A 144179-nucleotide genomic window follows, 5' to 3' on the forward strand; every position below is an offset into this window, starting at 1 on the left:
TGATGCCAGAGCACTCCCTAATCAACTTCCTGCATGCTAATTTTTTCTGAGTCTGTTTCCCAGGGAACTGGACCTACAGCAAAATCAATTACAGCAGCCCTGCTTTTATCATTTATAGATATTGGCTATTCACGTGAGATTTCACTTAGGGCAAACCAGACTAAAAATCTTTGAAAGCCACTGATCTAATTACTATTTGAAGAAATGTTTCACCTTATATGAAAAATCACCTTCATAGTTTTGTGCAAGATCAATTTAAGTTAAGCCTTCCAAACCAACATCTAAGCAGTGTATTTTCCTTTTGTAATTATTTCTTCTTAGCCTTTGTATGTTGCATTTATATATACACCCATGTGCCTGTTAAGGTTGAAAATACATTAAATAATGAAATCATAAATATTTTTGATATTACATATGTAAAACTAAGAAACTCTGAAACAGAAGCAGTCATAGCAGAGAAGGGCATTCAGTAGATGGCATATGTACTCAAATATTGATAGAAGTTTTACATATCCCATCCCCTACCTTTGAAAAATAACTCAAGATTTTTGTCTCAAAAAACTATGGTATAAATAAGTATATTTTATATAGAATTTTCATTCTTCTGTTAAAAAAACATGAAAAAATATACCTCAATTAGCCTCTTATAATAAAGCAGTAAACCAATAAGAAAAAAGGACCACGGTCTTATGATAAAATTCATTGTATTCTGTGGTGATTGGAAAGCTATCAAGGAAATTTCCAACTAATTAAGTTGCTGAAAGGCTAAATGATACAACTTTAACTGCTGAAAAGATAACTCAAATTTAATAAGCATGTGTATGACTAAGTTCTGGATCTTAGCAGGCCCTTGCAGAGCTCATTCAGTAATTCTAACTTACACAATAGTCATGGCAACAAAGGAGAAGTACAGCTTGGATGCGGAAGTTTATCTTAATCTAGGTTTTCCTACTACTCTGTTGCCTGGGAAGCCATACATGTTTCAGGCCTTAGCTTTCTGCTGCAGCATTAGAGATGATTCACTCATAGGTATGTTGTTGCTTTGGCAATTTCCAAACTTGATGTGGCAGCAATTAACTGGTAAAGAGAACATGACAGAGGGAGTCAGAAGAGAGTCTCAGAATGTAAGGTTGTGAAAGAGTATTATTTATTGGAAAAAATAACAAACTACTTTATATACATGTTATTTAACATTTATGATCTGGGTGACTAGAACATTCTAGTAGTGAATTTATTCTGTAGCCTAAAATACCCAAGCTTAGATACTTGAGAATTCCTCCTCACAACTTCTGTGTTTTTTTTTTTTAATTAAAATTTAGTAGATAAAAGTCTATTGAAAAATACTGGAACATATGAAATTTAGGTAGCATCAGTGACCATATGCATTCGAAAGTATCCTTTCTGGAGAAATAGTGATTTTACCAAGTACAACACTGAAAATTGACACACTTTCCTAAAAATATGCAAGTGAATAGTAGTAATACTGTATATGCAAATAACAGCTATATTCTTCCATTAAAAGTGAACAAACTTTATAAATGATAACATATACATCAATTCACTTTCTTTATGCACAATAAGCATACTTTTGGAGTTAAAGAACTCTAAAGTACAATCAATGCTAAATCTTTGTTAATGCACTATAGGGAGTACACGAATAAATGAAGGTGGTTTATTAATCTGCTAAATATTTTGAGTATGTATTATGTGCCAGGCATTGTGTTTGACAATGCAATTTATGAACCAGTTAGACATGTTCTCTACCCTTGCGAAGTCTGTTGTCTAAAGGAAGAAGCTGACAAATAAGCTATTATAATAGCTATATTATAGTTATAATATAGCATGACAAGTGCTGATAAGGGAAGCACAGGGTTCTCAGAAAGCACATGAAATATCAAAACTGGATTTAAGAGTCAGACAAATTTTCCTGGGGGACATTGTGTCTAAAGGTCTTAAAGCTGTGGATGTGTTGGTCAGTTTGGTGGGGAGGGATTAAATAAAGAAGCTAAAGCATGTACAGAGTTCTGGAAGTGAGTAAGCACTTCTCTCATAAGGAACAGAAAAACTAATTCCTAAAGCTAAGTCTTAGAAAGGGATGGTAGTAGTATAGAGAGATGAAGTATACAAGAACCAGTTCTTGAGGAGCCTTATAAAACAGATTAAGCACTTTATCATAATGGCGACAGGAAGCCATTGAAAAGATTTAGGCCAAAGATATCAGAGTTATGGTTTAGAAAGATTATTCTGACTGTGGAGTGGAAAACGAAGGCAGGGGAGACCACCTAGGATTCTGAGATAGCAATCTAGGGAGATGAAGGTGGTATGAACCAAGTTAGTGATACTGGGAATCAAGAGAAGTGTAAAGATTAAAGACATTGTTTTAGGAAATAAAATAGACAGGACTTGGTGACTGGTTATATGTGGGCAGTTTCTGAGACAACTATCACTTGCTGAGATTGGAAACACAGAAAGATAAAAAGGTTTGGGAAAAGGATCCTGAGTTCCTTTTTATTTTTTTTGTTTTTTTGGATACAGTGAATCAGAGGTACTAAGGGATAAATAAGTACAAATGTTGGGCAAGCAATTGAATGTATGGATTTTATATTCGTACAGTGTTCTGAACTGGAGATACAGAATGGAGAGCTGTTAGTATGAAATGGTAACTGATGCCATGGGAGTGGTGACATTGTTCAAGGCAATGCGTAAGGTGATGAGAAAACAGGCTGTGTTCTCCTTATATTCTCCTTGGCCAAGTCTAGTACTACAAGTATTAACAGGTATGAAAGTCTTCTATTGTTTGTCTTCTTTTACCTTGTGAAGACATGGGTTGACAATAAAAACATTTGTGACCTAAAATCAGTCACATTTTGTAAACATGTGTAAAATAACTGTTAAATATAATCTACAAACCAAATAACCTTTGCTCAGTATCTAGCTTTGACTATTTTGAACTTTCTACTTTGCAATGAATCTTTCCTTATGCTGTAATTTTCCTTCCATCAGTTCTATAACTGTTTATTTCCTGATCATTTGGATAGCCTTTAACGTTATGTGCAGCTCAGCGACAGCCCAGAGGGATTTTCTCTGATCAAAACACATAGAGATGTGTTGGTCAGAAGACAACCGTAATTCATAATTCCCACATGGAAAAGATCCAAATACAGTTTTACATTGGTTGATGGGGATTTGCCTCAACATGCTTCCTTTTATATCCATAGAAGTCAAAACGGGGATGTGACCTCTAGAGTGGCTAATAGGTGCCATGCTGATATATGTTTAATAACTGGCTTGCCAGGAAAAAAAACAGAGCCCTGATTTGTTGTGTTTGCCAGTTTTTATAGTGTAAATGTGAATACTCCCTTCACAGACAATTTCAAGCTACCAACTGATGTTACTGAAGGCAAACTAGGGGGATGTACACAACTGTCCCTTGCAAGTCAGTGCAAACTGGCTTCAGCACACTACTGGACCAAGTGTGATTGGCTGGTGGCCAGGAGCGGGAAACTACCTTGTGGATCACAGCTTAAGATATAAGGGAACTGAATTCTACAAAATACTGAGTTTCTACTTGCGGGAAAATTGACCTATTCATGTGTAGTCAGTTTATTTGTAGATCTTGACCTTTCCCTTTGAATTGAGAACTGTGGTATGAATTACATACACATGAATAATCTAATAACCTTAGCATTGTAACTTCTGTGTCTTTATTCATAAGGAGTAACAGTTTCTAAAATTGGCTTGTATCTGAGATTGAAATGATTGAGAGTCATTTTTCATCTAATTCCTTATACCATGAACCAAAGAAGTGACCAATTTCTTTTCATTTCAGGGTATAAGTATTAACTACATTCTATTATATTTCATAAAAGAAAATATATTATTTCCATCAAATAAGCAGAGTCTGTTTTTTCCCTAACAAAGCAAACAATATGATGGTATACTGCTCTAACCAATACAAAAATGCAGGAAGAGTAGCAAAATATCTCATTTGTTTATGTAATTTAACATGTACTCTATTAACAGCAGTGTATAGATACATAGTATTGGCAGTACACTAAATAATCTATTTAAACTTACTTTTAAAATATTTTCAATATTAGCACTGGTGGAACCAGAGCTATTATTATGCATACTGTATCTTTTTTTATATTCCAAAGGAAAATTAAAATTCTTGGTAGCATTAGAAAAGAATGCACTTTTTAATATTTAATTCAGATATACAAAATCTCATGATGTCTCTTAATAACCTCACAATTCTACTGTACACAAATGAAGACACCTTTTCAAATAACTTGCACTTAGGCTAAATTCATAAAGGTTACTATAAAAATATTTCAAACCCAACAAAAACACAATGATATAATACAAAGTCTTCCTTTTTTGTCAAACTTTAAAGGTCCGTATTTATACAAATACACAATATTTTTTTAGTGGCCTCTGATTGATATTTGTGTTCAGGATTATCTGATTTTAGAATCTAACTTGAACATTTTTTTAAATCAGTTTTCTGCTTCAGCGTAGAAGATGCTGAGAACTTATAGAATAAATTTTTAAAACAGGATTGGGTAAAAACTTTACAAAGTGGAATATTAAACACTTTATACTCTTTAGTTACTGCCTTGTCAAAGACAAAAATATCCCATTGTCCCATTTTCCCCTTACTTAATTTGAGTTTTTAGATAACTATCTTTAGTACCCCTCCTTCATGTATATAGAACGTCTTTGAGACAAAAGTGTACAGGTTTTAGGTTCTTTAACAAAATCCAAAATATCACTAAGCCACTTTCTATTTTTAAAGTGTATTTAAAGAAATGCTTATTTCAATATAAAATCCCAAAGCACTGAATTAAGACACACTAATAACATGACTGGCCAGTTACTGACTTGGCTTTAGTCTTAGAGGAATATTATTACAATTGGCTATTAAATTCCAAATTTAAGCATTTGGTTTGATACTGTAATACTGAACCTTTCCAATACAAATATCACAGAAAATGAACTGATTTTTTTTGTTTTCTTAAAGGCATAGTAAAAAATTTCAGCCATAATATAAATCAATTTTGGGGGAAAAATCCATGCCAAAATAGGAAATAGATTTTTTAAATCTTAGAATAATTGTTATAAAAGAACTACAAAATGTAAATTTCTGGAAAAAAATACATGGAAAATGTCTCTCTAGGAAAAAAATATGCAACTTGTTAGATACAAGAAAATACAGCATTACCACGGGGTACAGCCAGCAACAGACATGTCTTATGAGAGTTAAAAAATTCACAGAAGGTAATTAGCACCAAAAGTGTCTAAAACTTCAAATGATATACTGAAGTGATTCCAGACCCAAGTGTGACATTATAAAAAAGTTACATTGGACTTGGGAAGTTTCACCAGCCATAATAAATATATTCTTTTCAATCTTTAGAAAATGTGCTAGCTTAACTGATTTTTATCACAATTTTAAGGTAGTGTATATGTAATTACCATTTATATTGATTTGATCTGAGCAGGAACCATAGATATCCAAATTATTTCCCAAATAACATGGGGTTATTTGGTGGGTATGGGTGGGGAAAATCTACCATTAAAACATTTTAAATATCCTTGTTTCATCCTGTTTATTCTAAAAGGTTTTGTTGGAATTCTTTACAACACCTCTATTGCCCGATTTGAATCCCATATCCAGTTATTTTTCCTGCCCACTTTTTGGTGGTGTTAAGACTTGGCATGGGAATAGGGAGGGGTATTTAAAAGTGGGCACAGATCACAGTAGTAAAACAAGACTTTTGAATAAGCTACAAAATGTATGTTCAACCCTGTTATAATTAAGAGTTGAGTTTAATTTAAACAACATCCACTTACAAATTTAATTACAAAACAGCACATAATTTGAAACAAGGCAAATTTTTCGGCTTTCATGTAGTGAAATATAGAACTTCACCAATTACATATCTGGCTACCAAATGTCAAACAATGGCTTATTTATCCATATTTTACTGTTGCACATAAATAATGACAAGGCAAAGAACAGCAACTAGTCCAAGGGCCTGTAGACCAAGGAACCACAGCATAACCCAAAAGAAAATAACTATTACTGGTTCCACAATTCGTTCTCCAAAATACATCCTTGTGAAGCCCATGTTGATGAGGTTTTTGTTCAGTTCACCAAAAAGTGTTCCCATCTTTTTGTAGTCATCTCCAATAGGCTCGCCAGTGTGGTTTTGTGATTCTTCAATATCCTTTAAAACAAAAACAAAAAACCACAAAACATAAAATCAGAAATAGATGAGGTTCCTTTTAAAAAAAATTTTTTTTTTTTAGAGATAGAGTGTAAGTGAGTGGGGGAGAGGGGCAGAGAAAGAGAGAGAATCTTAAGCAGGTTCCATGCTCAGCACAGATGCTGATGTGGGGCTTGATCCCATGACCCTGGGATCCATGACCTGAGCCAAAATCAAGAATCAGATGCTCAATTGACTGAGACACCCAGGCTCCCCCATGGGAAGGTCCTTAAGAATAATGAAGGTCCTTAAGAATAGTGACTCCCAATAATAATCATTCTCCCAAAGTACTGGGCATACTTCTGATAATCACTCAATAAATATTTGGGAGTCTTCCTTTTCATTGACATATAAAACAACTATGAGTGTGCCCACTCTCAAGAATATGTAAAGCACTAATTTATTGATTTCTGTAGAATTAACATTGGACCCTCAACTACCAGAACACTGATTTATAAGATTAAGGAGGGAGCTGATTCATTTCCCTTCATTTTCTAGTTTCCTGGGATTATAAAAGGTCCCTAAATGAGGAATCATGTTTGTACTGCTTTTATCATTTACCATGATTTCAAAATCACCTTTCTACCAATCTCCTGTTTTGAGGCAGGGCCTCAGTTTGCTCTGTCTTGTGTAAGTAAGCTGTTTAGTCCATTCCCTTGACACTAAGACTTTAAGGAACCTAGACTCAGCTGACTTGAGCAAGTCTTATTGCTACCATTGAGCAATCCTCAGCCATTACTGCTGTGATCTTTCATTCTTAGCCCTAGCTAAGGAGACCTCAGTGTAGGGCCTTGCATACTCTCTTGTCCAAATTCTATGAACATCCTAAGTGCCTCTTATTAATCCCATCAGAAGAGACAAAGTTTTCAAATTGGAATACATTTGTACAAGAAGTCCGAAAGTCCACCTGGAAGCCAACTCCCAAGAAAATGTCACTGATGTGCTGTGACTAGGTGAATTTTATGTTTCTCAGCTTCTCCTATTGTTTTGTGTTCCATAAATAATACACTATATTATAAAAGAAAAAAAAAGTCTCGCTCTTGCCTGAGATCAAGCCCTTCTTTTCTTTAGGACAGAACTTGAAGACTACTTGATTTAGTGTATAATTTTTCTGGTCCCCCACTTCTCTCTACTCCTCTAGTGTCTTGCATTGTTGATAGCATTTCTGGCCTCTTTTTCACTTTCTATTAAAGTTTTTTGTTTTCTTTTTTACTTTTTCCAATTTCTTTTAATCTGTGCACTCGTTGTACTTTGGGGTTTTCTGTGGTTACTGAAGATTTTTAACACTTTTTTTTTTCAGTATTTTTGTGGTTGTAGTACAAAGAAATTACCCTAATCTGGTATGGTTCTTTCTGAAGATTTACTTTAAATTTTTCTACAGACTGCTTGTGGGTTTTTCGGGGAAGAAGTAGGTGTTGCAAGACTTAAATCAAAATAAGGAATTAGTTAACTCCTAGAGGCCAGATGGGGAGGCAGCAGTGGGTCACATCAGCTCAGATCCTGAGAATACCTGTTGGGATTGAGACAGGAAGTGAAAGATCCAGTAAGGACTGGGTTGGGTGAGATGTGGCTGCTGCAGCCTGCTTCTGATTTTAATATGAAAAACTTCAAGCACACACAAAATTAGAGAAAAATGGTACTCTGATCTGCTATACACCTAGAGCCAGATTCAATAATTAGTAAAATTTGCCACTTTACTGCAGCACTTCTTAATCTGGGCAATCTAAAGGAGAGAAAAAAATAAAAATTAGAAGAATGCTTAAAGTGGCATATCTTCACAAATGAAGTTCTGTGGAAACATCCAAGATATTCAGCAATGAATTAGATGGGTTTCAAACAATCCTAAAGGAAAAACATTTAAGAATGTGGAAAATAGGCAGCATATTTTATTTATTTGTTTTTTTGAGAGAGTATGCATGCAGTCTCACGGGAAAGACAGAGGGAGAGGGAGAGAGAGAATCTTAAGTGGGCCGACACCCAGTGGAGCCCGACCCAGGCCCGATCTTATGACCAACCGACCGACTGCAAGATCCTGAACTGAAATCAAGAGTCAGAGGCTTAACTGACTTAGCCACCCAGACACCCAGCATTTTTATTTTTATTTTTAAAATGCTTATTTATTTTTGAGAGAGAGAGAGAGACAGAGAGAGAGACAGAGACAGAATGTGAGTGGGTCAGGGGCAGAGAGAGAGGGAGATGCAGAATTAGAAGCAGGTTCCAGGCTGAGCTGTCAGCACAGAGCCCGACGCGGGGCTTGAACTCACCAGCTGTGAGTTCAAACAGGCTATGCTTTTTTTTTTTTTAATGTTTATTTATTTTTTGAGAGAGAGATAGAGTGTGAGCCGGGGAGGGGCAGAGAGAGAGGGAGACACAGAATCTGAAGCAGGCTCCAGGCTCTGTCAGTACAGAGCCCGATGTGGGGCTTGAATCCATGAACTATGAGATCATGACCTGAGCCGAAGTCAGACGCTTCATCAACTGAGCTACCTAGGCGCCCCTAAAGAGGCTGTGTTTTTGCCTGCCACGTATTTGTACTTGCTGTTTTCTCTGCCTACCACACTCTTCTCTCCCTTCTTTGCTCAGTTAATGCCTGCTCTTCATTTAATCTCAGCTTAAGCTTCAACTCAGTCTCATAGCACTATATAATGTTCCTTCAATGTATTCTGAATCAGTGTAAATGTGTGTGTGTGATTATTTGATGAATGTCTCTATCACTGTGCATGAGGATAGGGACAATATCTGTTTTTTGCTGGCCATTGATAGATATCCTCTAATATTAGTATACAGCAGGGGCTGTCTTGGGAATAGCAGCACATAGAAGGAGCTCAATACATATTTGTTGAATAAATGGAGAAAATTGATCATGTGTCTGGCAAGCATTAGAGCAATATCTTGGTAGATTTTCTACCTTTCTCACTTCTTGACAAATAAAAGATGATCTTTATTTTCCAAATTATTTTTATTATATTAATTTCAAAGCAATGTATAGATTTTAATGGGGTTAGTATTTCTGTTTTGAATATTATTAAGCATCCTCTTTCTTCTTTCTTCTTCGAGCCTTATTCCAGGGGCGCCTGGGTGGCACAGTCGGTTAAGCGTCCGACTTCAGCTCAGGTCACGATCTCGCGGTCCGTGAGTTCGAGCCCTGCGTGGGGCTCTGGGCTGATGGCTCAGAGCCTGGAGCCCGTTTCCAATTCTGTGTCTCCCTCTCTCTCTGCTCCTCCCCCGTTCATGCTCTGTCTCTCTCTGTCCCAAAAATAAATAAACGTTGAAATAAAATTAAAAAAAAAAAACAAAAAAACCTTATTCCAGCCCGTATTCCTCAGGTGAGGCATACCCCACCTACAGCTCCAGCGATAAGTCGTCTAAGAGTAATAAACTTCCCTCTACCATAAGCTGGCTTTGGAAAGTGCATGTGATCCACTTTGGAACATGACTTTTGTAGGTATTCTTGGAAATATCTCCTTAGCTCTCCTGACACAAATTTGGAAAATGATTCTATTTTCTATTTGTTCACATATAATCCTTAAATAAAGACAATTTATTGTGTTTGTATTAGTTTTCTATTGCTGCTATAAGAAATTACTGTAGGGGCGCTTGGTTGGCTCAGTCGGCTAAGTGACAGCTCAGGTCATGATCTCATGGTTCATGGATTCTAGCCCCACATCGGGCTCTGTGCTGAACACTTGCTTGGAGCTTGGAGCCTGCCCAGATTCAGATTCTGTGCCTCCTGCTCTATCTGCCCCTCCCCTGCTTGTGCTCTGTCTCACAGAAAATAAACAAAAAATAAAAAAATAAATATAAAAGAAATATATATGAAATAAATAAATAAATAATCAATAAATAAGTATATATAAAGAAATACATATATATAAAAGGAATTGCTATAAACTTAGTGGCTTAAAACAACAAAAATTTATCAACTCATAGTTCTGTAGTTTAATCTCAGCAGGACTGCATTTCTTTCTAGAGGTTCTAGGAGAGAATCTAGTTGCCTACCTTTACCAGCTCCTAAAGGCTATCCATATTCCTTGGCTTCGACCCCCTTCCTGCATCTTCAAAACCAGCAATGTTGCAGTTTTTCTGACCATTCTTCTGTAGTTAACTTTTCTCTCTGATCTCAGTAGGGAAAGGTTCTCTGCTTTTAAGGACCCATGTGATTAGATCGAGCCCAATGGGACAATCCAGAATAATCTCCCCATCTAAGGTCCTTAAATTTAATCACACCTGCAAAATCTCTTTTGCCATGTGAGTTATCATATTCACAAATTCTAAGGATTAAGATATGGACATCTTTGGGGAGGCATTATTCTGCCTACCACAATATTTTATTATAAAATTATTTCTTTGTATATCTATTTCCTGTCACTAGCTTTGATAGGAAGGGAAAGGCCATGTCTTATAAATTTTTACATTAGTATTTAGTATATTGTATTGTGACTGGCCTATTAATAAAAAATATTTGTTGAATTAACCACAGAAATATTTTATAATAACAAAATATTAGGAAATACCCACACAAAATAAACAAAACTTACATGTAACATCAAATATTTTATTCCTCCATGAGTACAGTTGTGAATTTGTTCAAATATTTATAAATAAATTCTAGACTAGATTACAAGATATAGTAGCTGCTAGCCAAACCATTGTATTTTAATAGTAGAGAGTAATATAAACAGATGAGTTCTTGAGTCCTTGACTCCCTCTCACATGCTTATAATTTTCAGAGTAATAGTAGTAGTGGCAGTATTATTAATGGTATAGAAAAGCTCACACTAAGTGCCTACTATGTGCCAGGCACTGTGCTTTACAAGCATTATCTTGTTTGATCTTTCTACAAACTGTGGAGGCGTTATTATTTTCCCTCTTTTGCAGATAAGGAAACTAAATTTCACAGGTATTAAATGTCTGGTTATTGACTTATTCTTAGTGAATGAAGGAGCTGTGATATGAATCCAGACACTCTTACTCCATTAAGAGTAATTAATTATTAACTATACTATACTCCCTCACCATGAATCCCTATACTACACTCCTTCTAGTTATTATTATATTATTGATAGCTAGCATCTGTCTAATGCTGCTTATTTGGCAGAGAAATTTTACATATTTGAAGTCTGAAAAAAGAAAAACCATGTAACACGTTTTCATTTTTCACAGAATGAGTACATTTAACAAACTGAAAGGAACACCAGCATCTCTTTTTGCTTTACATCTTTTCTAACAGTTTACAGTGAGTTTACCAAGCAAAAAAATTACTCAAATTTTTATTTTTATCTTACATAAAAATTTAAACAAGACAAAGCTATTTGCAACAGCTAAGTGGATTTTTCATGGCTTTTTCAGTATTGACTAGAATTCAGACTCAAATGTGGAAACAAATCTCTAGGCCTCAGCACGATCTTCTCGGAAACCTCCATGCTGTGAGAGCCAAGTGGAGGAAGAAGCGAATGCACAGGCTGAAGCGTAAAAGGAGAAAGATGAGGCAGAGGTCCAAGTAAACCACTATCCTGTGGTCCCACGGAGTCACAGGAGCAGAAATAAGGAAAGCTAGAGGCCAGAGACCTTGGAACCAATTGTTGGACTACATGCCTACTTTCTAGAGCTTGATTCAATGGATCTAGACCATGCATGCCATTGATTGTAATGACCACCTTAGACCTGCCTCGCTCATATCAAAACAGTCTGTTTTTGTTCTTTGCCCGGGACCTGTCTGTGACTTTCGGGACTAATTCTGTTTTCATTTGTGGCTGAATGTAACACATGTACAATAAATCATCTCTTCTGCTGTCTTGGCTAAAGAAAACAAGCAAAAAAAAAAAAAAAAAAAAAAAATGTGGAAAAAGAGTCCAAGCAAGAATGCAGAGATATATTTGGCAGAATTGCAATAAGGCAACAACAGCAACAACAAAACCCAAAAATCAACCAAACAAAACACTCCATACATAAAATGGTACACCAGTGCAGAAATTCAGGTGGTGCTTTTCCCTCTCTTCTAACATTAGTCACTTTGTGTATTTGGCAAATTTTTTTCTTTGTATATGAGGTCCTGATGAAAGATATGGCAAAAGCACAGTTTCCTTCATGATTGTACAATAGTACTATGATATCCATGCACACTGAAGTGTTTTTTTTTTACCAAAATAGTCATTATTTTTTATGATTTAAGATTTACATTAAAATAAAAAGGTTGGGGCGCCTCAGTGGCGTACCTGGTTAAGTGTCCAACTCTTGATCTTGGCTCAGGTACGGTTCGTGGCTTTGAGCCCCACAACAGGCTCTGTGCTGACGGTGCTCAGCCTGCTTGGGATTCTGTCTCTCCTTCTCTCTATCCCTCCCCGCTTTTTTGAGTGCGCATGTGCTCTCTCTCTCAAAAATAAATAAACTTAAAAAAAATAATGAGGTGATAAAATTGTTTCAAGACCTTCTTAAAAGATACACAAAATTAATGATGGGAAATTAAAGGTGAACCTTTACATAATCATAGGATATTTTTAAGTTAATTTATTTATTTTGAGAGGGAGAGAGGAAGCATGAGCTGGGAGGGGCAGAGAGAGAGGAAGAAAGAATTCCAAGCAGGCCCTGCCCTGGCAGTGCGGAGCCCCACACAGGGCTCAAACCCATGAACTGTAAGTTCATAACTTGAGCTGAAAGCAAGAGTCGGTCACTCAACCAATTGAGCCACCTAGGTGCCCCAAATCATGGGAGTTTTAAGAGGTGAGTATCCTTAAAGATAAATAAATCGAAATCCCCTACTTTAGAAAGAAGGAATATGAGGTTAAGTCATCAGGCTACTAACAATAATACAGGCTTTGGAAGCAAATAGAACAGACTCATATGTTGCTCTGCACACATTCAAGGCAAATTATTTAATCACTGACCCTCAGTTTCCCCATGTATAAAAGGAACATAATACTTACCTTATAGAATCGGTAATAAAATGAAGAAATGGATAAAAAGCTTTTAGAATACACACACTAATCATTCAATATGCGGTAAATATTATTATTATTATTATATTTTTGGTAGATTTATATTTTATGATGTTTACCTCTCTTTCTATTGTACCATGTTGCTGGAGATAATTAACAGCTTAGTGATCATCTTTCTCATGATAATTAAATTCAGTTGTATTTTTCTTCAAATGTTTTGACAATTTAATTATATAGAAGTTGAGGTGGGATGTTTTCTATGGACATCCTTACCTACGGAACAATCTGTGCATATTAGTATGGCAGGACCTCGGTTTATTCACTTTAAGAAGCACACGGGCTACATTCTATAAACAGGCTTTTGCTGAGTGGGTGACAATTTAAAATTCACTTTCAACTCTTTTCCTGTTTGAAGTATTACATTTGTATTACTGCACAGGATTACATGTGCAGGATTGGAAATCTGCTATTTTGCCTGTTTGGTATTTATTACATCTTTTTTCTGGTAGCAGTTACCTTGACTTAACTATGGAAAAACCATCCCCAATCTACTCTTAGTCCCTGTGTTTGGTTGAAGATGTCCCCATTCCCCAGGTCTAGGCAGGCCAATCAGAATATTCCATTTCCTTGGACATATGATAAACATGTAATCAATGATAGGCCAATGGAACAACTCTAAGACTTTTGCTGCAACTATTTTTTTAATGTTTATTTATTTTTGACACACACACACAGAGTGCATGAGCAGAGGAGGGGAGAGAGAGAGAGAGCGGGAGACACAGAATCCGAAGCAGGCTCCAGGCTCTGAGCTGTCAGCACAGAGCCTGACGTGGGGCTCGAACTCACGAGCTGTGAGATCATGACCTGAGCTGAAGTAGGATAATCAAGCAACTGAGCCACCCAGGCACCCCATTGCTGCAACTATTAAAAAAGAGACACTTTTTCTTTCACCGCTATTGGTTAGCTGATAAGATATAGGGCATCTTATTCTCATGAGGGGAAAACTTGCTATAAATGAAGCCAATATAAAGCCAGGAAATGATATTGTCAATATAGTGTCAATACTTGAATACAGCTGGTGCATCTACCTTTGGTCTTTTTAATTACATGAGCCAATAAATTCCTATTTTGCAAAATCCAGTAGAAGTTGAAATTTTTTCACTTGGAATCAAGAATTTTGAACATAGATGATGATGATAATGATGATGACCATGATAAAAATAATAGACACTATTAATTGAATGTGTACTATATGCTAAATTTTGTGTTAAGCACTTTACATTCATTATGGCATTTAATATCCATTTTTTTACAGTAAGTATTGACAGTTACTTCTAAAGCTTGTATTCTTTTTTATAGTACTCAGCCATTTCCTCATTAAACTTGGATTTACTGTTACTAGCAATAACTAACTTGACAAATGTATTAATAATGTTAAAAACAGCAATTAATGGTGGCTATCCAAGTAGAAACTTTTAGATATAACTTTCTAAGTGTTGTTTTTAAAAACTACCATAAGAACAAGTGGATAAATGGTTATTTACTGCATTCAGAGAACATAGTATAAAAACTAAAATGCTGATTTCTCCTTGCTACTTTTGGTTGGCCTTCCCTAGCTGTCAAGAAGGATCAGTCTCAATAATGTAAACCCAAGGAAATCATACCTAGGCAGGTAAATTTACACATCTCAAGAGGCATACCAAGCAAGAGGAAAATAATTTTTAGATAGCACATACTGTTATGTGAATTGAGGTTTATTGAATGGATGAAATAACTAGTGAATGAATGAATACAACTCCTAAATCTTCTTGCTGCAACTTCTTCCCCTTTCAACTTGTTTATTCAACTACCCCCAATGACTCTTTCCAACTACACTGGGCTTGTAGTCCACTGATGTACAAATTCTCTCAATCCACTAGCTAGGCCTGTTCCTTTCTTCTCTATCCTCATTCAGCTTGAGTGCTATGGCCCAGAATTTCAATAACATTTTAAACTTCTTGTCTCATTGGGCAAAACCTTAATTTTAGAGGAGCTTAACTATTTTCTCTGCCTGTACCTGAGGATGCTAGAGAAAGTCATACTATTGGGTATACTGGTACCACTAGTTTATGACCATTAGCCCCTAATAAGATCTTAAAATACCCTGAACTCCTACTTCATTTCTCTGCTCAGCTCATTTTTTTCTGCTCTCCCCATAGACTATTTCAAACCTCCTCTTTCTTTCAAATATCCTGCTCCTCTCTTTTTCTATTCCCCTCCTCTAGCATTTTATCTGACTACCTACTTCTCAGGGAAAAGAGAAGTAGTCAGAAAAGAGCTTCCTTAACTTTGTGATACTAAATGTAACAGCCACTTCAGTTTATGTCCCTCTTTCTCCATTCTCTTTTGTTACTCATAAAGAAATGAGGAAGTGTTCCTTTTTCTATGTCTAATTCCTCTTACCTATGTGTAGGATCTTTTCCTAGCCTAGATTATCCCTCTTCCATTATCCTTTGTCTCATATATATTCAATCTCTCCCTTTCAAGGGCTCCTCATTACTATTTGTACATGCTTAGATCTTAACCCCTTAATAAAAGACTCCCTCCATGCCACATCCCCTATTAGTTCTGCCTTGTCTCTTTCATAGCCCAACTATTTGAAACAATTCACTTGACTTATTCCCATTTTTTCATGGTTGTCAAGAACTATAAGAGACTGACATTTTATCCTGCCTACAGGTTAACACATTAGCCTATCACAGTTTCATGGATGCTGGTAGAAGACATAAGACTCTTAGGTTAGAGACAAGGACTTTATTTTTCAGGCCACTGGAAGCAGCATGAGTTTCATGTTGATGCTGGTTCCCCTTTCCTCCTAAGTCCCATAGGGTGATACAGAGGGGCACAGGTAGATGCTGCAGGCAATGGGTTTGTATCACAGCTGAGGAACTTTGAACTTTGAGAATTCTAATCTTTTATTTTGGGCTATAGGCAAACCTGTCTGACCTTTGTCCCAGAGGGAGATATTATCTTTATTATACTGGACAGCAAACAAATTTGCTTTCTGTTCTAGAAGGAGACAGTATCCTTATCTTCCAAGTCTATTTACTTAACAACAACTATCCTTGAAAAAACAATCCTAAACAAAAGCTCTTAGTACAAGAGACCCCTGGAGAATTACTCCATCCATTCACATCTCAACCTATTCCAATCTGGCTTCTGTCCCCATTACACCACCAAAACAGCTCTTGAAAAGGTTGCCAATAAACTCTTACCAATAAATTAGACATTTTTCAGCTCTCATTTATTCCACTCCTAAGTAGACTTCACAATGACCCTTTTTTCTCTTCTTTTCCATTTTAGGACATCACATTCTCCTGGTTCTACTTTAATCCCTCTGGCTATACCTTCTCAGTCTCCTTTGTAAGTTCACCATCCTCAACACAGCTATTGGTCCTCAACCTCTGGTCCTAAGCCCTCATCTTTCTTCATTGCACATTTTATTTCCCAAGTAAGCTCACCCAAATCTTACAGTTATATTTACTACCAATAAGTCAATTATTTAGCACATTACAGCCATATATTCAACTACCTTCTTGAATTTACACTTGAATACCTTGAATATATTTCAACACTCAACACATACAAGGCCAAACCCATGATTTTCCTCCTCAAAAGCGGTCTTCATTCATTGAACAGATAGACTGTCAGGAATGAAATCCATCCTTAATTTCTACAAGCCAGAAACCTAGGAATGATCTGCAAAAATTCTTTCCTCATTTCCTACATCCAATTCATCAGTTTGTCCTGTTGATTTTTATGTCTAAATCCTAAATATCTCCCTAATCTACCTAATTCTTCCTACATGATTCTACTAGCTTTTCTCACTTAGCCTCATCTTATACTTTGTTCCCTCTTTCACTTTCTTTACTTTCCTCTCCCTGTCCTAATTTGAGTCTCTCATACTCCCTTGCTTTTCTTGACTGAAAGATTTTGAAAGTTATTTCCTCTGCCCAGTATGTTCTATCTTCTTCTTTTCATCTATTAATTCCTATTTTATTCTTCAGCTCTCAAGAAAGTCTGTTTGAGCCTCTCTGCTAGAAAAATCTCCTTATTAAATGTTCTTATCATACCACATAGCTATCCTTACATCAGATGAATTTTGTGTTTTGTTTGTGTGATAATCTAATTCATGTTTATCTTCCTCAATGGTGTGTAAGTAGCAGAACAGCAAAAATCATGTTTTTCCCTCTTAACTTTTATACTCTCAGTGCCTGCCATATTTTAGGCACTTCCACCTAGATTACAAGATTTTACGAGGTATAATATGTAACCACTGTACTAATTCATCCTACTTTCTAACTGTCCTCTAAAATAAGTTCTATTCTGGTCACAACCCTCTGTTATCTGCATCCTCCCCAGTCATATTTAAGCCTTAAGGCAATAAACATTGTATTAAACATCTGCTATGCTTGTTTCCTATGTATTTCTGTTTAAAATGAAAAATAACCCTATGAAGTAGGTGTATTATGATGTGTTTGAGACCACTCACTCAACTAGACATACATAATACATAGATAGTATATGGAAAAACCAAGATTAAATTTTGGACTGATTCCAGAACTATGGCACTATACCAGTTAGGTAACACTATCCCCATTTTAAAACTCAGTATGTAAAACATTTTCTATAGCTTAGCCGTAAGGTATGAGTTGAGCATTTATAAAGCCAAAACCCAAAATTTTTTAATAAGACAGAAAATTTGGGGACTAGAACAAAGATAGCATCTTAAATGGAGGAGACTTCCTTTCCATGAGCATTGATGTATGAATATTGAAAGTAGGGAAGATGTAACCAAACAAATAATAGTAAAGATCCCAATTACTGCATGCCAGGGAAATCAATATGCAAGGAATACTAATAAATAGTACCTTATTAATTAATTAAAACATTAAATCCCAGAATAGTGTTTTCCTTATTGCATTAACCATAGCACCTGGCAAGATTATGTACTGTAACGGTTCAAGAGGCTTATTTTAGCTTGTATGCTCCCTCCCTATAGCACACACACACACACACACACACACACACACATGAACATGCCTTAACTTTTATTATAAATCTTGCCCTTTGTCTTTGTAAGTGAACTTTTGTAAGCATGGAAAAGGGACCAGTTGCTAGTCATAAGCAATTGTGAGGACATGTCTAAAAAGAAGATAAAAGAACAAACATTTATATTTTTTCTAATATCTCTTGTTCTTTGGCTGGTATATAATCTGTCTTCTCAACCTCTTTCCCTTCTGGTTCTCTTCATTTCTTCCTGTGGATTTGAATTCCTATTTAGTGTCATTTCCTCACTCCAATACAAGACCTCACAACAATACAACTGCCTCTCGCACTGATATTGTCAAGTATACTACATTTCAGTATGTTTTAGGCTCAACAATACAATTATGTACATAGTGTTCTTTGCAATTCTTTTTAAATCAGTTGAGAAGATATATGCAATTATACTATCTTTTGGGATTATCTACATAATTACCTTTACGGGTGCTCTTTGTTTTTATGTGTGTGTGGATTCATAGTATTCTCTGGTTTACATGCTTTCATCCTCATAACTTCATCTGATAGTTCTTTTAAGACAGATCTTCTGGCAAAAAATTCTCAGTTTTTGTTTATTTGGGAATGTGTTTCACTTCATTTCTGAAAGATAGTTTTGCTGGATATAAGATTGTTCATTGACAGGTTTTTACTTTCTGCACTTTGAATGTGTTGCCCTATTGCCTTTTGTTCTCCAATATTTCTGATGAGAAGTCAACTATTAATCTTACTGGGGTTCCATTGTGATGAGTTATTTTCCCTTATTTCTTTCAAGATCTTCTTTTTCTTTTTGTCTTTCAACATTTCAATCATGATATGTCTGGATGTGGACTGCTTTGTGTTTATTCTACTTGGACTTTATTGAATTTCTTGGATGTGTAGCTTAATGTTTTTCATTAATTTGAGAAATTTGTGGCTATTGTATCTTAGAATATTTTTGCTAACTCTTTTGTTCTCCTCTCCTTGTTATTCCCATTACCTATATTATCTGGTGTGCTTAATCATGTCCTCCAATTCTCTTAAGCTCTGCTCATTTTTTTTTATTGTTTTTTCTTTCTGTTCTTCAGCTTGTATAATATCTATTGATCTATCTTCAAATTCACTGATTTTTATCTTCTTCCAGTTCAAATAATTTTCATTTGGTTTATTATATTTTTCAACTCCAGAATTTCCATTTAATTAAAAAAATTCTCTTAATATTCTCTATATGATGAGACACTGTCATTATACTTTCATTCTTTGGGCATGGTTTCCTTTGGTTCTTTGAATGTATTTATAATATTGCTTTGGAGTCTTTGTCTGCTAAATACATCATCCATTTTCTATTTCCTATTTTTCCCCTGTTTATGGGTCATACCTTTCTATTTATTTCCATGTCTCAACTACAACTATTTGTTGTAGCATCAGTATCACTATCAGTATCACTGCTGTTGTTTGCTTGATTGTTTATTTGCTTAGTGACTTGGCTGAACTAATTTTGCAAAGTCTTTTCCCCTGCAATGTGCAGCCTCCAATTTTCCTACTCATATTTTCCCACCATATTTTCTCACTCATTATTTAGGGGTTGCTCTTGGGTTAGCATAAGCGAATTATTGGTTAAAGTTGCACTTAAGCCTCCTTTGCCAGTTGATTTTTACTCTCTACTACTGGCTGTATCTGTAGCTTGGACATTGCTATTCTAGTTCAGGGATTTTACTTGTTTGCCCCACATTCAGGCAGGGCTAGTAGTTTGGAAGTTCCCACTCTGCTCCTACGATGGTACAGCCTTGGGCATCTGCACAGTTCTCCCGACTGCCAGGAATATCCATGATATCATAGGAGGCTTGCTTCCTAGGAGTTACCCCTGAGTCAGAGTAGCTTATTATTGTTCAATAAGTGTTTGATCACAGGTTGTGTTGAAGCCCCTTGTTCTTCTGAGGCTTTTGCCCTGTGTTGATGGGTCTGTGTGCAACTTGGGGAATGCTTTCAAGTCTACCCCACATCCTGCTCTGATTGCTCCTAAGTGGGTGTAGCCTTGCACATGCACACTACATTCCTGATCACACAGTTGATTATGATGCCAGGAGGGCTCTTCTTGGCTGACTCTTTCACTGGTTCTTTCTTTAAAACTTTTGGCTGCTCTGCTGTTTTGATGCTTTATGGGGCTACCAGCCTCCTCTTAATTTCTCTTCATCAAGATCTGTATTGTACACCATCATGCATGAATTCTACACTTCTTCTTACAAATAGTCAGTCCTCTCACTCAGATCTATGGAGCTCTTTACCCTTATGATCTGCCTTTACCCCCGGGTAGAACACCTGCACCAATGCACTAGAATTGGGGACACAGACCCTCTTTTCCCAATTACAACCCTTCTCTATAAGTTGGCATGGAAGTGGGGAGCAGCTCTGGTCATGGCTTGCCCTACTTTGTGTGGAACCTCTACCCCATGGTGAGTTAGGGCAGGGCGATTGGGCTGCAGTATTCTCAGCTTGCTCTGCTAGAGTAGGGGCTGGTTGGGGAAAAGGGGAGTGGTCTTCTCAGCCATGCCCATGTGGAACAGAATTCCTACAACATGGCGGTGGTGGGGGTGGGTGGATGGGGATGAGAAACACCAGAGGCCTACTCCTTCATGATCAAACTGCAGCTCTAGGCTAGGAGTTAGGGAGAGAGGAAACTTCATCTTCTTGTTGGCTTTTTGGCTACACATGCTTGGGTTGTAGTTTCTGTAACACAGCACTGTGAGGGGAAGGCAACGAGAGAGAGGTAATGGATTGGGTTGTGGCTCAAATGCCACAAAAACTCACTGTTCTGAGATTTAGTAGATTTTCCCTAATGAATGTTTCTTGGTTTGCTGTATGCACTTAGAATAACTCCCAAGGACTGAATGATTGCTGTTTTTAAGTAATTTTCACTCGTTAAATTGTTGTTTTGCTGGCAGAAAAGCCCCCTGAGTTCCTTACTTCATTGTTTTGGAAGTTCTGCCTTGGTTGTTTCTGGACATTAATTATTTTTGATGATGAAATGAGGTACAATTCCTGTAACAGTGAATTGGATGATCCTGAATGGTGGATAGCTATTTTTTTTTAATCAGTCCTGGGACCTTAAGCCTTTGAAGAGTGTTTATTATTTTTCATATGTCCTGTCATGTCAAATTCTGAGTATAAAAGCTCAACTTTTGAGGATCTATTTCATCAAATAGTTCTTCTACTAACACTAAGAAAAGTCTTTTTTTAGTTATATTTAAAGTTTAAATAAAAAAACCAATGAGTTTCTTTTTTCCCCCTTTCTCAGTTCCTTTCACACCCAACATTAAAGAGGCAACTTTCATTTCATTTTTTTTTTTTGTTTTTGTTGTTCATCAGAGTCTAGCAAGTACTTTAGTTGGCTTAACTCATTTTTTAAATTAAGCCTTAGGAAAATTAACCAGATTTTCAAATCTCAGAATAGTTCTGTTTTTCCCTTAGTTGTTATCAATATATTAAATGTCATACCCAAATCTGTTTTTAAAAGTAATTTTAGCATAATTAAAATACTTTTTTTATTAGTATTTATAAGCTCCTGGAAAAGTTTTTAAAAGATGTAGAAATGTGAAAAGTAAATCAAGAATATTCTGAGCATTAAAATAATCACCTTCTTCCTACTCCCCATATTAAATTCCTGGCAGCCCAGAAAGAAAATCATAAGCAAAGAAGAAAACATACCAAATACATATAAGAGTAAAACTTAAGTTATCATATATATTCAATATAACATTTATAATTATTTTTTTTGTAAAAACACTTTTATTTATGGAACCAATCCAATTCAACAAACATGTTTCTGATGCCTGTAATGTATTAGATAAATAAGACTATATCTTTAACTTTAAGAAGCTAAACGTTTAGTAAGGAGGTAGACATTTATATAAAAACAAGTATATTTAAGGCAAAATATGATATGTTTAAGAGTGGCAAAATGTTGAAATTGAAGAAGACACAAAAAAAAAGGAAAAATATTCCATGCTCCTGAGTAGGAAGAACAAAGATTGTCAAAATGTCAGTACTACCCGAAGCAATCTACATATTCAATGCAATCCCTATCAAAATAACACCAGCATTCTTCACAGAGCTAGAACAAACAATCCTAAAATTTGTATGGAACCAGAAAAGACCCCAAATAGCCAAAGCGATCTTGAAAAAGAAAACCAAAGCAGGAGGCATCACAATCACGGACTTCAAGCTGTACAATAAAGCTGTGATCATCAATACAGTATGGTACTGGCACAAAAACAGACTCTCAGATCAATGGAACAGAATAGAGAACCCACAAATAGCCCACAAACGTATGGCCAACTAATCTTTGACAAAGCAGGAAAGAATATCCAATGGAATAAAGACAGTCTCTTCAGCAAGTGGTGCTGGGAAAACTGGACAGCGACATGCAGAAAAATGAACCTGGACCACTTTGTTACACCAGACACAAAAATAAAGTCAAAATGGATGAAAGACCTCAATGTGAGACAGGAAGCCTTCAAAATCCTTGAGGAGGAAGCAGGCAAAAACCTCTTTGATCTTGCCCACAGCAACTTCTTATTCAACATGTCTCCAGAGGCAAGGGAAACATCAAAATAAAAAAGCTTCTTTCTGCACAGTGAAGGAAACATTCAGCAAAACTAAAAGGCAACTGACGGAATGGGAGAAGTTACTTCCAAATGGCAGATCAGAAAAAGGGTTAGTACCCAAACTCTATAAAGGACTTATCAAACTCAACACCCAAAACCACAAATAATCCAGTGAAGAAATGGGCAAAAGACATGAATAGACACTTCTCCAAAGAAGACATCCAGATGGCCAACCAACACATGAAAAAATGCTCAACATCACTCATCAGGGAAATACAAATCAAAACCACAATGAGATACCACCTCACACCTGTCAGAATGGCTAACATTAACAACTCAGGCAACAACAGATGTTGGCGAGGATGCAGAGAAAGAGGATCTTTTTTGCACTATTGGTGGGAATGCAAGCTGGCGCAGCCACTCTGGAAAACAGTGTGGAAGTTCCTCAAAAAATTAAAAATAGAACTACCCTATGACCTAGTAATTGCACTACTAGGTATTTATCCAAGGGATACAGGTATGCTGTTTTGAAGGGGCACATGCACCCTAATGTTTATAGCAGCACTATCCACAATAGCCAAAGTATGGAAAGAGCCCAAATGTCCATCAATGGATGAATGGATAAAGAAGATGTGGTATATATGTATACAATGGAGTATTGCTTGGCAATCAAAAAGAATGAAATCTTGCCATTCGCAACTACGTGGGTGGAACTGGAGGGTATTATGCTAAGCAAAATTAGTCAGAGAAAGACAAATATCATATGGCTTCACTCATATGAGGACTTTAAGACACAGAACAGAGGAACACAAAGGAAGGGAAGCAAAAATAATATAAAAACGGGGTGGGGGAAACAAAACATAAGAGACTCTTAAATATGGAGAACAAACAGAGGGTTGCTGGAGGGATTGTGGGAGGGGGGATGATCTAAATGGGTAAGGGGCATTAAGGAATCTATTCCTGAAGTCATCGTTGCACTATATACTAAATAACGTGGATGTAAATTAAAAAAAAAAAAAAAGAGTGGCAAAATGTTTGGCATTTAGTTCAAAAAAGGTCAATTTGGTAAAAAAAAATTTAAATCAGAGTTGGCATAAAACCAAAACCAACAACAAAAACAATTATAAAGACACTGCTTTCAAATATAGTTTGAAAAAAAATTACATGGTGTGTTTAATTGCTTTTGTCTTGTTATATAATACAATAGTTGTGTATAGCACTGACGTGGTATAAACTGATTCTGTGGTTATCAAAAACATCTTTACTTCAGCATTTAATCACCTGCAAAGACTCATTGTTGCTTTTTATTCCTCTTCATCTCAAAGGGTGGCCCTATGTAGGGATGCCTTATGTAGACAAATAAAAGACCTATAAACAACAACTAAATAATGTTCAAGTGAAGTTTTTTTATGAATTTTACAACATATTTATTAATTTAAAAAATCTTAACATTTACTGAATATTATGTGCTGTGCAGTATTTTAAAGTACTTTGATCTTCAAAACAGAGGAAACTGAGGAAGAAAGATTATGTGATTTCATCAATATTACCAAAGTGAAGACATACATTTGCGCATTCTGCTCTAAAGCCGTGTTCTAAAGCTCTGCACTATATGCTTTTTTTAATAAACACAAAACCAATCTTGTAATTATTCGCATTCTATTTGTTTTAATATATCAGTTTTTAACAGCGATTCAAACAGTTACACTTGTCTGGATTCATTTACATTCAGCAAAAATGTTAAATTATTTAAAAATGGTTTTGTGATGTTTACCTTTGGCTCACTCTACAGTATAACACCTGGTTTCAAGTGTGATACTTACTATTTGACCAGGATTTAAAATTTGTGTTTTTTTAAAAAAAATAAATGCCAAACCAATCTCTAATTCTTAATTCCATCAGTGCCCCTACCCCATATAAAAGAAAAGCAGCATAAACTGGCATAAAGACTAAACACATAGAATACTTTAGAGGAAGATTTTTTGGGTTTCATTTTTCTAACTATATTCAGTTTGGGACAGAAAATAACCACGTTTTATTCCCCCCTGCAATCATCTTATCTTAGTAGAGTGAACAACGAACTTCTAACGTAGTAGAATGTACTCCAATTATCACTTATAAATAACATAATTTTTGAATGAATATAATTATGAAGAGACAAAAATGAAGGAAGAACAATGACAGAAATAAGTTGGGAGTCAGTTTCAGAGGGATTTGAGACTGAAAAGCCTCCCTTTACCTCAAAATACTGGAATTCTGTTTCACTCAATCCACTCTACTATCCCACTCAGCCTCTCAGAAGAAAGACTTTTTTTTTTTTTTTTAAAGATGTTGCTACTTTCTTTTAAGGGCAGGAGTCTCACACTTGCAAAACACCAACAACGGTATCCTACGGTGATAAACAAATACGTGAAAACAAATATTAAGAAAGAAGCAATCATAAATTGTAAAAGCCTCTGGGTTACAGATTTAGTCCTTTTGGATTTTATTTTCTCCTTGCAGTTTAGAACCCACAGCCTACCATTTCAACTATGAATTCATAATCCCATGTTCTCTTCCACTGCCTGACTTTCAGTAACCTCCAATTTCCCTGTTCCTTCTAGGCTAAGTGTTATGGTAAAAATTGTGGTATGCCTTGTTATAAAACCACATCGTTTCAGTGTTCCCCCAGTGCTCCTTCCATACTCTCAAATCCTTTCAGCCTCCTCTTGCTGTTAATCTAATTCTTCATATTTATTGTTCCAAATCTTTCCCACTCATCTAACTTCTCCTTCCTTAGAGGTTAGAGGTATTGCTATTTCTTTTTAAGGTTAACCTGTTTTAATAATTCCAAATGCTCTCACCCATACATCTAAGAACAAAAGTGGGTTTATACTATAATACACCTTTTTATTCCTAAAACAAAAGAAATAAAATAGAGATCCTGATTGGAATTGTAACCCTTATGTATTAAGCAAGTCATACTTTCTTTAAAAACAAAACCAAGAAAGGCAAAGATGTTACAAAATTAGAGGCACTAGTCAGAATCTAAAGCACCAAGTAGATGAAGACAGATTGTTAAAAGGACGAGTTCTATCACTGAAAGCTGATGTTCTGGTTGCTTGAAAGCAATCATCAATTCTTAAAAGAATCATCAATATTTATGACTTCATGAATACCTCTTTTACATCAGATTTTAAAAGAATAAAATTTTGCCATTTGCAATGACATGGGTGGAATTAGAGTGTATTATGCTAAGTGAAATAAGTCAGAGAAGGACAAATACCATATGATTTTACTTATATGTGGAATTTAAGAAACAGCAGATGAACATTGGGGAAAGAAAAAAAAAGAGAGGGAGGCAAACCATAAGAGACTTTAACTATAGAGAAAAAACAGTGTTGATGGAGGGGTGGTGGGTGGGGAGATGGGCTAAATGGGTGATGGGCATTAAGGAGGGCACTTGTTGGGATGGGCACTGGGTGTCATATGTAAGTGATAAATCACTAAATTCTACTCCTGAAACTAATATTACACTATATGTTAACTAACTAGTATTGAACATTAGAAGAACAAACAAATCAGATTTAGGATAGAAGTTTTAAGTTTGTAACTAGGCTATAAAAGTATAACTTCATGAAAATTTGGAAATTCTACCTTCTTATGCTATTATATTTCTTTTCCGTATTAAATTTGAAGAGATAAACATGGCAGTTATATCTAATAGAACTATGCAAATATAAAAACCATCCTTGTTAGAATTAATTTGCCTTTAAAGTTAACTCTTTATGGGGCGCTTGGGTGGCTCAGTCGGTTGGGCGTCCAACTTTGGCTCAGGTCATGATCTCACAGCTTGTAAGTTCGAGCTCCGCGTTGGGCTCTATGCTGACAGCTCAGAGCCTGGAGCCTGTTTCAGATTCTGTGTCTCCCTCCCTCTCTGCCCCTAACCCACTTGCATTCTGTCTCTGTCTCTCTCAAAAAAAATAGTCTATGGCCATACCACCCTGAACACTCCCGATCTTGTCTCTCAAAAAAAAATAAATAAACATTAAAAAAAATAAAAAAAATAAAGTTAACTCTTTATCATTAATTTCTTACTAAGGTCTATAATGAGATTTTGTCTCAGAGCAAAGTTAACAGTATTTATGAATATGACAATTTTTAAAAAAGCTATGAAAATGCCACTCATATAACAATGCTTAGGAGTTGTTTATTGTTTTGTACAATAATAGCTTCTTGTTTTATACACTGTGCTTTTTGTCAAATCAGTGACTTGGATGATATTTCTCTTTGCAGTTCTGATTTAACCACTGTGGTGCAATTCTTTTGAAATGAAATGCCCATTCAGTTATCAATCAACCATTTAGATGAAGTGGAGGAAAAAGACTGCTCTTCATTATTTATGGCACTAAAGAATCTGTAGGAATCTGGTTTTGTAAATAAGGTCAAGTATGTGGGCTTATTACACTTCTCATGGAAGAAATACTTTGAAAAACAGTATATCTACATAAAGCCACCTTATTTTATAATGAAGTATAATAGTTGTTTTAATTTTAGTTGAATGGTGATATAGTGAAAATGACTACAAGTTTTCTGCCCACTGACGTGAAGTCCATAGTTATGTTGTAAAGTTATGATCCTCTCCTCTCAGCACATTTTGCACCTGCATTTTATGCAAGATGTGCTGTGCCCTACTTGCGGCAAACCTGCACAGACCTGACTGATTTGCCAGACTGACAGCTGCTTACTTTCAGGAAACCACACTCTGGTTCTTGGTGTGTGTCACATCCTCCCTGAGTACCACTAATCTTTGATTACTTAACTCCAACTCCAATAATTCACAATCCTTGACTCACACAGAACAGTCTGCTTTATAAAATAATCCCTTAAGTCAATTTAGTTTAATTCAATAAATAAGAATTGAATGCATACCATGAGCAAAGTAAGTACTGGGGGGTACACAAAATAAATTATCTGTACTCCCTGCCATTAAGCTATTTAATATTTAAGGAAGGATATGTACTCAAATCATCATATTAAAAAACTGCTGCCCTCTCCCTTACTAATTAAAATGACTTGCAATTTTATAACAGATTCATAGTTTCTTTTTGTTTTTCTGAGCACTACTTCTCAGCTCAGACAACTCTTCAGATTTCTAGACTTGTGTGCTCAACTGCATATTCAGCATTTCCATGTAGATATCTTATAGGAAACTCAAACTCAACATGTCTGTACCAAACTCATAATCATATGTCCTGAAACTGGCCCTCCTCCAGGGTCTCCTACCTCAGAGAATGGCACAACACAGAAGTGCAAGCAAGAAGCCTGCGGGTCATTCTAGATGTCTTCACCTCCTTTGTCCCATTTGGTCTACTTCTGCTGGCTTATTTCCCTCTGAGTTTATGTTAGAACTCCTCAGGGACTTATGTGTAGGCCATCTTCTCATCTTATTCTACCATCTCTCCTGTTGAAGATTTCATGTACTCTAACGATTTTATTAATGCTTACATGGTTTTATATGATTCAGCTCTCACTTTTTAAATCACATCCTGGCCAAGAGAAAATTATTAGCAAAATACTTTTTAATCTCTTCAGAAAAAAAAAATCCCTGTAGTTTTAATTTGATTTCTGCCCATTTTTAAATGGAGTCCCTGCCCCATCTTTATTTGCTTATTAGCCATTTGTTCAATAAGCTTATTAAACACACATATTCCAAGCCTTTGAGCCTCACAAAAACATCATTACATGGGTGTTGTTAGACTCTAGAGGTCAAGTGACTTTCCTAGAATCAGACAAGCAGCCAGGATTTGAAGGCAGGAGACTTCTGACTATAAATCTGAGCTCTTTCCAATAAACTGCGATGCAAACCTTAGTTCAAAAGAACTGAACCAGGCATTAAAAAGAAAGCAAATATGTTAAATAAATTCATTATAAGGTGTGATTATATGATACACCTTAGGAAATTTACTTTTTAAGAGATGAAATTTGTAAGTCCATAATTAATTTACCTTTTCCTCTCTTCTTTCCACAAAGAATTTGAATTTACTTACAGTACGAACAAATGAAATAGCAATAAAAAAATAGAGAACTGGAAGGTGGGATGGGTGAGAAAGAACTGAGAAACTAGACTGGGGAAATATATGTTACCACAATTACTAAACCCGAACCTCAAATTTGGCTCTACCTCCAAGGAAGTCAAAGCAAAAGAAGGGGCACAGTCAAGTAATTCTCACTTCCTTTAGGTCTCTGCTCAAATGTCAACTCAGTGAGCCTTTCCATGATCCCCTTATTTAAAACAATAACCCTCCTCCATGACCACACTCCCTACACCTTCCCTTTTATTTTTTCCATAGCACTTATAACCCAGTGATGTACTTGTTCATTTATTCATTCTCTCGCCTCCTACTACAATGCAAGATTAATGAAGAGAGCAATTTGAGGCTGTTTTGTTTGTTTGTGTCCTGGGTGCCCACAGCATTGCCTAGAAAATAGTAGGAGCTCAATAAATTTTTTGAATGAATGAATGAGTAAAAAGCTATTGAGAAAGTATATGCTAGCCAGAAAAATAAGGAACAAATACTACAGAAAACTGTCTATAATACAATAACTATAATCAGTTGTTAAAGTAATTGCTTTTAATATGATACAAATGAAGAAAGAAAATATCTTCGGTATATGGCCAGGTTGTTAAAGCAACTGAAGTCTTAAAACAGTATCAAGTATAGGGTGTCCGATGACAGATTTCCAAATAGTGAATCATTTAAACTCCAAAAGGAAAATATTATTATCCAGAAATGGCAGAATCATTTATCCTTTTAATTATATTACTATTAAATAGACTATGTGTACATATTGAATAATGAAGAATAATGAAGAATAATGAAGAAGTTTGGTATTTAATTTTTTAATTTATTCTCCAGTGTTTTATACTGGGTAATTTTATTGATACCAAGGATGGTCACACTAAATGGTTAACTCTCTATGAAGAAATTACTTTGCTGTTTCCCTTCTTTAAATTTAAAACTTAAATTAATGTACTTCTACACTCCTGTGAAACTCTTAAGTTGACAAAGTTGTCTTTGAAACCAATAACCATTCAATAAGTGCTAGGATGGTAGGAACAAGAGTTGGAATTTGTGTGCTAAATAAAAACTAGGCATAAATGTGAAAGCAGCAGTCTTGTTCTCATCAAAAATTTTCAGTAGTTATCTTGGGGGACCTGAATGGCTCAGTTGGTTAAATGGCAGACTCTTGATTCAGCTCAGGTAATGATCTCTTGGTTTGAGAGATCAAGCCCTGTATTAGGCTCCACACTGACAGTGCACGGAGGCTGCTTGGGATTCTCTCTCTCCTTCTCTCTCTGCCCCTGCCCCATTCGTGCTCCCTCTCTCTCAGAATAAATAAATAAACTTAAAATTTTTTTTCAGTAGTTATCTTAGAATCTGGTAATTTTAGCTATATAACCCAACAGAAAGAACTTCAAATATAAATCAATCTTTGCTTTTCACATACATATAAATCAGGTATTTTCATATGTATATTGAATGTATATATACAGTATTACCATGGAAAAAGATTAGAATCAATATTTTCCAGCAGCACGAGACATTATAAAAGGAGAGACCAAATACTCTCACTATCCAAAATTAATCTACTCCGTAAAGCAAATTTTAGAAATTACTTTCTTTATTACTATAGCGAAATTAAGAATAAACAAAAAAATTTATAGAAACTATGCATTGTTTAGACTATTGTTTAACCTTCATAGCTTTTGAGCTATTTTATATCTATAAATTACTAATAACCAAAAGCAATTAAAAATAATTCTTATCTATAGATACACAAATTAATTCTGTTCCTGTGGAGTTTTAATTGTCTTCCCTCCCCTGCCTATGGGAAAAAGGCAGTTTCATGTCCATTTGTAAGTTTATTTCAACATATCTTTTCCCCGTAAACATTTTCAATTCTTTGATTTCACCTGTGAATCAAACAGGTGAAACATTTGCTTGGGTCCCTCATTAATGATGAGTTAAGTAAAGTCCTTAACGTGATCACTTTATATTTAATGACCACTATATTTTACCTTTTTTTTTTTTTTTGAAAATTATCCTTTAACAATGCCATTATTGAAATGACTGATCTGAATTTTAATTTATGTTAGTTCTGGGTATTATCTTTTATCTTTTATATGTTGAGCTCAAGAAAAATTAAAAATAAATTTGCAAATTTAGACTAATTACATAAGTTAATACCAGTTAGTATTCTAATTTCCTGTGTTCATTAGCCTTTCACTTTCTTGATAGTGTGGTGGTCTTAAAATACAACATATTAAGGAACATGATCTTTGCCTAAATTCTTACAAGTATTTTACCAGGATTCTTAGTTCAATGCACGATTAACACTACTAGTTTCTTTTCTGTTGATTCTGACAATAGAGTATGTTTCTGTTATATATAAAGTCCTCTCTCTTTCGAAACGAAGTCTTGTCATAATTGCCCCTAGGAAGCCACATTACTTCAGCAAAGACATCAATTGAGTTTTTACCAGCAGCGTTGTTTTCGGTAGAAGTTTTTATAGACTATGTACTATACCTTAGGGATGCCAAAATAATTGAAGCATTTGCCATATAATGTGATCTCTGCTCTCATGTTTTTCTGTGAGCCAATGGGGGCGGGGAGTGGAAAGCAGCAGAGAATAAACACTTTAACAGACAAATTATTAACACAATTTCAAATAGTGAGAAGAGCTATAAGGAACATACAACAGAATAGTGGAATAGAGGAAGTTGGGTTGGGTCAGAGGTTCTTTGTACACGGCAAGCAGAGCTGGGATCTTGGAGAGGTAACAGGTTGATGACATAAGATCTGTCAAAGGAAGATTTGGGGCAAAGAGTCCAGGCAAAGGCCATGAGACAGAATTAAGGTGGCTATGATCTTGATCTTGACTTGTGATCCATGTTAGAAATGTATTTTATACCTTGACCCAGTACATATAAAGTTCTACAAAAGGACGTGCATAGCATGTGTGATAGATTCTAACACTTTTTAAAATCTATCTTATCCTGTTCACAATCCACTGAATTGATTTCATGGCCCAACACTAGCTTGGTGGTTAAGAACTCAGGCTTTAAACATGGGTTTGAATCTCAAGTCTGCAACTTACTAGCTGTGATACTTTGAATATGTTACTTAACCTCCCTGTGCTAAGGTTTTTACATAGTTAAAGTGGGGGCAATAATAGTATGTACTAGTGAGGTTTGATACAAGATTTCCCTCCAGAAAGACTGAATCAATTTATACTTTTATTCTTAGGTCATATGTCATTTCTTTAAACCCACACCATTTACCTTTTTAATCTTTAACAACTTGGTTAGTGAAAAATAATTCCTAATAGTTTTAAATTGCATTTATTGTATTTCTAATGAGACAATACATTTTCCTGCTCCTTGGACATTACATATAATTGCAGTTTTTATTTCCTACAAAATGTACACAAAATTACATTAAATACAAGCATTTACTAACCATATAAAACTTCACCTAACTGCAGCATTATATATTATAATTTATAACATGTTTATTATTAGATTTATAACTTATTTACCATTTCTAACTAACTGCAAAGTTATAGCATTTATTTACACTTATCTCCTACTAAATTATATAGAACCAATAAAGGAAAAAAAAACTTTTTGAGGAGATAAAAATCAATGAGAATATCAGCTAGATCTTCTTTGTTTTATTTTAAGTTGGTTTGATTTATTAAGGTATAATTTACATACAGTTCAATCCACCCTTTTTAATGTACAGTACTATAAATTGTTTTTTAAAATTATTATTGAAGTATAATTGACACACATATTAGTTTCAGGTTTACTATCGGGTAGTTCTTGAATTAGTCTATTAAATTATTATAAACTGAAAAGTACTAAAATTTGTATTCATTTTCATTTTAACAAATGGAATCCAATATTTTATTTTATTACTTACTTTATTAAGTTTTTAAATTTTAGTTCCAGTATAGTTAACACTCAGTGTTATATTAATTTCCGGAGTACAATATAGTGATTTAACACATCCGTACATTACTCAGTGCTTATCGTGATAAGTGTACTCTTTAATCCCGATCACCCATGTCACCCATCCGCCACCCACCTCTGGTAACCATCAGTTTGTTCTCTATAGTCAAGAGTTAGGGTCCAATATGTTAAATCATAGTTGCAAACATACCCAAATGAAACCATCAAGTATTCAAAAAGATAACACACAATTTCAGCCAAAGCTATCAAACATATTTAAAAAGTTGCTTAAGGCTGGCTCAGTCAGTAAGTCAGTAGAGCATGTGACTCTTGATCTCAGGATGGTGAATTTGAGCCCCTCCTTGGGGGAAGAAATTACTTAAAAAAAAGTTGCCTGTTGTGAGGAAGAGAATGGTTACATAAAGAAAAAAATTAAGAAGAAAAGGGCTGTGCATGAACATGAGATAGTATTAGGCCATGAAGTAAAGAAAATGATTAATTCAAGCTGCAGGGTAAAAATTTCTATGTTTTGTGCTTTTCTTAAAATCTATGTATTTTTTAAGTTATGAACTACCTAGTGACAATGAATACCTTGTATGTACAGGGCGGTATGCTAGATGTTACCACAAGATAGAATAGCTTGTCTATTGAAAGTAGCCAAAATCAAACATCTTTCCTTAAAAATGATTTTCCTTTTTAATTCTCAACTGCAGAAGTGACAATAGGTTCTGTTACATGTTATTACTTCTGAGCACCATGGAATCAGGAATTCTGAACTCAATCAGACTGACGAAATCTGCTGGTCATGGGAAACAGATGTAAGTTCCCTGCCTCTTTGGATGGTCTGCATATGTTCAAGTAAAATTTTGAGCAAGAAGATAAAACAACAAAAATCATTTTTTTCAGATTAGTTGAAAAAGAGAATTAAAAAAAATCTCAGAGATGTTAGTAAATATTATATCAAAGAGAATATAGTAAAATCCACAAATAGAAATTTAATTTCCTTAACACTTTGTTTAGATACTAAGTATTAATAATAATTTTATTATTACTGTATATAATTTTATTATTTATTTTACATATATTATACAATATGATATATTATAAATTTTATTAATCAATTTTAATATAATTTTATTTAATAATTTCACTTTCCATAAAGTTCAAAGCATTTGCACTGTGTTTTCTTGTTGTTCAGAACTCTGATAAGCTATAGTTGATGCTGTAAGAAGACAGCAAGAACAAATAAAGCCAATCATTTCCTCCTCCTTTGCCAAGATAAAGTGTAGCTGCCCATGAAGTTAGATGGAGAAAAAACGCTGGATATGGGGAAAAAAAATAGATCAGAAGATGGAAAATGTCTTTTGCATCACGTTAACTAGAAAGTCAGTTTCGCTGCTGGAATGAAACTACTCTTTGCTTGTCTTATTTATCATTTCCCTTAAACACACACACACACACACACACACAGACACACACACCCCGTCACACACACAATATTCTTACTGAACTAAAATGTGACCAATAGGGACTCCTAAGGTTTTTGAAGGCTGCTACAGCAAGATAAGATTGCAATTCCAGAGAAGGCAGAAAAGGAAGATAGTGTCCTAAGGCTTAAAGAAGGTGGGAATAAAGATAAAGAGTTTCTACTTAGGCCTCTCAGGACAAGGTTAATGTCATAGAACTTCTAGTTTTTCCCTTTATTCTTGCTTTACCACTTCTATTGAATAGGAAATTGAGAATAACTTGAATAGAGGAAGGTGGATACTCTTTTTCCCAGGAAGGACCAATGAATCACAATAGGAAAAAAAAGAAGTCAACTGAAGAGCTATACCAAAAGCAATGTAATTTAGGTTGGCGGGTTATTTATTTTTAGAGAAATTAAACAGTTAATTTATTTGATTTTTAGATTAGTAACTCTTAATACTTTATTCAATATCTAAGTAATATTTATTATGTAAACCTGAATATTATATATACTAAAAATATAGTTTTATGATGTGGTCTGGTTAGAGGAATAAGAAGGGAACCAGAGAAAAATGAGAGGAAAGGTGGGGATAAAATAGGGAGCTAATATTCACTGAGGGTCTATTACATGCTAGGTATTTTGTGAACAAAATGTTACCAAATCCTCATAAGAACTTCAAGAAGTAGGTGGCATTATATCTGTTATAATGAGGAAATTGTCTCTGAGGGACTAAGGAATGATAAGGCTAGTAAAATAGTAAAGTCAGAATTCACAGTTAGAACTGTCCTACTCCACAACCTTTTTCATTGTTCCATAACACTGAGCTTCTACAGAGGAAAGGAGGTAGTAGAGAGATGTACAGAGAAAAAGAGAAAGTGGCTGAGATGGCTAGAGATGTATAAGAGACAATGGGAGAATGAGACACTCGATATGGACAGACAGAAAGGAGATGAGTGGTAGGAAAGGGTCAGAGAAAGGATGTGAAAACAGAGAGAGCAAAATGGAGAAAGTTGTTTAAGAGAAGTTGTTGGAAGAAGAGATAAGAGAAATAATCAGGGGCCACCTGTTTGGCATGCAGGCTTCAATATTTGGAATATCTCTTAGCAGAGTAATTATTCTTGACAACTGAAACTACTATAACCCTAATACAGTTTAAGAGGGGTTTCTCACCTTTGGCACTATTGACGTTTGGGTCACATAATGCTTTGTTGTAAGTGGCTGTTCTGTGCATTATAGGATGTTTAGCAGCATCCCTGGACTATTTCAATTAGAAATAGTAGTAGCCCTCTAGTCTTAACAATGAAAAATGTCTACAGACATTGCCAAATGTCCTCTACAAGCAAAACTGCTCCAGTTAAAAACTACTGATTTAGAGGTTTCACTCTGAATAATGATAAAAAATGAACAAAAGATGCCTACCATATGCAAAATTATTCCCTGAGTTACTCTAGTGACTGGATGTCCTTGGAAACAAGATTAGGTTAAGTTTATGGCTGAATTCACTAAACTCATAAACACTTAATATAGTTCTTGCTTGAAAACTGCTTTTAAAAGTGTGAAAGAGAACAGATCTTGCTACTCAAAGCATGCTCCCTTCACCAACGATGTAAGCATCATCTGGGGGCTTATTAGGAAGCACCTCAGGCCTCACCCCAGATTTACTTTACCAGAACCTGCATTTTCATGAGAGGCATAGCTATGTCCGTGGCTTTTCTTGATGGTGATTCCTGACTCATGGCCCTGTCAATCTTGGGAGGATACCATTCAGTTTCTTCAATCCTTCTCCCCAGCGTCACCCCCACCCAGTTAACCGAACCACTTTCTAGGACACACCATTCAGTGAGACGTGGTGGTGAACTCTGGCTCTAAATCTTCATGATTGAGGGATTCTTGCACAACACAAAGTTAGGGTGGGCCACGGGGGTGCAGCCACTCTGTAGCTGATCTGCTGCCTCACCGAGTGCCTCATCCCAAAGCTGCACTGGGGTCCGTAATTGCTTTCCTTTTCCCCAGATGCTCCTCCAGCTTCTCCAACTCCTCGTCCAGATGTGTGAGTTTAGTCACTTGAGAAAAGGCCCTAGCTCTAGCAGGTCACCCACATTGGCAAGGTTGGACACAGTGAAAGCCAAGGTTCCAGTTTTCCTGGAGTTTCAGTGCACACTTATGGGTCCAGGCTGCTCCCGCTTCTCCCCATTATTTATATCCATCTTTTCTTCCTTACTGCCTGCCCAGTGGACTTCAATAACTTGTCATGTCATATTCAGACATGATTCAAAAGACTTACAGACTGCTTAACCAGTTCCCACAATTGCTTAAGACCAAATTCCTCTGTTAAATAAATAAGACACATATAAAGAAATAATTTAAAGTGTGAAAAGAAGTAGGTATGAACAAATATCTAGTTTGAACTCCACAGTGTAAGGGAGAGGAGCAGATTTATCAGAGACTGTTCTCCCACTGTGTGGGAAGCCTCTTTGCATATAAGAAAAAACACTGGCTTGGGAATTGGAGACCTGGGTACTGGTCTTGTCCAGTACTAGTTAGTTGTGGGATCTATTACAAATGACTGGTTTGGGGGACAACTGTTGTCCTCTCACACCTCACCAAGAGTTCAAATATACCCTTCTAGGGAATAGTTAAATAACTTTCTTACATGTATCTATTACTACTACTCTGTTGAAGGGCAAATATGGTGAATACTGTAGACCGACTTGCTTATCCTCTATTCCCTTGCCACTCAAAGTGTGGCATGTGGACATAGCATCAGCATCACTTGGGTGCTTGTTAGACATGCATAATCTTAGGCCTCACCGAGAGCAAAGAAATCACAATCTGCATTCAACAAGAGATGATCTGAATACACATTAAAACTGAGGAGCAACTTCCTCCTAGGGTGACTTTCTAAATGCAGAAGCTAGAAAAATTGAGAACAACATTTCTTAGATTTCTTTTCAGTGTGGGTTCCAGTTGAAAATTAGGTCCCAAAGCTAACAATTACATGGTTATTATGTGCTAAGGACTGCTTTAAGCACTTTCCACACATTATTAACTCATGTAATCCTCCCAACAATCCTATAAGATTGATACAACTATTATTCCTTTTATACAGATGAAGAAACTGAAGCCTGGAGAGGATAATTAACTTGCCCAAAGCTATAGTTAGTAAGTGGCAAAGTTAGGATTCAAACCCAGGTATTCTGGGTCTAGAATCTGTCCTGTTGGCCATAGTTTTAATAGATCAAAGAGAAAGCATAAGGCTTCTTTCTGCTGAAGTTGTTTTTTTTTTTTTTTAACAGATAATCCTGTAGCACAAACTCTGGCAAATACTTAAGTGCTTTTATAAAGATTTCTTCATTTATTCACCTACATATCTATGAACCAGTATTGATCTGAAAGTTCTAGGCATCAGAAAGGCAAGAAATAGAAATGAAACATTACTATTTGAAAGGAAGCAAAATCAACCTTATCTATAGACTGGATGATTATATACCTAGAAGATGCAAAAGAATGAAGTCTAAGGGATACTAGTATTTATTAGCATTAGAATTAATAAAATAATTTAGGAAAGTAGCTAATTAAAAACTAAATATATATAACCAGTAGCTAGAAACCAGCAGCAAAAGAATGATTTGTGGAAAAAAAATCCCATTCACAATACCAACAAAAATATAAGTTTAATATAGATTTTAGTATTTATAACTATTATATAGGATTGTAAAGCCAGGGAGAAATTGGAATATTCAATGACTGGGAGAAAAAACAGATTAGCTCCATACCTCACAGAACACATAAAGTTATTCTAAACAGAATAAGCACATAGAAATAGAAAAATAAAATCATTGATACACACATACACACATGAAAATATTGGTGGATATTTAACTGATTGTAGGATTAGAAAGAATGTTCTAAACAGATATAGACATGTATATATTATGTGTGTGTGTGTGTGTGTGTGATTGATGTGTATGAAATTACTAAAATAAATTCCTTTAGCTAATAAAAATTTAAAGCATTTCTAAATCAAAAAAATCATAAACAAAATTATAAAGTAAATTGTAAACAGAGAAAATATTTTTAATCAATGTGAAATAAGAGATTAACACCTTATAATAGTGTCAAAAAAGTTCAAAGAACGTGATTAAAAAGAAATAAAACTGCTCAATAAATATATGAAAGGTTTAGTAAACCTCTCTAGCAAGATCTTACAACATAAGATAATTTTGGCCTACTGACTTGGCAAAGATTAATCCATAAATTATACTATTCATTACAGGCATGGATGGTTTCCAATCAGTGCTCTCACACACCAATACTGGAAGTGTACATTGGTGTGACCTTTCTTGAATGCAACCTTTTAGAATGTTACAAGAAGCTTCAAAGAGTTTGACTCATTGACCTACTTCTTCCATTTCTAGGAATCTATTGCACGTTAGAATGTTGAAGATTTACAAGCAAAGATTTTCATTGCAGCATTTTTATAGAAGAAAGTTTAAAACAACTTAAAAGCACAGTAGTTGAGAAGTGGACTCTTAGACAGCCCTAAAAATAGTTTTTACAAATAATTTTTGATAACATGGGAAAATTACACAGCATGCTAAATTGTTGAAACAAGAAAGCAAATTCAATTACACTAAAACATGCTAAAAAATATATGTGTGTATATATACGAGTATGGTAATATGTGAGAGAAAAAGAGAGAGGTAAATGTACTAATACCAAATGTTTGAGATATATTTTTTTTTTAGTGTTTGATATTTTTTAACAAAATGTTACTCGGACTGGGATGTTAAATGTTTTTGTCTTCTTCCTTAGATTTTTTTTTATATTCCTACATTTCCCAGAGTACATTACTTTCACAATCATAAAGAAAGATCTTAGAGCTAAAGATAATGTTTCTAAAGTCAGTTGGAGGATAATGGGATCTCTATGCTCTAGGAGGTAAGCAGGGCCATCTTAGGTTATTCAGGCTGTGAACTGCCACATCTGAAAGCAGATGCTATTCACGCTGTAAGCATCTAATAAAAGGACTGGAGATGTTCAGCCTTTCAGCTATGCAGCAGATCAGAGACTCTCTTATAAAGAGCCACCTGACGTTCACAGTCATTAACATACTTGAATCATCTTTCGTGCGCAAAATGAACACACGTGGGATAGTTACACCATGTCCCTTTAACCCCTTGGGCATTTTGCCTCTCTCCCTTGCTTATCTCTTAGATGCCTGACTCCTACTTCAAGCTTGACACAGTTGCTTCATCTAAAGGACTCGTTTTATTCTTTCCAGTGGAGGCCTCCTTTGTCAATCATCCTACCTGGAGAGACTCAGGCCAGAAGGACAGAGGAAACTTAGTTTCCTCTCAGGTAAAGCGGCATTTAAGGACAAATAGTAAAAAAAAAAAAAAAAAAAAAAAAAAAAAAAAAAAAAAAAAAAAATGCTGGGACAATATCTTAGTTATTAGGAAAATATCTATATTAATACCAATATTTCAGTATTACATGTAATAATGCCAAGATATAGATAACATTCTGAGCTGGTATCACAGGATGAGCCAAAGATAGGATTTGTATGGTTAAAGGTGCTACAAGAGCCTTCCAACTGAGGGAAGGGCATGAGCCTTTCAGCCAGAAGTGGAAAGAAAAATCAGTGAAGGAAAGGATGCATGTGGAGGAACCTTTAGCCTGGGGAATAGCTAATGGAAGAAATCTGCTTCATCAAATTATCAAGTAAGGGCGAAACTCTGTGAGGAAAATAGAGACAGGAAGGAATTTCATACAAAAAAATTAGGGACTGAAAAAACTCACTGAAAGAGCTGAAAGAGCAAAAGTCAGGCGCCTTCTGGAGGTACTGTGTTCAAGAGCACACACACCACCACGGCCTTGATCCAGATAGAAAGGCGCCTCCATGGTGACTGCTGCCGCCACAGCCACTGATGCTGCCAATTGTCTGTCCCTCAACAGCCATAGGACTAGGACCGTGGAACACCAAGTGAGTGTGCTAAGCAGAAAAGACACTAGGAAGGTGGCCTCTGCCTCATTTCCAGCTAATTAGTTTTGGTTTTGTTTCTGTTCATATCATTGTTTCTGTGGAAAAATTCATTTTCAATTCCAAATCACTAGTTTACAAACCAAATTTTCAAAAAATTCTGTTTGTAATTTGGAGTCCATGTGCCCTGAAAATAGCAAACACATACCATCCCCTAAAGAAAAACTAAATGAAACAACTTCTTAGGATATGTTTTATAGTCACAGAAATCATTTATCTCTCCCTCAAGTTTTTTTTTTTAAGTTTATTTATTTTTGAGAGAAAGAGAGACAAAACGTGAGCAGGGGAGGGGCAGAGAGAGAGGGAGACACAGAATCTGAATCAGGCTCCAGGCTCTGAGCTGTCAGCACAGAGCCCGATGTGGGGCTCAAACTCATGGACCACGAGATCATGACCTGAGCCGAAATCAAGAGTCAGATGCTTAACAGACTGAGCCACCAGGCGCCCCATCCCTCAGGTATTTTTATATTGGTGGTTACCATCATTAAAAGGGAATGCATAAAAATTTAAATTTCATTGGCAGGACTTGAGAAAAAAAAAAGAAAAGAAAACAAGCTTGGCAATCATATTATCAATAAATGATTTATCACAAAAGCTTGCTTCTTACACCAATGGGTTGTGTTGCCCCAATTTTTCATTCATTTTTGGTGTCTTGATAAGAAGTTGTTTTTTTTGGTGCTGATATAGGGGTAAGTGCATATCTCAAGTTAATTTTCAATTACTAGGTATGTAGGCTTACAGTACAGAAATATATCATCTAATAAAATATAATATTTCCAGGGGCACCTGGGTGGTTCAGTCAGTTAAGCATTCAACTTCGGCTCAGGTCATGATCTCACTGTTCGTGGGTTCACACCCCATGTAGGGCTCTTGGGCTGACAGCTCAGAGTCTGGAGTCTGCTTCGGATTCTTTGTCTCCTGCTCTCTCTGCCTCTTCTCTGCTCACACTCTGTCTCCCTCACTGTCTCAAAAATAAATAAACATTAAAAATAATAGTAATATTTTCAAACATTTCAAAGGAGTACAGGAAAGCAAATTTCCATGACAGGCAATGACAGAAGCAGGTATGCAAAGTGGTAAGATACATGTTTTCTAGGCTACATGTTTCGGGTTTTTTTTTGTTTGTTTCATCCTTTTTCTTTGTACCATAAGCAATTTTGGTAAGACCAGAGATACTGATGACGTGAAATCCACAGAAGTGTAAATGAAGTAATGTTTGACACGCTCCCTTATAATCATTTGAAAATTTACTTTGAGAACCTCAGTCAAATGTACCTGCCTTAGCACCGCCACCAATGGAGTTCCTGTTGCTGTTTTCTTCACTTTTCTAGATGAACAACTAAAGCAAGAGGAAACCAAACCCGTTAGCTACTGAGTCATGGTACCGTTAGAGGGGGGCACTAGGAAGGGAATCAGGAAGATCTCCTAGCGACCAATTATTTGCTTCAGTCACCATGCCATCTCTTATATTGGCATTAGGATGAAAAATTGCACTTCCACATGGTGAGCAAGACTAACGCCAAGGCATATTTTGTATGTGCCACACATTGGTACTTCTGTTTTCTTTATTTTTAAATGTTTTCAATGTTTATTTATTTTTGAGAGAGACAGACAGAGCGTGAGTGGGGCAGGGGCAGAGAGAGAGGGAGACACAGAATCTGAAGCAGGCTCCAGCCTCTGAGCTGTCAGCACAGAGCCCACGCGGGGCTCAAACTCACAGACTGTGAGATCGTGACCTGAGCCGATGTCCCACGCTTAACTGACTGAGCCACCCAGGCGCCCCGGTATTTCTGTTTTCTAAATGCAATGTTGAAATACTAGAAGTTATACTTTATCTATTAATGCATTTGGTGATGACACTGGAGTTTGTGAAATGTGACAAAAAGGACAGATGGAGAAGAATAACAAGAGGGGACAGGCATCAACGGATTGTCCCAACAGTAATTAGGCTGTAGTAAAGGCAAATAATCATCTGAATTCCTGCTCCTTAATGTGATTCCGCAGGTTGGCTTATCTCAGTTATTTTTGAAGGTCTAATTACTGTCTTTGCTGGTGAAAAGCTATCCTCCATGTAATTCAGCTTCTTTGATTAAATTTCTTGCCTAATCTTGAAGACATCTGATATGTTGTAATGCCTATTATCATACTCCATTTAATGAGAACAAATTCAGAGAGTTTCAAAAATTACCCAACTTCTCCTTTCCCTTATGAAAGCTGGACTCTTAGTACTTCTTTCCCTTTGGTACGAACTGAAAGCAGTTTTCTTGCTTTTTCACTTTTAGCATGGAGTTTAGATCTCATCTGTGTTCATGTGAAGAACCTGCTCTTGGAGAGTCCCCGTCAAGATAGCTATTGTAATACTCGCTCCTACACATGCCGTCAGACACTGATTGCACATCTAGAGAAATACACCCACACCTTTCAGAGGCGCTAGGTGTGTGTTCAGAAATGCCAAGATGGAGGGCAGGAAGGGACCAGCTGTCCCCTACCGCACAGCACGGGGGTATGGACTTGAAGTTGAAAAAAAAAGTGTTTACATGTAGGGCTTTGGGATTAGTGACCGTTATGGAGGGTACTTCCCCAGAGCCCTGGGCGCCAGCCCGAGCCTCCTCTGCCCGACAGCTGGGGAAGGGCCGCGCTGACCCCGGCAGGCACGCGATCCCAGGGCACCGGCCACACCGCTGGCGCACGACCCCGCAGTCCGGCCCCGAGCGCGCCGTCTAACCTCTCCTCGGGGAAGCTCTCCCGAACGCTGCGGCCACCAGCGCCCCGCGCCGAGCAGAGCACAGGCGCCGCCCGCCCGCCCACTTCCCTCCGCCGCCGGGTGGGGCTCGGGAAACCGGCCGGGCCGCGCCACCCCTCCCCACTCACCTGCTCGCGCTCCGCCAGCGGCCGCTGCCCGCGCCGCCGCGGGCTCGCCCCGGGCTCCCTCTCCGTCCCCGCCGCCGGCCGCTCCGCCAGTGCGTCCCCGTTCTCGTCGCGCTCCCCGCCGCTGCCGCTGCCAAGCAGCTCCCCGGCCGAGCACATCCCGTAGCCAACTCCCGCCGCCGGGACGGCCGCCGGAGGGGCCAAACGTGAAACGCCAGGCAGCGGCCGTCAGACGAGGGCCGCCCTGAGATCGGCCGCGCTGCCACAGACAGGAGCCTCCCGAGCGCGCCCCGCCGGCCAGGGTGCCAGAAGTACCAGCCCAGCCCGGCCTCTCCTGTCACCGGCTCGCCCCGCCCAGGCCCCGGCCCCGGGGGCGGAGCGCACCCGGGGGAGGGGCCACGACGGGGGGCGGAGCCAGCGGGGGCGCGCGCGCGCGCGTGCGACCTAAGACGGGATGTGTGCGTGTTGGCGCGCGTTTGTAAGACTCTGTGTGTGTGTGTGTGTGTGTGTGTGTGTGTGACTATGTACATTAGCAGACTATGTATGTGTGTGAGATTGTGTGAGAGTCTGTGTGTGTATGAGATTGTGTGTGTGAGACTGTTAGAGGGTGTGAGAGTGATTATGTACTACATAACAAATTGGAAGAGATTGTATGTGTGTGACAGGGTGTGTATGTGTGTGTGAAAGTGTTAGGAAAGGAGTGTGTGAGAGAGAAAGTGTGTGTATGTAAGAGACTGTGAAGGAGAGAGCACGTGTGCGTTTGGGTGTGTGTGTGACACACAGTCACGCTCCAGTGGGGTACCTCTGTTCTTGCGTGGCCCTGGGGCTGTGCCTGGCTGTGCTGCTGCATGCCTGTCCTGAGTAGCGGTGCATCCTGTGCAAGTAATACACACTTCTCTGCCTCTTTTGTTCCTTTTGGCTCCCGTCTTGTATCTCTCTGAAGGTCGGCGTCTTTGTCTCTGTTAAGCGTTTCTCTGTTGGTTGTTGGAGTCTTGGGAGCATTTGGTAGTGTATCTGCCTTTGTGTATATTTCTATAAATGGGCAAGAATATGTCTGTCTCTTTTAGTGGATGGTAAGGGGGGTACAACTAATTTATAAATCTTTTCCTTACTACCTGTGATATTGTGATTTATAATAAATAATACAGTTGACCCTGGAAGGACGCAGGGCTTAGGGACACTGACCTGCACAAAAATTCATGTATAATTTTTGACTCCTCCAAAACTTAATTACTAATAGCCTCGTGTTGACTGGAAGCCAACACAAATAGTTGATTAGCATATTTTGTACATTATACATATTATATGCTGTATCCTTACAATAAAGTACACTATAAAAAGAATATGTTACTAAGAAAATCATAGGGAAGAGAAAATACCTGATAGTACCATAAAGAATCCACAGATAAGTAGACCTGCACAGTTGAAACCTGTGTCATTCAAGGGTCAACCATGTATTTGGTTTTCATCCCAATCTGGTCACAAAGCTCCTAAAACCTTGGAATTTCCTAAGTGGGGAGAGCAGTAACGTGTCTTTTGTTATGCTAATGAGAAAACTTTTGGAAAGCCCCTAGTTAAGTGTGGGTGGGGGGCTAGTTGCCAGGATAATAGACCTGGTAATTAGAGGCTTAGAACTTTTAGTCCCACCCCCTGAACTGGAGGAGGGTAGAGAGGTGTTGGAAGTTGAATCAATCAATGGTGGTCAATGATTTAATCTATCACGTCTAGATAGAAGCCTCCATGGAAGCCCAAAAGGACAGAGGTTCCGAGAGCTTGTGAGCTTGTAAAGATTTCGATTTGCAAGGTGAGTGGTTCGCACAGAGAACATGGAAGCTCAGTGCCCTTTCTGATATATCTTGCCCTATGTACCTCTACATCTGGCTGTCCATCTGTATCCTTTATATTACCCTTTACATTATCCTTTATAATAAGCTAGTAAAAGTTCCTCTGTGTTCTGTGAACTGTTCCAGCAAATTAACTGAAGTGAGGTTGGGGTCATGGAAACCTCCAATTTGGAGCCAGCTGGTCAGAAGCGCAGGTAACAACCTGGACTTGCAGTTGGCATCAAAAGGAGGGCAGTCTGTGGCACTGAGCTCTTAAGGTGTGAGCTCTGTGATCTTATCTTCAGGTCGATAGTGTCAGAACTGAGTTAATTGCTTGGTGGTGTTAGAAAACACATATTAAACTACCTTACCCATTTTGTTGAAGGGAAATCGATGAGCATTTAAAAACAAATTTTATATCTTTTATCTGTTCTTTGAGAAAATGATAGACTATTGTATAGATAAAATATCAGGCTATTTGTCAATGGAAAATGATACGCCTATGTATGGAGAAGAATAAGAGTTATTTGGGATCTTCTATTAAAATGTCTTCAGGCCCAGAGAGGGAATTAAAATAGAAACTTAAAAGGCTTAAAAACTTACTTCCTGTTTTTGGGGATCAGGACTATAGAAACTAGAAAATATGCCTTTGGATATCACAAATTACAAAGAAAATGAATTTGGTTTATTTCTTGTCTTAAAAGCCTTTAAAAACCCAGAAGAAAGTATTTAATATTATATATATAATCAGAAACAAATGTCACCATGGGAAGCCAAAAACATTCCTGATGGGCCTCATTGCTTTTCTCTAATGACAACATTTTCATTCTTGAAATTTTGCTTTGGCTTTTAGTAGTGTTTCTTAAAGAAAGTGGCCTTATGTATTTTTTATGAAAAGCTTTATGATTATATACTGGGGCACAGAGAGCATCAACCTTTTATTGCCAACTCTTTGGAGCTTAAAGCACATGTTGAGGTTCTCCCTGTTTCTGTTTGTGTCTGATAATGTGATAAATCAAGCAGCTATGCACTCTTCAGTCAGGCTACAGAATGAACAGAAATTCCTTAAATGCATGAGGACTCAGAAGGCACTGCGTATGTATAGCAGAGCAGTAAAAAGAGTAATATAGAGCTTAGTTTTGTTCAACTTGAGGGTCAAGTCTTACACAAGTCATTTAGTCTAGAATATACTATCTGGCCTTTCAGAGATTCAGGCTTCTTGGAGAATTATATTCAGTCATTTAACAAGTATTTACTGAAAACCACTAGGCATTCGGCCCTAGATTGAGATCCCTACTCTTAAGAAGCTTCCATTTTATTCTTTTTCAAATTCTAGTCTGCTTATCTGGCAAAAGCCAAGAACTTCCACCAGAGGCTGGTCAGAATCTTCTCATTCTTGCCCATAACTGATGTTACAATGTTTTCTTAGTGTTGTCTACCTTTCATTTAGTGAATGAGTTTCCCTTTGACCTGTGAATCTTCTGTTCATAGAGACTTCGGTCTTTCCTGGAGATTTAGGGAATCACTTCTTTAAAAAAAAGTCTTATAGTAGCATTTTGTGAAAAAGACATTATTTAGGTTATATCACATATAACACACTTTGATCTATACTTTGATCATATTGGGGAGGGCTACTTTCACTGGGCTGCAAAATAAGGATAATATACATATAAAGCTATTATTGCCAGTTTCCCATGGCAAATATATTTGCTATTACCTAGACAACTATGACATGTTGGTTTCAAATTGTGTGTACTTTAGTTGTGATTTTGTTATTGTATTTATCTTGTGTTTTCCCGGGAAATAATAAGTGGCAAGAAATTGATGCCTGTCTAAGGAGTAGCCTATGTAGTACAAATGTGTCTTGTGCAGTTGCTGTGGGAACAAGGACTTTTAATCTGTCACTTTCACACCTTTAATGTCTTATTTTTTAATGTTCTTCCACTCTTTTTGGATGTCTTTCCAGAAAGAAAAATGAACAAATCAGAGTGATCTGCACTCATTCAGCAATATAATCTTAGAAAAACAAGTGCAGTTATTTGTGAAAACTTCATTTTTAGTTTGTTTTTCACATTACTGTAATGTTAATTTATGTTTCCTGTGTTCTAATTTTTGCTTATTATATGATTTTTTATGTGCTTTTTTGTTTAGCAGAGCCTTCAGTATGGGGAATTATTTTTGAGATGTTTGGAATCTTACCCAAATCCCAGGCAAAAGTATGGTTTCTGGATTGATATATATGAATTCATTAAAAAAAATTTAATGTTTGTTTATTTTTGAAAGGGGGTGGCGGGGGAGAGAGAGAGGGAGACACAGAATAAGAAGCAGGCTCCAGGCTCTGAGCTGTCAGCACAGAGCCTGACATGGGGCTCGAACCCAGGAACCATGAGATCATGACCTGAGCTGAAGTCAGATGCTTAACTGACTGAACCACCCAGGTGCCCTGATATATGTGAATTTAAAGGAAAAGGAACTTATTTGAGAACACTCACTGTCTTTAGCATTCTTTCAATTTCAGGAAGCTCCATTGGAGAGATGTTGAAGCAATACTTGCTCAGTGCTCTCTAGCATTCCCAGAGTCCACTATGAGTCAGAGGAGGAGAAATTTGTCCTTCTTCTTGGAATTAATTTTTAAGCTTTCTGTTGTTAAAGAACAAAATTCAACCAAGTAGATTTTAAGGATCTTATTGGCTTTATTCAGAAATTTATGAATTGAGCAGCATCCAGCCTACTAGTTGGAAAGGAGTTTCAAAGAATTATTCAATTCAAGAGAGTTCTATAGACCAAAGTGAGCAGGAACAAGAAAGTTATACTGGGCATTTGCTGACTGGAGCAAAGGGAAGTTTGGAGCTGGGCTAGGTAACTTGTGTTGTGTAGGCAAGTGCTGACTGGTTGATCTAGGCCTTCGTTTCTTGGGAGAGGCAAGCATAGAAATTTAGTTAAGGTTTGGTTTGCTAATGTGGGCCTTAGTATGAGTGGACTCCAACTAGGGTCTAATTTGGTTACCTTAACACTGTTTTATTCTCTTCTGGTGTGACTTTGCATCTATATGCACTGCTGAGTTCTTTCCCTACAGTAGGAATGGAGATTAAGAGTTGTGTTTTGTTTAAAAGAAAAAAAAAATTGAGAAGGCTATCCTAATTCACTAGTAGAGGGGGGAAAAAGGACATGTAAATAATTATACAGTACCACTTAATATATGTTAGCAATTTTTAAAATATTGAATTGAACCTAATATGGATAATGCCTTAGGGGAGCGATTAAACTCAGCTATTGCCATTAGCACTGCAGACTGATAACATTTTTTTGGCAGTACATATTCAGCACCATAAAAATATCCACACCCTTTGGCCCACTAACCCCAGATCTAGGAAATAGTTCAAAAGGGGAAAAGGCTGTGTATATAAACAGGTTCACAGTAGAACTATAGTGAGGAGTTCAAAGAAGCCTAAATGCCCTGCAGTAGGAAAATGGCCGAGTAAATATGATACACCAACACAATTGTATGTATAAGGTGTTAAAATGGTAACAATGAAGATTATTTATCAGTGTAGTAAACATATTTAATATAATGCTAAGAGAAAAAAGTACAGCTTAATAGTAGCAGAGCCACTCAGTAAGCACCGCCTTGCTCGTGCATGCACTCTTGCTCTCAAATGAGTAAACTTAAAAAAAATTAAAAATAATCATTTTCAAAGATTTGTATCTGTTTTCTTTGTAAAAGGGGATGGCTGGCACCCAAAGTCTGGTTGATTCAACTTCATAGCTGAAAGTTTTATTACCTTTTGTTGAATAATTTAGTTCTTGAATGAGTTTGGATCTTTTATTCATGCTGTTCTCAATAATTTAGAATCTTAGAGTTGGAAGGAATCTAACCGGCAGTTTAGAGCAACCTCCCACCCAGGATAGGGATCCCTTCTATAGCATTCCTGACAGATGGTCACCCTCCTTCTGCTTGAAGGCTTCTAACTATGGGAAACTCATTACTTCATGATGCCACCTGTTCTGTTACTGGATATCTTTAATTGTTAGAAAGTTCTTTACATCTACTGAATTGAAACTGTATCCTTTTTTTCTCTGAGTATTGGTCCTTATTCTTTCATGAAGTACAAGAAAACAGATTAGTCTTTATTTTCCCTTCAAGAAAGTTTTTTGGGTGTTTTGACATTTTTTCTTTGTTTATTTATTGATTTTGAGAGAGAGAGAGAGAGAGGAAGGGAGGAGCAGAGTTAAAGGGAGAGAGAGAATCCTAAGAAAGTTCCATGCTGCCAGAGTGGAGCCCAACGCAGGGCTCGATTCCATGAACCATGAGATCATGACCTGAGCTGAAATCAAGAATTGGACACTTAACTGACTGGACTGAGTCACCCAGGCACCCTGGGTGTTTTTTAAAAGGCAGTTTTTATCTTCTCTCAGCCTTTATTTTTTTCAACTTACTTATGGACAGATGTAATAGAATTTTTGGATTTTGCCATTTGTTATCTGTACCTACTTCTTGTGTTAACAGTATCCCAGCTTTTTTTATTGATCCAACTATCTCCCACTCTCAGTCTGTGATTTCAGGGAATATGATTTCATTCCTGAGTCCAGGACCAGAGAATATGGCCTTTACTAAGTGCATCAAATGCATTTCACCCTTGTTACCTGCCTTGGCCACAGTGATTGGTTCAAGGGTGGGCACATGACCAAGTCAGGCTGGTCAGGGTCAACAAAATTCAATTCTGGGACTTTTGTTTATGTTATAAGAAAAGCAAAATTCTGTGTACAGGATTGGTGTATGATGATGATATGAACTTGGAACCACAGGAGAACCACCTTACAAAGCCAAGTAACGAAGTGGACCTAGTGGAATACACGACTGACAGAGGAATAATTTTAGCCAGTTCCTCTAAAACTTAAGTTACCCATGTGTGCCTTTTTCAGTTATGTTGGCCAATGAACCTGTCACCATAATGTTCTCTCCCACCCCTAGCCGCCACCCCTGCCAACCCCTTTTCTCATAAGCCATCTTGGGATGGCTTCATCACTTACTAAAGGAATTAGGATGATACAGGCTGTAACTGAGATACAGAAGAAATGAGTAGTTTTGCTGCTATTAGACTGAAGACATTTGGATAGTTCATTTAAAGTCTGGCATTGAATTCCATCATCAGTAAAATGAGCAGGTTGATGTAGAAAATTTTAAAAACCTCTTCCTGCTTTAAAATTGTATTATTTCCATATGACTTTTCCTGCCTCCAGATCTAGCCTGTATGTCTTGGCTGCTGTCCTTTGCATTTATTCCAGTTGGTTAAGTTGTTCTTATTAGAGAGGTTAATTCTCAAAAGCAAAAGGATAGAAGCAGTTTTCTTATCTGCAAATTCCTTTATCACTTCATTTAAATTACCAAAGGTTATTTTCTCCACCCTCCTCGAATTTTAAAAATGGTTTAATGGACATATAAATTGTTCTATTAGTATTCTAAGGCATCTATAATTTTAAGACCCCTTACCCAGTGAAAATTAGGTCTATTACTATTTTGTCTCCAACTTGTTATTTTGAAAGATTTCAAATCTTCAGAAAAGTTGCAGGAATAGTACAATGAATACCAAGAGAGTTTTCTCCCAGATTGGCCAGATGTTAATATTTTGTCCTACTTGCTTTCCTGTGTGTATTTTCCTGAGTAAGTCTGTTACTCTCAATGTATGTTTAAAATAGCCTGTAAAGAAAACTAAGGACTTAAAAAAACCAAAAGCAAACAAACAAGCAACTAAGAACTTCTCAGAGGAGTGCTGCCCTTGCCTGGAAACATTTAGAAGGATCTGGAAAAGTGCAGGTGGTAGAGGCTACAAGCTAACAATTGAGAGTCTTGACTGCCTGAATTCCAATCCTGACTCGCTCTAATCCTCAGTTTTCATATTTGCAATATTTGGGTACTATTGGCACTTAAGTACAAAATCAAAACATTAATTAGTATTAATGTTATGTGAGTAGAACTAATAACATGAGGTGTATGTGATTTTTCATTGCATATGGGAAACCAATGGTTATTTCTGCTTTGAATACAGATGAGCTTGGACCTTGAGTTGGTTAGCTCAAAAGGGAATACAAAAACCTGAAACAGAAATTAAAAAGTATGTGTTTTTGGCTGGGCAAGAAATCAGACCCTATGCTGAACCAGCATCTGCCAATATGGTCCTAGTGGAAGTAAATCCACATAAGGGAAGAAGATGGGTTTCATCTCATGTGCCAGTTATTCTTGGTGACATCCTGGTACACGGTATAAGATGGCATTTGAGAACTTTTTTGGGAAGGAATGACTGCCATGGCAAGGGAAATGTGAGCTATGGCACAAATGCCATCTATTTGCCATCTTTGATTTAGGTATGAAAGACAAAGAAGGCAAGTTTCAGGAATAGGGAGTGACTTTGACAACTGGCAAATAAATGCTACTAAGACTGAGGGAAGAGGAAAAATTAGTAGATTTAAATGAAGTAGTCTATCAAGCCTGTTAGTAAACCAATAATACATGCATATTTCTATCCTAGCAATTACCACATTATAGTAACTCCTTTGTTTATGTGTTACTTTCTCTAATTGAGAAAAGTCTCTATATGTTTCTAGAGAGAAGATCCATTGTTATCCTTTGTGCTTTACCAAGTGCCATGTATGTAGTAGGTACATAATCAGTGTTTGAGCTTATTCATCTATATCTAAATTTTGATTAGGTTTGCATTAAAGGCTTACTCTGTAAAACTCATCCCGTATCTGTGCTCATTTTGAGACCTGCTGGTCTGCTTAGTTTCCTATTAAAAATTTTTGGAAAATTCTCATCTTGTATCAAGTAAGCCAAAACCAAAAAGATTGGAGACATGTCTTATGATTTTGACTTTGTAAAACTACAATTAATTTTATGAGGTCTATACGTACTTTTATATATGTTTCAACAGAACTTTTACTTTTCTAGCATACTGCCTCTTATCTCTATAAAAATGTTATGTCAAAATTCAATTGAGTATAATAGCTATTATTCTATTTGATTGAATAGAAGGTGATAGGGCCACAATGATCTATTGGCCCTTTTCCTCTAATGGCTCAAAAGAATCATTCTCCAGCTGCTGAGCACAGTGGTACACATGATGACACTTATAAATACAATACACTATTTAGGTTTAAATTGTTCAACTCATCTGTGAAGTTCAATTATCAGGGAGGATAAGAGTAAAGAGTTGATACAGGTTGTTAGACATATATTTTCAAATTGCACCTATGAAATGTATGGGCCTAAAGGATTTTTGTAACTAAAATGTACACATTTAACTCTCACACAGATTTTCAGAAATTCATTATGTGCAAAATCAGGGGCCACCCCTATCTATCTATCTATCTGTTCATTTGATAGTTGCTTTTCTCAAATTGTACTTGATTATCTTCAGGTTTTTCTGTGTTAATGATGTTTTGCTGTTTTTTTGTCTCTGCTTCTTAATAACATTTTCTGTATAGAACACAATTAAGAACGAGGAACTAAGCAAAAGGTCTTCTGAGAAACGCTTAAATCTTTTGAACACTGTAGTACCCTACTCAGGAAAAAAAAATGCTGCTTGCGTCTTCATTCTGCTTATTCATAATCTATTCATAATTTTAACAATCTTGGTGTAAAAAGACACCTATGAATCATTTAAGTTGTGTACAGTGTGATTGTGCATGAAATTATTTATGGAGAAGGGCACAAAGAATATTATGAGACCTATTCTCACTTGCTTAAACCTTAAGAAAGCATAGAAAGCATTTATACAGGGGAAGAGCCAAGATGGTGGAACAGCATGGAAGTTTTTTGTGTGTCTCGTGTCCATGAAATACAGCCAGACCAACACTAAACCATCCGACACACCTAGAAAACTGATTGGAGGATTACCACAACAATCTGCACAACCTGAACCACAGAATTCAGCAAGAATTCACCCCAAAAGAAAGAGCACGAAGAAACGACAGCCAGGGATACAACACAGATACAAGCAAGATGTCTGAACCAGAATTTAGAATCATGATAATAAGAATACTAGCTGGAGTCGAAAACAGATTAGAATCCCTTTCTGCAGAGATAAAAGAAGTAAAAAATAGAATGAAATTTAAAAATGCTATAATTAAGCTGCAATCACAGATGGATGCAGCGGCAGCAAGGATGGATGAGGCAGAACAGAGAATCAGCGATATAGAGGACAAACTTACAGAGAATAATGAAGCAGAAAAAAATAGGGAGATGAAGGCAAAAGAGCATGATTTAAGAATCAGAGAAATCAGTGACTCATTAAAAAGGAACAACATCAGAATCATAGGGGTCCCTGAAGAGGAAGAGAGAGAAATGGGGGCAGAAGTGTTATGTGAGCAAATCATAGCAGAAAACTTTCCTAACCTGGGGAAAGACACAGACATCAAAATCCAGGAAGCACAGAGGACCCCCCCCCCCATTAGAGTCAACAAAAACTGACCATCAACACCGCATATCATAGTCAAATTCACAAAATACTTAGGCAAGAAGAGAATCATGAAAGCAGGAAGGGAAAAAAAAAGTCCCTAACCTACAAGGGAAGACAGATCAGGTTTGCAGCAGACCTACCCAAAGAAACTTGGCAGTCCAGACAGGAGTGGCGGGATATATTCAGTGTGCTGAATCAGAAAAATATGCAGCCAAGAATTCTTTATCCAGCAAGGCTGTCATTCAAAATAGAAGGAGAGATAAAAAATTTCCCAGACAAACAAAAATTAAAGGAGTTTGTGACCACTAAATCAGCCCAGCAATAAATTTTAAGAGGGACTTCCTGAGGGGAGAAAAGATGAAAAAAAAATAGAAATAAATACCAAAAGCAACAAAGATTACAAACCACCAGAGAACACCACCAGAAACTCCAACTCTACAAGCATCATAATGGCAATAGCTTCGTATCTCACTCTAAACGTCAATGGACTCAATGCTCCAATCAAAAGACATAGGGTAACAGAATGGATAAGAAAATAAGATCCATCTATATGCTGTTTACAAGAGACCCACCTTAGACATAAAGACAACTTCAGATTGAAAATAAGGGGATGGAGAACCATCTATCATGCTAATGGTCAACAAAAGAAAGCCAGAGTAGCCATACTTATATCAGACAATCTAGACTTTATAATAAAGACTGTATCAAGAGATGTAGAAGGGCATTATATCATAATCAAGGGGTCTATCCACCAAGAAGACCTAACAATTGTAAACATTTATGCGCCAAATGTGGCAGCACTCAAATATATAAATCAATTAATCACAAACATAAAGAAACTCATCGATACCATAATAGTAATACCATAATAGTAGGAGACTTCAACACCCCACTCACAGCAATGGATAGATCATCTAATCAAAAAATCAACAAGGAAACAATGGCTTTGAATGACACATTGGACCAGATGGACTTAACAGATATATGCAGAACATTTCATCCTAAAGCAGCAGAATATACATTCTTCTCCAGTGCACATGGAACGTTCTCCGGAATAGACCATACACTGGGACACAAATCAACCCTAAGTAAGTACAAATATTGAGATCATACCGTGCATATTTTCAGACCACAACACTATGAAACTTGAAATCAACCACAAGAAAAAACTTGGAAAGGTAACAAATACTTGGAGACTGAAGAACATCCTACTAAAGAATGAATGGGCTAACCAAGAAGTTAAAGAGGAAATTAAAAAGTATACGGAAGTCAATGAAAATGATAACACCACAACCCAAAACCTCTGGGACACAGCAAAGGCAGTCATAAGAGGAAGGTATATAGCAATCCAGGCCTTCCTAAAGAAGGAAGAAAGATCTCAGGTACACAACCTAACTTAACTCCTTAAGGAGCTGGAAAAAGAACAGCAAATAAAACCCAAAGCCATCAGAAGACAGGAAATATAAAGATTAGAGCAGAAATTAATGCTAGTGAAACCAAAAAAAATAGTAGAACAGAACAATGAAACCAGAAGCTGGTTCTTTGAAAGAGTTAACAAAATTTATAAGCCACTAGCCAGTTTGATCAAAAAGAAAAAGGAAAGGACCCAAATAAATAAAATCAAGAATGGAAGAGGAGACATCACAACCAACACAACAGAAATAAAAACAATAATGAGAATATTATGAGCAATTATATGCCAATAAAATGGGCTATCTGGAAAAAATGGACAAATTCCTAGAAACATATACACTACCAAAACTGAAAAAGGAAGAAATAGAAAATTTGAACAGACCCATAACCAGTAAGGAAATCAAATTAGTAATAAAAAATCTGCCGAAAAACAAGAGTCCAGGGCCAGATGGCTTTCCAGGGGAATTCTATGAAACATTTAAGGAAGAGTTAACACCTATTCTCTTGAAGCTGTTCCAAAAAATAGAAATGGAAGGAAAACTTCCAAACTCTTTCTATAAAGCCAGCATTACCTTGATTCCAAAACCAGACAGAGACCCCACTAAAAAGGAGAACTATAGACCCTTTTCCCTGATGAACATGGATGCAAACATCCTCAACAAGATATTAGCCAACCGGATCCAAAAATACATTAAAAAAATTATTCACCACAACCAAGCAGGATTTATACCTGGGATGCAGGGCTGGTTCAATATCTGCAAAACAATTAACATGACTCATCACATCAATAAAAGAAAGCACAAGAACCATATGATCCTCTCAACAGATTCAGAGAAAGCATTTGACAAAATACAGCATCCTTTCTTGATAAAAACCCTCATGAAAGTAGGGATAGAAGGAGCATACCTCGAGATCATAAAAGCCATATATGAAATACCCAATGCTAATATCATCTTCAATGGGGAAAAACTGAGAGCCTTCCCCCTACGGTCAGGAACAAGACAGGGATATCCACTCTCGCCACTGTTATTCAACACAGCATTGGAGTCTTAGCCTCTGCAATCAGACAACACAAAGAAATAAAAGACATCCAAATCGGCCAGGAGGAGGTCAAACTTTCACTCTTTGCAGATGACATGATACTCTGTGTGGAAAACCCAAAAGATTCCACCAAAAATTGCTAGAACGGATTCATGAAAAGAGCACAGTCGTAGGATATAAAATCGATGCACAGAAATCAGTTGCATTCCTATACACCAATAATGAAGCAACAGAAAGAGAAATCAAGGAATCGATCCCATTTACATTTGCACCAAAACCCATTAAATACCTAGGAATAAACATAACTAAAGAGGTAAAAATCTATACACTGAAAACTATAGAAAATTTATGAAAGAAATTGAAGAAACAAAAAAATGGAAAAATATTCCACGCTAATGGATTGGAAGAAAAAACACTGTTAAAATGTCAACACTACCGAAAACATTCTATATATTCAATGCAATACCTATCAAACTAACCCCAGCATTCTTCACAGAGCTAGAACAAATAATCCTTAAATTTGTATGGAACCAGAAAAGACCCCGAGTAGCCAAAGCGATCTTGAAAAAGAAAACCAAAGCAGGAGGCATCACAATCATGGACTTCAAGCTGTACAATAAAGCTGTAATCATCAATACAGTATGGTACTGGCACAAAAACAGACTCTCAGATCAATGGAACAGAATAGAGAACCCAGAAATGGATTCACACACATATGGCCAACTAATCTTTGACAAAGCAGGAAAGAATATCCAATGGAATAAAGACAGTCTCTTCAGCAAGTGGTGCTGGGAAAACTGGACAGCGACATGCAGAAAAATGAACTTGGACCACTTTGTTACACCAGACACAAAAATAAAGTCAAAATGGATGAAAGACCTCAATGTAAGACAGGAAGCCATCAAAATCCTTGAGGAGAAAGCAGGCAAAAACTGCTTTGATCTTGGCTGCAGCAACTTCTTACTCAACACGTCTCCAGAGGCAAGGGAAACAAAAGCAAAAATGAACTATTGGGACCTCATCAAAATGAAAAGCTTCTGCACAGTGAAGGAAACAATCAGCAAAACTAAAAGGCAACCGACAGAATGGGAGAAGATATTTGCAAATGACATATCAGATAAAGGGTTAATATCCAAAATCAATATAGAACTTAATCAAACTCAACACCCAAAAAACAAATAATCCAGTGAAGAAATGGGCAAAAGACATGAATAGACACTTCTCCAAAGAAGACATCCAGATGGCCAACCAACACATGAAAAAATGCTCAACATCATTCATCATCAGGGAAATACAAATCAAAACCACAATGAGATACCACCTCACACCTGTCAGAATGGCTAACATTAACAACTCAGGCAACAACAGATGTTGGCGAGAATGCAGAGAAAGCGGATCTCTTTTGCATTGGTGGGAATGCAACTGGTGCAGCCAATCTGGAAAACAGTATGGAGGTTCCTCAAAAAACTGAAAATAGAACTACCCTACGACCCAGCAATTGTATTACTAGGCATTTATCCAAGACATATAGGTGTGCTGTTTCAAAGGGACATATGCACCCCCATGTTTATAGCAGCACTATCAGCAATAGCCAAAGTATGGAAAGAGCCCAAATGTCCATCGATGGATGAGTGGATAAAGAAGATGTGGTATATATGTATACAATGGAGTATTACTCGGCAATCAAAAAGAATGAAATCTTGCCATTTGCAACTATGTGGATGGTACTGGACGGTATTATGCTAAGTGAAATTAGAGAAAGATAAAAATCATATGACTTCTCATATGAGGACTTAAAGGCAAAACAGATGAACATAAGGGAAGGGAAACAAAAATAATATAAAAACAGGGAGGGGGACAAAACAGAAGAGATTCAAATATGGAGAACAAACTGAGGGTTACGGGAGGGGTTATAGGAGGGGGGAATGAGCCTAATGGGTAAGGGGCACTAAGGAATCTACTCCTGAAATCATTGTTGCACGATATGGTAACTAATTTGGATGCAAATTTAAAAAAATAAAAAAATAAAAGTTAATACAAAAAAGAAAGCATTTACACAACTAAGAGCAAAGCAGTATAGAAGGAAGAAATGTTGTAGGGAATTACAAATGAAGTGGTGTGAGTTCAGAAGAGAGGGACATTACTTAAGTTACCTAACTTTTGTACCTACAGTATACATATGAAATAGAAAACTTGGAAGAGGGAAGAAGTACTATATACAGGCATGCTGTCAGCAGCTACTATTGCAATGGATAAATTAACAGCAAGAGAGAACTTAGCAATATTTTAGAGAACAATAAAAACTATTTTAAAATGTCCAGGAGTCACTTAGTGTAAGGTCAACTTTAAGATACTTTGAGGACATCATTGAATAATAAAAGAATCTGTTTTGTAATGATTCATAGTCTTTTAGAGTTCGAAGTTCTCCTAAAGGCCATCTAGGCTCCACATTTTATTGATGACATTTAGAAAGGAAAAGTTACTTGTCTTATATAGTCTTGCTGGTGGGCAGTCATCCTTGCCTCCATTTTCCTCCAATGTTTATTCTGTTTTCCGTATCAATTTTCACTGCCTTATATGAGACCTTCGATATCATGTGCCTGGAATTTTCCCACCAATTTCCTAAGTCCTCTTTCTCCTTTCATTTCTTATCTTTCTTAAATTTATATACCTCTTATCCAGCCGGAGACATCTGACTGAAGTTTAAGTCTGATGGTGACAGCGACTTTATACTGCAACGGCTTTCCACTGCCTGCAAGATGAACTTCAAACTCAACCATTCCTTCCCTACTTTCTACCATCAACTCCTGATATTGTATGTATAATTAGGGGGAGAGTTGGCACGTCACCCCCTTCTCCCTTCTTATTCTCATTCCAAATTCACTTGGCAAATATCTCAACATTTATGACTCACCTCAGATGCCATCTCCTTCAGGAAGCCCTGGCTAAAACAGGAGGTCTTTCACTGTCCAGTGAATGATTTTCATGGCATCCTGTTATTGGATTGACTCATTGTACCATATTTATGTATTTGGCTCCCCTATTTGAATATGAACTCTCTGACCATGTTTTATTCATCTTGATATATCAAAGCCCATTTTAGGTGTTCAATAATAGGATATATTAGATGTCCAATCATTGTGCATTGAATACATGCACAACTATTAGAAATAAAGCTACCTAAATACTAATGGTCAGGCAAATGTTCTTCCTCTTATACTCTTGGTTCATGAGACTGGCTGTGAATCAGAATCACCTGAGAAAGTTTTTAAAAAGCACAGATTTCCGGGCTTTACTTCTACCCCCCAAACCAGAATCTTTTCTCTATATTTCTATGAGGTGTCCCAAGTGATTCTTATGAGTCAAACCTACACCTCATCTCAGATCGGAGTTTGTAAATCATTGCACAGTGTTTCTTATAAGCCTATAAGAAATAAGCACATTTAGGAAGTCAAAGTAATGTACAATAGATTTTAGAAAGATTTGCATTCAAGATGGTTAAATATGTTTTAAATATGTATTAAAGGATGTATTTCCAACTCTCCAAAAAACTCTGCATACCATAATTCATTCACTCATGATTCTGGAGAGACAAGGTTTTAATTTTTATTTACATTACTCAATTTTTTTCTTACTTTCCTAACACCTTTGAAAGGGATTTCATTTCTCATATTAGTTTCCTTCATGTGCCTACAGTGACCCTTGAACAACACAGGGATTATGGGTGCCAACCTCTTGTGGAGCCAAAAATCTACATATAACTTTTGACTCCCCAAAAATGTAACTACTAATAACCTACTATTGACTGGAGGACTTACTGATAATATAAACAGTTAGTATATATTCTAGTTATAGACAGTATATATTTTAGATGTTATATGTTTTATATACTGTATTCTTACAATAAAGCAATGTAGAGAAAAGAAAATGTTGTTAAGAAAATTATAAGGAAGAGAAATTACACTTATAGTACTATACTGTAAAGAATCTGCATATAAAAACTCCATTCCTTCCTGCCTCAAATCTCCTTTTCTAATAAAATACACCTCTTCGACTTTTGCTTCTTAAAACTCTTGATGTTTCATTCATGTGCTCTGTGGGTTTGTTGAGTCCCTGCAATGTTGCTAAAGATTTCCATTTGCAAGAGAAGTGGGTCCTGGCTTTCATCTCGCCATCACATCGAACTGATTGGTTTCTGTGTGTTGTCAGGGAGCTGCTGAGGAGAGGAACTGAGGTGGGTGGGAATTTGGCTGACTCCACAGTTTTCCATATGCACTGTGTGCTCCTCATGCTTGAGCAGGAAGCTGGTCTCCATGGGCAGACCTGGGAGGAGGAGGACAGCCACTGTGTGGGTGGTTTTGAAGAAACCTCCCTCTATTTTTCCTGTACCCGGCTGGTTTTAAGTTTCTGGATAGTGGTGCTAAAACATCCTTCAAGTTTTGCCTTTCATTTAATAGGGTTTCTGACCTGTGTTTAAAGATGCCCTTGATTTTGGACCTATTTTTTGATAGTTTGATAGTTTATAAGTCAATTTATCTCCAGCTTTTGTTGTCTAGTAGATAGACACAAATGTTTATTATTTTTAGCTTTAATTATGTAATTTGGTATATATACAGTGACCTCCAAATGGAAGTTTATATTACTTTCAGCATATCTGTAGGAAAAAATAAATTGGTTATAATTTATGTTAGTATTAAGATTTATGGGAACTTAAGTTATGTACTAGGTGAAAGGCACGAAAAACTTAAGTCCTTTCTATTTCCTAAAGTTTATAGCTTTTAGGTCACTAATATTATAGACTAATTTAATATTTACATCTTCTGATATTATTGTTATTTTTGTTATTTTGCTAGCATCACATATTTGCTTAAGAGATCTCCCATGTTGTTGAGTGCTTAAAATCTCATAGGGAATACAAAGCATTTATACAACTAATAATAAATGTTTTTGAGGTGATAAAACATCAGGATACGTTAGTGGAACATCCCCAGGGTCTTGAAAGTTTTCTATTCTGAAATTTTTTTTTTTTTTTGTTCTGCCTTGTCCTAGACCTAAATTGGCTGACTCATGTAAGGATAGGAGGGCAGTTATAGGCAGATACCCTATGATTGTTAATGTTTGTTAACTGTGTAGTTACTGTATAGTCCTGAGCATATAAAATGGCACAGTCCTGGGGCACCTGGGTGGCTCAGTCTGTTAAGTGTCTGACTTCGGCTTAGGTCATTATTTCACAGTTTGTGAGTTCGAGCCCTGCATCAGGCTCTGTGCTGACCACTCGGAGCCTGGAGCCTGCTTTGGATTCTGTGTCTCCTTCTTTCTCTGCCCCTCCCAAACTTGTGCTCTGTCTCTCTATGTCTCTCAAAATATAAATAAATGTAAAAAAAAGAATTAAAATGGCACAGCCTTCAGCAATTTTAAGTGTTGGTAAAGTGATTCACTTTGGTTATTTAATGAAATGTTTCCCAAATTTTGCTTGACTTTTCCATATATCTTCAGGAAAATCTGCATTATAATCTTGCATGTTAACTTACAATATTAGATTTCAAGGTTAAGATATTTAAATCTATCATTAGGTTTAAAAATCCACTAAGGACTAAGACTTTCTCCAAGGTAGTAAGTAATATAAGGTGGGGTCTTTAAAATGGCATTAGTAGGAACCATATGTTGTGCTAATGTAGCTCCTCAATACTGAGAGCAATTGACAATTTCACGTTTAAATTATATTTTAAGATTTTTAGAGGCACAAGGTGGCTCAGTTGGCTAAGCATCCGACTCTTGATTCCCATGTCAGGCTCTGTGCTGGCAGTGCAGAGCCTGCTTGGGATTTTCTTTCTCTCTCTGCCCCACCCCCACCCATGCTCTCTCTCTCTCTCTCTCTCTCTCTCTCTCTCTCTCTCTCAAAAATAAACAAATAAACATCAAAAATATAATTTTTTTAAGATTTTTAAAAATGCTTCAATAGAATTTGTTTCTAAGTACCACATGTAAAAATATAGAATAATTTTTAGGTTGTCATTTAAAAAATTCTTTCAGATGGAGTCATATCCCTCACACTTGTAGCTATTTCATATTCAAGGATGTAGTCCATTATGAATTATTCCTCAGATAATTGGTCTTAACAGACTTGACATTTTTAATATGGACTAACAATAATTGAATATACTATATTCTCCTGATCTAAACCAAGAGAGTGACTTTTATCATTTACTGTGATAATAAGCAATTAAGGGATGTGAAAGAGGTATCTTTTATGACACTTAGGAAATGCAGTATATATATATTTTTTAATGTCAGGGCCACTGGTTGATAGTTAAGTTCAAAACAGGGACATTACTTGGTAAACTCATTAGCTTTAATTTAGCAATGAAGATCTCAAGCTCTGTAGTCAGACTGGGTTTTGACCTTGGTTCTATCATTCACTAGCAGTGTAACCTCAATCAAGTGTCTAAGTTCTGTTTTCTTCATCTGTGAGTGGGACTAAGATACCTACCTCTTTGTGATAATTACATGAGAAAATACATGAAGTGCTTAGCATAGTGCGTGGCATAGAGTAAATACTCTATACATGTTAGTTGTGTGGTTATCAATAATAATACATTTTTACAATTTATGCTTGAAAATTAGATTTTGGTAGACTGTAAGCATTAGTGACTTTTCATCAATTCAATTTATTTGGCCTTTACAAATATACTGTGATTTTAAGTCTTTTTCTTTCTTTCTTTCTTTCTTTCTTTTTTCTAAACAGGAAGCTTAGGAAACTTTACTTAGAAACATTTCTGATAAAAAGCATTTCCAAATACTCCTACTCCTGGTGAGAAGACTGAGTCCTATAGAATTTAACTGACTTACTTGCTGCAATTGAAATATAAAAGGAAAAGAGATCCATAAATCTGGTCATTTTGTTTTTGTTTTTGTTTTTGTTTTTTAAGTTTATTTATTTATTTATTTTGAGAGAGAGAGAGCATGCGTGTACAAGCTGGGGAGAGACAGAGAGAGGGAGAAAGGGAATCTCAAGCAGGCATCATGCTGTCAGTGCAGAGCCCTGCTTAGGGCTGGAACTCATGAACCTTGAGATAATGACCTGAGGCACGATCGAGAGTCCGACACTTAGCCAACTGAACCACCCAGTTCTTTGTGGAAAATGAAAAAATGGTGTGGTCATTTGGACAATAGAAGTCTGATATATTTAATATTTAATGGTAATGTTTTCTTAATAGATCATGGTTCTGTTGTCTTAGTGTAATTATTAATGCTCCTTTTGCCCTCAAATACAATTTGGACAATACATTATATGATCTTCCACTTTAATTGTATTTGTACAGGCGAAGAGAAGCAACCATCTAGTAATTTGTGGACTGGGGGAGATCCCCAAACAGATTAATTTTTTACTCTGGTTCTAAAATTGGGAAATGACTGGAATTACTGGACAAAAACTCAACACTTTATCTTAATCTTCTGAGTGCAGTTCTCTGGAAGAGGAGTTATTAACTGATGGCTTTGTGAGGATGGAAAGATCTATTAACCTGCTGGAACTATTTGCAAAATGGCTTGAGTGTGTGTGTGTGTGTGTGTGTGTGTGTGTGTGTGTGTGTGTGTGTATGTGTGTGTGTATTTTTCTGGGAAGTATGTCCATATTTTCAAAGGGGGTATTCTCTAATACCCCAAAAAACTAAGAACCATTGCTCCCCACTTTTTTTTCCCTTCACAGGTAACTGGCCCACTCACCCTGCTAACTTTTAAATAATCTAATCCGTAAGAGACAGGAGGAAATTAATTTCAAATGGTGCTTTCATAATGAATATATGTATATACATTTAAAACTCTTTGGTGAAAATTATTAAATTGAGCCATATGAAATGTTGACAAAATTACTTGAATGTGAAGTCCCTGATAGGAGAGCCCACTGTAGGGGAAAAAAAAAAAGCTAACACTGAACAGTGGGTTTCTGAAATGCATTTGGGCCAGTGTAATGGAATTCTTACTAAATTTTGACCTGAGGAAATGGCCATTTCATATGGTTTAACTGATGATCTCACAGGTGAATTTAGTTCAACCACTTGTATTGAGAACCCCCTTAATGAAATCATTGTACAAGGAGCTGTTCAAAGAACATAAATATCAAGTAGACATCTTTCCCCATTTTAGGAGAATTTGGAGAGATTTAAACTGAGAAATGAGGTTTCTATTCAATGTGACTTAGTGATATTCTGACACATTATTCAAGGAAATACAATTCTAATGGGGGAGACAGACATTTAAGTAATATAATGCACAGCGGAATAAAATAAGCATTAAAAAGAGTCTCAAGTAACATGTTGTGGGTACACAGAGGAAAGGCAGATAAATTTTTTTTTTTTAGAGACTGATCTATTACTTTATTTTTATTTATTTTTTTAAGTATAATTTATTGTCAAGTTACCTATCATACAGTGTATATATAGTGTGCTCTTGGTTTTGGGGTTAGATTCCCATGATTCATCACTTATATACCACACCCAGTGCCCATCCCAACAAGTGCCTTCCTCAATGCCCATCACTCATTTTCCCCCTCTCCCCCCCCCAACATCAACCCTCAGTTTGTTCTCTGTATTTAAGAGTCTCTTATGGTTTGCCTCCCTCTCTGTTTGAAACTATTTTTTCCTCTTCCCTTCCCCCACGGTCTTCTGTTAAGTTACTCAAGTTCCAGCTATGAGTGAAAACATATGATATCTATCTTTCTCTGACTGACTTATTTCACTTAGCATAATACACTCCAGTTCCGTCCACACTGTTGCAAATGGCAGGATTTCATTCTTTCTCATAAGGTTGGGTTAGTTTTGATTGTAGTGGAGGAGGGCTTTGTGAGTAGGCAGTGATCTTTTGTGGGGAGCAGATTAACATAAGGACTCAAGGAACTTGACTTGCAGTGTTTTTTTTTCTTATTGGTTATCCTCCTTTTCTGCTCTTGATCAAATTATTTATTTTTTCTTAGCCCTTATGCTTTTTGTTGAAGGGGAAGGGAAAAGTGGATTCTTAAGATGACTAATAGAAGAGCACGTGCTTTCAGAGTACAAAACACTCAGGTCCCTAGGATAAAGAGTCTAAATATATACTTAAATCCAAATATGGGTAGATAGAAGAGTATCTGCTGTGTTTCAAGGGAGCACACTGACCAGTTGAAGTAGGTTTGCTTTATTCTCTGTTTTTTTTTAAGTGCCATGAGTTTTTGAAATGATAACCGTTAGAAAAAAAGACAGTACAATTGCTCAATTTTAAATAACTGCCTAACTTGGGAACAAAGTCCCAGGAGAGGGCTGGCGGAAATAGTTCATGCTTTTTTTAGCTGCTTGTATTTTAACTTTCCACAGAGAAAAATGAAATCTATGTAATCAAAGTATGCATAAGTATATATAGAATCAGAAGGCTCAAGTAGTCAAGTGGATAAAGATTCCTTCAAAGAAAACATAAAAATTCAAATATAATAATATAATACACATATACATACAGGGTTAGAATTACATTTTTTAGCCTAGTGATAAAGAGACACAGGCTTTGTCAAGAGAAAAAGAAAAGCACAGTATATAATTCCACCTACATTTAATATGTATTTTTTTGTTAGAAAATAATTCTTATTACCATTTATTTAATTCATAAACAATAAAGGCCTTTGAAATTTTGACTCTAAAACTAATTTTCTAGGGCAAATAATGGAAACATGTAGATGTTGAAGGTCATCTGTCCCAACTTCCTATTTCACAAGTGAGTAATTGGAAACCTGGATAGAGCAAGAGGTGGCTTGCTCAAGTCTTCTCTTCCCTTAGTTACTGAGCCCCATAGTCTCTCCACTATCTCACTGGTTTTCAGAATTCATGACAACCAATAACTATTATTAGATATCTTGATATCTATATATGAAACTTGAAGTCACTGATTATTACATTCCAATTTTCTATATATCGTAATTGTTCCAAGAAAAGAAAGAAATTTTATGTTTTCAATACAGGTTCTTTGAATCTAACTGTACTTGGAAAGGAAAGAAGAAAATGGAAGTATATATTGAAATCTTAGTTCTCAAAATAAATAATAGTTTTTTTTTAATTTTTTTTCAACGTTTATTTATTTTTGGGACAGAGAGAGACAGAGCATGAATGGGGGAGGGGCAGAGAGAGAGGGAGACACAGAATCGGAAACAGGCTCCAGGCTCTGGGCCATCAGCCCAGAGCCTGACGTGGGGCTCGAACTCACGGACCGCGGGATCGTGACCTGGCTGAAGTCGGACGCTTAACCGACTGCGCCACCCAGGCGCCCCAATAATAGTTTTATTGATATATAATTTGCATATCATAAAGTTCACCCTAAAGCCTGAAATCCAATGTTTTTTAGTATGGGCATTATGTGATACATACATCAATGCTATCTAATTCTAGAACATTTTCATCTCTCCCTACCATATTCATTTGCAGTCATCCCCCATTCTCCTTTCCTCTCCAGTCCCTGATAATGACTAATCTACTCTCTTTCTCTATACATTTTTCTGTTCTGAAAATTTAGAGACTGTTAGAAGGGTGTCTACTGCTGTTTCCAGCTGGTGGAATGTGTGAGGACACCTGGTGGAGATCTGCTTCAGCCACATGCCTTTTTTTGTGGTCAGTAGGTGATCTCGCAGCTTCAGTCTAGTCTGCCAATAAGATTCCCATAGCACCCTTCTCCTTGACAGAGACTGCTGTCCCGAAGGCTTCTTGCTCATATCAGTGCTCTAATTCCTTGTGCAGGCCTGAATGTGGATCGCCAGGAGTCTGGAGGGTTTTCACTCCAGGAGCCATCACTCCCTTTTCCAGTGCCTGTGGCCTGCCTGCACCCACGGTTCCCATGCCCTGTACACACTCACACCTCTGGCTGCTGATCAGCTATCCTCAGCCCATAATCTAGAGGGATGTCTCCTGCTCTTCCAGTGACCCCAATTAACTCTGGTTAGGGCACACTAGGGAACGCCTTTGTTATCCAGTGGGCTAAACTGTACCTTCTCCAATGAGGTCTGAACCCCAGTCTTAGGGAAAGGAATCCTTTTCAACTTTGTTCTTCCTTGGCTACTCTCCCTCAGCCCTAAGCTACCACGTAGTTTCCTTTACTTGTTCCTATATACTTATATATCAGAATTTAATAATTCTGTATGTTACGCATTCTCTGTTTAACCCATTGTGTTATTAGGCCTACACTAGTGCAACAAATAGCATTTGCAAGTCAGAATATAGTAAATAGTGAGATAAGGATTTGGAGCTCAGTCTTTTGATAGGATCAGCAGAGACTTAATGAGAGAGTGCAATTTGAGATGAACTTTGAAGGAGGAATAAGGATTTGTCCATTTGAATTTTCCATTAAGGAACTTATAGTTTTAAAATGATTGCCTCAGATTTCCATTTCAAAGGTAAAGACAGTTAGAAATTGAATTATACTATTTGTCCCAAACAGCTCTCCTTAATTCCTGACAAGCTCATCCTCAGTTTTATCACTGGTCTGGGTGGAGTTGCTAAAGAAAGTGTTAGAGATAAGCAGTAGAGATACCTAGTTCTGAGTAGATATCTGACCCCAAATAGGAAGTTTTTACATGGCATCCTCTCATTGGAATTACTTAACCAAATGTATAAAAGAAAGGCTTTGATGGAATGTTTAGTATGGTTAGAAACGAACACCCACAACCATATGTACCAATTAATTTCCTCTCCAAATGTTTTTATACTGTTGGGTAGATGTGGCCTGTGTTTTGGAAGGATTTTTTCCTTTGAAGTAGTCATTACACTGTTTTATTTCCTATATGAATGCCAAGTGCACATTACTTTTTATTTCCCTTTTTGCTTGCCAAAGCCTTTTAATTTTCTTTCATCTCTTCACAAATATCTAATAAATAATTATGATTTGTAGAGCTATTCAAAGCATGGTCCCTGAACCAGCAGAATTAGCATCATTTGGGAACTTAATAGAAAAGCAAATTCTTAGGCCCCACCTCAGATTTAATGAATCAGAATCTCTGGAGGGTGGAGCTTTGGCTATATGGTTTAACTAGCTTTCCAGGTGATTGTTATGCACACTGAAGTTTTAGAAGCACCAATTAAAATTTTGCTGATTGCATTTCATTTGAGACACATTCTAGAATTTAAAAAAAGCATCTGGAATCTTCCTTAAAAGCTATCTGATCAATTCAAATTAGGAATGTGTGTCTCCAATATCCCTGACTTCTTGATGCCTAACTTCTGCTTGACACTTTTTACTGATGGGAGCTCACCACCTCACAAGGTAACAATATTTGGAAACAATTCTGATTATTAGAAGTTTCTCTTATTGTGCATTTAACCCAGATTGACTTAATTGTAACTTTTGCTCATTGTTCCTGATCTTCCTCATGAGAAAGCATGAATTAAATCTAGTTTTCTTTATATAGCCCAGATGTTTAAATATTTGAGACAGCTGTCTGCTCTCTCCTATGAGTTTTCTTCCCAAGAGACAACATTCTTAGTCTCTTTCCTCACCTGAAAATAGCTTTTGGATCCTTCCTTCTTAGAAGGACTTATAATATCAATATTCTGCTTAAAATGTCACCCCCAGAGTCAAATATAATGTGCTCCATGGAGTTTTCTCAACAAAGGCTGTTCAACCTGCTATGGAAGTAAATAATACACTTCTCTGGGCTGTAGAAGGTTGAATTCCAAGCCTGATTTTGTCACTATTGACTCGGACAGATGACTCAATTATTGTGGATTTATTTTTGTTTGACTATAAAAATTGGGATTATTATGTGGCCCTGGAACCTGGGGAAATGCTAATGTTTAGGAAGTAGGCATGACCATTAGAGGTATTGAAAAGAACTGAAATAGAGTTCTCAAAAAGGCAGGAAGGGAACCAGTAGAAAGTGCTGACACAGATGTGTGATTCCCTTTCTTGGCGGTTTTCCGGTGTCCTGTGTCCTGTGGGATCAGCCTGGTCAAGTCTCAGGAGCCTAGGCTGGACTCCAAGGCAGGATATTTCTTACCTGAGGGACCAGAGTTCTCCATAGGGAGTCAGTGGGTAATTAGCAGATGCACTGTTCCGATGGCGTGTAAGGTTAGAGTGAGCATGCAGTCCAAAATTGGTTCACATAAGCCTATGTGAAAAGAGGTTGATGGTGAAAAAGAAGAAATGATTCTGGATCAACAGTGATGTGTTGTGCTGTTTATGTCTTTCCATGGATATGCTGCATGCCTTTAAAGAGCAAATGAGGAGTGAAGGGTTGAAGCCCAAGAGGACAAAATTCCAAAAAGCGATTGGCAGTGTTAAGTGATACCAAAAAGCTGAAAAAACAAAATAACTTAGGGCAGAAAGATGTTGAACCAGATAGGATGGTTTTGTTGTAAGTAATAGAAAACTGATTTTACACTGACTAAAAAAAAAAAAAAAAAAAAAAAGACTTATTTGTTCACATATAATCTTCAAGAATGGCTTCATCAGGGCTTTGGATCTTTGAGAATTTCTAGGCTTTGCCATCCTCCTTGTGTTAGATTTTTCCTTAGGATGACTTTTCCCATGACTGGTAGAGGCCACTCGATCACTTTCTGGGAAAGAGAGCATTTTTAACTCCCCTAAACTCTGATTGAAAGTCCTGAACTTGGCTTTAATTGGATTACTTCTAGATTAGCACTGTAGCCAGGGAGAATGCTTTGCACTGTAGAGAGATGGGATAGTTGATGTGTTTTAATCCCTTGCAAATCCCATGACTAAATAGTGGGAGAAGAGTGGGTCCACCATTTGAGAAAACTACAATTCCAAGCTTTGGCTGTCCTCATGCCCAATGACCCCAGCAAAAAGAGTATACCTCTTTCTTGCTCCTTCCAGTAAAAGTTCAAGGGAGGGCTCTGGATTTGGTTCATCTGCCTTTCTTGAACCAATCTTAGAGGATAAGGAGGTCAAGTGCTGTGACTGACCAGTGTTGTGTGTTGGCAGCTGTAGGGAGATGGGATGGGTCAGTAACACTCAGATCACATGGAATGAATTCCACACAACTATCACAGTTCACTCCAATTCCTTTGCCTCATTAATAGTGGTGATACCAGTGTTATAAAATATTCTCCATTTTCTGCTCCAGAGAGTACTTCTATTTTCATTTTCATCCTTTGTAGAAATTACCTATATATATTTTTATTTTTTATTTATTTATTTTTTCGATATATGAAGTTTATTGTCAAATTGGTTTCCATACAACACCCAGTGCTCATCCCAAAAGGTACCCTCCTCAATACCCATCACCCACCCTCCCCTCCCTCCCACCCCCCATCAACCCTCAGTTTGTTCTCAGTTTTTAAGAGTCTCTTATGCTTTGGCTCTCTCCCACTCTAACCTCTTTTTTTTTTTTCCCTTCCCCTCCCCCATGGGTTTCTGTTAAGTTTCTCAGGATCCACATAAGAGTGAAAACATATGGTATCTGTCTTTCTCTGTATGGTTTATTTCACTTAGCATCACATTCTCCAGTTCCATCCATGTTGCTACAAAGGGCCATATTTCATTCTTTCTCATTGCCACGTAGTACTCCATTGTGTATATAAACCACAATTTCTTTATCCATTCATCAGTTGATGGACATTTAGGCTCTTTCCATAATTTGGCTATTGTTGAGAGTGCTGCTATAAACATTGGGGTACAAGTGCCCCTATGCATCAGTACTCCTGTATCCCTTGGGTAAATTCCTAGCAGTGCTATTGCTGGGTCATAGGGTAGGTCTATTTTTAATTTTCTGAGGAACCTCCACACTGTTTTCCAGAGCGGCTGCACCAGTTTGCATTCCCACCAACAGTGCAAGAGGCTTCCCGTTTCTCCACATCCTCTCCAGCATCTATAGTCTCCTGATTTGTTCATTTTGGCCACTCTGGCGTGAGGTGATATCTGAGTGTGGTTTTGATTTGTATTTCCCTGATGAGGAGCGACGTTGAGCATCTTTTCATGTGCCTGTTGGTCATCTGGATGTCTTCTTTAGAGAAGTGTCTATTCATATCTTCTGCCCATTTCTTCACTGGGTTATTTGTTTTTCAGGTGTGGAGTTTGTTGAGCTCTTTAGAGATTTTGGGTACTAGCCCTTTGTCCGATATGTCATTTGCAAATATCTTTCCCATTCCGTTGGTTGCCTTTTAGTTTTGTTGGTTGTTTCCTTTGCTATGCAGAAGCTTTTTATCTTCATAAGGTCCCAGTAGTTCATTTTTGCTTTTAATTCCCTTGCCTTTGGGGATGTGTCAAGTAAGAAATTGCTACAGCTGAGGTCAGAGAGGTCTTTTCCTGCTTTCTCCTCTAGGGTTTGGATGGTTTCCTGTCTCACATTCAGGTCCTTTGTCCATTTTGAGTTTATTTTTGTGAATGGTGTGAGAAAGTGGTCTAGTTTCAATCTTCTGCATGTTGCTGTCCTGTTCTCCCAGCACCATTTGTTAAAGAGACTGTCTTTTTTCCATTGGGTATTCTTTCCTGCTTTGTCAAAGATGAGTTGGCCATACATCTGTGGGTCTAGTTCTGGGGTTTCTATTCTATTCCATTGGTCTATGTGTCTGTTTTTGTGCCAATACCATGCTGTCTTGATGACTACAGCTTTGTAGTAGAGACTAAAGTCTGGGATTGTGATGCCTCCCGCTTTGGTCTTCTTCTTCAAAATTGCTTTGGCTATTCAGGGTCTTTTGTGGTTCCATACAAATTTTAGGATTGCTTGTTCTAGCTTCGAGAAGAATGCTGGTGCAATTTTGATTGGGATTGCATTGAATGTGTAGGTAGCTTTGGGTAGTATTGACATTTTGACAGTATTTATTCTTCCAATCCATGAGCGTGGAATGTTTTTCCATTTCTTTATATCTTCTTCAATTTCCTTCATAAGCTTTCTATAGTTTTCAGCATACAGGTCTTTAACATCTTTGGTTAGATTTATTCCTAGGTATTTTATGCTTCTTGGTGCAATTGTGAATGGGATCAGTTTCTTTATTTGTCTTTCTGTTGCTTCATTATAAGTGTATAAGAATGCAACTGATTTCTGTACATTGATTTTGTATCCTGCAACTTTGCTGAATTCATGTATCAGTTCTAGCAGACATTTGGTGGAGTCTATCAGGTTTTCCATGTATAATATCATGTCATCTGCAAAAAGTGAAAGCTTGACTTCATCTTTGCCCATTTTGTTGCCTGTGATTTCCTTTTGTTGTCTGATTGCTGATGCTAACACTTCCAACACTGTGTTAAACAACAGCAGTGAGAGTGGACATCCCTGTCGTGTTCCTGATCTCAGGGAGAAAGCTGTCAGGTTTTCCCCATTGAGGATGATGTTAGCTGTGGGCTTTTCATAAATGGCTTTTATGATGTTTAAGTATGTTCCTTCTATCCCGACTTTCTCGAGGGTTTTTATTAAGAAAGGATGCTGAATTTTGTCAAAGGCCTTTTCTGCATCGATTGACAGGATCATATGGTTCTTTTTTTTTTTTTTCCAACGTTTATTTATTTTTGGGACAGAGAGAGACAGAGCATGAACGGGGGAGGGGCAGAGAGAGAGGGAGACACAGAATCCGAAGCAGGCTCCAGGCTCTGAGCTGTCAGCGCAGAGCCCGACGCGGGTCTCGAACCCAGGAACCGCGAGATCGTGACCTGGCTGAAGTCGGACGCTTAACCGACTGCGCCACCCAGGCCCCCCGGATCATATGGTTCTTATCTTTTCTTTTATTAATGTGATGTATCACGTTGATTGATTTGCGAATGTTGAACCAGCCCTGCAGCCCAGGAATGAATCCCACTTGATCATGGTGAATAATTCTTTTTATATGCTGTTGAATTCGATTTGTTAGTATCTTTTGAGAAGTTTTGCATCCATATTCATCAGGGATATTGGCCTGTAGTTCTCTTTTTTTACTGGGTCTCTGTCTGGTTTAGGAATCAAAGTAATACTGGCTTCATAGAATGATCTGGAACTTTTCCTTCCCTTTCTATTTCTTGGAATAGCTTGAGAAGGATAGGTATTATTTCTGCTTTAAACGTCTGGTAGAACTCCCCTGGGAAGCCATCTGGTTCTGGACTCTTATTTATTGGGAGATTTTTGGTGACTGATTTAATTTCTTCGCTGGTTATGGGTCTGTTCAAGTTTTCTATTTCCTCCTGATTGAGTTTTGGAAGTGTGTGGGTGTTTAGGAATTTGTCCATTTCTTCCAGGTTGTCCAGTTTGTTGGCATATAATTTTTCATAGTATTCCCTGATAATTGCTTGTATTTCTGAGGGATTGGTTGTAATAATTCTATTTTCATTCATGATTTTATCTATTTGGGTCATCTCCCTTTTCTTTTTGAGAAGCCTGGCTAGAGGTTTATCAATTTTGTTTATTTTTTCAAAAAACCAACTCTTGGTTTCGTTGATCTGCTCTACAGTTTTTTAAGATTCTATATTGTTTATTTCTGCTCTGAAATTTATTATTTCTCTTCTTCTGCTGGGTTTGGGGTGTCTTTGCTGTTCTGCTTCTATTTCCTTTAGGTGTGCTGTTTTCTTGTTTCTTGAGATAGGCCTGGATTGCAATGTATTTTCCTCTCAGGACTGCCTTCGCTGCATTCCAAAGTGTTTGGATTGTTGTATTTTCATTTTCATTTGTTTCCATATATTTTTAAATTTCTTCTCTAATTGCCTGGTTGACCCATTCATTCTTTAGCAGGATGTTCTTTAACCTCCATGCTTTTGGAGGTTTTCCAGACTTTTTCCTGTGGTTGATTTCAAGCTTCATAGCATTGTGGTCTGAAAGTGTGCATGGTATGATCTCAATTCTTGTACACTTATGAAGGGCTGTTTTGTGACCCAGTATGTGATCTATCTTGGAGAATGTTCCATGTGCTCTCGAGAAGAAAGTATATTCTGTTGCTTTGGGATGCAGAGTTCTAAATATATCTGTCAAGTCCATCTGATCCAATGTATCATTCATGGTCCTTGTTTCTTTATTGACCATGTGTCTAGATGATCTATCCATTTCTGTAAGTGGAGTGTTAAAGTCCCCACCTATATATTTTTTTAAATCTGTAGACTTGAATTCTTAACAACTCATCTTCAAGGGCACCTGGGTGCCTCAGTCAGTTAAGCCTGTGAGTCTTGATTTGTGCTCAGGTCACAATCTCATGGTTCATGAATTTGAGTCCTGAGTAGGGCTCTACATTGGCAATATTGAACCTGCTTGGGATTTTCTGTCTTCCTCTCTCTCTCTCTGCCTCTCTTCCTCTGGTGTGCATGCAAGAGTACTCCCTCTTAAAACAAACTCATCTTGCTTTCATTCTTACGTAAAATATCAGCCACTTCTTTCTTGGTAATATGCAAATTCCTCCAAAGCAGTTGGACTTAATAAATGTTAAATTAAATATTAATATTTTGAGAGAGAGAGAATCTGCAAGCAGGGAAGGGGCAGAGAGAGAGAGGGAGACAGAATCCCAAGCAGGTTCCATGCCCAGCACAGAGCCTGATGCTGATGCTGGGCTTCATCTCACAACTGTGAGATTGTGACCTGACCCAAAATTAAGAGTCGGATGCTCAACTGACTAAACCACCAGGCATTCCCCTGTCCTTTTTTTTTTTTTATTGGAGTTTCTCTTCAAGACTTCTTGTCACCAGTCCAATTATAGATTTTCAGTAAAATGCTAGAGCTAGCTTCTTCTGGCTCTCTAGAGACAAGAGCTAAATATTCAGGTATTTTGTGAGCTGCTTGTTAAATCTTGAAATAGTCTAGGGGAAGTATTTACACCATGGAAATTGGAAATGCTTACAAATCAGATCTACATACACACCACCCCCCAACTCCCACCTTCAGCTAACCCCTGCAAGTGAGTTTGCTGTAAACCACTAGTCTTATATCAACATATATTACTATAAAAGTTTTTCCTTGTATTATAGTTTATCCTCTAGGACGTAGGCTTTAATTACAGTCAAATTCAGTCTGCATTATTGTCCAGAAGCTCTAAAGTTTGTGTCTGAGGATTTAACAAATTAAAATCATTAGATTAAGTATCTTTCTTACATAATATTGAGTTAATTAAATTTTCCCTCCCCCATTTCAAAACCTGAAAGTCTTAAGAAAATTAAGAAACAGCCACAGATTGGAAGAATATATTTGTAAATATCATATCTGGTAAAGTATTTCCATCCAGACTATGTAAAGAACACTTATAACCCAATAATTGTAGGACATACTTCTCAATTAAAATTGGGCAAAAGATGTGAATCAACATTTCACAAAGAAGATATAGAAATGGCTACTAAGCTCATGAAGAGATGCTCAACATTATTAATCATTAGGGAAATGCAACATAAAACCACAATGAGATACCACTACACAACCCACTAAGATAGCTATAATAATAATAATAAAAAGACTAGTAAGTTTTGTCAGGATGCGTAGGAATTGGAACTCTTCTGCATTGTAGGTGTGAACACAAATATGATGCAGCTGCTTTGGAAATAGCAAAAAGTTAAACATAGAATTACCATATGACCCGGCAATTAGAGAATTGGAAACTTGTATCCATACAGAAATTTGCACATGAATGTTTATAACAACTTTGTTTATAATAGCCAAAAAGTGGAAGCAACACAGAAGCCCATGAACTGATAAACAAAATAGGGTATATCTGTCCACACACTGGGTTATTATTCAGCAATGAAAAGGAATAACTATTGATACATGTTATAATGTGGATTAACCTTAAAATATTTTGTTAAGTGAAAGAAGTCAAACATGGAAGACTATATATTGCATCATTTCATTTATAAGAAATGTTAAGAAATGATAAATCTATAGAGACAAAAAGTAAATCATTTGTTGCCTGGGGCTGGGAGTAGAAATAGGAATGGCTGAAAATAGGTACCAAAAAACTTTTTGGGGTGATGGAAATATTTTAAAATTGGATTGTGGTGATTGTTACACAATTCTACAAATGTGCTAAAAATAATTGTATGCTTACAACAGGCAAGTTCTGTGACATGTAAATTATAACTCAATTAAGCTGTTTTAAAAAGCCTGAAAAATCACAAAATCACTTATATATTTCTTATTAATAAATGGAAGTAAGAAATAAATATTCTGGAGATTTGTCCTTTCAGTTTTCAGCTTCTTTCATCTGCTGGTTTCAATCTTTAATGAGGAAAGTGGTCCACAAACATTGAATAAGTGTAGTTTTCTAAAAAAAGATACTCACCCCTCTGCAGTTTTAGAAACTAGTTTGCTGAATGAAAATGTTTTAAAGTTACACCTTAATCCAATTGCTGCTTATGTGGAAATCAAAATATCACACAAAAATTGAGAGATATTGCCAATGATATGTTTGCCAAAGCAAAAAAAAAAATTAATGCTTTAAAGACATGATTAAATAAAAACATCATCTCGCATACACACATGCACACATGTATGCACACACACACATAGAGTAAGGAATTTATTTTCACAGATAACTTTGGGATTCTTTACCTAATCTTATTCTATGTACTTCTGAGGGAGGCAGTGAATACAGATTTATCACACAGTGGCAAAAAGATAATCAAAATGTATAAGCTCTTCAGGAGAGATTACTATTTATCTTTTCATAATGTTTTCAAATAGGACACATTGTCATTTCATTTTGACATTCTTCTCATAATTTTGCTTTTCTGATAATCAGAAAGTTATTGTTCATGCAGTCTGAATTAAAACCTGTCTTCCTATAAATCTACCCTGGGGAAAGTTTTGACTGTTCAGAAAATGTGCTGTGGCTGACCTGACAGCTATAATTTTAAAGTTTTTTCTGGTTCCTACACTGTGTAATGGGAATCCCTGAGATGAGTGTGAAGGAGAAAGTTGACTTGACTTTAATTTTTCCATATAAGAAAATATGACTTTTTTTCTTCCTAAGAGGATGAAGAAAAGCAAGAAAAGGAACTAAGCTCCTTGTGTGAACCCATCCAGGCTGTAAAAGAATTAGCAGATTCAAAATGGTAATTCAGGAGAAACAGAACCAAAAAGGTCATAGAAACATAAGCTTCCTGAAAATTCTTAGAGATCTAGGGGAGACGGGAAGTAAGACTCCTTCTATATGTGTTCAAAAGAAAGCATCAAAACATTGTATTAACACACACTGATTCTTCTGTTTCAGAGGTCAATGAAAGGATGTATGGTGAGACAGATTGTGGAATACTTGAATATGTTTCTTCCTTTGGCTGTATGAATACTATTAACCCAATATAAGAAAAATTTTTAGAGAAGACAATTGGCATATGTGTATGATTGAAACTGTTTAAAACTGCCCTACAGTAATATTATCTTTAATTTTAGAACAATGATATTAGATGAATGAGGCCAAATCCACTTTATGCTTTTAGAATAGCTGCAGTATAATTTATATCACTTCTGTGTCTGCCCAGGCCTCAAATGCTACTCACTCCCACTCTGGCAGTTGACTTCCCTCCTAGGGAAGTCTAGATTTGTAAGTAATGTGCTCATATTGTTGTTTCTCAATTTGTCATTTGGGATTTAGTTTTATCCCAGTACCACTGTTCAGTTCTGGAAACCAACTGTTCTAGGGATTCAGAGCAGGGAACTAGTGATTACCAAATTGTTCTGGGGGCGGGGGATGGGGCAGGCAACAATTGAGTGGGAGGCAAAGGCCACCACAGAACTATTGGATTCAATGGCATAACAGGTAGAGTGCATGACGCACACATAAAGTCCTAAATAGACATTGGAATGTGAAATCTGGCACTGTAAACACTCTTATCTGTTCAACCTTGTTTACCAGTAGCCATAGCCACGAGGAAATGGCCTTTACCTCACCACGGCCTTCCAAATCCCAAGCAAGTGCATCTTACGACAGAACTTAAATTCCATCCAGACCTGTAGCTTCAAGGCCATTGGGAAATATGGCCATTTTTAGCTTCCCAGCCTCTATAACTAAGGGGGTATGTTGAAAGGGTAAGTGTGTATATGAAAGACCAATCATACCCAGCACACTCCTATGTCCAGCCACTCTCCTTCCCTCACCCCCAACGTACAAGATAATTTTAGGCTAAATCAATACTCAGTGTTAGCATTATTCAAACTGTGCAAATGTTATGCACTATTAAGCCACGGCGCATACTACACCACCCCTCTTTCTTATATAATACTTTTTCCTGCAGTTAATAATTCTCTCATCTTTCCATCTGCTAAGTTTGCTAAGATCTTTTTTGTTAATTTTTCCAAATAACTCTGTCACGTGCATCAACAACATTTTGAATATATTTCAATGCAGCATGAATTGGGAAGCGAGGGTGAGTGTGAGGGAGGTGGTGTGTATGTCTGGCTGCTATTCTGAAAACACAGTAGAAGAAAGTGACTAAAAGGCTCAGCTTTCAGTATTCAGATTTTCACTTAATCCTCTTCTCTGTTTCTGTCCCCCACATGGTTCTTTGATTTCATGAGTCCAGTACTTCTCTGAGTCAATTTTTAGTCTTTTTATGAGTGAGGCGGGATGGGGACCCAGACTTCTAACTGCTTCATATACAAATGTACAGATTTTTGACCTGACCCTGGTTTTAGCTTGAGCTCCCCTCTTCTCTCCCTAATTTTCCATAGGAACTCATATATCCTAGCCCTGAGCCTCCAGAGAACAAATTGGCTAGTTTACTGGTATACCTCTCTTCAGATAGTTAGGTTACAGGCTATATTGCTAAATTAGTTATCCCTGCTCCATCTTCTTTTCCAGTAAATTTGTTGAAATAGTTCTCATTTTCTGTTGTCCATTCTTTTTTTTCTTATACTTTTTAAATATCCTTTCTTATATCGCCTTTTAATTTTTCTTTTTTTAATTCGTTTTCTTGTGGGATTTATGAAAGAGAATAGAAACATGACCAATTAACTATGCTTTACTATAAACTTATGTCTTTCCCCTCTTAACTAAATTTTCCCAATAAGGGTTATCCTTAGGTAACTATGAAACCTTAGAAATGTTTTAATACTGTTTACATACAAGAAATTGAGGCTTAGAAATATTAAATAATGCAGTTCAGATCAAATAGCTAGAATGTGGCAGAGCCAGAACTAAAAAGTTGGCTTCATGAATTTCCAGGGTAGACTCAAAATCTGGAAATAGGGCTTGTGTTATGGATGTACTATAAATATTGATAGAATAAATAATTGATTTTAACAGATTCGCATCTAGACTCTGAATGAACTACCCTGTGGGGCATACTGGCAATGCTTTGTATATTGGCAATGCTGTGTTCTCATTTTATGGGTATGTTTAGTTTGTGGAAATTATATTCTTGGATTATTTCTTATGAGAGGACAGGAGCTGGAAGATCAGGAAGGATCAGGTCTCGGAAATAGGGATGGAGAAGATATTGAATGGATGACCCTTCAGAAATGTATTGGGAAGGTCTGGCCTACATTCAGATCATGGTATACAGAAAGTTTCACTATAGAGAACAAACAGTCCCGCCCAGTAGTATAAATTGCATTAGGGAGGCTGAGGATATAACAAGTACTATCAAACAGGTGGGGTGTAGAAAAGGTATAAAAATAGGTATAAATAAAGCAGATAAGAAACAATGATAGATTTTTAGTAGATATTAGGGCATATACACTGAAAGGAAAGACAGGAACCAAGATCTAAAGTTTTGGCAGGTTTTCAAGAACAAATTAGGATTCATTTCATAAGTCATTTCTAGTTTTCTCGTGTCCTTATAAAGCCATGGTGATACAACTACCTGGGGTGCTCTAAAGGTACTGCACAAGTTTCTAAAAAAATGAGACAAGACTACAAAAAACAAATGTGAAGCATTATGCAAAAAGACTGTTAAGAAAAAGTATTGTGCCTATTTTTGTATAATATCTTAATTTTAAGCCATTTTAATTTTAAAAATATAAATTACTCAATTCTGCCCTTTTCTTGAATATATAAAGACATTTGTAAAACATATAGAAACTCACTGACTACAAACATTAGCTTACAACTGAAAGCTACATCATTATTTAAATATTTTACAGATGCATGATAAACATACAGAAAAGTGATCACATTATAAATTGTAAAACTCAATGAAGTCTCACAAACTGAACACTGCTGTGTCATGAGCCCAGATCAAGACACAGAACATTACCAGTACTGCAGAAGCCTTTCTTGTGCTCTAAAGCCATCGGCCAACATCCCTACTATCTTCCCAATGGTAACTACTATCCTGACTTCTAAACACTGTACATTGTTTTTATATTTCATATTAATAGAATTGTATATTCTACACAGTTTTTGTGTTTGGGTTCTTTCACTTACTCTTGTTAATGAGATTCATCTGGATCATTAGGTATAGTAGTAGATCATTCATGCTCATTTTTGTGTAGAATTCCATTTTCAGAATATATTATACCACATCCATTCTACTGTTGATGGACTATCGACATATCAGTTATTTCAAAAGAGATAATTTAATATAAATAATTAGTTAAGTAGGTTTTGGAACACTGAAGGGTCAAAGGGAACATTAAGATAATGCAAAGATAATAATTGCAGGAAGCACCCTATAAGGCTCTTGGACAAAGGGGAGAAGCCGAGATTATCAGAACCTAGAAGTTTGAAGGAGTGGTTCTGCAGAGCTGGTATCAAGACATCCAAAAAGAACAATCTGATGGTTACCAGAGGGGAGGTGGGTGAGGGGATGGGTTAAATAGGTGATCACATGCTGTGATGAGTACCAGGTATTGTATGGCAGTGTTGAACACTGTATTGTATACCTGAAACTAATATTACATTCTATGTTAACTAACTGGAATTTAAATAAAAACTGAAGAAAGCTGAAGAGGCATCACTGGTCAACTGGTGCGGGTGTGTCAGGATGTTGGAGGAAGGGGTCCCTCTAGGGACCTGGATGGTGCTGATGTCTCTGAAGGGGATGGTGAGGCTGCTCTAGGAGAGTGGAAAAAACTGGAAACTGCAAAATTGCTAATTCCAAAATGAAGGATCATTATTGGGATGATACTGACGGAAGCAGGAAGCAAAACATGAAGGAATCCACTTCCTTTTCCCTCTTCCAGCCAGCCCTGTAGTCTCTCTTTAGCACCTCCACCGGCAGAACCTGACATACATGGATTTATCTGACAAAGTAGAAATGTGGTTTGCAGAATTCTAATTTCATCATTACAAAGCGGGGTACAAAATGGTGGTTTTGAAGCTGAGAAACAGTAACTGGAGACTAGCACATGTAATTTCCAGGTTTTGGAAATTGGCTTTATTACTGGTCATGCTGGTGTGAACATTCTAGTGCCTATGTTTTGGTAAACATATGTTTACACTTCTATCGGGTTTATACCTAGGAGTGCAACTGCTGGGTCACAGACTATGACTATGCTCAGTTTTAGTAGATACTGCTAAATAGTGTCCAAAGTTATACCAATTTATTCTGTCACTAACAGTATATAAAAGTTACAGCTGCTCTACATTTATGCTATCATTTTAGCCATTCTGGTGGGTGTGCAGTTGCATCATTGTGGTTTTATTTACATTTCCCTGAAAACTAATGAAGTCAGCACATTTTAATAAACTTATTGGCCATTTTGATATTCTCCTTTGTAAGGACTAGTATCCAAAATCTATAAAGAGCTCACCAAACTCCACACCTGAAAAACAAATAATCCAGTGAAGAAATGGGCAGAAGACATGGATAGACACTTCTCTAAAGAAGACATCCAGATGACCAACAGACACATGAAAAGATGCTCAACGTCACTCCTCATCAGGGAAATAGAAATCAAAACCACACTCAGATATCACCTCACGCCAGTCAGAGTGGCCAAAGTGAACAAATCAGGAGACTATAGATGCTGGAGAGGATGTGGAGAAACGGGAAGCCTCTTGCACTGTTGGTGGGAATGCAAACTGGTGCAGCCGCTCTGGAAAACAGTGTGGAGGTTCCTCAAAAAATTTAAAAATGGATCTACCCTGTGAGCCAGCAATAGCACTGCTAGGAATTTACCTAAGGGATACAGGAGTGCTGATGCATAGGGCACTTGTACCCCAATGTTTATAGCAGCACTTTCAACAATAGCCAAATTATGGAAAGAGCCTAAATGTCCATCAACTGATGAATGGATAAAGAAATTGTGGTTTATATATACAATGGAATGCTACGTGGCAATGAGAAAGAATGAAATCTGGCCTTTTGTAGCAACATGGATGGAACTGGAGAGTGTTATGCTAAGTGAAATAAGTCATACAGAGAAAGACAGATACCATATGGTTTCACTCTTATGTGGATCCTGAGAAACTTAACAGAAGACCATGGGGGGAGGGGAAGGGGAAAAAAAAGTTACAGAGAGGGAAGGAGGCAAACCATAAGAGACTCTTAAAAACTGAGAATAAACTGAGGGTTGATGGGGGGAGGGAGGGAGGAGAGGGTGGGTGATGGGCATTGAGGAGGGGACCTGTTGGGATGAGCACTGGGTGTTGTATGGAAACCAATTTGACAATAAATTCATATTAAAAAAAATAAAAATAAAAAAAATAAAACATCAGCTCAAACATATTGCTTTAAAAGTGTAAAAAGCTCCAACTTAATTACATGAGTAAATTAATAACACTGGTGTATTGGGGGGAGATTATTTTGAAAACAATTGTATATACATTTTAAATCAACATAAATATAAAGTGAAAAAGATATTCTCCTTTGTAAAATGTTTCTTCAGGTCTTTTGTTAATTTTTCTGATTGGGTTTTCTGACATTTTTCTTATTCATTTGCAGAAGTTTTTTTAAAAAATATATTTGAGATACTTGTCCTTTGTCAGATGCATGCGTTTTTAATATCTTTTCCTGCTAGATAGATTGTCTTGTTACTTTTTTTTTACTAATATCTTTTGATGGAGAAAAGTTATTAATTTACTTTTTTATTTAAAAAAATCCTTTATAGTTTGTACTCTTTTAATCCTGTTTTAGGAAACTTTTGTTACTTCAAGATTATAAAGATCAGAAAAACCCAAATAACCTGATTAAAAAATGGGCAAAGGACCAAATAGATATTTTTCCAAAGAAGATACACTAGTAGTCAATAGGTACATGAAAAGATGTTCAACATCACTAATCATCAGGGAGATGAAAATCAAAACCACAGTGAGCTATCACCTCATACCTTTTAGGATGATTATTTTGAAAAAAGATGTTTTAGCAAGGATGTGGAGAAAATAGAATGCTTGTACATTGTTGGTGGCAATGTATTGGCACAGTCATTATGGAAAACATCATGGAAGTTCTTAAAAAACTAAAAATTGAACTTTCATGTGATTTAGTAATCCCACTTCTGGGTATATACCTGAAGGAAACAAAATTAATATTTTAAAGAGGTATGTGCACTCCTATGTTCACTGCAGCATTATTCACGATGGTTAAGATATGGAAACCACATAAGTGTCCATCTACAGATGAATGCATAAAGATGTGATACACACACACACACACACACACACACACACACACACTGCATAATAATGGAATATTATTCAGCCATAAAAGAAGGAATTCCTGCCATTTGCAACAACACAGATGAGCCTAGAGGGCATTTATGCTAAGTGAAATAAGTCAGACAGAGAAAGACCAATACTGTGTGATTGCACCTGTATGTAAAATCTAAAAAAATGTTGAAAACATAGACTGGTGGTTGCCAGGATCTGGGGTGGGGAGAATGGGGAGATGTTGGTCAAATTTTCAGGTATAAGAGGAATAGATTCTGGGGACTGAATGTACAGCGTGGCGATTCTGTATTGTATACTTGAATTTTGCTGAGTTCATCTTAAATGTCTCACCATACATGCACACAAATGGTAACTATGTGAAGTGGTGTATATGTTAATCGACTTGATTGTGGTAATCAGTTCTCAATGTTTCTTAAATCATCACATTGTACACCTTATAAAAAAGCCACATTCCATGAGGCGCCTGGGTGTCTCAGTTGGTTAAGCATCCATCTCTTGATTTTGGCTCAGGTCATAATATGGTTCGTGAGCCCCACATTGGGTTCTGTGCTGACAGCATGGAGCCTGCTTGGTATTCTGTCTCCCTCTGTCTCTGCCCCTTCCCTGCTTGCTCTAATTCTCTCAAAATAAATAAAAATAAACTAAAAAAAGCACATTTAGCAACCTAAATGTATAGAAGTTTTATTTGGCAATAATAAATACCTCAGTAAAGTTGGGGAAAAAAAGCTTACAAAGATATTCTCCTGTGTTCTCTCTAAAAACTTAGCACCCACCTCCCTACCTTCAAATCTGCAATCCATTTGGAATTTATATTGTATATGGTATGAAATAGTGGTCTAGATACACTTTTTCAAAATATAGAAATCAAATGGATCCAGCATTATTTATTGAGAAGGACATCCTTCAGCACTTCAGGGTCACTTTTATAATATATCTAGGCCTATTTATGGACTTTTGATACTTGATAGATGTATTAGTTTTCTCTTGCTGCCATTGAAAGTCACATGAATTTAGTGGCTTAAAACAACATAACATACTCATTTTTTAATCTCACGGCTTTGTGAGTCAGAAGCCTGGGTACAGTGTGGTTCCACTGGGTCCTCTGCTTAGAGTCTAACAAGGTGTGGGTAGGATTGGGATCTTATCTGGAAGCTCTTTTTCCTTCAATTCATGACAACATTGGGTTTTGTTTAAAAAAGAATGCTAATCTGATAGGCAGAATATACAATTTCCTCATTTTCATTTCCATTTTAAAATTATGAATGAAATTAAGCATTTTTCATGTTTGTCATTTACATTCATTTTTGTAAACTTTGTGAAAAACCTATTGCCAATGGTTTTGTTTTATTTCTTTAATTACTGCCATTCCTGGTTTTAAAATTTTATGAAGTTAAGCTTTCAGTTTTCTTTTATAGCCTTGATGTTTGGGACCATGCTTATAAATTCCATTCCCCATTCAAGATTAGAAAAGAATTCCTCATTTTTTTTCTAGAAATTTTGTGTTTTCTGAGGGAATATAACAGAATCTTAGGTGTCTAATATGTTATAAAATGATAAAATTAAAAAATATTCTTGAAGACAGCCAGTCTAATATCTTCTCAGATTTATTTATCTTTCTACAATATCCCTGAGTGAATCTTCAAACCTCTTCTGTCAGTGATAGTAAACTCACTGCCATGTAAGGTAGTCTGTGGTATTACCAGACAGTTTTTATTATACAATTTTTTTTCTTGTTTTGGCATAAATTGACTTAAATTAAGAGGAAAATAATCATGGTGGTGAAAGGACATGACATCATATCACATAAGGAAATTTTGCAAGAGACTGAGGATGTGTCTTTGGTGAAGAGTATACTCCTGTGAGACAAGCAGCTGTTTCAGAATATGTAAAAGACTATTCTATGTAAGGCGGATTAAATTCAGTCTGTGTGATCCCCAGATGATTTGGGATTATGAAGTGAATTGTTAACAGAGTTGGTTAAGGATGAAATGGCTGCTTTGGGGGGCATAGTAATATCCTTACCATCACAGGAATAAATAGGTCAGCGGATCGTATGATGGGACTACTGTAGAAAATACTCATATGTCAGGACATATCCAACAATAGTGGACTCTATGAAATGCGATTCTATGAAATCTTACATCTGTCCTGGATCCAGGGAATTCTCCCTGACTACTGGCTGTAGCTTAAATGCTGTATTTGTTTACTAGGGATCTCATAATGAAGCACCACAAACTGGGTGGCTTACACAACAGAAATTTATTGTTTTACTGTTCTGGAGGCTAGAAATCAGAAATCAAGGCATTGACAGAGTTGTTCCTTCTGAGGGCTGTGAGAGAAGGATCAGTTCTAAGAGGCCCTCCTTGGCTGGAAATGGCCATCTTTATGTTCACATGGCTGTCTCCTTGTATGCATGTCTGTCTTCAAGTTTCACCCTTTTATAAGACTACCAATCATATTGGATTAAGGTTCATTTCTGTGTAAACTTTATCACCAAATAAGATACTGAGGTACTATTCTGAGGTACTTGAGCTAGGACTTCATATGAAGTTTTTGGGACACAACTCAACTCATAACAGATGTGTAAGGGAAAATGTGATTGATAAGCTAAAGAGACTGGTGGAGTTTGTAAATTCTAGAAACTAGCCGCATAAGTCAATATTTTGCAAAACATGTTTTATTGTACTTACTATTGTTGTATAACAAATCACTCACAAATTTGTAGCTTAAACTAAACATTTTATTATGCTCACAGATTCTGTGGATCAGGAATTTGGATAAGGTGTAATTCAAATAGCTTGTTTCTGCTCATAGTCTGGGGTCTTGGTTGGGAAACTTAATGGCTAGGGGTGACTCAAGGGTTGGGTTCTGGAATCATTTGGAGATATCTTCTCTCATTTGTCTGGTGGCTGATGTTATTTGTCAGCTGTGACTTCAACAGGGGTATCAACTGGAACACTTTCATGAGGCCTCTCCTTGTTGCCTGGGCTTCCTCAAAGTATGGCAACACCAGGGCCAACACCAACACCTCTCTGTGTGGCAGCTGGGGGTCCTAAAGCACATACCTTAGAAAACAAAGTGTGAGCTGGTTGTCTGACCAGCTAGGTCTTCTGACGTAGCCTTGGAAGTCATGCAATGTCATTTCCACCTCACTGTTTTGTTTAAAAGTGGGTCCCCTGCCTCCTTGAGGAGGAGCTATAGGCCCTATATATCTATTGACAGAAGAATCCCTGCCCAGAAAAAAACAGAACAAAACAAAAACATGTATCTATTTTAAGGAAATTTAAATTATAGGACATATTGCAAAAGACCATCTAAGAGAAACACAAACTTCTTGTCTTGCTTTTGGAAAGAAATAAAAAAAAGGCTGCATGCAGAAAAGAGAGATTCATGTATGGCTTACTCTGGTTTATTAGTGCCACTTCATCTACTGGTCATGCATGTTTTCCCACAACATAGAATACTTCATCGTTTTTAAATTAATCCCATATTGCTCAATACTCACTGGGCTTGCAGGAAATACCAAAAAAAAAAAAAAAAAACCACTAAATTTTTAACAGTGAAGTATTCTATAAAGAAGAGCAAGTATACCCCAATTTTTCTTTGTCTCTGTGTGTGTGTGTGTGTGTGTGCGCGTGTGTGTGTTCCTAATAATTGTACTCCCTAATTTATTTATTTCATATAAAGCCCTAACCCTGAGCAGGCCAAGGATTTTAGCCTGCCTTGATACCGTCAGCAGATGGTTTTTACTTTCTATGTAATTCCTTCTTTCTGTTCACTCCACATAGCTCTTGTTTTATACCTGCTTCAAAAGACATCATAAACTGTGTAGTCATTTTATCAAATAAATTAGACTCTGTGGTGTGTGAATTATTGTCTAGTCTCTTTTTTTTTCAAACCTGCTTTTGGAATTACTCCTTCCTGACCTAGATGAAATGTTTGGCAGGTCTAACAACTTTCTGGCTCTTTTAATCATATGAAAGTCTCATTTTAGTAAATAAAAATTCCTATCAGGTATAATATCAAAACTTAGGATTCTTATCTCATTTAGGTTTCTCCTGTCCCCTCTCTTCGGCTTGACTAGGAACAGGGAAAGCATGTTCTGCCTCTTCATGATTTCCTAATTCTACTTCCTCTTCCTCTCCGAGGTATGACTTTCCCTTCCTCCAGAAAAGACAGGTAAGAGGTAAGAAAGATTTTATTTGACTGATCCAGTTGTTTCCGGCAACAAAATGAGGATGGCGTTGTCTTTTTTGACCTAGTTTTTAAAGTCCTGCAGTGGCACTTCTGCCACATTGTATTTGTTAAAAGAGAGTCACATGTACACCCTGAGTCAAAGCCAGGGGACAAAGATAAGAAGCATGTCAAAGAGGACTCTTTTTCTCTTGAGATGCGTTTTATCCCCTTGGGAGATCCCCCTGCTGGAGGACCTATGAATGCTGTTCCCTTTAAACAAGTAATGTTCCCATATCTAACTGCTTTTGAGTTCCCTTTTACCTTTAAGTTCCCAGAAATATACTTCTCCATTGTGGACCTTTGGCCTCTCCAGTTGACCTCTCATGCTCTAGGCTGCCTTTCTGCCCCAGGATCCACATCTGGGTCCTATGAGACAAACACCTTTGTCCACTGTCATTGGAAACGTAGATCTTGTCCAATGCAGCCGTCTCTGCTGTTTACAGTCAAGGAAATAATGGTCACAGTTTTGCATCTTTATTTTATTTATTTATTTTTTTAAATATGAAATTTATTGTCAAATTGGTTTCCATACAACACCCAATGATCATCCCAGCAGGTTACCCCCTCAATACCCATCACCCACCCTCCCCTCCCTCCCACCTCCCATCAACCCTCAGTTTATTCTCAGTTTTTAAGAGTCTTTTATGTTTTGGCTCCCTCCCTCTCTAACCTTTTTTTTTTTCCTTCCCCTCCCCCATGGGTTTCTGTTAAGTTTCTCAGGATCCACATAAGAGTGAAACCATATGGTATCTGTCTTTCTCTGTATGACTTATTTCACTTAGCATAACACTCTCCAGTTCCATCCACGTTGCTACAAAGGGCCAGATTTCATTCTTTCTCATTGCCACGTAGTATTCCATTGTATATATAAACCACAATTTCTTTATCCATTCATCAGTTGATGGACATTTAGGCTCTTTCCATAATTTGGCTATTGTTGAAAGTGCTGCTATAAACATTGGGGTACAAGTGCCCCTATGCCTCAGCACTCTTGTATCCCTTGGGTAAGTTCCTAGCAGTGCTATTGCTGGCTCACAGGGTAGATCTATTTTTAATTTTTTGAGGAACCTCCACACTGTTTTCCAGAGCGGCTGCACCAGTTTGCATTCCCACCAACAGTGCAAGAGGCTTCCCGTTTCTCCACATCCTCTCCAGCATCTATAGTCTCCTGATTTGTTCATTTTAGCCACTCTGACTGGCGTGAGGTGGTATCTGAGTGTGGTTTTGATTTGTATTTCCCTGATGAGGAGTGACGTTGAGCATCTTTTCATGCGCCTGTTGGCCATCTGGATGTCTTCTTTAGAGAAGTGTCTATTCATGTCTTCTGCCCATTTCTTCACTGGATTATTTGTTTTTCAGGTGTGGAGTTTGGTGAGCTCTTTATAGATTTTGGATACCAGCCCTTTGTCCGTTATCTTTTCCCATTCTGTTGGTTGCCTTTTAGTTTTGTTGATTGTTTCCTTTGCAGTGTAGAAGTTTTTATCTTCTTGAGGTCCCAATAGTTCATTTTTGCCTTTAAATCCCTTGCCTTTGGAGATGTGTCAAGTAAGATATTGCTGTGGCTGAGGTCAGAGAGGTTTTTTCCTGCTTTCTCCTTTAGGGTTTTGATGGTTTCCTGTCTCACATTCAGGTCTTTTATCCATTTTGAGTTTATTTTTGTGAATGATGTAAGAAAGTGGTCTAGTTTCATTCTTCTGCATGTTGCTGTCCAGTTCTCCCAGCACCATTTGTTAAAGAGACTGTCTTTTTTCCATTGGATATTCTTTCCTGCTTTGTCAAAGATTAATTGGCCATGTGTTTGTGGGTCTAGTTCTGGGGTTTCTATTCTATTCCATTGGTTTATGTGTCTGTTTTTGTGCCAATACCATGCTGTCTTGATAATTACAGCTTTGTAGTAGAGGCTAAAGTCTGAGATTGTGATGCCTCCCGCTTTGGTCTTCTTCAAAATTACTTTGGCTATTCGGGGTCTTTTGTGGTTCCATACAAATTTTAGGATTGCTTGTTCTAGTTTCGAGAAGAATGCTGGTGCAATTTTGATTGGGATTGCATTGAATGTGTAGGTAGCTTTGGGTAGTATTGACATTTTGACAATATTTATTCTTCCAATCCATGAGCGTGGAATGTTTTTCCATTTCTTTATATCTTCTTCAATTTCCTTTATAAGCTTTCTATAGTTTTCAGCATACAGGTCTTTAACATCTTTGGTTAGATTTATTCCTAGGTATTTTATGCTTCTTGGTGCAATTGTGAATGGGATCAGTTTCTTTATTTGTCTTTCTGTTGCTTCATTATAAGTGTATAAGAATGCAACTGATTTCTGTACATTGATTTTGTATCCTGCAACTTTGGTGAATTCATGTATCAGTTCTAGCAGACATTTGGTGGAATCCATCAGGTTTTCCATGTATAATATCATGTCATCTGCAAAAAGTGAAAGCTTGACTTCATCTTTGCCAATTTTGTTGCCTGTGATTTCCTTTTGTTGTCTGATTGCTGATGCTAACACTTCCAACACTGTGTTAAACAACAGCAGTGAGAGTGGACATCTCTGTCATGTTCCTGATCTCAGGGAGAAAGCTCTCAGTTTTTCCCCATTGAGGATGATATTAGTTGTGGGCTTTTCATAAATGGCTTTTATGATGTTTAAGTATGTTCCTTCTATCCCGACTTTCTCGAGGGTTTTTATTAAGAAAGGATGCTGAATTTTGTCAAAGCTTTTTCTGCATTGACAGGATTGACAGGATCATATGGTTCTTATCTTTTCTCTTATTAATGTGATGTATCACATTGATGGATTTACGAATGTTGAACCAGCCCTGAAGTCCAGGAATGAATCCCACTTGATCATGGTGAATAATTCTTTTTATATGCTGTTTATATAGCAATTCGGTTTGCTAGTATCTTATTGAGAATTTTTGCATCCATATTCATCAGGGATATTGGCCTGTAGTACTCTTTTTTACTGCGTCTCTGTCTGGTTTAGGAATCAAAGTTATGCTGGCTTCATAGAATGAGTCTGGAAGTTTTCCTTCCCTTTCTATTTTTTGGAACAGCTTGAGAAGGATAGGTATTATCTCTGCTTTAAATGTCTGGTAGAATTCCCCTAGGGAGCCATCTGGTTCTGGACTCTTATTTGTTGGGAGATTTTTGATAACTGATTCAATTTCTTCTCTGGTTATGGGTCTGTTTAAGTTTTCTATTTCTTCCTGTTTGAGTTTTGGAAGAGTGTGGGTGCTGAGGAATTTGTCCATTTCTTCCAGGTTGTCCAGTTTGTTGGCATATAATTTTTCATAGTATTCCCTGATAATTGCTTGTATTTCTGAGGGATTGGTTGTAATAATTCTATTTTCATTCATGATTTTATCTATTTGGGTCATCTCCCTTTTCTTTTTGAGAAGCCTGGCTAGAGGTTTATCAATTTTGTTTATTTTTTCAAAAAACCAACTCTTGGTTTCGTTGATCTGCTCTACAGTTTTTTAAGATTCTATATTGTTTATTTCTGCTCTGAAATTTATTATTTCTCTTCTTCTGCTGGGTTTGGGGTGTCTTTGCTGTTCTGCTTCTATTTCCTTTAGGTGTGCTGTTAGATTTTGTATTTGGGATTTTTCTTGTTTCTTGAGATAGGCCTGGATTGCAATGTATTTTCCTCTCAGGACTGCCTTCGCTGCATTCCAAAGTGTTTGGATTGTTGTATTTTCATTTTCATTTGTTTCCATATATTTTTTAATTTCTCTCTAATTGCTTGGTTGACCCTTTCATTCTTTTGTTCTTTAACCTCCATGCTTTTGGAGGTTTTCCAGACTTTTTCCTGTGGTTGATTTCAAGCTTCATAGCATTGTGGTCTGAAAGTGTGCATGGTATGATCTCAATTCTTGTATACTTATGAAGGGCTGTTTTGTGACCCAGTATGTGATCTATCTTGGGGAATGTTCCATGTGCACTCGAGAAAAAAGTATATTCTGTTGCTTTGGGATACAGAGTTCTAAATATATCTGTCAAGTCCATCTGTTCCAATGTATCATTCAGTGCCCTTGTTTCTTTACTGATCCTGTGTCTAGATGATCTATCCATTACTGTAAATGGAGTATTAAAGTCCCCTGCAATTTCCACATTCTTATCAATAAGGTTGCTTATGTTTGTGATTAATTGTTTTATATATTTGGGGGCTCCCGTATTTGGCACATAGACATTTATAATTGTTAGCTCTTCCTGATGGATAGACTCTGTAATTATTATATAATGCCCTTCTTAGTCTTTTGTTACAGCCTTTAATATAAAGTCTAGTTTGTCTGATATAATTATGGCTACTCCAGCTTTCTTTTGATTTCCAGTAGCATGAGAGATAGTTCTCCATCCCCTCACTTTCAATCTGAAGGTGTCCTCAGGTCTAAAATGAGTCTCTTGTAGACAGCAAATAGATGGGTCTTGTTTTTTTTCATTCTGATACCCTATATCTTTTGGTTGGAGCATTTAGTTCATTTACATTCAGTGTTAATATAGAAAGATATGGGTTTAGAGTTATTGTGATGTCTGTAGGTTTCATGCTTGTAGTGATGTCTCTGGTACTTTGTGGTCCTTGCAACATTTCACTCACAGAATCCCCCTTAAGATCTCTTGTAGGGCTCATTTAGTGGTGTTGAATTCCTTCAGTTTTTGTTTGTTTGGGAAGACCTTTATCTCTCCCTCTATTCTGAATGACAAACCTGGATAAAGGATTCTTGGCTGCATATTTTTTGTTCATCACATTGAAGATTTCCTGCCATTCCTTTCTAGCCTGCCAAGTTTCAGTAGATAGGTCTGTCACTAGACTTATCGGTCTCCCTTTATATGTTAGAGCATGTTTATCCCTAGCTGCTTTCAGAATTTTCTCTTTATCCTTGTATTTTGCCAGTTTCACTATATGTCATGCAGAAGATCGATTCAAGTTACATCTGAAGGGAGTTCTCTGTGCCTCTTGAGTTTCAATGCTTTTTTCCTTCCCCAGATTAGGGAAGTTCTCAGCTATGATTTGTTCAAGTACATTTCAGCCCCTTTCTCTCTCTCTTCCTTTTCTGGAATTCCTATTATACGGATATTGTTGCGTTTGATTGCATCACTTAGTTCTCTAACTCTCCTCTCATACTCCTGGATTTTTTTATCTCTCTTTTTCTCAGCTTCCTCTTTTTCCATAATTTTATCTTCTAATTCACCTATTCTCTCCTCTGCCTCTTCAATCCAAGCTGTGGTCGCCTCCATTTTATTTTGCACCTCATTTATAGCATTTTTTAGCTCCTCATGACTATTTCTTAGTCCCTTGATCTCTGTAACAATAGATTCTCTGCTGTCCTCTATACTTTTTTTAAGCCCAGCGATTAATTTTATGACCATTATTCTGAATTCTTGTTCCATTATATTGCTTAAATTGTTTTTGATCAATTCGTTAGCTGTTGCTACTTCCTGGAGTTTCTTTTGAGGAGAATTCTTCCGTTTCATCATTTTGGATGGTCCCTGGGGTGGCGTGGAACTGCAGGGCACTTCCCCTGTGCTGTCTGGAGTAACTTGTGTTGGTGGGCAGGGCCACAGTCAGACCTGATATCTGTCCCCAGCCCACCTCTGGGGCCACAGTCAGACTGGTGTGTACCTTCTCTTCCCTTTTCCCAGGGGCAGGACTCACTGTGGAGTGGTGTGGCCCCTGTCTGGGCTACTTGCACACTGCCAGGCTTATGGTGCTGCTTTGATGGTATCTGGTGTATTAGGTGGGGTGGATCCACAAGGTACACAGGGGCAGGAGGGGCAGGCTCAGCTCGCTTTGCTGTCCGTGGTCCTCTGCTGGAGGGGCCCTGCAGCACCGGGAGGGAGGGATCCACAGAAGCACAGTGTTGGGTGTTTGCACGGTGCAAACAAGTTAGGTGAACTGGTTCCCTTTGGGGTTTCGGCTGGGGGATGGAAGAGGGAGATGGCGCTGGCCAGTGCCTTTGTTCCCCGCTGAGCTGAGCTCTGTCTTCCAGGGCTCAACACCTCTCCCTCCTGATGTCCTCTCGCCCTCCCGCTCTCCAAGCAGAGCTGTTGACTTATAACATTCCAGATGTTAAGTCCCGCTGGCTGTCAGAACTCACACAGTCTGGCCCCTCCGCTTTTGCAAGTCAGACTCAGGGGCTCTGCCTTGCCCGGTGGGCTCCCCCTCCACCTCTCCGGCTCCCTCCTGCCAGTCCGTGTAGCGTGCACCGCCTCTCCCTGCTTCCTACCCTCTTCCGTGGGCCTCTTGTCTATGCTTGGCTCTGGAGAGTCTGTTCTGCTGGTCTTCTGGCAGTTTTCTGGGTTATTTAAGCAGGTGTGCGTGGAATCTAAGTGATCAGCAGGACGAGGTGAGCCCAGCGTCCTCCTACACTGCCATCTTCTCAGCAAAAGTCAGTTTTGCATCTTTAGAATTCTTGTTGCAGAGGCAGAGTCCAGTTTCTGGTTTCCCAATCTTCAAATGCTGTAGGTCAAGTTCTTTGAGGGAATTTCCTTTTTCCTGGATTAAGGTGAGGGAAAATAATTTCTCCTTCCCTTTCCCATCTCATTCTCTCTACCTAGAGAGAACTAGCCTAGAACTCTTTTCAAAGGCATTTTCTCTATTGGCTTCTTTATTCTCAACATTTACTGAAATGGAGGTGGAAGATTGAACAATGTTGGCAGCATCAGTTTCACAGTCCTTAAGATGTATTGCTTCAGTAGTGTCGCAACTCAATTTACACATTATTCTTAGACTTTGGGGCCACTGATGAAACTTTAAGACAAAAGAGTCCCATATTAATATCTGGCTATTTTACAAGCAAGATGAATCAAACAGAAATTCCACTTCTTGGATACTAGTGTTTAATAAATCTTAAAAATGATTGGTCAGGCTTGCCCAAGTCTAGAGAAAGAATTTTAAGGAGTATTTCAAAGCCAACAGAGGTTGCATGACATTTTGAGAGAAGTTTGTGTGAATAAACGTGTACAGGGAACAATCAGTGAGATTCTAAGATTCTAAGAGATTCTCAGATCTAAGGGTTCTCTTTGTAATCAAAATGCTTGCCTTGTCTCCTTCTAATCTACTCTTTATATAGTAGCAAACGGCCATTCTAAAATGAAATCCTATTTGTGTAATTCTCCTTTAATGTTTTCTATGTCTCTTTAAAAAAATAAAGCTGATGTTCTTTAGTTTAACATAGAAGATTCTTTAGAATCTAGTCCTTGAAAACCTTTGGGTCTGTATCTCTTTCTCATCAATACACAAGAGGAGAAAGGAACCCAGGTGTGGGATAGGAGGAGTGGATGAGCAGAACTTGCCCTTCTCCTTCCCAAATCACTCAGGCAAGTAGTAGGAGGGGAAGAAAACAACCCAGAATTTAATTGAGATTGAAATTCTAAAATTTGGATTAGACTAGGTTAGACATTCATAACTGGATGTGATTATAATTTGCTTTAAGATGTTAAAATATAGACCAGAGATTTTATAGAGCATGGTTAAAAGGAGAAAAGCAAAATTCATTTCATGTTTGTACTTCACTAGTTTTAGACCATTTGATAAATAATTTAAAAGATATAGGCAGGACTTAGCGGAGTGGTGTATGGGAGAGTGTGGAAGATGACAGGTTGGAATACAGGCTTATTTATATAACTTTTCTGGGAACCTGAAATTTAAATTCACACTGTAAATTATCTAGCAGGTTTTTTTTAACTGACTTTCTAGATTAAAAAATTGAATTAAAAGAAGTCATATGAAGTTAAGTCCTTTTTATAAGATTCTCCCCATTGTTCATGATGTTCCACCATATTGGACTTTCTCAGTTTCTTGAGGTGACAAGTTCTTTGTTGTCCTAGAGATTTTGCATGTGCTCTGCTTAGAATAATCTCTCCCTGGGGCACCTGGGTGGCTCAGTTGGTTGAACTTCGGCTCAGGTCATGATCTCGCGGTTTGTGAGTTCCAGCCCTGCATCAGGCTCTATGCTGACAGCTCGGAGCTTGGAGCTTGCTTCTGATTCTGTCTGTCTGTCTGTCTGTCTGTCTGTCTGTCTCTTTGCCCCTCCCCCCTCCCCTGCTCATGCTCTGTCTCTCTCTTATTTAAAAATAAATAAACGTGAAAAAAATAATAATCTCCCCCCCTAGATAACCCCTGTGGAATGCTATAGGTCCTCAAGTTATTTATTCTATTTTATCTTCTCTGATCCTTTAGCATCAGTTGTGTGCCTCATTTTTGTAATGATATATGCTTTCTTTTCTTCTTCTTTTTGTTTTTGTTCACTATAATTTGTAATTATATATTTATTTTTAGTTTATTTGTCTCATATATGATTCCTCCACTTCATGTAAGCCTTATGAGGATGAGACTGTAACTTTTTTTAAATGTGTATTTGTTTATTTTGAGAGAGAGAGAGTGTGAGTGGGAAAGGATCAGGGAGAGAGGGAGAGAGAGAATTCCAAGCAGTCTCCATGTTCAGCACGGAGCCTGTTACGGGGCTTGATCCCACAACCATGAAAGCATGACCTGAGAGGAAATCAAGGGTTGGAGGCTTAATCAGCTGAGCCACCCAGGCACCCAAAGATTATAACTTTTATTTGTCACTACATAAGCAACACTTAGTACAATATTTGAGACAGAGGGTATTCAAGGAATAGTGTTTTGAATAAAAGAAGAAATCAAGGTGTTTGCTTGATTATGCTAACATTTTCACAGTATTTCTGTGACCAGGCTGCTAATAGTGAGAGACAGAATGAATAATTTAGAAAATGGGTATCTAGGCAACTTCATTTTAGGGGGTATGTAGCACAAATTAAAGGAGAGGAACACAGGCTTGAGGCAAGGGATGTGCTGACAGCTCAGAGCCTGGAGCCTGCTTCGGATTCTGTGTCTCGCTCTCTCTGTGCCCCTCTCCCACTTGCACTCTCTCTCTCTCTCAAAAATAAATAAACATTAAATTTTTTTTTTTAAAATTTCTTCAAGTAGTACCAATGAATATGAGCTGGATACTAATTGTGGAACAGACTTCATTTCTTATGCTACCTGATTCTCCATCTCTGAGAGACCTTGAAGGATATGTATGAATGGCATATTCTCTATAAGAAAGAACACTGATAATATGAGGATAGGGATTTTTCTATTTTGCTTGAAACAAATTGTGTATGGTGGAAAACATGTAGAACTGAAATTATGGGAGATAACTCTATTCTTCATATTAATTTTGAACTAAATATTGACTAAGTGTGCTTTATAAACAATAGTATAGTAATACACTATGAAATAAGAAGTGGTTTATGAAAGGAAATAAAGGCCAAATTTTGACATTAAGGGGTTACTTACTATTTCAACACAGAGCTTGTCTATATCATTATTGTTAAATCCTGTAATGGAAAAAAAAATATTCAGTATTCACAGAAAGATATGCATCCTTGCTATTCAGGATCATACCTCAAGAGTGCCACATTTGCTTGCAGATGGCAGTTATTTTATATAGTTTTGGGAAGTGGGGATTAGGTACAGAAAATAATTAGAATAACCCTAGGTAGTTTTATAGGGTTGTAGGGAGGAAGATTTGTTTATTTCTACCCACAAGTTGAGTTAATTCCCAGATGACAAATCACTAGCCAGATTCCAGAGGAAATGGCTGCCGGGGTTTCTTTCTTGTTCACTGCTGTTGAACATTTGCAGTTCAAAAACAAAAGTCTAACTTTCAAGTTGCCTTTGGCAGAGGCAGTGGGGGATACTCCTCTGCCCTAGCTCTTTCTATGCAAGCTATTAACAGACATGTCCTGAAGTGTCATTTCCTGGAATAACAAATAATATGGCTAATACCTAACTTCGAACTCTTATTCCGTGATAGGTGCTAGAAGCTAAGAGCTTTATATAAATTATCTCATTTAATCCTTGTTAGATACTTCTTTTTTTAAAAATAATTATTGATTTTGAAAGAGTGGGAGAGAGTGTGTGCGCAGTGGGCAGAGAGAGGGAGAGAGAAAATTCCAAGCAGGCTCCACTGTCAGTGCACAGTCTGATGTGGGGCTCAATCTCATGAACTGTGAGATCATGACCTGAGCCAAAATCAAGAGTCGGACACCTAACCAACTGAGCCACCCAGGTGCTCCAGTAGATATTTCTGATGCAGGTATTATTATCATCATCTCCATTTTATGGTCAATAAACAACTAATAAGTAGCAGAGACCAGATCTGAACCCAGGAAATTTGATTTTAACCCCTATTTTGCTTCTCTGAATGGCTGGTCATCAGGGAATTCTTTCTCCGTGATGGATATAGTGCAAGCTTAATAGAACGGAAGGTGAATACCAAATGCTCTGTGACCTGCATTACATTTCCGCAAGTGAGAGTGGATTGCCCAAGGTCAGGATTGTTTGGAGACGCATAAACAATCTATATTGCTTATTCTCCATGTGTATGGTACTCACTAGGAATCCTACACCCACCCATCTTCCCCAAATCTGATCGCCAGACTTGTGGGTTGGAACTGGAGGGCTGCCACGAAAGTCATTTTGTGGCATTGTTCCTCACGCCTCTGAAAGAGCAGGAGCTGGGGGACAGCCTGTTATTCCGGTCTCTGCCTCTCATGGGGTAAAGTGGCAGGGGAGAGGGGGGAACAAGCTGAGAAAAATAGGGATATGGTCAGCTAGTCTTTCACTACCATCTGTCTGGAACCGTGTATTGGACTCAAATCCCCTAATAAGCATCACCCCTCAGTAAAAGGCTATATTCCTTCACGGTTTTTGTCTCCACCATCCCCCCCCTCCCGTCTGAGTCATTAATGTGGTAGGTTCTGGGAAGTCTTCGCCTACACAGGTATTTCTGTGCCAAAAATCTGTAGATTGAGTTTAAATAATTAAGTATTTGTTTTGGAATTTGAATACATTCCAATTTGATGTTAACTTGTTATTATTACAGCAGGAAGTTCAGAAATCCACTATTTCCACTGTTAAGATTTTTCTTTTTTGGTAGCTCTAACTTTTTGAAAAAGGTTATAGGGAGAATTAATTATGTAGATGAATAGTTTCCCCCCATAGTCTTTATGAAGTGTGAACATTAAAAGAAAATTAGTTTTAAAAAAGCAAATCATGTCATTCCAATTCGTAATTTTTTTTAATGTTTATTTTTGAGAGAGGGAGACAGACTGTGAGTGGGGGAGGGGCGGAGAGAGGGGGAGACATAGAAGCTGAAGCAGGCTCTAGGCTCTGAGCTGGCAGCATAGAGCTGGATGTGGGGCTCGGACCCATGAAGTGTGGGATGGTGACCTGAGCTGAAGTCGGACACTTAACCGACTGAGCCACCCAGGTGCTCCATGTCATTCCAATGTGAATGAAAGATTTTTTTGTTTGTTTACCAATATAGAACATTTTTGATGAGTTATTATTTTAATATTTAAAATATTAAGGACAAATTAAAAACTAAAGCACTCTCCATCAAATAGTTGTATTTGAAGTCTAGCAAAAATTAATGGGAGGTAAGTTCAAATAAAGCAATTTCCACAGCAAGGATGGTGTTCAAAGGCATCACTCCATTTGGAGAGTGGCCCTACACTCCTGACTGTGATCCTGGACACCTGCATTGTCTCTCAGAATGCCTTAGAATGGCTTTCCTTGCTTCCCCAGGAATCCAGTGACTAGGCCCATCTACTCTCCAGCTCTCTGACTCATAAGATGTTGAATTATATTTAAAGTTGCTACCGTTGTACAGGGGAGGCCTGAAAACTGCACACTCTCAATATTGCAGTCGTAAACTTCCTTTTTCAGAGTTAGATCCTGAGAAAAATAACAGCAGCTCTCTTCTGCTTTTCCATCCTTCCCCTCTTGACAAAATAGAAACCTAGATCTTTCAAAGTGATAATATTCTTTCTCAAAAATTGATTCTACCTCTTCTCGCAACAGCACTTGATCAATGTCTTGTGTGTACATTGCATTCTGCTTCCCTCAGCAATGAATTCCTGGGAGTTTTAGATTCACTGCAATTGCACCTTATGTGTTGACCAAGGAATCAGTTAAGAAATTTTGTTCTCCTTATTTTCCCCTGATGGGAAGTAATTTAAAACATTTCTTGAAGTGTTTTAATATAATATTAAGATAACTTTTGAAGCTTTAAAGAAATTTTTAATGGACAGCTTGGGATACTTTCTTCCTCACCTTTATTTTCTCCCCTTAGTTTTACTCTCTAAGTTTCATTTCTTAGGATAACTTAATGGGTCCAGAGTGCACTCATCCATTAGGCATAATAGACATAATGTATAGGACCCATGATACTTTTAGTGGCCCACAAAAATATTTAATTTTGAATTCAGAGGAAAATGTGAATATAGTAATAATATTTAATAATCCAGTTTATGGGCACCTGGCTGGCTCAGATGGTAGATCATGCTACTCCTGATCTTAGGGCTGTGAGTTCAAGCCCCATGTTGGTCATGGAGCCTACTATAAAAAATAATTAATTAGTCCATTTTGGAATATATTTGTATGCATACAAATGCCTAAAGCCCACAAGTCATAACTCACACTGAAAATAGATGGCTTCTTTATAGCAAATAAACATTTCTTACATGACAACCATTTTCAACATTCTTCAGTTTTTATGTTTGTGGCTTTCATGATCTGTTTTATTTCTGGCTAGGTTATGCAATTTATTGGTCTTAAGTTAAAACTAGAGTGTGAAAATCAGAGTAATATAAGTCTTGGACAAGAAATAAGCCTTCAGATATTTATCCAGTATCCTGATTTGGGTTTGTTCTTTCTTTAACACAAATTTTTATTTTTTAAAAACAAGATATTGAATTTACGATCATTGGTGTTAACCTTATTCTTTACCAAAGCCCTGGCACCATCTACTGGTAGTTTTAAGAACAGTTCTATATATTTATATGAAGGGAAAGGAAGCTGAGTCCTTACAGGCCTACGTAATTTACAAAACTAAGAGATACAGCACAGATTACCCTCTTACCTCTTGATGATTCAGTGCCTCTTTACTCTGTTGCTTAAAAGTCAGATTTCTATTGAATCATATCTCCAAACTTCAATACATATTTTTTTCATTAGATTTGTCTTTTCAACTTCTGATTGTCTGTATCTGTTCATCATTGGCTAGATTAAGGATGCTGTTAAACCATCTCTGTGGACAGTGCCTTGTGCATACAGTTCAGGAAGTCCACCCCTGCTTCATCTCTCACCGGACACTTCTCTGTGTCACATTGTCTTTATTTCTAGAAACTGCCTTCTGGTGTCCACATCTTCTCCTTTTTTTTGGCCCAATTTATTTACCAAATTCTCATCTTTGTAATCTATCCCTTACTCTATGGAAATTTTCTGACTGCCTTATTTCTGGCTTTGGACCTTCTTATATTTTGCTCTCCTGGGTGGATATTTCCTGAAATTAACTCTCAAATGCTCTCAAGGACCTAAAGTGTCAGTTTGGATAAGCCCTTGGTTTACCAGTAGTTCCCATATTGGCTGCTAATCAGAGTGCCTGGGGGACCTTCTTATAAGTCCAGATATCCAGATATTCCCCCAGAGGATTTCACTCAGTGGGTCTGCTGGAGGCCCTGGGAATCTACCTACATTTTGATAAATACATTAGGAGATTTCCTGTGCAACTGTTGTGTTTGGGAACCATAAGCCCAAAGGGTAAATTGCTCCTCTGAGGGCACAAGGCTTTGCATAAGGTAGCCCAAGTTATATTTGTAGTCTTATATTTTGTCACATCTACCTGTCATTCTTCTGCATACACTTTTTTTCTTCACTGTTATTTCTCTTCTTGCCCCTTCCAAGTTGTAAAATTTCTTCTCATCTTTTAAATCTTAAATCAAATACACCTACTTTTGGAGAGTTTCTCTCTTATCCTCTTCCTGCCTTCCCTTTTCATTGAACAAAATTAGTCTGTTTCTTATCTGTGCCACTATATTTTAATTAGGTCCCATATTACATACTCAGATTCATACCTGAATCCAGATATTCATGACATAGGAAACCTAGATATAGACAGTATGTGATTTTCAAACATGGTCCATGGAGCTCTTGCTTCAACATCATCTAGGGTTTGTGGTCACTGAAAGATTCCTACACCATCTATTGAATTAGAATCTCTGGGAGTACAGTCTGCAACCAGTAAAACAAAAAGAACCATTGCTTTATCAATTGCAGACATTCATGACATTACCTGAAATTGTAATCCCTCCATGAGCTGCATTAATCAACAAAACACATGCCAGAAGATGTGAACACTCATAGCTTTATTGGTAGCAAAGCAAAAGTGTTGGCTTCAGTTATCAGGGTTGTAGTTAATGGTAGTAGAACCAGTGCTTACTTTTTTTTAAATTGATTTTCTTTTAAACAGGCTTCCTAATTTAAAAAAAAAGCTATGTAGAAGAAAATAATCTTGAGAGCAGCAATTTGTTTATTTATTAAACTATAGGTCCCCTCCTAAAACCTTAAAATTCCCTGGGCTTATGTTATGTCTGAATCCTAAGAAAATGATCGATGTTAATAGTTAGTGCTATCTTCATTTTTCCCCTTGTGCAGTTTTTGAGAGCAGGGACTGTTCCTTATTCCTTCTCAGTCTTTTTAATATAAAGTCTCCATGTATTTTGTAAAAGAGAGTTCTCATTTTTTTATCTTAGGGGAATTTCATAGGTAAGTAGGATTAAATCTCTTCTTATGGTTCTTTAGTAAACAATAGTGTGTATTCTCTCTCCTGGACCAGTGCCCTACTGAACTCATTTTCCTATTGACTCATAACAATGCAAACAATATAACCTTGTCAGTTAAACATAGACACATATTTGAAGAAAATTTAAAAAAATAATAAAACCAGCAAAACCTGGGTGCCTGGGTGGCTCAGGCAGTTAAGCATCTGACTCTTAGTTTCGTCTCCAGTCCTAATCTCATGGGATTGAGCCCCAGATCGGGCTGTTTGCTAGAAGCACGGAACCTGCTTAAGATTCTCTCTTTCCCTCTCCCTTTGCCCCTGCCCAGTGCTCTCTCTTTCAAAACAAAACAAAAACAAAAACAACAGCGAAACCCAATTTGAGAATTTAATTAAAGCCTATAATATTTTTTAAATACCTACTATATACCTAGAGAATCACAAAGAACCAACTGTAGTCCCTGCCTTTGAGAATTTGCGACCTATGTAGAGAAAAACATTCACCCATAACCACCATACAAGCAGAGATGAAAAATTTCTTCATGATACCTATTTTAAGCCAGTTGCTATAGGATTGGAACAAACACTGATAGGTAGCTTTCCTTCTTTTATCCATTCCCACTTCATTTCCACTACCATAGTTCAGGTCCTTGCCTTCTCTCAGTCTCCTAACTGGTATTGTAACATCCAATCCATGCTATAGTCTGTTGCCAGATTAGTTTTTAAAAACAGTGCTTTTATCATGCAATTCTCTGTTAAAAGCTTGCTTCAGTTTTATCTCATCACTTATTATAAGGGCTATGTTTCCTTGCCCCTCTTGTTATTTCAGGTCCTTTAAAGTCTGCTGCAACCTATTTTTCCAGGGTGTCTCCAACTCTTCCCCTGTATAAATCATATGCTCCACATATGTGATCATATGTTTCCATCTTCCTCTTCATCCTTCAAGGTCCAACAAGCTTAGGTCAGCCCTTCCCCTCCCCCAACATCATATTATTTTATACTTCTCTGCCTAAGCAACTCCATTTCCCTTTGTCTGGAAAGCCCTATGCTGCCATCTTCTTTCAGCCAACTCCTATGCTTAGTCCCTTCAAGAAGCAGTTCAGGTGTCAGCTTCTGACAGTCTCCACCCCAGTCCCCATGGGGGAGGCACTCTTATGTGCCCTCATAGCACACTGGGAAAATGGTTCTGCTATTGAACCTGTCATCTCATATGGAAATAATCTTTTACATCTCCATCTTCCCCCAGTAAATGAGAGTAAATAACTTGGGATTAGAGGCTTTGTTTTATTCATCATTGTGTTTAACATATAATAGTGATCATTCATTGATGGTGTCTTTAACTGATCCAAACTAAGAGCCTCTCTATGAAGCTCATCCCAGCCTGAACTTCCTTCTCCAAACTCCAAAAGCAATTATCTTATATCTTCTTACTTAATATCCTTTTGCTAATTCCTGTGTATGGACTCTTTCAATTGGAAGTGACTGAAATCCAACTAATATCAGCTTAAGTAATAAAAAAAGATGTGATGGATTATGAATCTAGAAATCTAAATTATAGAGTCGTCTTCAGGAATAACCGGTTTTGGGAATTTACCTGATGTCAGCAGAACCTGGCTTCTATCCTTGATTTGGGCTGCCTTCTTCCTGTAGACATACAGGCTCACATCTTTCCCCATTCAAGTCCAGAGGGAAAAAGCAAGCCTCACACCCCTCCTCCCCATTACCCTTCGAAAAGCTTTGCGATTAGCTCTGATTGGACCACATATCTGTTTGGCCCAATAAAGAAGAGGAATAGAAACCATTATTACAGGGAAAAGATAATTTATAGGATTGTCTTAGTGTGAGAGCAAAATAGGTTTGACAACTGAACCTGAGAACATCACAGATTAGCTCCAGGTCATGACAGTGATACATTGGCCCAAGCCTTTTCTGCAGCTATTTCTTCAGTGTTAAGGGCTCACATAGCCTATCCCTGTGGGAGCAAAGAAGACTCTATGTTCTCACATACCTAGCTCTTCAGAGAACACCTGAAGTTGTTGAGGTGAACATGCCCAGTGTTCTTTTCTCAAATGTAACAATCAGATAAATCTCTCCACCTCTCCTTGGGTGGAATGAGGAAAGGGGGAAAAGAGATGCATAGGGCAAGATATGTGGAAAGGGGTATGGAGATTCCATGCTCTCTGCGTATGCAACTCTACCAGAATCTCCACATGTTCACCAACCCAGAAGCTCTCCGAACCCAGTTCTTTTGGGTTTTTATGGAAGTTTTATTACACAGGCATGATTGATTAAAATGCCAGCCATTGGCAAGTGATTCAACCTCCAGCCCTTCTCCCCTCCCCAGAGAGTTGGAAGTAGGACTAAAAATTCCAATTCTCTCATTACATGGTTGGTTGCCCTGGCAACCAGCCTTCATCCTTATGTGCTTTCCAAAAGTCACCTCACATGACTTAATATAAATTCAGGTGTGGTTAAAAGGGGTTTGTTATGAATATCAAGGGTTTTAGGAGCTCTACTCCAGAAACAGGGATAAAGAGCAAATGTATATTTATTATAAATCATAATGTTACACATTCCATATGCTCAGTTGCATTCATGCAAGAATGTGAAGATAGTCCAAAGATGCAAACTGACAGGAAGAGTACTCTGTGATTGACATTCAGAAAGTGCCATGCTATTATCTCAACATTGCTTTCCTTGAAGTATCACTATGATGAAAGGGGAAGGTAATGTAGGAGTTTGACTTCACCAGAGGTAATGTTGAATAAATGCCAATTATTAATCACAGCTGCTGAGAATACATAATGTTGGCTATAGTCTCATATTGCAAGCAGAAGCATAACTTGGTTTAAGTATACTGGAGGGCAATTTTATAATATATATCAAAAGCTGTAGGTATCATACCTTTGAGACAGGAATTCCACTTCTAGGGATTTATTATAAGGATGTATAGATACATACTTTGTGGTATCTGTCCATCCCATACCCTCCTTCTCTAGACCCTGGGTCTAGAGACCCTGGGTGGAACATACCCATTCAGAATGTTTGAGGTGGAGAGAAAGTCAATAGGTACAAGGAAGAGAAGGGTTAAGTACAGAGGACTTCCAGGCTATGATACATCTTACCTGTGTCAAAGAGTAATGATATATAATCTTTATTTTTTCAATGTTTTATTTATTTTTGAGAGAGAGAGGGGCACAGTGCAAGCAGGGGAGGGGCAGAGAGAGAGAGGGAGACACAGAATCTGAAGCAGCCTCCAGGCTCTAAACTGTCAGCACACAGTCTGACACAGGGCTCGAACTCATGAACCATGAGATCATGACCTGAGCCGAAGTTGGACGCTTTACCAACTGAGCCACTCAGGCACCCCGAAAGGTAACCTTTATAAGGGGATATCTGAAAGAACCAACTCAAAAACAAGACAAACACCTCCATCGACCACAAAAAGAATAGAAAAACCAAAGTAGTGAACAAGGATGAAGTCGAATGCCTGCCAGACATGAGATCCCAATATGGCCTCAAGGGCAAGAGAAGGTGAAGGATAATGGAGAAGATGCAGATCTCTGTCACCATGTTATCCCTTATACTGAAGAATCCCTTATACTGTCTCCCTTTTGCAGATAGAATATAGTAGACATTCTCTAATAACAGAGCATTTAAGTAGGAGAGATAGAATGGAAGTATTAAGTAACCGTTTCTGGAGTTGGTAAGCAGTGAATGAAAAGGATTGAATGTGCCCCCCCCCCCCCCACCAAGTAAGTTTCCTATTGCAAACACATGGAATAAGAATACATGTGAGAACAAGAGAGGAGTTAAAATGATGGAGTAATAAGAGGACCCTGGGCTTGTCTCATGCCTCAAACATAGCTAGATCAACATCAAAACATTTTGAATACCTAGGAAATTGATCTGAGGAAAACAGAATAATCTGCTTAATTTGAGGGAGAGAACACAGCAGACAAAGGAATTAACCTCAAAAGAATGAAAGGGAAAGAATGATGGCCAGGGATTTAATCAATACAGATATAAATAAGATGTCTGAACTAGAAATTAAAACAATAATTATAAAGATACTAGCTGGGCTTGAATAAAGCATAGAAGACACCAGAGAATCCCTTTGTGTGGAGATAAAAGAACTAAAATCTAGTCAGGCTGAAATTAAAATGCTATAACCAAGATGCAAACCCAAATGAAGGCCATAAAAATGAGGATGGATGAGGCAGATGAGCGAATTAGTGACACAGAAGATAAAATTATGGAAAATAATGAAGCTGAAAAGAAGAGGGAAACATAGGTAATGAATCACTAAGGTAAACTTAAGGAACTCAGTGATTTCTTAAAATGTAATAACATTCATATCATAGGAGTCCCAGAAGATGGAGAGAAAAGGTGGCAAAAAGTATAGGTGAGCAAATTATAGCTGAAAACTTCCCTAATCTGGGGAAGAACACAGACATCAAAATCCAAGAAGCACAGAAAACTCCCATTAAATTCAATAAAAGCCAGCCATCACCAAGACATATCATATAGTCAAATTCACAAAATACATAGACAAGGAGAGAATCCTGAGAGCAGCAAGGGAGAAAAGTTCTTAACCTACAAGGGAATACAGATCAGGTTCACAGCTTATCTGTCCACAGAAGCTTGGCAGGACAGAAGGGAGTAGCATGATATATTCAACATGCTGAATGGGGAAAGTATGCAGCCAAGAATACTCTATCCAGCAAGGCTGTCATTCAGAATAGAAGGAGAGATAAAAAGTTTCCCAGATAAACAAAAACTAAACATGTTTGGTTTGTGACCACTAAACCAGCCCTGCAAGAAATTTAAAGGGGAATTCTTTGAGTTGGGGAAGGGGGAACAAACAAAGCAAAAACAAAAACACCAAAAGCAACAGAGACTAGAAAGGAACAGAGACCATCACCAGAAACATTAATTTGATAGGTAACATAATGGCACTAAACTCATATCTTTCAGTAATCACCCTGAATGTAAATGGACTAAATCCTCCTCCACTCAAAACACATAAGGTATCAGAATGGATAAAAGAAAAATAAAAAAAATAAGACCCATCTATATGCTGCTACAGTAGACTCATTTTAGACTTAAAGACATGGGCAGATTGAAAGTGAGAGGATGGAGTACCATCTATCATGCTAAAAGACGCCAAAAGAAAGCCAGAGTAGCCATACTTACATCAGACAAACTAGATTTTAAACCAAAGACTGTAACAAGAGGTGATGAAGGGCATTATATCATAATTAAGGGTTTATCCATCAAGAAGATCTTAGAATTATAAATATTTATGCCCCCAACCTGAAAGAACTCAAATATATAAATCAATTAATTACAAACATAAAGAAACTCATTGACACTAATACAATAATAGTAGAGGACTTTAACACCCCCACTTACAGCAAGGGACAGATCATCTAAGCAGAAGCTCAGCAAGGAAACAATGGCTTTGAATGACACACTGGACCAGATGGACTTAAGAGATATATTTGGAACATTCCATCCAAAACAGTTGAATACACATTCTTTTCGAGTGCACACGGAACATTCTCCAGAATAGATCATGTACTGGGTCACAAATCAGCCCTCAATATTACAAAATGATCGAGACCATACCATGCATATTTTCAGACTGCAATGCTATGAAACTTGAAGTCAACCACAAGAAAAAGTTTGGAAAGACCATAAATTCTTGGAGGTTAAATAGCATGCTACTAAAGAATGAATGGGTTAACTAGGAAATTAAAGAGGAAATTTAAAAATACATGGAAGCAAATGAAAATGAAAACATGACAGCCCAAACCCTTTTGGATGAAGCAAAAGCAATCCTAAAAGGGAAGTATATTGCAATATAGGCCTACCTCAAGAAGCAAGAAATGTCTCAAATACACAACCTAAGCTTACACTTAAAGGAGCTAGAAAAGGAACAGCAAATAAAGCCTAAAGCCAGCAGAAAAAGGAAATAATAAAGACTAAAGCAGAAACAAATGACATAGAAACAAATAAAAAAACCCCAGTAGAACAGATAAATGAAACTAAGAGCTGAGTTTTCAAAAGAATTAATAAAATTGATAACACCCTAACCAGACTTACGAAAAAGAAAAGAGAAAGGACCCAAATAAATAAACTCATGAATGAAAGGGGACTGATCACAACACCACAGAAGTACAAACAATTATAAGAGAGTATCATGAAAAATTATATGCCAATAAACTGGGCAAACTGGAAGAAATAGATAAATTCCTAGAAACATACACACTACCAAAACTGAAACAGGAAGAAATAGAAAATTTGAACAGACCCGTAACCAGTAAAGAAATCGAATTAGTAATCAAAAATCTGTGGAAAAACAAGAGTCCATGGCCAGATGGCTTTCGAGGGGAATTCTACCAGACCTTTAAAGACTTAATAGCTGTTCTTCTCAAACTGTTACAAAAAATAGAAATGGAAGGAAAACTTCCAAACTCATTCTATTGAGGCCAGCATTACCTTGATTCCAAAACCAAAGACCCCACTAAAAAAGGATAATTTTATGCCAATATGCATGATGAATATGGATGCAAAAATTCTCAACAAGATACTAGCAGATTGAATTTGACAGTACATTAAAAGAATTATTTACCATGATCAGGTAGGATTTATCCCCAGGCTGCAGGGCTAGTTCAATATTCTCAAATCAATCAGCGTGACACACCACATTAATAAAAGAAAGGATAAGAACCATATGATCCTCTGAATAGATGACGGAAAAGCATTTGACAAAAACACATCCATTCTGGATAAAAATCCTCCACAAAATAGGAATAGATGGTACATAGCCCAACATCATAAAGGCAATATATGAAAGGCCCACAGCTAATATTCATAATCAATAGGGAAAAAGTTAGAGCCTTTCCCCTAGGGTCAGGAACAAGAAAAGGATGTCTACCATTGTTATTTAACATAGTAATGGAAGTCTTAGCCTCAGCAATCAGACAACAAAAAGAAAAACAAGGCATCTAAATTGGCAAGGAAGAAGTCAAACTTTTATTTGTAGACAACATGATACTCTATTTAGAAAACCTGAAAGACTTCACCAAAAAACTGCTAGAGCTAATACATGAATTTAGCAAAGTTGCAGGATATAAAATCAATGAACAGAAATCAGTTGCATTTCTATACACCAATAACGAAGCGGCAGAAAAAGGTATCAAGGAATTGATACTATTTGCAACTGCACCGAAAACAGTAAGATACCTAGGAATAAACCTACTCAAAGAGGTAAAAGATCTGTATGCTGAAAGCTGTAGAACACTTACAAAAGATATTGAAGAGGACACAAAGAAATGGAAAAGCATTCCATGCTCATAGATTGGAAGAACAAACATTGTTAAAATGTTTATACTACCTAAAGCAATCTACTCATTTAAAGCAATCCCTATAAATACCACCAATATTTTTCACAGAGCTAGAACAAACAATCCTAAAATTTGTATGGAACCACAAAAATCCTGAACAGCCAAAACCATTCTGAAAAAGAGAAACAAAACTGGAGGCATCATGATTCCAATTTCAAGTTGTATTATAAAGCTGCAGTCATCAAGACAGTATGGGACTGGCACAAAAAGAGACACACAGATCAATGGAACAGAATAGAAAACTAAACTATATGGTCAACTAATCTTCAACAAAGCAGGAAAGACTACCCAAAGGAAAAAAAAAGTCTCTTTAACAAATGGTGTTGGGAAAACTGGACAGCAACATGCAGAAGAATGAAACTGGATCACTTTCTTACACCATTTACAAAAGTAAAATCAAAATGGATGAAACACCTAAATGTGAGACAAGAAACCATAAAAATCCTAGAGGGAACACAGGTAGCAACCTCTTTGACCTTGGCCATAGCAACTTCTTGCTAGACACATCACGAGAGGCAAGGGAAACAAAAGCAAACATGAACTATTGGAACTTCATCAAAATAAAAAGCTTCTGCACAGAGAAGGAAACAATCAACAAAACTAAAAGTCAGCCTATGCAATGCGAGAAGACATTTGCAAAAGACATATCTAATAAAAGGATAGTATCCGAAATCTATAAATAACTTCTCAAACTCAACATCCAAAAAATATCCAAAATCTATAAAGAATTTATCAAACTTAACACCCAAAACCACAAATAATCCAGTGAATAGGAAAAAGATATGAATAGACACTTACCCAAAGACATCCACATGACCAACCGACACATGAATAAATGCTCAACATCACTCATCATGAGGGAAATACAAATCAAAACCACAATGAGATACCACCTCACACCTGTCAGAATGGCTAACATTAACAACTCAGGCAACAACAGATGTTGGTGAGGATGCAGAGGAAGAGGATCTCTTTTGCACTGATGGTGGGAATGAAAACTGATGCAGCCACTCTGAAAAACAGTATGGAGGTTCCTCAAAAAACTAAAAATAGAACTACCCTACAAACCAGCAATTGTACTACTAGGCATTTATCCAAAGGATACAGGTATGCTGTTTTGAAGGGGCACATACACCCCCATGTTTATAGCATCACTGTCAACAATAGCCAAAGTGTGGAAAGAGCCCAAATGTCCATCAATGGATGAATGAATAAAGAAGATGTGGTGTATACACACACACACACACACACACACACACACACACACACACACACACACTGGAGTATTACTTGGCAATCAAGAAGAATGAAATCTTGCCGTTCGCAACTACGTGGATGGAACTAGAGGGTATTATGCTAAGCAAAATTAATCAGAGAAAGAAAAATATCATATGACTTCACTCATATGAGGACTTTAAGATACAAAACAAATGAACATAAGGGAAGGGAAGCAAAAATAATATAAAAACAGGGAGGGGGACAAAAACGTAAGAGACTCTTAGATATGGAAAACAAACAGGGTTACTGGAGGGGTTGTGGGTGGGGGGATGGGCTAAATGGACAAGGGGCATTTAGGAATCTACTCTTGAAATCATTGTTGCACTATATGCTAACTAACTTGGATGTAAATTAAAAAAAAAAAATAAAATAAAATAAAGAAATGGTCAGAAGACATGAATAGAGACTTTTCCAAAGAAGGCATCCAGATGGCTAACAGATGCATGAGAAGATGCTCAACATCACTCATCATCAGGGAAATGCAAATCAAAACCAGGATGAGCTATCACCTCACATCTGTTTAGAATGACTAAAATTAACAACACAGGAAACAACAGGTGTTGGTGAGGATGCAGAGAAAGGGAACCCTCTTGCACTAAAGGCAAACTGGTGCAGCCACTCTGGTAACTGCCACTCAGCAAAATGCTGACTAAAAGCTTCAAAAATTTTAGGAGCTTAAAGACATATGAAATTATTTCTTGTTCTCAAAATAATTCTACTTGGGTATTCCTGTTTTTTTTCACATGGTGACTTGGGACCCATCTGGTGGCTCTGTTATTTTCTAGGATCTTGGATTCCTTCGCTGAATCTACTGAATCTATCCAGCAGACAAGAAAAGCAATGAGTGGTAGCAAATTGACAGGAAGTTACTTTTAGGGACTAGGCCCTAGAATGGCATATTTCATTTCTTCTTACATAGGGCTGGGAAATGAAGTCTAACCATATGGTCAGGAGGCACGAAAAAAAAATGAGGTTTAGTGAACAGATAAAAAGATAGCATGTTGAAGGGGAAATATCTTGGGCTTTAGAAACAGACCTACGTTTGAGTCTCAGCTTCTATAGTAAGGTAGTAGACTACTTTTTAGAATTTAGAATTAAATAATCAACATCAAAGAAAAACTAATTGGGTACTAATGTATTTGAAACTGACTGTTTTAGGTGCAGTTAATACAAAGATGAAAAAAAAATTCTCTCTGAAAAGAGAGCAATAGTATAGTAAGTAGGAGAGGACATATTTCTTTTCTCTTATGAATTGAGAGCATTGTAATATAATGGAGTAAATGGACAAGAGATGTCTGTGTCAAGAGACCCTCGTAGCACAGGGGTGTATATGTGATCAGCCCAATATGAGATGAGAGTGAGGAGCCTGAAAAGCTTCTCAGAGGTTTCTTATTAACTTGAACTTGAAGGACAAATAGGTGCTTACCAGAAATGTGGTACTTGAGGAAGAGCATTTCTTCCTAAGGAAAAGCATGTACAAGTCACAGGAGGTGAAAAAGATCATGATCAGGAACCTCTGAATAAAACAGAAATCAAAGGAAAAACAATAAAAAATTCCATTGTATGTGTGAGTCAGCCAAATCTTAAATAACAAATACCCTGAAAAGTTCATCTTGGAGGAGATGAATCATTTCTTCTCTGGGGTCATGGGGATAATAAGCATTCAGGGAAGGAGGAAACACAGTCACAAATGAGGTCAAGGATCACTGAGCCCTTTCCAGATAAGTTACTATGGACTTCTCTCATACCTCAACAATGTTGGAGCCTTACCAAGAAATGTTTTCTGTTTTCTGGGGGTTTTTGTTTTGTTTTGTTTTAAAGTAACAAATTACTTAGTTTTTCTCTGGGATATGAAGTGTGAATGGGACTACCCACACAGGCCAGAAACAGGTTGGGTGTTTGTGAGGTAAGTAATGCAGGTATGTGTACTCAAAAAACCCACAAAGTCTTCTTTTTTGAGCATGTGTGTAATAGAAACATACTCTTGATAAGCCTCAACTTTGGTGCACACATGAAGTGTGTACATATGTTTATTTAAAATTCAAGCCACAGTAAATTTCTAGGGCTATGTTCCAGATCAAGTGGATTTTTCCCTCTTATTGTAGTGAGCCCACATAAAGTATTGCGTAAGAGCCATGGCCTATGCTCAATGTGTTAATCAGTTTCCTTTTGCACACCAAAGATTAACTTTTACACTTTTGAGAAACAATGTGATAATGAGTAATCTAGATGTAAGGGAAAAAAGAGATGAAAACACAAAGCAGTAACAATCATTTTGGACTCAAATGTATATCATTTCTGGTACTGAAATACCTAATAGAAGCTCTGATGTCATCTAAATCATCCTCTCCACAGCCTTTCTATCTGCTAATTATTAAAGTACTATAACCTTGTGTTATCTTTATCTATTCAACAAGATTTTAAATGTGAAACACTCTGGCTACTATAGATAGATTTAATTTGTGTAAGACTCAATTAGTTTTTTTGTAGGTAGGATAAAATATTTATGCAATAGATATTTTGTGTTTATGAACACTAGCTAAGAGTCAAGATGTATTTTAAATTCTGTGAAGTTGGAGGAAGTACGTTAGCTGTTCTGGGACTCTGTTTTTGTTTTTCATATGTAAAGATGTATTTAAAGATCCTTTCAACTTGGTTTTGCTTAAACTGTGCTACATTTTCCTTGAGAGAAGTGAACAGTCATGTCACATTCATCATAATCATTAGTATTTGCTTCCCTTCCTCCACAATGTTAACAGTAGTTATATGAAATTGTAATATTATGAGAATTTTTTGCCTATCTGAATTTTCTAAGTTTTATATGGCTAACCTCTATTTTGTAAGATTTTTAAAAGTGATAAAATATACATACCATAAAATTTACCATTTAATCATTTTTAAGTGATTCAGTGACATTACGTGTACTCATATTGTTGTGCAACAATCACCACCATCTATCTCCAGAACTTTTCATCTTCCCACATTGAAACTTTGTATGCATTAAACAACAGCTCCCCATTCCCCTTCCCTATCCCTGGCATCTACCATTCAATTTTCTGTCTCTATGAATTTGCCTACTCTATGTATCTCATATATATGAAATCATATGATCTTTGTCCTTTTGTAACCAGCTTATTTCACTTAGCATAATTTCTTTAGAGTTCACTCATGTTGTCTCATGTGTCAGAATTTCATTCCTATTTAAGACTGAATAATTTTCCATTGAATGTATGTACCACATTTTTGTTTATCCAGTCATTTGCTGATGGATATTTGGGTTCTTTCTATCTTTTGGCTATTGTGAATTCTGTCATATGAACAATGCTGTATATTGGTGTATAAATATCTCTTCGTGTTTTTGTTTTCAACTCTCTTCTATATATCCAATTTTAGAAGTGGAATTAATGAACTATATGGTAATTCTAAACCTATTTTTTTAAGAACCCCCATACAGTATTAGTTTTGAGCATCAACATATACTACCAGATTTTACTCTTCAGAGAAGACTCTTGTTTGGCATAGGCTAAAAATTTCAAGGCAAGTTGAGGTGGTACCTTTTTTAGTAAGTTAGTGATGTATACTTATTACTAGAAAGGGTTTGCTCCAATGCTTTGAGCTTATTTTGATGTTGGCTTTACCACGATGTGTCTTTCTTTCTTTCTTTCTTTCTTTCTTTCTTTCTTTCTTTCTTTCTTTCTTTCTTTCTTTCTTTCAGTTTATTTATTTATTTTGAGAGAAAGGGGGAGAGAGAGCACCCATGAGCATGCATGAGTGGGGAGGGGCAGAGAGAGAGGGAGAGAGAATCCCAAGCAAGTTCCATGCTGTCAGCACAGTGTCTGATGTGGGGCTCCACCTCACGAACTGTGAGATCATGACCTGAGCTGAGATCAAGAGTTGGATGCTTAATCACCTGAGCTACCCAGGTGCCCCACCACAATGTGTCTTTAATGACACATCTATGCATACACCATAATTACAAACCTCATTTTTGACTTATATGCTGACTATAAAAAACATTAACAGTTCTTACCTCATTTTCCATTTCCTTAGCTATGCATTTTTTTGTGCTAATAACCACTTACGAACTCTTTAATTCCCTAAACGTTTACAATCTAAATATTTTGCTGAAGTATGTCTCCTTTTTTAGAGTTAGCATTGTTGCTAAATGTCATTAGGAAACCTTAGTAAATATCAGTCCTCTGGACATGAGACTTAACTCAGTGAGAACTTAACACAATGAAAACTTACTTGTGAGGACTTAAAAAGAGGGTTCTGTCTTTTTTGCTTAGTAGCATTACTTTCAATACAAAAAAACATAATTGAACACTTCCAGCTACATATGTTACCTAATTTTTTTCCCTTCAGATTTACATTATTATCAGTTTAGAGCATCTTTCTACATGATGATGTCTCTAAGAAATAGAAATATCAGCTGAAACCTGAAACCTAAATTCTCAGGAATTTAACTTAAATTTTTCTATGAAAGGACTATTGGAGGACCAGCCACACCTACTACTTAGTATTCATAAAAGAAAAAAATAAATAGAGGAAGAGAGATACATTTCCTTTGATGGGAATTTTATTTTGGCAAACTTATATACAAAATTTTTAAAGTGTTGTTTTTTTATCCTTTATTTTAGAAAAGTCCAAGGCAGACAATTTGATGGACAATGTATTCTAGGAGTAGAAGAGTATTAAAAAAGATAACTTTTTAAGTCTCTGTGGGAAAGAAACAAAATCATATCTTCTGGGAAAAGGAAACATGTAAAATCAATGCAAAATTAATAGATTATTAAAATTCCTCACTAAAAATGGACATTTATTATCATATTTTTATACCACATTCATCATCTTTTCATCAGAAGACTTTAGTGGTATCAAAGTCCCAGTTTCAATGTGAGAGTGAAGTTGGGTTGGCTAAGTTTCTTCTGGTAAAGAAAACTTTTTCTGTGGCATATTAAAATAGTTATATTCAGTATTGAAGATCACTGTGGATATATGATCTATTACATAGTATATTGCTTTAAAACAAGTCAATAGGCTGAATTGACATTTGTTACATAGGTGCTCAAAAAATGGGAGAGATTTCAAAATATTTGTAGATATATAAAACAAAATTTTCAAAATTTCCTTCAAGGGATAGCCTATTACTTGCTTTAGTGGCCGATAATCTGAAAATGAGATGTTTCAGAAGAAGAAAGAAACTTCAAGAAATTCAGGTCTATTTCCCACAGTGGAGAGGCTCTCCACAGTGGCAGAGAACTGGCTTTCTATTTTCCATGGAACTGCCTTTTTTTTTTCTCTCTACACATGCTCTTTCTCTTTTAGCATTGCCAATATGAAGAAAAAACTAGGTGTTTTGTTTTAAACTGAAAGACTCATATTAGTTTTTCTGGATTAAAGAGCTACAATATGCCTTTCAAGGAGGGATCTATGAGAAGTAGTCAATGAACATATCCATTCATTTATAAACATTTATTGAACACCAAATACATTTTAGGATCTCTGTAGTATATTGGAGGGACAGTGTTTATCAAGATCAGACATGCGCCTCTTCTCTGAAAGTTTTAAGAGTGGTGAGGAGGAAAAATTTATAAATCAATCATACTAAATTATATATAATTGGCAATTGGGATAATTCTCTGAAGGAAGAGAACAGTTTATTGAAAATGTTTGACAAAGGAAGTGATCAGGCTTGGGCTGCAAGAATGATTTCTCCTAAGAAAATGATACATACTTTGATTTGTATTTCCCTGATGATGAGTGATGTTGAGCATTTTTTCATGTGTCAGTTGGTCATCTGGATGTCTTCCTTGGAGAAGTGTCTATTCATGTCTTTTGCCCATTTCTTCACTGGATTATTTGTTTCTTGGGTGTTGAGTTTGATAAGTTCTTTATAGATTTTGGATACTAACCCTTTATCTGATATGTCGTTTGCAAATATCTTCTCCCATTCTGTCAGTTGCCTTTTAGTTTTGCTGATTGTTTCCTTCGCTGTGCAGAAGCTTTTTATTTTGATGAGGTCCCAGGAGTTCATTTTTGCTTTTGTTTCCCTTGCCTCCAGAGACGTGTTGAGTAAGAAGTTGCTGCGGCCAAGATCAAAGCAGTTTTTGCCTCCTTTCTCCTCAAGGATTTTGATGGCTTCCTGTCTTACATTGAGGTCTTTCATCCATTTTGACTTTATTTTTGTGTCTGGTGTAACAAAGTGGTCCAGGTTCATTTTTCTGCATGTCGCTGTCCAGTTTTCCCAGCACCACTTGCTGAAGAGACTGTCTTTATTCCATTGGATATTCTTTCCTGCTTTGTCAAAGATTAGTTGGCCATACGTGTGTGGGTCCATTTCTGAGTTCTCTATTCTGTTCCATTGATCTGAGTGTCTGTTCTTGTGCCAGTACCATACTGTCTTGATGATTACAGCTTTGTAGTATAGCTTGAAGTCTGGAATTGTGATGCATCCTGCTTTGGTTTTCTTTTTCAAGATCGCTTTGGCTACTCGGGGTGTTTTCTGGTTCCATACAAATTTTAGGATTATTTGTTCTAGCTCTCATGCACTATAATTTAAAGATGAGTTGGATTTAACTCTTGAAGATAAGTAGGATGAGGGTAAGTGGGGAAAATAAGATGTGAAATATAAACCCATGCATTAAGTAAGATAAAGGGTCAGTGACTATGGCATCAGAAGAAGGTATTTTTTGTTGTGTTGTTTTAGAAAATAGATGAAAGTTGGGCATGCTGTAATCTGAAAAGAGAGACCTAGTAGAGAGAGAGAAAGAGAGATTGAACATACAGAAGAGATAGGTAGAAGTTGTTGGAGCAAGGTGTACAAAGAAGTGAAAGATTGGGAAGGCATGAGGTGATGATAAAAGTATAGAATTAACCATGAAGGAATGGAGGTATACCTCTTTCTCTGAACACGAACAAAAGGAAGAAGATGGTTGAGACTTAACCAAGTATGCAGTGGCATTTAAGGCAAGATCATCTGCTAAGAATGAGGAGGTTAGGGATAGATGGAGAGCTCACATGAATGCTAAGTAAATACATGGGAGAGATGACAAAAGATCAGTAAAAAAAATTGATAAATTGTGTTGAAGTTCCTATGAAATTAGACCCAAAATCTGGGGAGTTAAACTTGTTGATGAGAAATGGCCCATCATGAGGTAATCATAGTGTTCCATTTAGATGTGGAAGGATTTTAGGCCAGCAGGGTCAATGGACAAATCAGGGGCACATAGTTTAAGTCTAAAAGTGGAGTAAGAATGAGAGAGCTGGTATGATAGAAACCTATAGTCAGGGAGAGGTATTTTTGGGTTAAGTATTAGAGTTGGTTGAAGAGAAATTTCAAAGTGGGGCCATGGGAGAGATTTATTTAAGTGTATTGAAGCCACTGGAATTGAAGAGGTCAGATAGAGTTACTAAAGTATACTGAAGCCCTGGAATTGAAGACATCAAAGTTCATTGAAGCTAGGATTTTAAAAGGAATTGTTTCCCCCTAAAAGATAAAAAAGTAACATAGAGACAGAGAATCAGATAATCATGTACTAATTAGATTAGGCATATTGATAGGATAATATTCCTCCAAAGTAGTAGATAGCAAAATTTTTCCTTTTATATTCATTTAATTTCAGTTTTCTTGTTATTGAACAGTCACACAAAACCATTTGTGTATTGCATACATTCATATATTAAAATTAAACCCACTGACATTATGGAACGGAATTATGAAATAATAATTAGACCATTAAAAATTTGAATGTTTTCACAGTGATTTATCCCTTATAAAACTAATATACTTTTTTGTTCCTCCTGTTTCCTTATTGCTATAGCCTAAGACAATGCCCAACACATGCTATATCATGATATATGCATAATGAAACCATAATAATGTCAATGTTGACATTACAACATTAACAGAGCATTAAATTCAAATAATATAATTAGGAATCAAGGTCATAGTCAGATATGCTTCATATCAAACATGCTAAAATAATGTAGAGAAAAGGGAAAATGTGGTGAAGTTCACAGATATTTGCAATGGGATGTATATAGATGTAAAGAGAATGGAGGTGAGGCAAAGAAAGAAAATGAATTCCTTCTGCTTATTACCAGGCCCTGTTTAATTAAGAAGGAAAGTTGAGACTCTTCATTAAGTGGTAGCCTGTTTGGTTTAATATTTGTTTCTTGGTGATCTTCAGAAGACTTTGGCCAATATGATTTAATAACTTCTCATAATAAAACATACCATGTAATGACTCTGGTCACCAATTGCAGTGTGTGTTGGGGGTTGGGTGGGATGTCCCACACCACCAAGCATCTGGATATCCTACAATTCAACTGAATCTGACACCACCTATCCAGAGATTGCATCAGATCCCATAGGTTAGCGGCTCAGTGTCATAAGACTGCCCTCCTCTTTAGATGCCAATTGCAAGCCCAGGTTGTTACCTGTACTTCTGACCCATTAGCTATAAATCATAGGTTCCCATGACCCCTTCCTGGAGTTCAATTAACTTTCTAGAGCAGCTCACAGAAACCAGGAAACCAGTTTACTTGCTAGATTACTAGTTTATTACATGGGATATGAAAAGGTATGAGTTAAGGTGAAGAGATAAATAGGATGAGGCCCTGAATGAAGGAGCTTTTGTCCTCATAGAGTTTGGGATCCAGCAGGGTGGCATGTGGATGAGTTCTGGTTTGTAAGCCTGGAATCTCTTTGAACCTTGTCATTTTGAGTTTTTATGGAAGCTTCATTACATAGACATGATTGATTAAATCATTGGCCATTAGTATTGAACTCAATTTACAGCCTCTCTCTCCTTCCCAGAGATCTGGGGGTAGGACTGAAAGTTCCAGTCTTCTAATTGCATGGTTGTTTCTCCTTGTGATCAGCCCTCCCATCCTTAGGTACTTTACAAAAGTCACTTCATTAACATATACACAGATGTGGTTAAAAGAGGTTTGTTATGAGGGCACCTGGGTGGCTCTGTCGGTTGGGTGTCTGACTTCGGCTCAGGTCATGATCTCACGGTTCATGGTTCAAGCCATGCATTGGGCTCTGTGCTGACAGCTCAGAGCCTGGAGCCTCCTTCAGATTCTGTGTCTCCCACTCTCTTTGCCCCTCCCCAGCTCACACACATTCTCTCTCTCAGAAATAAACATTAAAAAAAATTAAAAAAGAGTCAGGGGTTTGTTATGAATATCAAGACACCTTCATCATTCTTATCATGGAGGAAATTCCAAGAATTTAAGGAGCTCTGTGCCAGGAATCTGGATGAAGACCAAATATATATTTATTATAAATCACAATATCATACCATGTTTGCCTCTTTCACTTCTGATACTTGAAAAAAAATATGCATTTGTATTAGTTCTCTTTTGTACCAAATCTAGTTAAAAGTGAAGAGCAGTACTCATATCTGGATGAACACAAATGTGCTTGTGAAATCCTTTCTTTTATTGAGATACCATTGATGTGGAAGTTGTCTATGTGTTTATCATTATTGTTGTTATTTTAACTTGCTAATGATTTAATGACTTTCCTCAGAAAGTTTGAATTTCTTAGAGCATTTTCTTTTCCTAACTGCAGTGCTTGGTGATATACAATCTATTATTATGTTTTTGGTAAGAAACTGCCAGACACCTCTATGCCTGGATGGATAGAGGAAATCACCTTCCTTGAAACAGACTTTCCTTGAGATATGAGTCACTTGAGTACACTACTAAGTTAGAAAACATAAAATGAGTAAGCATCCATGGCTTTAGAGGAAAAGTGTAACAGAACGTTTTGTGGCTAGACAAGGGTACTTCTCTTCAGATTCAATGGTCTGCTGGCAGGGCTGGCTTCACAGGTATGGGGCCGGTACAATCTCACAAGATCTGCTCAGAAGGGCTCCACATTTGGGGCTGGATGTTCTGTAGCTATTATGAAATTCTTAATAATTTTGTTTTAGAATTTGTATTTTGTAAGGGAAGTATGATGGTACATTGGAGCATGTGTTGGGTGATTGGAGCCTCAGCTCACTCCTGATCACTCCTACTATTTACCTAGGATGGGTTCTTGGCTGTCTGCTCCCTAGTGCCTCACACCCTGGCCATGCTTAGTCTTTCCTTCCCTGTCTGCATTCCATGACTGCTGCAGCCCTCTGTTTGAGGTGGCAACCAGGTTAGATTGACAAGAGGAGGTTGGGTGGTGCTGCCATCCCTCTTTGGCCCTAGTAGTAGCATGTAAACAAACATGGGAGGTTCATGGTCAGCATGTGCCTCAGAATCTTGGAGTGCATCAAGGTAGTGGCCATCCCTTCCTTGGTTTGGCAACTCCATGGTGATTTGGTAGGTGACTTGGTAGGGGAGAGTCTTTTGCCCACCTCCCTCCCAGGTACCAAATTCATCCTGGTGTTGAAGTTATGGTCCCTTGGTGGCTGCCTATCCACCATGGATTGAGGCAGCAGAACTATGGGAAGGGGAGATGAATTGACTTCCCTGGCCATGGCTGTGCAGGCACCTGGCAACCACAGGGAGCTGAATCCCAGCTGCTGGTGGGTCATATGTACAGAATTGCAGCTGGGATCCCTGGGCACCTGTGAAGGTCTGCACTTGTCCTACAAGTATTCCCCTGTCTGAGGGAGCATTAAATGGCATTAAATTCATTAAATAGCAAATAAAACCCACCATGACACCGTGAGAGAGGGACAGTAGAAGAAAGTAAAATGTTTTATAGTGTAATATTTTTATTGACACTTTTTCCTGTCTTTTGAACAAGAAGTTCTTCATTTTCCTTTTGCACTGGACTTTACAAATTATGTAGCTGGCCTTGTCTATAGAGCTTGTTCCTAGATGGTTGGGGGTCAATGAGTCTTGTGGGAGGAAAGGCCTTGGAGACCTCTCTGATGGACAAAAGTGGCATTGACTGACATCTGATGGCTGGTAGGGACCCACAGGTTCACATAGGGAAACTTGTCAGAAAATAGGGTAATCTGGATTGTTGACCTTGGAGAACAATTAGGGCCTAGAACAGGCATCAAAAAAATCAGTGGTAGGTAACAGTCAATATCAAAGAATGAATGTGGAGTGGGCCAGACTGTAATGAAGTATTTGCCTTGTGTAATCTGGCACATAGGAGGCAGAAGGAGGTACCTGCAACTCACCTCCAAAAGGTTGTTGCCGTGTCAGGTAAGAGCTCAGTATTGCAGTATTATTTAAGAGACACTGGAAATTCTTCTCTTTTATGTGAAAAACTTTATGTAAATTTTCAAAGAATGTGGATTAACAAAATATATCAAGGAGACATATTTGAACTGGAGGCCCCTGATTTGCAGGTCACAAGCCTGCTAGTTGTGGCATCATGTGTAGCTGAGGCTATAAATCCCTCTTCAACTTAGCCACTCTGACTTAATTTTCATACCCAGGGGAAAAATTGAGCATCTGAGTAGGATATTAAAGAGATATGAATTCACATTCAAGTGTGGGGCTATGCAAGGACTCAGATTGTAAAGGAGTTTGCTGCAGGTTGGAGGAGACATGTAGGCCTCAGAATGTGAAGACCTGGTTTTCAACAGTGTCAGTGAAAGAAACAACAGCTCTGTTGGGCTAAGGGGGCTTTCTTGTTTCTGGGCTTAAAGTGGGAAAGAGTAGGTCTTAAGGGAGAGGGATGATGGGCCTTCAATTAATGAAATCAGGTTGGAAAATACAAGAAGTAACCAAACGTACAATCCCAGTCAGTGATAAGGGCCATACTGGTTTCATTGCTAGAGAAACTTGATTAAATGCCCCAGATATTAAAACAGAGAGCTTACATTTAAATTTTCTTCTTATTTATGGAAATTCAATATTTCAGGAGAGATTAAAGTAGTATCAACTTAGAGTAAATGTTTTATGACTTTATGGCCAGGTATTGACTCATAATGATATTATTCAATATTTATTAAGCAATAAATATTTATGGAGACTGACACTATCCTAGACTAAGTATGTGTATTAGCTGTTTTATTTGGCAACTACATTCATCATAAAATTTCTTAAGTTTTAACTTAAGGGAATGTGAGGGAATGAAGATATAAAATTCCACTCATTCCTTCATTCATTTATTATGCACCATGTAGCAGGTTATATGCTGAGTACAACAGCAACTCAGATATTTATGCTTGTTGTTTTCATGGTGCTTACAGTCTAGTAGATGCAAGAAATATTAGACAAACACTTGCACAAACTTCAATTCTATTAGGTGCTATGAAGGAGAAGCGTAGAGTGCTTTGAGGCAATAATATGAGGATGTAACCTGGTTGCTGAGGAAGAGACACTTAAACTGAGACTTGAAGGATGAGAAAAAGGCATATAATAAAGAGTGGGGGATGGAAAGGAGCAGGGTGAAAAATACTTCTGTTTGAGGGAACAGTCTATTGATGGTTGAGTACAAAGAACTGGAAGGAGGTTTGGGAGCGAAGGATCAGTGATCAAAGGGGACAGAGTGGTCCACTAAGGCCAGAAAGAAAGTTCCTCAATATTGTGTATCTACTAAGAGGCCCATTTGGAATATGTAATGATACCAATACATATAGTATGCATAAGAATTCACTGTTTTAAATATATATTCATTTACCTAATTTCCAAAGAAATAAAATTCCGTGTCAATTTTGTTACTTTAATTTCTTTTTTGGAAATAATACCTTATGGATATTAGTTTACTATCTCCTACTTTCTCTTAAAAAATTCTACTGTGAAATATAATATACATTCAGAATTATGCATGGCTGAATAAACTATTTTAAAGCAAACATCTGTGTAACCACCACTCAAAGCAAGAAAGAAAATGGAGCCAGCTCCTTCAGCCCCGCCTGTGTGCCCCTTTTCAATTACTATTCTCACCAAAGATACTGAGCGGCTTGACTTTTTTAAATAGAATTTGAAAAATTGAAATATATTTCACATAACATAAAATTGACCACTTTCAAGTATGCACTTTAGTTGTTTTTAGTATATTTACTATACTTTGTAGCCATCACCATGATCTAATTCCAGAACTTCTCCATCTGTGTCCCCCAAATCCTGTACTTATTAGCAGTTAGTTCTAATTCCTTCCATTTAACTTTTTCTGGCAACTACTAATCTACTATTTGTCCCTATGGATTTACCTATTCTGTATGTTTCATATAAATGTTATCAAACCATATTTGGTCTTCTATGTTTGGCTTCTTTTACCTAGCGTAATGTTTTCAAGATTCATCCATGTTGTAGCATGTGTCAGCACTTTTAACTAACTAATTGTACTAATTCATTGTGTCAAATACAATTTGTTTAGCCATTCAGCACATTTTATTTGGCCATTCATCAGGTGATGGACATTTGAGTTGTTTCCATGTTTTGACTGTTTTTTTTAATGTTTATTTTTGAGAGAGAGAGACACAGGGTATGGGTGGGAGAGGATCAGAGAGAGAGGGAGACACAGAATCTGAAGCAGGCTCCACACTCTGAGCTGTCAGCACAGAGCCCGACGTGGGGCTTGAACATATGGACCGTGAGATCATGACCTGAGCTGAAGTCAGATGCTTAACCAACTGAGCTACCCAGGCACCCCATGTTTTGACTGTTTTTGAACAGTAATGCCACGAACAAATTTTTATGTAAGCATATGTTTTTAATTCTCTTAGGCAAATTCATAGGAATGGAATTGCTGGACTTTTTTTTTTCTATCTCTGCTGTATTTAGTAGGGTTTGGGACATAGGAGCTATCAATAAAAAGTGATTTAACGGAATTAAAGTAGATGGCTGTCATGAGCTAGGTGTTGGAAGAGGACGTCAAGAGGCTATGACCACCAGTTGACCCATGAGCTAGACCCAGGTGGTCAGAGGCTCCATACCCCATCCCTTGTCCTTGGAATGTATGTTCCATCTACTATGAATCCATACTGGCTCAAAGGATGCGTCCTTGAGACAATAATATATTGTTGAAGCTCTCTTGACGGTATTTATGACTGCACCACATTTAGGCTTTTAATATAAACTTTTAAGATTCTGGGACACTAGAATGGAGTGGAGATCTGTCTTGTCTTATGGCTATCTAAGACAAACCTTGTATGTAAGTTCCTTGCTTATTAAACTTGCCACCCACCAATCTGGAGTGGCCTGCCTGTTTAGTCTGTCAGGGACAGACTGTATATGGGGGCTAGTCTCAAATTTCACGTAGGGAACTCCCAAGGTTGAGAACCAATGCTATCCCTGCTCATAGAAACACACTAGGAGAGAATAATTGGAAACTTCTTATGTTCTACAACAAAGATGCAGGTATGGAAGGGTTGAAAAACCTAGGGCACAGAAAAGATACAACTACTGGTGCAGAAAAGATTTCAGGGCTCAGGTCTTAGATTCTGTCTTGATATCAAGACATTTGAGTAACAGAATTATTGCTTTATAGGGAAGTGTCTGAACACAGACTTGGCCCTTCTGGCAAGATGAGGGTAAAATCCCAGGAGTACCTTCTTTATGGTCCTTGGATCTGGTGAATCTCATTCTTCTCAGGTTATAGATCATTAAGATCACTTTGGACACATCCCTATGACTAACAGAGGGTGACAACGGTAGAGTGAATGTTAATCTCCGCCCCCCCCAGTGTTCTTCTCATATATTTTTTGATGTTTAGTATGACTTTCAAATAGAACTAATTTTTCCCCATTAGTTTTAATTTCACCATCAGTAAGTCCAACTCTTCTCCTACCAGGATCTGGGATAATTAACAGTTGAAGCAATGCAGGCAAAAATAACACATTCAGTAGATCATCGCAATTTCCCAATTATAAAGTTGATCTTAATGTTATTTTTAGAGCAGAGCTTCTTAACCTGTGGCCCATAAACATGAATGACAGAGAGTCCAAGAAACCCTTGAAACTATATGCATAATAATATATGCATATTTGGGGAGGAAGAGTTCATTGTTTTTCTCAGGCTCTCAAAAGGTTTTTGTGAACATAAAGAGTAAATGACCATATCCCTAACATATCTTTGGAGGAGTCACATTTCTTCATTAATTCAATAAATATGTATTAAAAATATAATGTGGGACAGGCACTGTTTTGAGGCCAGGATACAGCTGTGACCAGACAGATAGATTCTTTTTCATCGATCTTACATACCAAAGAGAGAAACATTTCACAAGAAATGTCATGGAAATCAGAGAAGATAATGAAGGAAAATGCTCAGATTCTAATCTCAGAAATACACATGTTATTCAAGAATATATAGTGGAAAGTTCAGTCCCAGAGTTCTTATTCACGTAGTCAAATATTTGGACAGCTAACCTAATTTTTCACTTTCCACTGGATTCTTTACACATTGTAGACATAACTGTGGTGTCTTGAATGATTTCGTTTTCTCACTTGAAATGGTCTTGCAGCTTTGAGACTCTTCCAAAACTCTGAAATAATGCATGTTGGTACAAGGCAGCCCTAGTGTGGTTGAGACCGGATCATTTGTGGAAGCTCTATTTCCACTGTGAGTGTCTTCTTCCCCTTGCTCTCTTAGTTGGCTAGAATCCTGATAGTCCAGGTTAGCATTAATTGCCACTGGATGGAGCTATAGCATCAGGCAAATAATCTTTCCATAGATTTTTGGAGTAATTTTACCCTGACTTCGAGCTATCAATTTGTTTAGCTATAGTGGGCAAAGTTTGTGATCTCCAGCAATATTTGGAGTTGCAGTATTTCATTACTTATTTTGTTATATTCCCCGAGTTCTTTTGCAGAGTCTTAAGACATATTTTTAAAAATTAAAAATGATAACTTGGCTTTGATAATTTTATGACACTCTTTAAGATAAGTAGAGAAATCCTGGAATGTTGCAAAACAAGACCAGTTTTTTAGGTATATTATATGTTGCTGATATGTGCTTTATACAACCTTAATCAGTAATGGCATGACTTACACTCTCCTCACACTGGGGACCATTCAGTAGTTTCCTGTTGCCTTGAGATAAATTATAGAAATTGTATATTGAAGTACTTCTCAACTTTTACCAATATTTATATACTGGAAATTATATACAGGAATATAAGTGCTATTTTCAACACCATATCAGGAAGCTTTTAATTTATCTGAATATCTATCATCATCATCTATCTATTTCTATCCATAAGCTATTTCTAATTGCTAGTAGTCTGTAATCATTATCAATGGAAGAATTTTTTCATGAAAAATATTATCTCTAAAATCACCTTAATTATTAATTCATTAATAATTCATTAATTACCAATGTTGGACTTAGAATCAGGCTCTTAATCAAGACTTTTATAAAATACCAAAATAAATGTCCTAAAACAGGTTAGACAAGCACACTACTTTACTGTGGTTGGTTTTTCTAGTCATTTGCTTAATTTATAGGAGATGAAAAGAAATGGCTTCTTAATGTTAAAAGTTTCTATGGCACCTTCACAATGAATAAGAGTAAATTCTCATTTGAAAAGCATGTTTAGGAAATTTAAAGATACACTTTGTGATTACAATATCAGTTCCCTGGATTGTAGAGTAAAATAAAAACACATCTGCCCAACTCACGAATTCTTTTTTAACTGATTCACACATTAGATGTCACAGGTAACACTTGTCAAAAAGACAGGGATATATGGGCAGATTATATATATATTTGTTGTTGTTGTTGTTGGACAGACCTGACATTGAATTCTAATTTTAGATCTTACTTAAATAGCCTGATGGTAGACAGGAAGGGTCTGGAAAATTTGGGATATCGCCCCAAGAAATTTGTACTTAACAGAAAACACCTTAGTATTTTCATCAGTGATGAATTCTTGAGAGAAGAAGTCATGTGATCGAAATCTATTTCTGTTTGTCACTCCTCTAAGGTTCAAAGTGGAAGCATTCGATTGGCTGGGTGTAAGTTGTATGCCCACACCCACATCTTGGCTGCCATTGGGCAGAGACAGGTGATTTCTCCTCTTTTGCTCTTGTAATAAAAGACGAGGACTCTGCATCCTGCCAAGAATACATGTCTTGGGGAACTCCTCCCAGAGATGAAAGAGGTTTGGATGCTGGGCACTAAAATGATGAATTAATTTCTGCATCTTTGGGTTCAGTTCCTGTAGCTGATTCATTTTGTATCTGCCATTTTTTTCAGCATACAGTGACCATTCATGTGCATGTATTCATTCAGTAACTGAGTGCCTGCTCTGTACAAGGCTAGCCCAATGCTCTTAGGGAGCTTAATTCTATTTGGAAGAAATTGATGATAAGCAGATAAACATAAAAACTAAATACAGTATTTTAAGGAGAGATAAGTGCTAAGAGAACGATGGAAGCGGTAGAGACAGAGAGGGATTGGGAGGAAGTCAAAGAATGCCTTTGTGATGTGTGACTTCAACTAAAAAAACAGTTCATGGGCTACAGGATTGACTGTAGAGGACAGCCAGGTCATTGCAATAATCTAGGTGAGGCATTCTGGATCTTTGAGCTTTCTGAGTATAGTGTGCTGTTGTTTCTCTGTTTGCTTCTGGAGGTCCATTCTCTGCCCTTCTGAGTCCTGTGGAGTATGTCCCCTTGGCTTCTTTGCCTCTGGCTTCCAAATGAGCTTGGCCAACTGGAGATGAGATCAGGAAACTGAAAGGCGAAAGGAGGAAAAGGCCTGAGTATTTATTCCTTACTGCGTATCCCCTATACCTCTGGACCATGGTGTTGGCAATTGCTGTCTTTCTCCTTGCAACCACATTTCCTGTTAGGTGGCCCCTTTCTCAGAAGTACAGCTCTCTCTGGGTTTTGGTAACATGACTCCTGATCTTGCTCCTTCAGGCTGTGAGGTGATAATGGCTTCCAGCTATTTTAAGTCCCTGATGCTTCACTATCCCTTACATCTCTATAAACAGTCCCCTTCTTCAACTCTTTTCAGTTAATCCTTTGGATGTGTGCATGTAATTTTGGGGAGAACTCTGATACAGATAGTGTGAATGGAAAAGAAGGGATGGATGTGAGAGACACTGTGGTGGTAGCTACAGGGTTTGGCATCTGACTGGGTATGGTGAGGGAGATGGAGAAAGAATAACATAACAAAAGGTAAAACATGCTATCCTTCTGGAAAACTTGACTTGAAAAGTGTAGCTTCAATAGGGTAGAGAGGATAGAAGCTAAATGGCCTCTTTTCCAATTTTTCTTAGACTGTTTCTGCTTCAACAGATTCTCACATTATTGAGAATCTATAATTTAGAGTCAGTGTTAGGTTAACACTCACTGTTCTCTTTGTGTGTGTGTGTGTGTGTGTGTGTGTGTGTGTGTGTGTGTGTGTGATTGTGATGTAAGCACTTTTATTGTGTGTTAGCTCTACAGAATTAGGAATGTTGAAAATGAAATACAGAGACAGATTTTATAGTTGCTGGAGTACAAAATCAGTTGAATTTACATTTTTGCTGGGACTCTGTTCAATGTTCTTCGTATGTTAGTTTTCTTGTCTAAGCTAGGAAGATAGCAATTTTAATACAAGGACATTGTAAAGACCTCATGCTTCTTTGGCATTACCCATTGTATTTAGATGACATTTGACAAATACCTTTAAACGGTTCTTGTTTGAGTGTAGTAGACATGCAGTTAAGGTCTTACCTCCACTGCATCTCAGACCTACTTGTGGCATGATGAGCTGTACAATTGTAATGGCCATTGTAACTATTTATGTAAATGTCTATTTCCCAACTAAGTTGTGAAATCTTTGAGAACATGATGGTATCTTATTCATTTTGAATATACAAGGCCTCAGATTCACAGTACATGCCACATATAACTGCATTTGAGTGTTCTTGTCTATCTCATGCTCTTCTGAAGCAATGCTCCTGACAAGTTTGTTCTTCAGCCTTAGATGCTGGGGCATTGGACTCTGGGCTCCTGTTTCCTGCCTGAGTTTATTAGTGCTCAACATATCCTAGGGATTCGATACTGTTTATTGGACAAAGAAATAAAGATGGAGAGGCAATCCATCTTTTTATTTCCTCTTCCCTTTGGCTACAAATATTATTGAACAGCCATCAAACTGAAGATGAACCAGAGAGGGATATGTTTTTGCCCTCCATTGGCTATTAATTTGATAATTAAGAAATGAATTCTGAAAATTTGGCTCAGTAATATATAGTTACAATATGGCAATGCATAATTGATTCTATACTTTAATCTGAAAAAGGCCATTTAGAAGTAGGTATGGAATGCTTTCCATTTAAGGACACGCCTCTATAAAGATTCAAAGGATTAAGATTTAAAGATTTAAAACCCCTAACTAAGTTACACATGACTCATACTCTGAAATGTTCCCCATTAAGGAAAAATTGATCTTGTAGGACTTGAACTTCTCTTCTAGGTTGTTTTTTATGCTTTCAAAAACCATTAGGACTTTATTTTACTTTTTCATGTGTAACTTGGTGCTAATGAACTTAAAAATTTATCCCCATTATTACAAATGGCTAATATTCACTGAAGTGATGCTTTCAAACAAAGAAAAATTAGAAATAATTGCTTCTCAGTTCTTGCTGGTCCCAAATGGTAACAATAGGATTAGGTCTGAGTCTAGGGAAGGCTTAAGCCAAAAAAATACGGCCTCAACAAAACCAGAAGAAATAGGAAAAGAAAAGTTGATGCCTTCATTTAGAAGGAATTGCAGTCCTGTACCTCCACTGCTCTCTCTTGCCATCAGCCAGTTAGAAGCTGTCCTGAATCAGGGACTGGAGAAAATGCAATTGAATTAGACTGGTTGTTTTAATGCTTATAGGCACCAAGCTTTGTGACTTAGTCTAAAAAGGTGGAAATTGACTAATGAATTTGGTATGGTAATTAGGTTTTAACTGACTTTTCTAAATGTATCTATTTTTAACTGAAGATTTGTTGTCCCAGTCTATAAAACCCAAGAAGGTATAAGTGGAGTTCTTAATTATGTAAAAATTTTATTTTCTCCCTCCATTTCTTTTTTTTTTTTTTCAACGTTTACTTATTTTTAGGACAGAGAGAGACAGAGCATGAACGGGGGAGGGGTAGAGAGAGAGGGAAACACAGAATCGGAAACAGGCTCCAGGCTCTGAGCCATCAGCCCAGAGCCCAACGCGGGGCTTGAACTCACAGACCGTGAGATCATGACCTGGCTGAAGTCGGATGCTCAACTGACTGCGCCACCCAGGTGCCCCTCTCCCTCCATTTCTTAAAAAGATTCTCATGGAGGTTCATAAGACTTTGCATTAGGAAAACCTTTGCTGCCTTTTGGAAATGCTTTCCCCCCCCCCCCCCCCAGTGTTTCTATATTTAATCCTTTCATAGCATGCTGTTTATCTTTAACTTTGCTTGTAAGAAGTCACTTATATTTTCCTTAAGATACTGAGACTTACCAGATCATAAAGATTCATAGAAAGCTATTTGTCAGCTTTTAAAGTCCTGGCTTTGATTTTGGAAACTCTGTTTTTTTTCTATTTCTCATTAACAGACTGATAAGGCAGATATTTTGTGATAACTGTGGTGGGAAATTTTCTTTTTTTTATTTTAAGATTTGAAATTGCACCAATATTCTTGTAAAAATTTTAATTGCTTTAGCGCCATCTTGTGGATCAATTATCTGTAGGGATCAAGTCTATTGAATGTGATAAAGGATGCATGATACCTGTTTTTCTATCTTTTTTGTTATGATAAAGACCTTAAAGTTTTTTTTCAATAAAATGGTAAATTTTATTCTTATGGTCTACTGTATTACTCAAGAAATTCTAAATATTCCATAGTTATTTTTAGGAAGCAATCCAAAGGTTAACCTGATAAATCTGAGATTATTGTAATAAATAATTCAAACCAAGACCAGCCAGTAGAAACAGATGGTGCTTCTGGAAGAACTTGAAAATTTTCCACTCTTAAATGAACATAAACCTTCTGCCTGGAGATGTGCAACTACATGGATTTAGGAGCATGCCTGTAAATCTATGTGGTTACTTTTTTTCTTTCTTTCTTTCTTTCTTTCTTTCTTTCTTTCTTTCTTTCTTTCTTTCTTTCTTTCTTTCTTCCTTTCTTCCTTTCTTCCTTTCTTTCTTTCTTTCTTTCTTTTTTTTTTTGTGGTCTCCAGTCACATTCTTTTAATTTGATGCTTCTCAAGGTATGGAAAGCAGAGGCTAACTCAAAACACAAGAGAACAAGTTCTGGTTATTCTCAGTTTATGGTGCTATCTTTCCTCTTCCTGTGATTGCTTCCTGCTTCTCTGTTTTGCAAGTGAGACTGTGTATTCCAGTAAAAGGACAAAAGACATTTTAGCAAGCTTTTATTATATCTAAGCCTGGGTTTAACTCCCTAAATAACTGAATAGGCATATAATCCCATGGATTTCTTAAGGTAGCAAGTTGAGTCTAGATGGATTATTACATTTTTTTTTTCTGAGACTTTTCAAATGATTAGCAGCACTTCTGTGGACAATTGTATTTGAGAGTTAACAACTGGTTGAGATGAATAATCTGAAGGGAAAATAAATATCCACTCCAAAAAAAAAAAGACAGAGAGAAAAATAAAATAAAGTCAATGCATGTGATACTATTGTATTGACTGGATTTTGATAAAATCCTTGTGCGCACACACACACACACACACACACACACACACACACCTATGAACTTAAAATGTGTCTGGTAAAGTTGAGCTTGTCCAAATAATTTTTTCCAGGGGAAAAATTGACTCATTGACTCATAAGAATTATATTACAGAACGATGTGAAGTAATACTGGACATGTAATTGTCACCTGATTTATTGGTTTCAATTTTATTCTTAATTTTTTGTAACTGACTATTTTATTTATTTATATTTTAACTAATCATTTTATAAAGAGATGGAATTGCTTACACAAATACATTGTCTGAATATTTGTGTCCTGGCAACATGCTGACATTAAAAAATATAGTAGGGCACCAAATTCTGACCAAGATGTGCAGAAACTAAATCACTCATACACGGCAGGGGGGAATGTAAAATGATACAGTCATTTAGAAAAGAGTTTGGCAGTTTCCAAAAAACCTAAACATCCAACTATAATACAACTTAGTGATTGCATTCCTGGGTGTTTATCCCAAAGAAATAAAAACTTATGTTCACACAAAAACCTGTACATGAATGTTTATAGCAGCTTTATGTGTAATGACCAAGCACTAGCAAAAACCCAGACGTCTGTCAACAGGTGAATGGTTAAACAAACTGTGGTATATCCATATTGTGGAATATTACTCAACAGTTAAAAGAACAAACTATTGATACATGCAACACCTAGCTGAGTCTTTAAAGAATTATGCTGCATAAAAAAAGCCAGTTCCAAAAGGTTATATACAATGTGATTCCATGTATATGCATTCTTGAAATGACAAAATTTTAGAAACAAACAGATTAGTAGTTTCTGGGGGTTTAGCATGAGGGAAGGAGAGAGAAGTGGGTGTGGCTATAAAAAAGTAATATGAGAAATCCTTGTGGTAATAGAAATGGCCTGTAACTTTATTATGTAAATGTCACTATCCTGGTTGTGATACTGTACTATAGTTTTGCAAGAAGTTACCAGTGGGAAACAGGATGTAAGCAGTATATGGGGTCTCTCTATATTATTTCTTTAAAATAAACTTTTTAAAAAATGTTTATTTATTTTTGAGAGAGATAGAAAGACAGAGTGTGAGCAGGGTGGGGCAGGGGGAGGGCAGAGAGAGGGAGACACAGAATTTGAAACAAGCTCCAGGCTCTGAGCTGTCAGCACGGAGCCTGATGCAGGGCTTAAACTCACAAACTGTGAGATAATAACCTGAGCCAAAGTCTGATGCTTAACCGTCAGACTGAGCCACCCAGGTGCCCCTGTATATTATTTCTTACAACTGCATGTGATCTAGAATTATCTCCAAACTATTGTTTTGTTTAATTAAACTATTGTTTAATTAAAAATATATAGTAGGATTAAAAAAAATAGCTCAGAGCTGAACTGATGAATGTACACAGGGTTGTATCCTAAAGTTTCCTACTTAAATTAAGTCTGTTATTAAAAATTTGAATCCTACTATATAGCATCCTTATTGAGAAAGAGATACAATTTAATAACTTACTAGAATTATTTTTTTACTATATCATTTGTAATATTTCTATTGCAAAAATGGCTATATTACTATTTGTAAGGGAAAAAAAGAAATTAGTTTTCCTTAATGTCAGGAACTTAATTCACTAAGAAAATAAATATTGGTAAAATAATTTTATCTCCTGTGTGTTTTCGACACCACAGTTTAATATTATTTTCAACTTTTCAATATATCCAGATGCAACAGAAATGTCCTCTAATGAAATTTTAGTCAAAGTTAGCAGAACAACTTTTTTCTATGTCGGTGGTATCTACGATCCTAACTTTTCAAGTGATGTTACTATGCAGAAGGGCCACACACTGATCCTTTTTTCGATCAAAGTTATAGGAGGAATGGTTTTCTACATCTGCAGTCATTTTATATATTGAGAGAACCACAGAGTTCAAATAAGCAGTTTGTTTATACCAAACGCACACATAGAATTTAAAAAGTGAACTATTCAATCCATTTTCAAGCTACTTGATCATGCCATTCTGTGTATCTAGGGAATCTGATTTTGTTTTACCAAATAGTAGACTGGATATTTAAGTTGTCACAAACTAAAAACACAATCCTCAGTGAGTTTTTAATCTCAGAATTTAAAATGGATCAAAACATCTTCCTGACAACTCAAAGACTCTGCAGTGTTTACATATTTAATGGTGGCTTCTTGGTGGAATGCATCCTTTCAACCATGTAACATTGATGGCTGTTTCTTCTTATGACCCTACAAGGTCAGTTTAATTCCATTTGGGATATTAGCTGATTTAAGAAAATGTTATTTCAACATTATATTGGGATCTTAAATACAAAGAAATACATATTACATACAAATACTGAGGTAGATTCTTAAGGTCAGAGATGTCCAAAAGTGGGTGGATTAATTAGACAATCTGTATTAAAAAATATTCTGCTAAATTCACTCATTTATTTACAAAGCTTCCCAATTGGCTCCACCCTTAGCTGATGGACAGATTTGATCTCTTTAAAATTATCTAGTCTCTTCTTGATTTGTTGGCATCAACTCCTTGACAAGGTTTTTGTTTGTTTCTTTTGACCCTTGACTTTCAGAAGGGTACACCCCTGGGAGGAATGGTAGCTATTATATTCAGAGCTGTTTTTCTTGTGCCGTATATTTCTTCACAAATAGTATCCCTATGACTCAGCTTAGAAGAGAGGATATGCATTCAGGTATTTTTGTTTGATATGCTTTATAGGACTTGTAAGATTAAATGAGTTCATATACATGAAGTGATTGGGATTTTAGTGCCTAACACATAGTAAGTGCTATATGTCTTAGCTATTATTAATATTATATTTTTATCTTTACTATTATTTGCTTGGCTCAATTGCTGGTGAATATCCCCTGCAATGTCAATATTTTTTTTACTAATTTTCAAGCACATCAATGCAGTATCAAATAACTATCAAAATAATATTTTGAGTTTTAATTTTAGTCCTAATGCAGAAGGTAATTTTTCAAAATACTTTTTAATTGTGAAGTGTAACACACATATAGAATAGTACACAAAATAAAATTATAGCTTAACGATTTATTGCAAAGTGAGCACCCATGTAATCCATTCAGGTCAAGACACAGTATGTTGTCACCTCCATAGAAACACCCTGCTATACCCGCCCTGGATCCATGCTCCCTCTACCCCTCCTAAAGTTAATATCTTAACTAATATTATAATCATTTACTTTTCTTTATAGATGAACTCAAGTACATGTCCATAATCCCCATAGTTTAGTTTTGTCTATTTGAAAAACTTTAGGTAAATTGAATTGACATAAATTCTTTTGTTTCTGACTCCATCTCAATAGATTCATTTGTAAAAATAGCTCATGTTAATTGTCTGAGTGTAGTTTATTTTCATTGTTGCATAGGATACCATTGAGTGATATACTGTAATTTGTCATTTTCCATTGTGCTGGTTCCAGTTTTTTGATATTGTAAACAATGTTGCCATGAATGTTCTTGAAGCACACGTGCACATATTATTGTTGACTATATATCTAGTAGTGGAAATTGTAGGTCATAGGATCTACATATCTTCAGATTTAAAAGCTAGTTCTAAATTGTCTTCCATGTTACTTCTACTACTATTACTCCTGCCATCAGTGTTGGAATTCCCAATGTTGAACGTACTTTCAAATACTGATATTTACTGGATGTTCTCATTCTGGTTAGATCATGAGGTATCTCATGGTGTCTTTAATTCCCATTCTTCTCATTACTTATGATGTTGAACACCTTTCATATTCATAGGCTATTTAGATTTCCTCTTTTGTGAAGCATTTGCTTAAGTCTCCTACCCATATTACTATTGTGTTGACTTTTTTCATTGATTTGTGGTGGACCTGCATTTGTTGCTTGTTACATGTATTGTAGCTATCGTCCCCAGTTTGTGCCTCACTTTTTCACTCTCTTCATGGTGTCATTTGAAAAACAGAAGTTTTGAACTTTAATGGAGTCCAATTTATGAACCCTTTCTTTCATGATCTTTTACAATTAGATTAGATTTAATGTAGTCTAATTTATCAAATTTCTTTCATGACTTTTCTATTCCATCTCAGAGGTATTTCCCTACCCCAAGGTCATAAATATATTCTCTAATATTATCTTCTGGAAGCTATTATAATTTGCCTTTCATATTTTTGTATATGGTATAAGGTAAAGGTCAATTTAAATTTTTCTTCCATATGGGCATCCAGTTGTCTCAGCACAAATCGTTGAAAAGATCATCTTTTCCTTGCTGCTTTGCAGTGCCATCTTGTTATAAACCAGCTGTACATAAATGAGTGTTTCTTGGCTCTCTGTTCTGTTTCATAGGCCTATTGATCTATCCTTGTGCCAATACCACTTTGTTTTAGATAGTGTAGTTCTATATAAATCTTGATATTAGGATCATTTTTGCGTTCATTATTTTTATACACCTTTCGAATCAGCTTGTCAAATGCTATAAAACCAAATAAAACCAAATAAAGCAAAAGCCTGCCAGGATTTTTACTGGGGTTGCATTGAACCTGTAAACAGTTTGGGGTGTATGGGTTAAAGTCCAACATAGGGAGTTTTTCTGCACATTTTAAAAATATATTTTACACTAGTTAGTCAGAAACCACACTGTAGATTTGAACCCATTAAAATTTGTTGAAATTTGCTAAATTTATGGCTCAGAAGAGGGTTAATTTTTATACATGAGTTATATGTACTTAAAAAGGATGCCTATTTTGCACTTAATTGAATTCAGTGTTCTGCATCTGTGAATGAGGTCAAGTTTGTTAATTGTATTATTCAAATTTTCTAAGTTCTTACTGATATTTTGTCTGTTTATTCTAATATTTATTAAGAGATATGTCAGAGTCTTCATTTATGATTTTACGTTTGTCTAGGTCTCCTTGTAGTACTGTCAGTTTTGGTTTTATATATCAGGAGGCTATGCTGTGATGTGTATACAAATTTAGAATTATTATATTTGCCTGGCATATTTCAATTTTGGAAAACACCAGGAGAAAACACAGTTGGATTTAAGTTTCATGATTTATCATTATAAAATGTGCTGTTTAATCTCTAGTAATGCTTCTTGCCTTCAAATATACTGTGTTTTGATTAATATAGTTACCTTGTGGTTTTGGGTTAGAGTTGCATGGCACAACATTATTTTTTTACTCTCAAATTTCTGTGTCCTCTTGCTTTAAAGATGTCTATTATGGCACATAATTAAAAAAATCAATTTGACAAACTTTATCTCTTAATTGGAATTAAGTTTATTTTTCAATTAATGTAAATATTAACCTATTTGCGTTTAAATCCAGATATGACGTACAAGTGTTAACCCAAGGAAAGTTAGCACCTCTGGACACTAATCCTTTCTTCTAGCTCCATAAAACTGTTGGAAGCACTGTTTAGCTTCTTAGCCACAGAATTGCTCCTTTTGATTTTGCCAAATCGCCCAGAAAATAAGTAGTTTCAAATGCCAGGCTCATTCCCTTTGTCCTCAATCCTCCTTAGATCTTGGCCTATATACATATATATGTAACCTATATATATGAAAACCCATATATATATATATATATATATACACATACATATACACACATACATATATGTGTGTGTGTGTGTGTATACATACACACAGACACACACACACACGCAGGATTTCTAGCTGAGTGCTTGTCTAAATTACCTTATTTGTCATTCCTGGGTTGCTACAACCATGTTTTAAAAAGTCTTGTATAGAATGTATTTAATTTAATCATTAGAAACTCTCTGAATATCCGAGGAAAATGACATAAAATTGGAATTGTTTTTTAGAGTTTCAGTAATAATAAATTGCAATGATAAGTTGTCATGATTCTTTTGCAATCTTAGTACTATAGTAGCCCTACTCAAAGTTCTGAGATAGTCTATACTGGGTCAGCAATATATTTTAAGATTATAGTGTGATGACAAATACAGAAATCAATGTCATAACACAATCTCAGCAGCCTAGCAAAAACTGAAGTGCATTGTATTTATTCTCAGGATATAACCAACAAATTCCTTATAAATAAAATGTACACTGTGATGTCATATGTTTCACTGTGTGAATTATCACAAGTGGATCTTTTGAGTTCTTTAATTTGAAGCCCCATCTGCCTTTCCTAATTATTCTTGTAAAATTTACATTATGAGATTTCACAAGCATTTAATTTGTACATGTTTAATGTTATTTGAGTAACAGACCAATAACGATTTTGAATTGGATATACCAATTGTATTTTCCCCTGGTGCTTAGCAAAATTTAAATAGATGCATTTCGTCCCCTTCTTGGATATATCTTTATTAATATAGAGCTTTAATGAAGTATTAACATTTTATTCTGAAAAATGATACTTATGTTTGGACATCTCCAACATAAAAGAATTGTTCAAAATACTTAAGAGTGACAAAAATGTAGGCTGAATGGTATATATTCAACATTTTCTTAAAATACCCAATAGTTAACTGTTAATTACAGATGCATTTATCAAAACCCTTCAGCGTGAAAACCCTGTTGCAATAATCCTACTTTACCTCTGACAGGTGCTTATGTTATCAGTGTTATCTTATGGGCTCTAGCAAAGATAACTTTCCTTTGGTGGGATAAGTCCAAGTTCCTTTTTTAGCGTGGACTTTGGAGTTAGATCAGTTTGGGTTTCAATCCAGATTCTGCCATTGGCCAGCTTGATTTGGGGTTTCTTAACAAAATTTATTTCCTTATTTGTTAAAATGGAGAAATTTTGGGGGCACCTGGGTGGCTCAGTCAGTTGGGCATCTGACTTTGGCTCAGGTCACGATCTTGCGGTTTGTGGGTTCGAGCTCTGCATTGGGCTCTGTGGTGACAGCTCAGAGCCTGGAGCCTGGTTAGGATTCTGTCTCCTTCTCTCTGCCCCTCCTCCAGTTGTGCTCTGTCTCTCTCTGTCTTTCAAAAATAAAAAAAAAAAATGTAAGAAAAAATTTAAAAAAATAAAATGGAGAAATCTTTGTGTGAAGGGTCCAGAAAAAGAAAACACTGAGTCAGAACAAACTTCACAAATTCCAGAATATCGATTTGAGACAACCTGAGGTTTATGTACTCTCTCTTTTATAAAGTTTAAAATATAGATATGTGTAAAAGAGCTTTGGGGTTACCTTGCATTTTACTTGGATTAAAGATTTACATATGTTACACTATATATAGTATATAGTGTATAATATAGCATATGTATATTACAGAAATACTTTTTTCATAGTTTTCTCATTAACTTAATATTTATTTATTTACTTGTTTGTTTATTTATTTATTTAATTTATTGTCAAGTTAGCTAACATACAGCATATACAGTGTGCTCTTGGTTGTGGGGTAGATTCCTGTGATTCATCACTTACATACAATGCTCAGGGCTCATCCCAACAAGTGCCCTCCTCAAAATGCCCATCACCCATTCCGCGCCCCCCCCCCCCGCCCCCATCAACCTTCAGTTTGTTCTCCGCATTCAAGAGTCTCTTATGGTTTGCCTCCCTCTCTGTTTGAAACTATTTTTTCCCTTTCCCTTCCCCCATGGTCTTCTGTTAAGTTTCTCAATTTCCAGATATGAATGAAAACATATGATATCTATGTTTCTCTGACTGACTTATTTCACTTAGCATAATACTCTCCAGTTCCATCCACTTTGTTGCAAATGGCAGGGTTCATTCTTTCTCACTGCCAAGTAGTATTCCATTGTATAATCCATGCTCATGGATTGGAAGAACGAATATTGTTAAAATGTCAATACTACCCAAAACAATCTACACATTCAATGCGATCCCAATCAAAATTGCACTGACATTCTTCTCAAAGTTAGAACAAACAATCCTAAAATTTGTATGGAACCACAGAAGACCTCATATAGCTAAAGTTATGCTGAAAAAGAAGACCAAAGTGGGAGGCATCACAATCCCGGACTTTAGCCTCTACTACAAAGCTGTAATTATCAAGACATTTTGGTACTGGCATAAGAACAGACACACAGACCAATGGAATAGAATAGAGAACCCACAAATGGACCCACAAATGTATGGCCAACTAATTTGACAAAGTAGGAAAGAGTATCCAGCGGAAAAAGACAGTCTCTTTAGCAAATAGTGCTGGGAGAACTGGACAGCAACATGCAGAAGAATGAAACTGGACCATTTCGTACACCATACACAAAAATAAACTCAAAATTCATGAAAGACCTAAATGTGAGACAGGAAACCATCAAAACCCTAGAGGAGAAAACAGGCAACAACCTGTTTGACATCAGCCGCAGCAATTTCTTGTTCAACACATCTCTGAAGGCAAGGGAAATAAAAGTAAAAATGAAGTATTGGGACCCCATCAAGATAAAAAGCTTTTGCACTGCAAAAGAAACAATCAGCAAAACTAAAAGGCAACCAACGGAATGGGAGAAGATATTTGCAAATTACATATCAGATAAAGGGTTAGTATCCAAAATCTATAAAGAACTTATCAAACTCAACACCCAAAAACCAAATAATCCAGTGAAGAAATGGGCAGAAGACATGGATAGACACTTTTCCAAAGAAGACATCTAGATGGCCAACAGAAACATGAAAAGATGCTCAACATCACATATTATCAGGGAAATACAAATCAAAACTACATTGAGATATCACCTAACACCAGTCAGACTGGCTAAAATTAACAACTCAGGAAACAACAGATGCTGGTGAGTATGTAGAGAAACAGGAACCCTCTTGCACTATTGGTGGGAATGCAAATTGGTATAGCTGCTCAGGAATGTCCTAAGTTGGAAATCCACACAGGTATGTGTTGAGTCATCTGTTGAGTCATATGCTGAGCTTTTCTCAGTATTGTCCTTCAGCTGAAAAAAATATTGAGTGTTGTGTAGAGATGCAGTATGGTGTAGTAGAAAGAACATTGGATTTGATGTCTCAAACCTGGGTTCAAAATCAGATTCTCATCATTTATTAGGTAGCTTTATGACCTTGTGAAAATTACTCAACATCTATGTTTCAGTCAGCATACTGGAAAATAGGGGCAATAATATCTGTATCATATGATTATTTCTGAGGATTAAGTAAGTTGGCAAGTCAAAGTGTGCCCTAGATATTAATTAAACTGTAAATTGCATTTTATTCTGCTTTTAAGATCTTGATAAAGAGAGCACATACATATCAAATGGATTTGTGTTTGTAAATTACAAACTACATAACTCCTCATCTTTCTTGCATTACTTTATTTAAATACATATTTTACTTGGCAGTGTCATGCACACCTGTCAAAAAATGATAGCAATGAGGAAAACACAACCACTTCCAAGATCAGTTTTGCTCAGAGTACTAGTTAAATCTCAGGTTCCGTAATATCCGGATGGAAGCCTGTTACAAATATCTTTTTCTTTGCTTCTCACTGAAAATGAAGAAACCAGTCACTGCCTCGAGACAGTCATGTGTAATGTTGTCTTTACCTCGTATGGAACTTGTATGACACAAATGGAAGCTATTTTAGATACATCACGTATTGGGTAGTTTTTATATCCAAAGAGATAAGGATTCTTTACAGACTTATTAAGTGCTTAATTGTCATCACAACCTCACGATATAATCAGAAAATATAATATTCTGTGTTGCAATTAAGTTGATAAATTTAAATGGTAAATTTACTCATAAGAAAACATTCTAGATGACTATACTACTTGATGTGTGTGTTGTGTGTGTTCATGTGTGTTTGGCTTAGTGAATAGCAGGAGATTAAGAATGATTTTATTTTGAACTATGGTTGTGAAAATATGGAAAGAAAATAAATATCTAATGACCACAGATTTATGGGCTAAAGCCTTGAAATAAAATATTCTGAAGTGATATTCTCAAAATTGCCAACTCTGACATGCACTAGTGAAGTGAAGTCATGGAGATCTCTCTCTCCCTCTCTCTCTCTCTCTCTCTCTTTTGTTTTTCTATATAATAACCAAAGAGTAAATTGAGGTTATAGGTACTCTTTCAGAAAGGAGCCTTTCTAGAATCCCTTGGAGCTCTGAAACTTTGCAGAACTTCTGCTGTTGTTAATTCATGAGGTTGCCATGAAAAAAAATAATGTCCGGTTGTTGATGCAGCAGTGCAACTTTACTTAAGAGAATCTTTGTTGTTTGACAGAAACAGGGCATTTGTCGCTAATAGTTTTCATAATGGCTTAACATGCCAGTTGCAAGGTGTTACAAAGCTAACCAGGCCATATGAAGTTCCCTTGAGGGAGGGCTATGATTGTGTTTACAGCTAAAATCTCTACAAGAAACAGGTATGTCTCGGAGAGGCTAAAACATTAACCTTATCATCTTCTGTTGAGAGCTATGGTAATTTGTAAAATTTATCTTTTTCAGAAATTTGTTTGCATCCAAAAAATGGGGAGAGGGCTATGTGCTGTTGAACCCCCATCAGTCATTAAATTCCTTATAATCAGGAGATGAAGAAATCTGAAATGCCTCCTCTTAGAATTAGCCAAAATAATGAAAGTCTAATAGATAAAGTTCAGTGCTGTAATCTTTGCTTTAAGGATGGCTCCACATAAAATGAGATCATCTTGGCTCATGGTAGACTTAGTAATTCAATTCCCAGCCTTGTATATTTCAGATATTCTGTGTGTATTCTCTATTTTTATAGTAAAAAGTTTTTATTTATTTTATGATGTATATTGCTTTTGCAGGTATTCCTGCCAGGCTATTCTTTGGCTTTCCGTAAATTTAAAGGGACCATATAACAGTTTAACACATTTAATAAACAGACTGTATATGGAAATAATTTTATGATTTGCAGCAACTCAAAGTTTATCTTAAAAAGTTCTATTTTAGGTTTGCAAAGCAAACGAATCATTAGATGATTTAAGACCCCATGGTAATGGTGATTTAAATAAAAATAACGTGAACCCTCTGTTCCAATATTTGTTCACTTTTCCTTCAAGCTAAGAGAGGGAGATATGGCCTATGTACTGGGGACAGTGCTTAAATTAATAAGACAAAATTACTCTTTTTAAAATTATTTTGCTTACATTTGTAAAAGTGACAACTTAAGAGGATACTCCTCTAACTGACAAAAGAACAGAGGAATGGCAAGTCAAACAGCTTTTAATGGGCTGTGCCATCCTGAGTTTGCATTTGTAACTTACAGGTTCACATTTGTTTGGGTCCAGATTTTTGTATAACTTCTTCTTAAGTTTATTTATAGAATTTGTTCCTCCTAGTGCCTGAGGTCATTTATTACACCTATTAACTTCTCTCTCTGCAGAGAGTCTGCCAGAATTCCTTAACAACTGTCCTCTGGTCTGTTTCTTCTCTCTTTAAATTTAAGATCAAGGATTTGCTGGCACAATGTGTTTTGAGCCTGTTTTGCTGCTGGCCTGATTCTTTTTCTGTGCAAAAATAGAGGTTCATGTAGTTCACCAAGCTGTGTGTGTTGAAACACTTTTCAGAAATATAAAACTCTCAAAAATATTTTTTTGTCTTACGTTCAATGCTAGCTGGAACAGACTCTTAGTATTAAATTGATTGATTTCTCTTCTAAGGATAGTTTTCCATTTTGTATAATTTATATGTTGCTCATGGGTTGAGACGAACATTCT

At 36.9% G+C, this 144179-nt stretch overlaps 1 protein-coding gene across 1 annotated transcript; it reads right to left on the reverse strand.

Moving 5' to 3' along the window:
• Positions 1–1125: 1125 nt before the first annotated feature.
• FAM241A (family with sequence similarity 241 member A) lies at positions 1126–43601 on the reverse strand. The gene is made up of 2 exons (XM_027062658.1): positions 43249–43601; positions 1126–6233 (listed from the first exon to the last, which is right to left on the reverse strand). Exons 1-2 carry the CDS (start codon positions 43402–43404, stop codon positions 5988–5990), a joined length of 402 nt encoding a protein of 133 aa, XP_026918459.1. The 5' UTR covers positions 43405–43601; the 3' UTR covers positions 1126–5987.
• Positions 43602–144179: the final 100578 nt, after the last annotated feature.

The sequence above is a fragment of the Acinonyx jubatus genome, chromosome B1 (genome assembly GCF_027475565.1).
Source record: "Acinonyx jubatus isolate Ajub_Pintada_27869175 chromosome B1, VMU_Ajub_asm_v1.0, whole genome shotgun sequence".
In the NCBI taxonomy this organism is placed as follows: domain Eukaryota; kingdom Metazoa; phylum Chordata; class Mammalia; order Carnivora; family Felidae; genus Acinonyx; species Acinonyx jubatus.

What these genes read in the sequence shown, in the direction of transcription:
- FAM241A (XM_027062658.1), bottom strand. Translation starts at nt 43,404, where the DNA reads ATGTGCTCGGCCGGGGAGCTGCTTGGCAGCGGCAGCGGCGGGGAGCGC. An exon ending in CGCTGGCGGAGCGCGAGCAG is followed by an intron (nt 6,234 to 43,248) that starts GTGAGTGGGGAG and finishes TTTGTTTTAAAG; the next exon opens with GATATTGAAGAATCACAAAA.